Source organism: Arvicanthis niloticus, chromosome 20, assembly GCF_011762505.2.
Source record: "Arvicanthis niloticus isolate mArvNil1 chromosome 20, mArvNil1.pat.X, whole genome shotgun sequence".
Taxonomy (NCBI): Eukaryota; Metazoa; Chordata; class Mammalia; order Rodentia; family Muridae; genus Arvicanthis; species Arvicanthis niloticus.
The window spans coordinates 26,820,347-26,954,642 of NC_047677.1; the positions used below are offsets into that span (position 1 = coordinate 26,820,347).

Here is a 134,296-nt window from a genome sequence, read left to right on the forward strand (position 1 = left end):
AGCACTGACTGCTCTCCCAGACGACCTGAGTTCAATTCCCAGCAACCACATGGTGGCTTACAACCATCTGTAATGGGATCCGATGCCCTCTTCTGGTGTGTCTGAAGACAGCTACATTGTATTCATATAAATGAAATAAAAAATAAATCTTAAAAAAAAAAAAACCTCACAAGAGCCCACAATATTATAACTAGAAACTTCTGCCTAGCCTTTGACATTCTGTCCTTCGCTCTGCGCTGGGGTACTGGGTCTGCTTGAGGAATTCCAAACACTTATGTTCTGTGTCTGGCTTCTGTCACTGCCCAGCTGTATTGGATCAAAATGGCAATTCCCTTCGTGGCTGAATAACGCTGTGAACATTAGCAGCATTAAAGGGTCGAAGCACCCTGCTTTTAGATTCCTGCCTCAGAGCGGGATTGCGGCTCATGTGGGAGTTCTGCTTGAGCTTTTGACAAACCGCTAGATAGCATCCCCCGGCCACAATCCAGACTTGCCACAGGTACATGGCGACACCAGCTACTTCCTCAACCTTTCCCTTATACTCTCCCCACAATATTGAGGATAGGTCTCTACAGAGAATTCTTTCTGGAAGGCTACCTCCTCTGCCACTGAGCCCAGTTCTGGTGAGGACCCCGTGGGAGGAAGGAAGGCAGCTCCCTCTAGTTCACATAGACTGGTCAGAGGCCCCTCCTCAACAGTCTGCCCCTCTCTTCCATCCAAGAACTCCTTAGACTCACGGTGACTGCTAAGAGGGTCCTCTCCACCCTTGACAGCAGAAGACAGCCCCTGAGTGGCCCTGGGACAGGTGCCCAGCCTGGCTTCCCCTCCCTCACCACAAGCATAGCAGAGGGAGCAGAGCAGAAAGGCCTGGGTTACAATGTAACTGGCAGCGTAAACACCCATCTGTTTATAATCTTAAAAACACAACAACAACAACAAAAAAACAAGATCTATGGAACCAGTTGAGAGAGCCAACTGGTTGGTAGAAAATTATACAACTTTCTGTTTTTAAAATGGGCTTCACATGTGGAGGTCATAGAAGAATTTGCATGGACTGTTTCTCTCTACCCTTGGTCCCAGGGATCAAACTCAGGTCATTGGGATTTGTGGCAAGAGCCTTTTACCTGCTGAGCCATCAGCCCTATATGACTTTCTTTTTTTTTTTTTTTTTTAATATTTATTTATTTATTTTATGTATGTGAGTATATTGTCACTGTCTTCAGACACACCAAAAGAGGGCATGAGAATCCATTACAGATGGTTGTGAGCCACCATGTGGTTGCTGGGAATTGAACTCAGGACCTCTGGAAGAGCAGTCAGTGCTCTTAACCGCTGAACCATCTCTCCAATCCCTGGCAAGAACATTTTAAGAGAGGTATGGACAGTGGTAGCCAAGGCAGGGAACAGCACTCGCTGTTGTTTGGGTTGTTCAGAGGCCATTGCTGCAGGGGGAATGACTTGAAGGTGACTGTGGAAACCTCTGAAAGTAGGCATCCACTGATCTGATAAGTGAGCCAGAGATTGACCCTGCCATCTTCAAACTCCAAGTCTGACAACCTGGTTGTCAACCCAAACTGCTAAAAGATTCTGCAGTGTCCCTGCCCCGCCACAGGATACCAATTCGTGGCCCCTTGGGAGTCCACAGGCGTGGTGGTTCCTCACCTGAGATTGGGGGGAGGGGCAATAGCTGACTGCAGTGGTGATATATGAAGCCGGACACCCAACAAGCAGTCACTTTGACTAAGCAGAGCCTGAGAAGGGCCACCCTCGCAGCAAGAGCACAACAGACATTCAGAAGTGCTGAATCAGCAGATGTCACTTGGGCCCTCAGAGCTGCACCATGGAGTGAGTGTTCAAGCAGGCAACAAGGTCAGGGAAGGGCTCCAGGCTGAGATGTTAATCTGGCACCTTCATGGAGGAAAGGGGGAGCTGCATGCTGCAGTGTGCCCAAACCATTGTTCAGCCTGTGTGATGGGTGGCCCAGCCAGGAAGCAGAGGAACTGCGATAGCCCGGCTATGTATCCTAAGTACCCAGAGGCTGCTGGGAGCAGCTCATGGTGGACAGTGCTGGGGAGGAATGGACATGTGCGTGAACCAGGCATAGGGCTGAAGGGAGGATGTTCACACAGGTCATCGCTCTGTACAACAGGTTGTCCTCAGACTTGAGCAGCACCCTGGCGGGACAGAGATAGCATCAAGCTCCCTGGACAGTCGTATAGACCATACTCCCACTGCCCCAAGGCCCTGCTGCTCAGCTCCCAGAGTCTCCTCCCTCCTGGCCATACTTTGGATAATCTTCTTTGTACTGAAGCCTTTCCTCAGAGACTTAATTCAGCAGTTTCTAATTACTGTCCCCACAAAAAGAGGCTTTGAAGACAGTCTGGGAAGTGCTGTTTATAAGGCTGTTTCAAGGATGAGGTTTTTGTTTGTTTGTTTTTCTGGTACTTCTGGGGAATTAAAGCTGGGTTCTCTTGGGGTTAGGCAAGAGCATACCATGTTTTAACTTTAAAAATTAACTTCATTTAAGATATCTCTCTCCCTGGGCTTGTGCCCCATAGGAATATGCATCTGCAAGACACCGAACAGTTGGGTGGCATACACCTGTCATCCTAACACTTGAGAGGGCAAGGGAAGAGAATCTGTTGAAAGCTAGCCTGGGCTGAAAAGCAAAACAAATTTTAAAAACTTCAGCAAATGAACTGATGACACCCCACCCCAATATCCCAGAATAAAGGATTTTGAGAAGTTACTAAGTAGCTACACAACAACAACAACAAAAAATTAGTCACAAAGGTACTGAGGAATGGTTTTTGCTGACTTGTAAATGAAGAGACAGTAACACTTCCTGGGTTCTATGAGATGGCTCAGTGGGTGAAGGTGCTTGCTGACAAGCCTGAGGACCTGGGTTCAAGCCTGGGACTTGCATTATGGAAGAAGAGAACTAATTTCTAAGTTACCCTCTGACTACCACATATGTGCTGTAACACATGGACACCAACATACATACCCACACCCTCCTCTCTCTCTCTCTCTCTCTCTCTCTCTCTCTCTCTCTCTCTCTCTCTCTCTCTCTCTCTCTCTCACATGTGCACACGCAAGTACAGGTAAAAAAGAAAATCCAGCACAGAAGGGAAAGGGCACAGACAAGAGGATCATGGGGGCTGGCTTGCTGCCTCGCCTAATTCAAGTCGAGCTCCAGATTCAGCAAGAGACCCTGCTTCATAAGAACAGTACACATGCACCTCACACGGCCACACACACACCTGATACACATCTGTCTTAGTCAGGGCTTCTATCGCTCTGATAAAACGTCGTGATCAAAAGCTATTTGGGGAGGAAAGAGTTTACAAATAAGCTTGGTAAGACTGCTTCCAGTTCATCATCTGGAGAAGTCAGGACAGGAAACTGAGGCAGAAACCTGGAGGCAGGAGCTGATGCACAGGCCATGGAAGGTTCTGCTCGCTGACTTGCTCCCATGTTTCCTCAGTGTGTGCTCTTACAGAACCCAGGACCACCAGCCCAGCATGAGATCACCCACAGTAAGCTGGGCCCTCCCACATTAAATCATCAATCGAGAAGATGTACCACAGGCTTGCCCTCAGGCCAGTCTAGTGGGGAAATGTCCTTACTTAAGGTTCCCTCTTCCAAAATGACTCTAGCTTATGGCATAAAACTAACCAGCACAAGAGACACGCATCCAGAAAGGATGTTAGGGCTAGCCTTATGATAAAGCGGGGTTGGAGGTTTTATTACAGATTTCAAGAAAGAAAGGGGCTCAAGGAGGGAAGAAGGCTTAGTGAGGGCAAAGATGTGGCTTCTCTAAGAGAGACTCGAGGTGAGAGAGATATGCTCAACTGTGCAGGCTCTTCACCGGAGGGTCTCACCTCGCTGTCCCAACACAGCCGCCTGAACATTTCAATGGCTCGGGTTTCACCTCCAAAGGTTGCTAAGTCTCCACCCCCTTTCTCTGACGTTTGTTTCAAGGTGTGTGTGGGGGGGGGGTGTGTGCTGATAAGTAGCTGGAAAATTAATCAATATCACAGGCCACCAGGGAGCCTTGAAGTCAAATCACCTGGTTGTAAGTGTCCACCACGGGCAGGGTCGCTGACTGTTGGCGTTCCTTCATAGATGGTTCGGAGGCTAACTGGACTTTCCCTTGAGCTTCCAGCTGCTCCTCACAGCCATTTGAAGGCAGTTCTGCCGTAAATGCATGTGTTCTTGGGGCTTGGGGTGGGGGTGGTGCTGTAGCATACAGGCCCAGGAAGATGAACCCGAGTGGGGGCTCCATCTAAGCGGCTGTAGGGAAGCCAGAATTCATGATGGGGTGAGACTTTCCTGTGAAGCTGCTCTGTGGGGTGGGAGGACTGGCGGATCACCCTTTATCCTGTAGGCAACCCCTCACCTCCTGTGCACTGTAAAGTAACTACATATTGTTTCCATCTCCCTGAGGGAGGAATTTTCACAACACAGGGAAATGTCACCCAGCAGCTGTCAGGATGGCGACCGGCACAGAGATGAAAAATACCCAGGTTTGGAGTATGGTCTCATGGTATAGGGGCTGCCTCAGAAAGCCCAAATCAGAACCCTCAAACTGCCCAGTGATTCTATGTACACAGTCATTACTGTTCTTGTTGGGACAAAATACCTGACATGAAACAACTTAAAGAGGGTTGTTTAAGAAAGGATGTGAGGCTGGAGAGATGGCTCAGTGGTTAAGAGCACTGGCTGCTCTTCCAGAAGTCCTGAGTTCAATCCCCAGCAACCACACGGTGGCTCACAACCATCTGTAATGGGATCCAATGCCCTCTTCTGGTGTGTCTGAAAACAGCAATAATACACTTATATTTTAAAAAAAGAAAGAAAGAAAGGAAAGAAAGAAAGAAAGGAAGGAAGGAAGGAAGGAAGGAAGGAAGGAAGGAAGGAAGGGAAGGAGGGAAGGATGTGGTCTGTAATGGTGACCAGAGCAGTGGAAATGGACAGGAAGTGAGGCTGGACTATGAGACCTCAAGGGCTGCTCCCAGCAACACCCTTCTCCAGTGGTGGGTGCACATCTGCAAGCTTCAGACACACAGTGCCACCCAGACAAAGTGTTCAAGCACGCCCATGAGCCGGCCGATGGAGGATGTTTAACATCCAAACCAAAAACAAAAGGGATGAAAACAGGGCCTGGGGGCACTGGGCAGGGCTCTGCAGTGGAAGAGCGGCTAAGGCCTGTCTCCTCTAACTTCACTCTGAGTGTCTTCTCAAACGCTGTAATAAAAGCTCCAGCTCTGCTCCATCACAAAGCTAGACCTGGGATATTCATTCATACTCTCTCTCTCTCTCTCTCTCTCTCTCTCTCTCTCTCTCTCTCTCTCTCTTCCCCCACCCCCAGTGTGGTGTGTGTGTGTGTGTGTGTGTCTAGGTGTAGATGCTGTGCTGGTTAGTTTTATGTCAACTTGACAGACACTAGAGGCATTTGGGAAGAGGGAACCCTAAGTAAGGAAACACCCCCACTAGATTAGCCTGAGGGCTAGCCTCTGGTACATTCTCTTGATTGACAGTAGATGGTGTTTATTCAAACAAGGAGTCAGCGCGACCACCTTAGACGTCCATTATAAGACGGCAGGCTGTGACTGATGACAAGGAGGGAGGAAGTGACGTCTATAACACCCGCAGCCTCTGAACATCAGGGGTGCTGGTAATGAGGACATTCCATTCACCTGCATCCACCCTTACTCTGGGGGTCTCACTTATCCAAATGGCTTCCATGTCTGCCTCACACTAAAAACCAATCAGCAAAGCAGCGTGTTACATGTTTATACTGTTTTTAATGCTCAAAAGCTCTGTACAAAAACAAAAACAAAACAAAACAAAAAACCCAGAAAACCATAAAGAGTTCCTCACAGCACCCCTGTGAGGTAGGTAGGCAAGTATTATTCTCCAATTTTACAGACAGGGAAACTGAGGCAGAGAGGTACAGTCATCTGCCACTGGTCCCAGCATATCTCCAAGTCGGCGTCAACCATGAGAGTGTGAAGGGTTCTCTCTGGTCTCTGACTTCTTGGCCAGACCTTTTCTGAAAAGAACTGACTTGCACAAAACAGATACCAGCAAACCTGAGAAGCTGTGGACAGACATACAGCAGCTTGCAAAAGGATTCAGCTAAGAGGGTCACCACTTCCCCAGACTGGAAACAACTTTGGCCTCTTCAAATAGCACAGCTGACAGCTGACATCTTCCTGAAGGACAGGAACCCAGAGATTCATCCCTGTCCTTCAAGGAGTGAGACAGGTAGCCAGGCTCCTGGGAGTTCAACCACTGGTTGTGGCAAACTTCTGTCCCAGCCGAGACTTTCCAAACACAGCCCTTCTACCCACTGTGTGAACAAACTGCTGGTAATTCAGCGGTGTCCCAGCGTGTCCTGGCGAAAGCAGCCCAGAGATCCTGGCAGGGGTGGGCCTGGGCTCTAAGGCCTGACAAGCCACCACAGACTGAGTCTACAAGAGTCTCTCCCAAGAGTCACCTTGATCCTGCTAACAGGCTTCCAACACACGATCCCACCTCTTCAATGTGCTAATGGTCTCTGTGAGTTTCTTCCCCAACTCCTGGAAGACTGAGAGGGTCTCCCTGATGTTTCCAACTCCCTGGGCACATCTGCCAGCTTAGGGAAAAAAAGTGGGGAATGACAGGTAGGAGAGAAGAGGAGGCACCCCTCAGTCTTCCAGGCCAGTGACACTCACAAGCCAGAAGGGGCCAGGCAGAGCTGCCTTTAACTCGGACCCCCCTGGCTTGCCATCCTTCTCACATAACTCAAGAGCAAGCTTCTTGGGCTGAAAGACTGAGAGGCAAGAGCAAGCCAGCCAGAGGAAGGAAGTGAAAACACAAACATGACGAGCCTGCTGCCCACTCAGGCAGTCTGATGACCAACAGTGAAGAGGGGACAGCAGTGGTGACTGGCTGTTTGGGGAACGAGCTCCCTGAAGGCTGTTTGCCAGCTGGTCTGTGAGGTACATGCGCTGGGTCTTGCCAGAGGCCATTACACGCCCACTGCGAGGGTTGACAGAAAATGGCGGCACCATCCATACATCCTGCAAAAAACCCTCTTTCCAAAGGCTCTCAGACCCTCAGGTCTCACCAGGAAGCTGGCAAGTGTCCATCTGAAGCAATGAGACCCTCAGGTCCCCCAACCTGCCTAGCAAGGAGCTAGAAGAAGGCCTACAGGAAGTCCCCAACATCACAGGGCTCTGGGTCTCGGCTCTGCTCCTGCCAGCGGTAGCGGAGCCTTGACAGGGGCTGGTCCTCCACGCTCTCCAGCTCAGGGAACCCCAGCTGGTTGAGGATCTCGTAGATGCCAGCTTTGGCTGCCACCTGGAGAGGACAGAGATAGGGCAGAGCTTCAGGGGTGAAGGTATCACCTACTGGCCTCAAACCGCCCTCCCCTTGCTGAGTTCGGAGGCATGTGGATGAGTCTGGGGCCCAGAGCTGTCTCAGCCAACTCAGCAGCTACCACAAACCTGCATGTCTACCTACAACCACCTTGTTCCAGGCTCCCTGACAGGCTTCTCTCCTGGTACTACATGGAGCATGCTGTGCAAAAACATGGGGCACTGGGCATGCTTGGGAGACCTTGGCGGCTCTGGCCTGGCCAATCCAGCAAACCACATTTGGGCAGGGAGGCTGCAGAGGCAGTGTGGCTGCCAGAGCCGACAGTAGCTCTTCCCTTTGGCTGGGAGGTCAGCCCAAGTAGTTTGGCTTTCTCTGCTCTGGATCCTCAACATGAAGCCCAGTAGCCTGGGCCTTGGCCCTAAGCTCCCACCATCCCCTAACACCTTACTGGGAACAATTCCACCTGGACAAAAGAGATGTTGTCTTTGCTGTCCCTGGGCACGCTCATCCCTGCCTCTGTCCATCCTAGGGAAGGGACTGAAGTTCCCTGAGTTAGAGTCGCACTCCTGCCTAAGCCAACACCTCTCCCTTGATCTACATCTATCCTAGAAGTAGCTGGGGAACAGAACAAGCGGGCTCTCAGCCCTGGCTCTCCCTGAGTTCACAATCTAAGCAGATAGCAAGCAGAAAGTGTCCTTGTCCCCAGGTTGGATATGTAGCCATTAGCAGGATGCTTGCCTGGCAAGCATAATGGCTTTGGGTTTTAGCCTCAGTAACATAGGAAGCAACTGGGCATGGAGGTAAGTCCCAGGAATCCCTTTAAATCCCAGGAAGGGAGAAGCGGGAAGATCAGAAGTCATCCTCTGCTACATAGTGAGTTTGAGGCCAGCCTAACTCTCCCACCTACATTCCACCCCAGGGCTCAGAGAAGAAGCTAAGTCTGGGCCTGCTCATCAGGGTGGTCTCAATATAGCCCTCGCCAGATCTTCTGACTCAACATTCACCCTCAAGTACAAAGATTCACTTCACACAATTCCCCACACTGACGGCCGAGACCACCGCTAAGGTGCATCCTCAGCAGCCTGCTTTCCTGCCTCCCTGGCTCTGTCCCCTGCAGTTCTGAACGTGCCTCCATCCAGTCCTGAGCCCTTGAACCTGTCCTATACCCACTATGGCTGAGTTCCCGGGCTTCGTCTCCCCACCTACTCACATCCTGGTAGCTAACTGTGGACCTGAATCCATATTACAACAGCTGATGGACTATGAAGTCAGCAGAGCCAGCTTCCTGGCTGAGGGATAATTACAGGCTGCTTTTCTGAGAGGAAAGAGACCTCTCTCTTGACCTGCAGGTGCCAGGTTGGATTGGAATTCCAAGCAGAGAAGGAACACAGAGGTTTCAAGAAATGAGGGGCAATAACCAGTTTCCATGACAATTGTAAAGTCCTTGAACTTGTACACAGACTCCTCTTACCTAAAGCACACTTGGCTCTTGCCAGGTCTGGCAGAGGCACAACACGTATGTCACAGAGTTGCCACCAACACCTTTTGACACTATTCTACTGCTTACAAGGTTGGCCACCAACACTTTTTGACACTATTCTACTGCTTACAAGGTTGGCCACCTCATCCATATCCAAAGTCGTGGTTAGAAGGATATAGGATCAGGACAAACAACCTTGCCCTTGGTCTTCATAGGGGACAGATGGAAGTTGAATAGAATAATGAACCAAAGCACCCAGGTGTCCAGGCAGTACTGGCCATGAGACACATAGAGCAAGTTCCTAGCAGGTGTCCGTCTTACCCCCATGTCTCCCTCCCCCATCATTCATGTACTCAGCTGCCATACTTACCAGCTAGTGAGACACTAGGCAAGGAACACAATAGCTGAGTGGCAGCCAATCCCCTAGGAAAGTTAGGGGATTTCATATGGGATTCTGTCATCTGGGGATTTAGAAAGCATACTCAGAGACCAGGGGGAAAGATACAGCTGGCCTTATGAGCTCACCACCCCTAGGCCTGTCAGTCTCAGCATCCTTTCTCACCTCCTGCATCCAGGTGCTGAAAGGCCTCTGCCAGGAACTGGTCTTCTCCAGACGAAGGTAGGCGTTAAAGAGTATCAAGTAGATGTAGCGTTCCAAGTACTGCAGGCTCCGCAGCTGTAACCTCTGAGCCTCCTGTGTCTCTTTGGTGGCCTTTGCCTGGAGGACAAGGAGGATGGTGTCATCAGGGAGACCCACTGCTTAACCCAGACATGCTCACTCACAGCCTGAGCACCCAAGCAGACTGATTTCAGTGGCAGGGCCCAGGGTGTTTCCTGGCCTGGACATAGGAGATCCACAGGGCCCACCAGTTCCTGGGGATGTGGGAGTCTCAAACCCACTTCCTACTGAGAAGGCCTCTACTTCCTCTCTGAAGACCATGCTGCTCCAAAAATCAGGCTGTCTGCTAGAAAGCTAGGGTCATCTGAGGTATAGAGAGTGAGATACTCAGCTCATGTCCCCTAGGAAGAATCCTGTTGCCAATTCCTGACAACATAGTCCCCAGTCTCCCAGTACCCCTAGCACTCCTGTGGAGGCTGAGGCTATGATCATAGCCTGGCAGGAGAGCAATGCCACAAAGCTCTGACTTGAGGAGACAGCCTCTACAACCTCCTCCTCAGCCCAGTTCCTTTCTGACTGAAAAGGGGAGAAAGCCCATCTTGGCATCTGACCCTACCTGCCCATTCTCTGACTTCCTTGCCTGTTTCTCCACAGTCCTAGATCTGAGGTGGTAGTGATGGACACTCAATCTTTAGAGATCCAAGACAGATAAGTGAGAGGAAAAGGCCTGGGTGGAGCATGGGGCCTCTGACTTTCTAAAGGTCAGCCCACCTTGTGGGCCCATCAGCCCCAGGCCTGTCAATCTTAGCATCCTTTCTCACCAGAGCTCCCCACAGGCATCTTCTCTGGAAATGGTACCATACCAGGTCACATGCCAGAGAACAGGAGCTGGCAAAGCTGATGAACAGGAAGCAACCTAGAGAAGACAGGGGTCCGGGTGGGCAGCGAGGACCTCGTGGGCCTGACAGTGAGAATGTGCACCCACTCAGGGCAGCAACAAGAACCAACCGTGACAAATGTATAGTGAGAGCTGTGGCCTGCTAGCCTGAGAGGAAGGAGGATGCCACCAGTGTCACCTTAAAATGCAAGTGCCCAGGTTCACCCTAGATCAGCCAATGAGGGTCTCAGAGAGCTGGGGTGTGGGTGGGTGTGGGCACTGGGATTACTCAGAGCCAAAGCTGGGAACCATAGGATGCAGCATTGGAAGTCATTGAAGGTTTGGTAGTGCGGGCAGCCTGTTGGAGGAAGAGTGTGGCACGGGTGGGGGTTCGAGGAATCCTTCAAGTGATGGCACTCTCTGTGGAAGGACACAGTGAGCCCCAAGAGCCAGAAAGAGCTGTTCTTTCCCAACAGCTGGCCTGCATATGGAAGCCCTTCCGTGAACACACACAGTGCTAGGCTACATACCCTGGGAAAACTCCAGGGTCGCCCCACCCCAGACGTGACATGGCCCAGTGCCCTAAAACTCACAGCTGGAGAGACCCTGCACAGGGCCAATTTGGTTTTTGAGGGAACGTGAGGGGAGCAGACAACAGGCTGTACCAGAAAGAGCTTGGGGACAGGGGCAGCGCTCTGGCTCCCTGGGGGACAGCCAGACTCACATGCTGGCTGTGGTTCTGCCGTTAGCCTCTCTGCCTCCACATTTCAGGGAGCTGGTGAGAAGGCACCTATGAGCCACAATGCCCCAAGTATTGACTAGACAGGTCGGAAGCCATCATGATGAAAGCGACCCACCCTGCCCTCTGGGAGGCTCCAGTAACTACAGAGCAGTAAGAGAAAGTGACCTTCAGGGTGAGGACAAAGAGGCAGCTGGCACCCTGAGGCAGGCTGGAGTCAGGAGGAAGGTGTCCCCAGGGTGGAAGAGAGGGGCAGTTTGGATAGTCGGGTTAGAAACGGGAAGACAGGCTGCTTGATTGTTGTGGACTTGACACAATGTGAAAACCACCTGGAAAAGGAGCCTCAGTGAAGAATTGTCTAGATTAGGTTGGACCGGGAGCATGGCCCTGAGGAAATCTTAGTTGAGTTCATTGTGATGGGGAAGCCCACCCTGAATGTTAGCAGCACCATATCACAGGCTAGGTCCTGGAATGCACAAGGAGAGCCAGCCGAGCACTGCCATGTATTAATCCAATGCTCTCAGGTCTTCACTGTGGCTGTCTCACAGGATGGTGAGCTGGTCTGACTTGGATGTCTGACTAGATGGGGTCAGGTAGCCCCCAAGACTCAGCCTGCTTCTCCTCTCCTGTCTCCTTCCTGGACCTGCAGTGTTTGCGGAAGGGCAGGAGTCACCCAGTGCTCCTTGGAAAAGCCATGTCAAACTGCTTCCAGGCAGGCTCAGAAGAGGCCGGCTCTCACCTGGCTATAGACACCCAACACCAGCACTGTCAGCAACGATGATGAAGTCTGAGGCACATCCGGTGGGATACAGAGTGAGTCTTTCAAGGGTAGAATTATCTCTAAATTCAGACACTGTGTGAAGATTACGCCCGACGCCCCCAGAGGTTCCCACGGACACATCCGGCCCCTGGCCACAGGACTGTGATTTGAGACAATGGCCCATCTGCCTGTCACAATCCACTTTCCTTAAAAGCATCCCATGCTGGCACAGTTCCGGGAGGGGGCACCCAGCCACCTCCTCTACGTAAAAATAGCCAAGCTGGTTTTTAAGTGTCCCAGCAGGCCAGGCTGTCATTAGCTGCTGTGATGCTGGACAAAGACTTCCTGGACCCTTGGGACTGAAACCTGAAATAGAAGGAGCCCAGGAGAGATGCCAGAGCTGTGGGGACCGCAGGCTTCTCATACCTCTGGCCCTTCCAGCATGGGCGTAGGTCTTGTTCTGTCAGTGTATCTGGAGGCTCTTTGCTGACCCACCAGGAGTAAAGTTGAGGCCAAGCCTCTGTTCCCTTGCCCACTCTACTCCTGCCCGAATGGCCTTCCTCTCCATTGGCTACATTCCAATGGCTACAGTCAGGGTGTCTCTCCAGGCTCAGGACAAGCCCCACACCCCACAGCTTGCTCTGGGCATCTAGGCCCCACGATCCCCCCTTCCTTGGCCTCCTTTGCTCTCAAGTCTGGGCCTTTTCATTAAGGCAGAGTTTCTAAGTGCTTCACTGTGGTGGGCCAGGCCTTTCCCAAACAGCTATGAAGTCTGGGGTTGACATCAATTTTCTGCTTCTCTGTCCTTCACTCCCATCCCAAAAGGTCTGTCTGCATTAGAGCTTGGGCGCAGCGGGCCCTTGGCTGTCCCATCAGCAGGCAGTCTCCTCCTGAGGCAGTTTCCAGTTAGCTCTGAGAATCTAGACTCTAGAAAGATGCCAGTAGGCTCCCCTCCCACCCCCACCCCACCCCCACCTATGCTTTCATACAAGTGCCTGCGCAACACTCCAGTGGTTATCTCAGGTACCCCAAAATTCATCACCCACGCCCTAACAGTTTCCTGACAGCACTACCCCCAAACTGCTAGACCCGTAAATGTGCCATCTGAGTCACCTCCTTCTAGCAATGGGAGTGAAGCTCTGGCCCCACGTTCAATTGTCCCTTCTTCCATTCACATGTCAATCGGGAAATCCTACTGGCAGCCCTTCAACATGTTTCTAGAGTCCCCTCCCGTCATCAAGTGCTCCCAGCTACCCCACACCAGTGACAGTTCCTGCCTGGCCTACCTCCATGTCCCAGGACCCTTCCTTCATTAAAGAACAGCTTGTCCTGGAGGACCTGTCACAGCGGAGTAAGCCAGAGTGGACAGCAAACAGGCAGATTATACTATCTATGTAAATATTTATTCCACATGCTACCTACCTCCCGCTCACGACATAAGGCACTGCATGCAGAGTATGGCTGTGTCTGGCAGGGTCCTGGGAACTGGGCTGGAGAAATGGGCCTATGTAATGAACCAGGTACCCTCCCTCCACCCAGTGCTAGCTGCTCCCCAGACAGCCAGGTCTCAGTGAGATGATACCAGTGCTAGGGGATGCTGGAATTGACCCTGTCTAAGTATAGTGATGCACAGAGATCATGCCAGACACAACAGTTAAGTCTCTGTAGCACCAAAGGCTTCCAGGCCAGCCACTAAATGGAGCAAGGACTCAGCTGTTCCCCAGGCCCCTATGTGGCACCAATTTGCTGACTCCATTCTGAGCAGAGTATGAAGTGCCTAAGGAAACAGCCCTTCCTCCTGTCACAGATTATGTGACAGCTTACAACATCCGAGGCTACTCTAATTGCAGGGGCTGGGCCCTGGAGACCCTTTACCTGCTGGAATGAGGCCTCTAGGGACAGCATTGGCTTGAGTCTTTGAGAGGCTGAGAAGGACCCATCAGGGGCTCAGCGCCTGAGCCAGCTGACCTTCTGCTTTTCTTAGGAAATGACCTTAGTCCCTGGGGTGCTGAGCTAATCTTTCTGCCTCCAGGCAGCTCTTGTACGTCTATTCTGCATAACCAAGACAGTGCGCATGCAGAAGCAATGGTGGCTTCTCCAACATCCCGTCCAGTCCCGTGAAATTGTCCCCTGGGTCCTGGTGCCACCATGGAGGGAAAGGAATACAAGGCCAAGTGCAAGATAAACTTCTGACCTTGCTTCCAGCCTGGCACAGATCTCCCACAGGCCTCAGTTGGTTCTTCAGTTAAAGGAATCTAACAGAACCTGCCCTGACTTCCTTCCCTCCTCGCTGAGGTCTGGAACCGACTGGCTCTAAGTTCTCAGAAAGTCAAAGCACTCTGCAAAGCACTCGTCGGAAAGCAGAGGGCATCTGCAGCCAGCTTTGCCTCAGCTTCTTCTCAAACTCATTCTGCAAGGAAGAGAGAAGGTACCATAGCCTGCTTTAAATACAGTAAGCGTGACCATCGCCAGCCAAAGCCAAGAAAAGTACCTGCTGGCATTAATGTGTCTAGCAGCGCTTCCTTTGGACGGAACCTTGATTTCCGTCACAAATATTTTCCGCTTTCCGAGTCCAAAAGGAAACAACCGCTTCCCAGTTAGATCAACCTGGGGGCTGCTGGCCATGCTGGGATACCTCAGTAGTCCCGGGGACTTCTCAAACTGTTCTCAGCTGCCGCATGTCCACTCCAACCTCCCAAAGTGGCTCATCTCAAGAAACCATCTTTCCTTTTCTTTTTCTATTTGAGGCAGGTTTTTAAAAACTGTTTGTGTGATGGAATTGATCCTGTGACTCTTCTAAGTCTAGTGCACCCTCTGCAACCCAAGACCATTTATATCAGGCCACGCCTAACAAGCCAGCCACGCACAGCGTGCCCATGCGTGAGTACGTACAGAGGTCAGAGGACAACTCAGGGAGTCTGTCATCTCCTTCCACCATGGAGGTCCAGGGGATCAAACTCAAATATCAGTCTTGGTGACAAGCGACCTTACTCGTTACTCACTGAACCCTTGAAGCAGTTTTTTTTTTTTTTGGTTTTTAGAGACAGGGTTTCTCTGTATAGCCCGGGCTGTCCTGGAACTCACTCTGTAGACCAGGCTGGCCTCGAACTCAGAAATCCGCCTGCCTCTGCCTCCCAAGTGCTGGGATTAAAGGCTTGTGCCACCACAGCCCGGCGAAGCAGTTCTTAAAACTCTGTGAGCACAGCTCTAGGTGGGTTACACACCTTTAATCCCAGCACTGGGAGACACAGGCAGGTAGAGCTCTGTAAGTTCTACAGAGTGAACTCCAGAATAGCCAAAGCTAACAGAGAGGCCCTGTCATACATGCACGCACGCGCGCACACACACCCACACCCCACACCCCCCACACCCCCCCACACACAGCAATCAGGCCTAGAAGAAGCCTCATAGCTGCCCTGGAAAACAGAGGGGCATGGCAGGGCTGGGACTCTAAGGCCAGGCAACTGAGACAAATGGAGGCCGCCATGGATAAGACTGCCCCAGAGGGACTGGGGAACTCCCACACACCATACAACATCAGTCACAGTGGTACAAAAGGCCCTTAACCACCACCATGAACTGCCCATGAGCCGAGACAGGCCTTTGTGAGCCTCTCTTCACCTCGCTAGAACACAGCCTAGCATGGCCTTCTCCTTGATCGGCACATGCCAAGTGGGCCTAGGCTGGGACACAGCCTGTTGAGTAGTCAGAGCCTGCACTGTCCCACCTGTGAGCAAAGGGGATCGTGCGCGCGCGTACAGAGATCAGAATGAAAAGGCTGAAATTAAAGTCACTGCAGCTCAGCTCAGCAAGCTGAGCCCCGCTGCACCCCAGGGCCATTTATGTCACCTCTAACAAGTCAGCCACGCACAGACAGACTTCCGTGCTGTGCATGCTCACATCACGCACGGAGGGTCACACAGACCTCTCCTTCCTGCACCGTGAGAGAACAGGAACCTCCCATTTTCCTTCTCTGCGGCCCTGGGGTCACTTTATTGCTAAAAGCAGCCCCAATGCCAAATCCTAGCCATGTGTTCTTAACGGGCTTCTGATTAACGTGTAAGTGGACTGCCGAAGCAAGCAGGGGGCTGGGAAAAACCGGTTCTGGAGGGTGAGGGGCAGAAGCCAAGTTACCACATGCTGTTGGGATCTTCACAGTCTCAAGGCTGCGTTCTGCTGGGATGGACAGAAGGCAGGGGAAACTTGAAATGGATAGAATGTTGACTGGGACGTTCTCAGGCAATGAGTCTGATGGAGGAGGTCCATCCCAGATAGAGCCTGGGCCCATTTCCAGAGAGAGCAGCATCTTCCACCCCCACACGGCCCACTGGCTTTCTCGGTGCAGAGCTTGCCAGGCTCTGGCAGAGACCAGCTGTGGACCTCCAGTTTAAAAACAAAAGGCAGGGCCCAGACTAAACCTTAAAATACTGAAGGTAAGACCCAACTGCCAGTTTCTAGGAGTCAGTTCATGGGGTGAGTTGAAGAAGAAATGGACCCCAATCTAGAGCCGAAGCAAGCATCTCCCAGAGCCATCTAGAGATCATGAGCTCAAATTCAACATAGACCAGGGAGGGGCATGAGTCTGGAGTGAAGACCCTTGCCTCCCATGCCTGCTCTGCCACTAACTCCCAAGGGACTTCGTGTGGCCTGCCTTCCCATTACATAGTCCATGGCCTTGTCTGTAAACACCCAATGGACTCCAGGGTGTTTTGAAGCTCTGAGCAATGTTAGAGGACACCCAGCCCAAAAATGATGCCCCCAGGGCCCTCCCCTCTGCTGAGTGTTCAGGTTTGCTGCCTGTGCATAGCTGCAGCCATTTTGTTCCATGCCCTCTGTCTAGCTGATCCAACTGAAAGACAGGGAGCCATCCCATCAAGACTGAGTAACAACAGCTTTCAGCAAGTCCAGAGTTCAGCAGCTCCACAGGTGATCCCTGGATGGAGTCTGTCAGCCAGGTGAAACTCTGCTGAGACAAATACAGACTAGGGAAAGAAGATAAAATCGTCTAGTTATTGGGGAAGGTTCCCCCACCCTCACCTTTGACGTATGTAAATTGTTTGGGCCAAATGGAATAGGCACCCAAAGACTACAAACATGTGTGTTCCCTCACTCTCTGGGTCTTTTTAGCCACTGTTCAGATATATGTCTGCCCCTCAAATGGAGACCCTGATTGTGGGGGGCAGGGTATGTACTTTTATGCTACATGGGGCTATAAGGCATCAGCACCCTAGGTAACTGGCTATAGCAGGGTCCCCTAGCATGAAAGCCATGGCACTTATTAAGGAAGATCAAGATTTCAAATGTTTAAGCCAACAAAATGCCAACCAAGGCTGATACATGTTTGTTAAACTAGTCCCCCCAGCCTCAGAGAATGCTGAGTCAATGACCTAACTCACTGGATCAGTTCAAATGGGGGGGTGTTGAGCTCTGACCACCCCCCAGCCCCCAGCACAGCCATTTTTTCCTATGCCTGCCACCAGCTATTCCACATTGTTCCTGTAACATGCCTGCCAGTCACTGCCACAGAGAAGTGACTTGACTCAGAGCAGGGTCATGCTGACCACATACCCTCTTATGTTCTGTATGAGGGTTGTTAATCTTAAGAAATTCCACAAAGTTTTGAATAGGACCTGTCACGTTAAAGGTGAATATGAACTGTTATGTCTAAAAAGGCTTCAGTCAGAGCTGACCACTGGGCAACACTTCCTGCATCTGCGTATGAGCTTGTTGTGTTTTTTTGTGTTTTTTTTTTTTTTTCTCCTTTATAAGCCTGCCCTAAGAACATACTGATTCCAAAAATTAGGCTCCCGAGTCCTTTTTGTGGTCCTGATTAATCAGTCTTGAGGTGTGTGTTCGATAACTTTTCTTGCTTAACTGAGATCAGTGTTCATATGGTTTGTGTGGAGACCCCTGAACCCCAGCACTGAGCCCAGCCCTATAACGGCTTAAGACGCCCAAACACTGCACCCTGGGAGGAGCATGATTCAGCCTGGCAGGTGGAGGGAGACATGAACATTCAGAGGCAGAAAAATCCTCTCCTTCAACATCTACGTCCCCATCTTCCACCTGATGATGTGTTCTGGCTCCTCGAGTCTTTCATGTAACTTGCCCTCTGTGTGTCCACTGAACAGAGCCGATCGCGCTGTCCACTCTGATCATAGGGGTTTCCACAGGGCAGCAACAATGTGACTTTTCAGTTTGGAAAATGCTTTACAGAAACCCTGTACTCTCACGCATGCATAGACCTTGCCAGAGCCCCTATTGCGCATGTGTAGAGCTGGCCGGAGTCTCTATTGCGCATGTGTAGACCTGGCTGGATCCCCTATTGCGCATGTGTAGAGATGGCCAGCGCTCTGGGCTTGAGCTGAGCATCTGGAACAGCTCAGGAGACAGCTCAGCCCACCATGATCTCAGGCAGAACAGAACCCCAGGCCTTTCCACAACGAGACATGCAGAAGAGCTTGGAGGAAAGACTATCCTTCTTGCTAACAGAGGGAACATCCAAGTCCCCAAAAGCTGCTGTCCTCAAACCTCAGGGCCATGAGAAATCAGGAATGCAGATCTTGCCGACACTAACCTTCAAGTAGTGCTGACAGACTTTCGACTTCCTGGTCACTAACTATCCCTTCTGTCATGAAATGCCAGCAGTTCAGATGAGAGTTGATACTTAACATTTCTACTTCTTCCCTTCTTTAAAGATTTACTTTTACTTATGTATGCGCGCGCCTGTCGGCGTTGTGTCTATACCGTTTGTGAGTGCCACGGAGGACAGAAGGGGGATGAGATCCCCTGGCTCTCTTTACAGCTTCTGAGATCACATGGTTTCTGTGGACAGTTGTGGTGTGAGAAGAGTCAAAGACAGACTAGGTTTGATCCCTCCCTCCCTACCACCCCCGTGCCTCCCGACACAAAGGCATACTGTCAAGGTCAATGTGGCTTTGTAAGTAGACTATTTGCACAGCTTGTACAAAACCCCAGGTCCCATCCTAGCACTGCATAAGGCAGATGTAACTAGGCAGACCTATAACCCCAACACTCAGGAAGTAGAGGCAGGAGGATCAGAACTTCAAGGTCATCCTCAGATACATATGGAATCCAAGCCAGCCCAGGATACAGAAAACCCTGGGTCAAAAATGAAAGCAAGTGCCAGGTGCCATTGTCTTAGGACTCAGGAGGCAGAGGCAGTGGATCTCTGTGAGTTCAAGGCCAGGCTGGTCTGCAGAGTGCCAAGCCATCCAGAGATTCATGAGTCCCTGTCTAAAAAAAAAAAAAAAAAAGAGTATCTACAACAGGAAAATAAGCACAATATTCCATTATTAAGAGACACGTTAGACACACTGCTGTCTCCGTAAAAGACCAAAGACTCAGCAGGAAACACAGACCTGCATGTGGCCAGGGACCGATGACCAGGAATATGAGGTTTCCTTCTGTGGTCTTGACCATGTTCTAACTTCCCCCACTGATGGCAACCATAGACAAGTATATTCTCAACACATGCGTCGGGCAGTATGTGAACTGCATCTCCACAAGCTTGCAACAGAGCAAAGCCCTGGGCTGGCCCAGGCCCTGTGTCATTCTAATTCCAAACCATGAGTACTGGTGCCTCAGCACTGTGAGCCTCCAGAAACCCTGGGTCAGTCCCAGCAATCTGCATTTTGGCAATTCCACAGGGGAATCTGAAGTACTGAAGTGGGAGACTACAGGTCACTATAGGTAGCATTCAGCCTTGGCTGCACCCTGGACTCACCCAGACAAATTTTCAAAGTTGGATTCACACACTGGGTACAAAGCAAACTGAGGTAGACTCTAGGAGGGACTAAGCCCCAGATGCTAAAAGCTCCTGTTACCTCCTGCACAGACAGATGAAAATCCTCTGAGAGTCTCAGAACCCTCTACTCTAAGGTTCCTTTAAGAACTTGCCCTGGGGGTTGGACAGATGGCCCAGTGGTTAAGAGCACTGCCTGCTCTTTCAGAGGACGCGGGTTCAATTCCCAACATGGCAGCTCATGACAATTTGTAACTACTGTTCCAAGGGATCTGACACCCTCACACAGACATACATGCAGGAAAACATCATTGTACATAAAATAAATTATATATATATAATTTAAATATGCAAAATATATTTAAATACATAAATATATTATTTATATATAAATATATAATTTAAAATAACTTATTTATTTAAATATATATTTAAAAAGAACTTGTCCTAGGGGCTGGGGAGATGGCTCAGATGGGCAAGTACTTGCACATGAGTGTGAGGTCCCAAGTTTGAATACTGCAGTTTGAACCTGCAGTAAGCCAGATATAATAGCTCTTGCCTGTAATCCCAGCATTTCTACAGTAAGAGGCAGAGGTGGAGACAGGAGCATGTCCCGAAGCTCAGGGCCATCTAACCAACAAAAGATCCGACCCCCCCCCATCTCAAAACAAGGTGGGAGGAGCCAGAAAACTGGCTTGGCCAGTAACAGCTTTTGCTGTATAGGCAAGTGGTCCGAATTCAATCCCTAAATCCCACTTAAAGGTGGGAGGAGAGAACCCGACCCCCACATGCTCTCTGTGACACTCATCCCCCCATCAGACACACACACACACACACACCCACACACACACACACACACACACACACACACACATAGGCACACGCGCCGCGGCCCTAATTTACTGACCACCCGTGAGGCCCTAGGTTCACCAGGAAAGGGATGAAGAATTTTTCCTAACTTAGCTCACTAGGGCCACCTGGTGGCCATACTGGTGAGTAACGGCATTCAGCTTCTGATCTCCAGCGCGGACCCTGGTATGGGGCTTTGGGATTCCATCTCATGCAGTCAGCACCAACTTGGCCTCAAGTGAGGGGAGTCCTGCTGGGGAGGTGGGAAGGGACCTCTCTTGCTCAAGTTCTTCCATTAAACTCCACTGTGAAGGCATCCAGGAGCTACCGCCCCTAAAATACAGCTCAGTTCCTCCTCCCCCATCCCTACCACCTCACCCCACAATAGTAAAGCCAGCTGCCCATCCAATCTCACTTCTCTGGACAACACTGTGCTACCAGGTGGCCTTCAGTGCCTCGAAACCCACTATAAACCTTTAGGCCTCCTGGCCTTTGCCCGTGCGGCCCCCAAGGCCCGCAGCAACTCCTTCTTGGGCTGTTTGAGGTCAACTTTTAGCTTCTCCCTGCAGCCCAGGGACCCTGCTCGCTCTCTGTCCTCACAACTCAAATCTAGGAACAGGAATTGAGTGCCTGCGAGCTTTGGAGTTGGGATGGAGAGAAGGAGGCTCTAACAGGGCCTGACCCACGTCCTCTGGAGCAGGTCTAAGCACTGCCTGAGCCTCCAGCTGCCAGAACCTAGAGGCCTCAGCTCTCACGCCAGAACAGGGATTCCAAATTGTGACAGTGAGTGTGTGCTGGATAGTTTTACGCCAACTGGACTCAAGCCAGTGTCACTTAAGAAGAGACAACCTCAAATGAGAAGATGCCCTCACCAGACAGGCCTGTGGGCAAGCCTGTGGTATATTTTTTTGGATGGATGATTAATGTGGGAGGACCCAGTCTACTGTGGGTGGTGACATTCCTGAAAAGGTGGTCCTGAGTTGTTATAAGAAAGCAGACTGAGCAAGCCTTGAGAAGCAAGTCGGTAAGCAGCGCCCCTCCATGGCCTCTGAATCGGCTCCTGCCTTCCGGGTCCTGACTTGAGGTTGTGTCCCTGACTTCCCTGGATGGTAGACTACAGGCTGGAGGATGAAATAAACCCTTTCCTCCCCAGGTTGTTTTTGGTCATGGTGTTTTACCAGAGCAATAGAAACTCTAAGACAGTGCGAGATTCAAAGGAACCTAGAGATGGGTTCCTTATCTCCAACCCATCTTCCAACGTGTGCCAAGTCCATTTCTGGAAGTTCCTGGTCTGTCATCTCCTCCTCACACAGGGCAGCCTCTAGTCTGAACTTTCCCCCCAGTCTTATCCCACACGCCCGGCCTGTCGTCTCCAAACAGGACCTACCCTCTGACCCAGTCAGGATCTGACCCCAAGACCCCAAGCCAAGGCTGTTCTGAATCATTCTGCTCATGTGTCCCCAGCTGGAGACTGAACAAGTTGCCATGATACAGCTTTCTCTTACAAGCTACAGGGCAGAGGCTGCCCTGAAAGTCACCCAGCTGTGGCACACACTGAGTCCTCTTGATACCATGGAATACTGCCCTTAAACACCTGCAGCCAGGCTGAGAAACAGGGCTCTCTGCTCCCACAACCAATCCAATCCCCACACCCCCAAGTCCCAAAGCTGCAAACTCTCCCACCTGCCCAGCCCTCAGGTCTGAACACAGGCAGAAAAGGGAACACTGGGGACCCAGGCAGACTCAAGGGCACCTTCTTTCTAAATAGCTGCAAACTCCAGAGTCATATGTTAAATCTGAACCGTTCTGGAGACTTTACTTTTACAATTTAATGAGTTATTAAAAAATAACTCGAGCCAGATGGTGGTGGCACATGCCTTTAGTCCCACCACTCGGGAATCAGAGGCAAGTGGATTTCTGTGAGTTCAAGGCTGGCCTGGTCTACAAAGCAAGTTCCAGGACAGCCAGGGTCACACAAAACCCTGTCTCAAAAAAAAAAAAAAAAAAAATTAAAAAACTAGTTGGATAGATGGATGGATGGATGAATGGATGGATAAAATAACTTTGGAGAGCTGGCAATATGGCTTGATGGGTAATGGTGACTACCATCAAGGCTGACCGCCCAAATCCATACACCCAAGAATCCACAAAGTAGGAGAGAACCAACTCCTACAAGTTGTCCCTGTCCCCCACACTCATACTGTATGCACACAGATAAGTAAACATATGTAAAGTAAAATAATATTTCTCTGAGCAAACAAACAATTCAGTGGGGACCAGACCCCAGTGTAGACGAACCCGTCCTGGGGTACGGCAGTTGTACCACACAGCACTAACCTTAACACCTGGTGACTGTCAGTCACACCACTGCCCGCCTGATTCTGCTTGGCTTCTGGGACCCCAGGATCACACACTAGAGTTGTATCCCATTGCACATGGGTCTTGGGTATTCCTCTTTACTGGGCCCCTGCCACAGCAGTCTCTAATATGTATGTTATCCTGCCCAGGGTGGGAGGGGTAGAGCAGGTGGGAGTGGCTTGGAGCTGCTACCCTTTCTGTTCCAGGTCCATATGCCTTTCTAAGAGGTGGAATCAAAACAAAAAGCAAAGAAATGAACAAAAAACCCTAAAGCCTTAGGAAGGACCCACAGGACCTGCTGCCCCCTGAATTCCACACCACCAATCTCCCCTACCCTCACTCCCGTGACGTGAACCACAGCCCATCCTGCAGAGGAAGGGGCCCAAGGCCAGCGCTCACCTGTCGGTAGGTGGATATGATGATCTCCCGAAGGTGGTAGTGCATAGGTGTCATGGTCTCGCTGACAGTGTCCAACGCCGCATCCACCTCCTTCTTCACGTGGTGGCCGTCCGGCAGCAGCTGTACCACCTTCATCACCACCTGGGGCCAGAGGAGGGGTGAGTGGACAGAAAGTCGAGAGGGAGATCTCAGCCTGAGCCCTCTCACCCACTTCAGGGCAGTACAGGGCTATGGTATCACCCAGACAACATATGCACAGGCTCCTACACCAGAAGGCACACATGGTGCTGACAAAAAGAGCCTGGGAGCCGGGCAGTGGTGGCGCACGCCTTTAATCCCAGCACTTGGGAGGCAGAGGCAGGTGGATTTCTGAGTTTGAGGCCAGCCTGGTCTACAGAGTGAGTTCCAGGACAGCCAAGGCTATACAGAGAGGGAAAAAAAAAAAAGAGCCTGGGAAATAACAGGAGAGCTGGGGAAATGATGGGAGAGCCAGAGATGATGGGAGGGCCAGAGATGATGGGAGAGCCAGCGAGATGATGGGAGAGCCAGAGATGATGGGAGAGCCAGTGAGATGATGCTCCTTACGAAGATTCATCTTACTCCTTAGTTTGTTCCTGTTTGGACAAGCATTTTACCAACCCAGCTAGCTCACTGCCCCGTCCCCCAGCTTTTTGAGACAAGGATCCTTCTTGCTCCAGGCACTCCTCCAACTCCCTCCGTGGTAGAGTGACCTTGGTCTCCTCATTCTCCTGCCTCTCCCACCTGCATCACAGGTGTGAGCTACCACTCCTGCTTAGGGTCCTTGACACTGGGCTTGAGCCCAGGCCTCTGTGTGTGTTCAACAGCACCCTGAGCCACACCCACAGCCCCTCACTTCTTCTGCTCTGGCTTTTTCTTATCTATTGCAGTGGTGGATCCAGTCCAGGGCCTTGAACACACGCCGGGCAAACACTCCACCACTGAACTACACTCGTTTATTTATTTGAGACAAGGTATCACTGTGTAGCCCTATCTGTCCTGAAAGTTACAATATAGACCAGGCTAGCATAGAATTTGATTTCTGTTAGTATATTTTCGTCACTCTAAGTAAAGAAAAAAAAAAAGGGGGGGTGAACACCAACCCTAAAAGGAAAACGGGTGTTGAAAGAGGAGCATGTCCAGGGACCCAGAGGTACTGCATGATTGACAGCCTTGACCTCTCTCAGAGGTCAGGGCGGGAGGAGTGCCAAGAGGGCAGTCAGCACAGGTGAGCAGAAACTGACCGCGAAGCCAACCACTGCTCAGCTATAGGGCAAGTGTACAGAAAGGTGTTACACGTCTGAGATGTCACATGATGCGTGGCAGGTACAAAAAACAGAAGACTGGATCCGAATGCCAATGGCTGCCCAGCCAGAGCCCCTGAGCTAAAGCAGGGGGACCAACAGATCAGAGTAGCTTGCAGGCTTCCATGGAGCACCAGCCACGGCTGGGTCTCAAGCAACTATGAGGTAGTTATCGACGATACCGAGATTACCTAGCCAAGTAGGGGAGGGTCCAGACCCCATCTACTACGACAGAGGCTTAAGAGTCAAGCTGTTTTGGATCCAGTCCACCCACCTGGGAAGCAGACAGACAGACTCACCCTACCCAGCTACCAGTAGGACCCAAGAATTCTGACCTGCACAGCATTCCCAGGGAGCAGTAGGGTGTAGGGGGGATGGGGCATACCCACCTGAAACTCGCCCTTGGTGAACTTGGCATCGGGCACGCTCACTAGCTCCTCCTCGCCCACCTCGGGACAGCCCTGAGGGATGACAGAGCTGAGATGGAGCCTCTCCCTATTCTACATGCTCCCACACCTCCACACCCAGAAACCCTGCTGAGGGTCTGCCAGGACTGATGGAAGAGGGCCCCTTAGATGACATCAGACACGACCTCTGCCCTTCCACACTCACCATAGTCAGTACCCACCCCTGCCTGGGCTGACCTCTGACCTACACAAAAGGCCACACCTACCCCAATGTGCCAGCAGGCCAGCACAGCCACCACCATGGCGGTTGTGGTCTGTCCCTGGCCACTGAGGCAGCTGAAGACAAAGCCTGTGCCTGGGTCCTTAGTGAGAGCAGCTCGCAGGGTCTCAAGCAGCCGGTCAAAATCCTGGGGTGACAAGACCACAGTATGAGTCCAGGGGTGCCACTGGCTGTCCAGACTCACAGTGGGGACCGCCATCCAAATGGTAATCCCAGATTTCTGTCCCCTCGTGACTCATCATACACATAACCTAGTTCATGTGCACACACAGCTCATGAGGTTACATACAAGAACATGCATATATGAACAGCCGTGTTCATGTATACACCCATAACTGTCTCTATCCCAGGCACCCAGGACTGGGCATATAGCAGACGCAACACATTTCTGGGTCTCAGTATGCCAACCCTCATGCACATGTAAGTTTTCCAGTCTAGTGCTGTGTCCCTACCTGAGCAGCCACCAGGGGGCAGCACTCCACTGGCTATGCGCCCACAAAGCCAAGCAAAAGGCAATAGCCCTGACAACTATCCTAGTGACATCCACAGGCCACACATACAGGCGTACACAGCCCACAGATACACCAGCAAGTCCTTGAAAGGCAAACCACACAGACGGCTGCAAACAGACATCTGTCACAGACCTACAGCTGCTACATGAACACGACCTCAGTCACACAGTTTTCCCCATGATTGCCCCCCAATGACACCATGAACCCCAATGAGAACTACACCCCACACCACCATGGCACCGTGTAGCATATGTTTCTCCAACAGACGTATGAGCACACACCCTTCCCTGTGACATATGGTGCACATGCTTGCAACATACGACACACAGACTACCCCCACAATACAAAGGATATGAAGGTAGAATACACACGGAATGGGCCCATGTGTGTGCACATAAGCACACATACATAGAAAGGATAAGAACATGCTTCTGAGGCCTCATATGGATCCCATTAGACAATCCCCTGGTCCCATTACAGAGTTGAGCTGCTTTTCCCAGGCCAGAGAAGAGGAAGTGAAATCTGGTGCCCAGAGACCGGGCCCCTCACCTCCTCCCGAGGGGCGCAGAAGTCTGGCACAGGAATGCGGCAGTAGGTGAGGCCAAGGCAGGCCCCCTGGTGCTGGCTGAAGACCTCCTGTGTGGTCAGGCACTTCTGGAACCTGGGGGCGGTAGGGCTCTTGGTGTTGGGGACAGGAGCACTCAGGTGGGCCTTCAGCTGGGACTCCAGAGCCTGGACAAGAGCGGGACAAGGGGGCAGGGGCCACTGAGACAGGCCTGAGAGGCAGAAGCCATGGGTCAGAACTCGGGAGCCCCAGCCTCAGGTCAGAACCACACTGCAGAGGCAGAAAAGGCACAGGAGTGTGGGGATGTGTGGACATGGGGACACGGGAATAGAGTCCTGGAACAATCATCCCCCCCACTAAGCCTCAGCTCTTCATCATACAACAGGAACGAAGGGCCCTCTGGCTCTCTCCCTTGTCTCTCTTCACCCAAGTGCCTCCCATGCAAACCATGCAAAAGGCCAGAAACCTTACCTCCAGCTGCTCGGGGGCCAGGGTCGGCCCGGGGGGCCACAGACTGTGCATGTGACCATCACATTCTAGTACAACCTCCTCCCTCAGGTTGATCCAGACCACCTGCCGTAGCTTCCTCTTGGCATCAGACAGGTAGGCCAGGATGTTGCCTAGGGCCTGAGGGATGAGGGACCATCAGGGTCAGGGCTATCCTTTCCCTACCCCCACGTTTGAACCCCGAGGCCTGAGAGGGGGCACCTTGGCACTGGGCTGGGCGGTGCCATAGATAGGCATTCGAGGTACACGCCGGAAGTTGGCTACATCCATCTCTCTGATAGTGCCGAGCGCATCCGGGGAAACAAGATCATCTGCTTCCTGTGGGGAGGACACCAAACGTGAAGTGTGGGGTTGGGGTGGAGGAGAAATGGTGTCCTACTGGGTACAGGGCATACAAGGCTGGCTGGACCCTGCGGCCTTACTGATGCACTGACAAAGATGTGGTGGCGTACGGCCTCCAGAGAGGCTCCAGCTCAGATGTTCTATAGCCTAGTCTGACTCTGCATCAAAGCTCTGGGCTTTGAGACTGAAGAAAAGGTGGCAGGACATCAGCCAGAGCATGGCACATTCTGGTCCCACAGGAAACCCGCCGCCCCGCCCCCCCCCCGGGCAATACTTCCCCAGCCCTACAGGGATCTAGAACTCCGTGGGGCCAGGGGCCAGCCAACCCAGCCCACCTCACAACTACTCAGCTACTCACCAGGGAGCTCTTGGCGATGAGGTCCCCAGGTACCAAGGGCCCCACTGAATTCAGCACCAGCCGCAGTCGATACAGCTCAGGATGTGTACACAGCCATCGACTGAAACTGAGGGCAAAGGCCAGGGGATACTGCAGCCCGAGGCCAAGAGAGACGGGGCATTGAGGAGTGTGGGGCCATCCTGAGCCCTCCCTGCCTAGTCACAGAAAGGGAGCCCCGAAAGGTATCGTTGAGACCCAGGGGAGGACAAGCAGGAGAGGGAGGAACAGGATGTTTTCTGCCCTGACCGAGATACTGAGCCTAGGCCTGGGTTGGGAGGGGAGAGGGGAAATGGGGGGAGGGGGGGCAGAACAGAAACAACGCTCACCGGGACCCGTTCTTGGCCCTCCCAACCTTTCTCAGGGACCAACACACATTACAATCTCACTCTATTCCCTGCCCCATGAGGTCCCTGTGGCTGGGATTGGAGGGCTGGCAATCCCTCAGCCCCACCTGCTCATGCAGATAGTAGTTGAACAGGATCAGATAGAAGTACAGCTCCAGGCTCCACAGCGCCCTCTGCTGGACAGCATGCTGACTGCCACACTCCTGAGGACAGGGAGGGGGAAGGGAGAAATGGGGTGTTAATAGGGCTTCCCCCTAGAATAGTAGAGTCCCAGAAGGCACTCTCCCTAGCTCCAAGACAGCTCTGCCAGGCTGGAAGTCCTTCCCTGTGTCTGCCCATTTGCCGTGGTTCATGTGTAATGCGGAACCCTGTGGTGACCACACTGGGCATGGGTGGCTCTAATGCAGATGCTGGCTCTCCAGGCCAGTTCCCAGCCCTGGGACAGGGACAGGGATGAGGAGACAATAGGACGACTACTCCATTATGTTCCATTTCTTCTGTGTTGAATCTTTACTTGGTTTGTTTATTGAAACAGGGTTTCTCTATGTAGCCTTGGTTGTCCTGGAACTACCTCTGTAGATCAGGCTGGCCTTGAACTCAGAGATCTATCTGCCTCTGCCTCTGCCTCTGCCTCCCAAGTGCTGGGATTACAGGCGTGTGCCGCCACTGCCCATTTCCTTTTCCTTTCTTGAGGGGAGCCTTCCTTTAAGATCCAGGTACACACACATACACACTCAGATACATACACACATATATCATATGCACACGCACATACACACACATATACACAGATACACACACGCACACAGAGAGAGAAAGAGAGAGAGAGAGAGAGAGAGAGAGAGAGAGAGAGAGAGAGGATACTCCAGAAAACTATTACTACCCCTAATTCATAGAGAGAAACTACATAGTAAACAATAGGATTCCCTCTCCTAACCCCAGCCCAGCCTCCTCTGGACAATGGGGTATCAGAAAGATCCCATGTCCCACCCCCTGACCCTCAAGTGTCACAGTCCTCCAGCCAGGTCAGTAACCTAGATGACAAGTGAGATCTGAACTGAACTGCCTGAGAGAAGGGTCAGAGCCTATGGGAAAACTGGACCCCACCCCCACCTTTGGGACTCTGCACCTCCATGGGCTGTGCCACTTTTTCTGCAGAAAGCCAGAAAGTGAGGATGCTAGGTGTGGGGTGGGGGTGGGGGGCACAGTCTCAGTCATGCCCCTCTGAGTTGCCATGGCAACACAACAGCTCTGCCAGGACACATGAGCTACCCACAAGACTGATGCCAAAGAAACAAAGATCCAGCATGAGCCCCAGGCTCTGCTCTGATGGCCTCTGACCCCTGTCTAGACTAGGGGGTAACCCTGGGCCTTGATGACCCCGCTGCAGATGCAAGAGAGGATTCCAGATAAGGCTAGCTGAAGTGTCTCCAGACAAACGCAATTACAGTACGGGGGCCTGAAGCAGCTCATGTGTCAACAACTGGGTGCTGTCTAGTGACAGCAACAGGTGACACTCAGCCCTCTTCTAAGTGTCCCACGCGTCTTTCCTCACTTAACAACCCCAACAGCCCTACAGCCACTTATCTTCACGTGCCCCACTTCACAAGCAGGGCAATGAAGACAATCTACACAGCAGATGACCAAGATGACCTCATCCCTGTAAGAGACACAACCAGGACGGTGACCAGGCAGCTGGGTCGGGAGCCCCAAGTCTGACTCACCAGGCCCACGCAGGTTGACCTGGTCACGAGTTTAAGTGACAAAACCATCAAAAACTCTTCTCAATGACAAAATTCAGGGTGTGGGGTGTCTCAATGACAAAATTCACACTAAAACGAAAAGACGTGGCTACACGAAGAATCACACACCGCTGAAGAGAAGCCAGCATGCTCAGGCCGCTGCCGGCATGAGGTAGCATTGCTTTTCCTGTTTTCCCATCGTGGAGCACAGCTCTCGGGGGCTTGCTTTTAAGTGTTAAACAAAGTAAGGGTTGTAAGGGCTTTGAGTCGTCCCATGCACCATGCACAATCACAGTCAGTCAGTCTTCTCCCCAGAGCTCAAGACAAGAGCTGTGAGCTAGCCCAGCCCTCCCCCTCCTGAAGCTGTGGGATGGACCAAGTTTGCCCTTCCCATGGAAACTCCAGAAGATTCCTTTGCAGGAAGAGCCCCTGTATGAATCCTGAGAGTGCTCCCAGAGACCCCTGAATTAAAGGCTGGATCCTGGGGTGACACTGTTGGAAGGTGACAGGCTCCTTAAGAGGCAAGGCCAAGCAGGAACTCTTGGGTCACTGGAGATGTGCTCTAAACCTCAGGATGCCGGCTGCCTCTTCTGTCTTTTTGTCCTCTGTCCATTACGGGAGACGCGTGTCCCGAAACGCATGCCCACAATAATGTGCTGACCAGAGAACAGTGTCAAAGAACCATAGGCACTCCAAAGGAGGGTTGCGGGGTAGGGAACAGGACTCTCTTCTCCTTCCTCCCCTCTCTCCCTAACCCTTCTCTCCCTACTGACCTGAAACACACCAAGTAGCCCAGGCTGCCCCGGGAACCCACAGTCCCCATGCAGTGTGGGATTTATAAGCCTGTATCACCCCTGGCTAGCCTTTCCTTTTTTTTACAAACCGATTCTCACACTCTTAGGTTTCTCTTTATCCTAACGTGAAGCTGACTAATGGGAGGTTCTGGGAAATGTGTAAGTCCAGAGGTCTCAGCAGGCCCCTCTGTCCGTCCTGTTTATTCTGCAGCCAAGGGACCTGCTCAGAAAAAATAAACTTCCCTCTTCCTCGTCCTTCCCGCTGCTCCAGCTGCCCACTCCCCATCCCCCCACCCCACCCTCTCCAGAAACTACTGTACTGACAGAGAGGCAAGCAGGCTGAAAAACAACAGTCCCAAGCAGAGTCCAGCATGTTCCTCCTGGCCTCACCTGCTCCGGGCTCTCTGGCCTGAAGCCTTCCAGCTTCCTCTGGTGTTTTAGGACTTCTTCCTTCAAGTCATGCAGCTCTGCACAGGCACTGATCGCTTGATCCACCTAGGACCACAGGAGGGGGACAGGGAATGGGAGAGACAGAGAAGAGGACTTTCAGAGAGAAAAAACACACACACACACACCAGTGACAGAAAAATCACCCCACCCCCACCCCTGATGTCCTGACCCAGCCCCCTCCTCACCTCCTCCACTATCTTCTTCCCCTGGGCCACCTTGCAGATGAAGCCCTGGATCACCTGAAACTGCTCCATGGACAGGGGTTTGGTCAGCAGGGAGGCTGCCCTGACAAGGTGAGAATTGGGAGTGTAATCAGGGACCACCCTTGGCTACCCATCAGCCACTGGGGGAATGGAGACCCAGAACGGTCCAGCAACCTCTCTCTCTAGCACACAAAACCAATCTGTGGCAAATGATGCAAAGAATCATCTGGATGTGGTCCCATAATCCCAGAGGCAGCTTCACCCTCTCTCCCCTTCTCATCCTTCCACCCATCGACTGGCGGGATCCCCGGCCACTCACTCTAGCTGGGAGGTGGTTCTACTGTAGTGGAACATGACGAGGGTACCCAGGACCATGCCTAGATTGGTCCTGCCCACACCTGACTGGCAGCTGAACAGGAGGGCAGGGAGAGGCCCGTGGTTATCTCTGAGCTGCAGAAGGCTGGGAGTCTCCTGCAGAAGGGAACATGAAAGACCATCAGACAACAGTGTATGGGAAAACCCTACAGTTGAGGCCCCCAGTCAAGCTCGCAACATCTGCAGCAGGCTGGTGTCAGACAAACAGCAAGGCCTCTGATGTCCAGCTCACAGCCAGATCTAACCCATCCGCTCCCACCCAGGGCAGGAACTGCCCCTGCCCAACCTCAGAGGAACTCAGAGAACAGGCCAGGAACAGCATGGGGCCTGGAGTAGAAGCTACTCAAAGGGTCCCAGGCCCTACATTGACCTGACCTCTCCCCATTATAAATACAAATCGAGGCATTATCCCAAAATGGGTTGGGACAGAAAGCTGTCCTCCCCCCAAAACCCAGTAAATATTAGCAAACAGATCTCTGAGGCAAGCATCTCAAGTCTAACTCAAGAAGAGAGGAAGGAGAGGTCTAGAGAGGAGAAAGAGTCTCCAACACCACTCAGCGAGTGTGCAGCCAAGCCATGGCTAGAACAGGGTCCTCCAGGCATTAGTGCTCGACTCTGGCATGACAGAATTGCAGCTTGTGTATCCACGTGCACAGGTGCACACACAGACACACTGCAAATAGTACATATAAGCACATAAGGTCACAGACACAACCCTACACCCCAACATACTAGACCCCATATAAACCATAGATGGAACTTTCCACAGATGGCCAGAGGCCACACCCACTCTAAGTTGATCTCCATGGAGATCAACTACCAGCACCTCGTCCTACCCACCACTCTCAAAACCCACCTCAGTCCCACTTACCCGAAGAACGCTGACAAAGGCATCAAACTGGTCTTCCAGGGGGGCCCCTTGCTCTGGCAAGGGGAGACGGTGATATCTGACAGGACAAGAAGGCAGCCCATGAGCCGGGCAAGGACCCTGAGTAGCAGCTCAAGCCCTTCATTCCCGAGCACAGGTCTGATATGCAGATGGGGGAAACTGAGGTAGCAGCTGGAGAGCCAGCCCAGAGAGGACATCAGCTCCAGGTACCTGTAGGTGGGCTGCAGGAACAGCGGCCGCTTAAACACCTCCTCGGTCACGTGCACATCATCCTCACCTCGGATGGCCACGGTGTGCGGCTCCCCGCGCAGGTCCTCTGTGTTGTGGTACACGTGGTACATGTTCTCTCTCAGTTGAGCAAAGTCATGGATCTAGAAGGAGATGCAGGGATTATAGGCATATGACCTGAGCTTCCTAGGCCTCCCTGGTTGTCCCTTCTTTTCTTCTGGGAGGGAATCACAAGGCCAGAGGTTCTCAGCCTCAGACTCCAGAGCTGCCAGACCTGCATGAGCCAATCATGACCTCCATGGAGGTTATCGGGAGGGGTCTTCCCAGTGAGCAGCGGAAATGCACTAAGGCCCCTGAATGCCAGGGTGAGGCTCCGCCAGCTGAAGCAGAATGCAGCGAGAGGTAGAAAGAGCCTGGTCCCCAGCAAGGCCTGGACCTTCCCTCACGCATCTGTCTCTGAAGCACTGTGACCCTGAATTCCATTCACACATCTCTGTGGTGAGTTCCTGTCTCAGAGCCCCGGCCAAGCCTCGGTGCCGTGGGAGAGAAGAGGAAGCCCCAGATTCTCAGAAACAGGCCCAGCACACTTGACTCCTCAGGGCTCCACCTGACAAGTAAATAGCCAGACTTCAGCCGTGGGTCTCTGTAATGATTTCTACATGCCGGGCGCCCAGGTAGTGGCATTATTAGAAGGTGTGGCCCTGTTGGAGCAGGTGTGACCCTCTTCTTAGCAGCCTGGAGGCCAGTATTCTGCTAGCAGACTTCAGAGGAAGATATAGAACACCCAGCTCCTCCTGCACCATGCCTGCCTGGATGCTGCCATGCTCCTGCCTTGATGATAATGGACTGAACCTCTGAACCTGTAAGCCAGCCCCAATTAAATGTTGTCCTTTATAAGACTTGCATTGGTCATGGTGTCTATTCATAGCAGTAAAACCCTAAGACAGTCTCCATGGTGGTTTGACTGGGAATGGCCTCCACAGACTCATGCTTGGCCATAGGAAATGGCCACTATTAGGAGGTATGGCTTTGGAGAAAGTGTGTCACTGTGGGAGCGGGCTTTGAGGTCACATATGCTCAAGCTATGTCACCCAGTGTGACACACACTCCCCTGCTGCCTGCAGATTAACATGTAAAACTCTCAGCTCCTTCTCCAGCACCATGTCAGCCTGGATGCTGCCATGCTTCCCGCCATGACGATAATGGACTGAACCTCTGAACTGTAAGCCAGCCCCAATTAAATGTCCTTTTTAAGACTTGCAGTGGTCATGATGTCTCTTCACTGCAGTAAAACCCCAACTAAGAGAGTCTCCTAACCTAGCTCTCTTCTCGCCCCTCCCTAAACCAGGACTGGGGAACAAAGGAGAAGCAGCATGGGAGAGGGACGAAATAGGTTAGCTGGGACAGAGGAGTCAACTTTGCAACCTATCACTCACCCCAGCAGGGCACAAAAGCTAAGGAGTGTGAGCCAGAGAAGGCTGAGTCGCTCTCGCCCCCGGAATGGTTTCAGGGGCGTGTCTGGAGAATTGGGCTGCAGCCTGGAGTCTTGGCTCAGCTATCTGAGGCCAACTGAGGGAGGTGCTCTCATTTGGTCACCACTCAGGCCCTCACCTCTTTCCGGATGGCCAGCTCCAGATTCTCAGCCTTGACCCCAGGCCCAGGGTCCCTAAGGTTCTCATGAAGGCTCTCCTTGTCTCGAGGTGTGTAAGACACAAAGTCCTCCTTGGCACGCAAGAACAGCACAGGCTCCTCCCGCACACAGAAGATGATGCACTCCTGGCAAAAAGAAGCCGTTACCCCTGTCCTGCACAGACACCTGTCCCCAGTCCTGCATGAACACCCTTCCCCTGTCCAACCTATAGGCCTTTGCCCAGATAGTTCCTCCCTCATCCAGGGTGAGGTTGCACCTATCCATTCTCTTTCCAGGGTGACTATCTTCACAAGTATTACACTAGCATGCGTATTAACAAGTATTAGTAGGTCAGTAGGTCTGTCTTTTCTCTCTGGAGGACTACACACCACCCAGGCAGAATCATTCTGGTCCTTTCCATGGGCCCACAATACCTAGCACAGTGTCCTGTGCTGTATCAGTTGCCTGATACAAAGACCAGCTAAAGAAAGACTGAGCTAGCCCATCATGTGGCAGTCTCTGGAGTTGGGAAGTAGCTCCCTTGTCACCTTCTCAGTCCCTTTGAGGCTCTCAAGAGTGGGGTATACCAGAGGCTTCTGACCTTGGGCACTTCTGAACAAGACAATACAATACATACTCTCCAGTTTCTGTTCTGAAGTTCCAGGCCACACTTCCCTCCCCAGCCCAAGGTGAACCACCCCAGATTCTCAGATCACCTTTTGCCATGGAGGGCCAGCCTCCTTGGAAAGCTCACCTTGAGCCCATCCTTCTGGAGTTTCTGCAGGACCCTCCTGAACCCCAGGAGGCTGGGCTGTCCCATGCCAAACACAGGGAGGCCGCCCCGCACCTGCCGGAAGTTGGGAGCCCCACAGCTCTCCAAGGTGCCCAGTATGTCCATCTTCTCGGTGATATCACGCACCAGGAAATAGCGACCCTGACAGAGAGAACCACATCGGATCAATCAGGGACTCAAGGGTTTCTCCTCAGACAGAACTAAGTCCTGGGATCTAGGCTAGGGAACAGGGAGGCAGGAATGGGGGTGGGGCTGGAGACACCGTCCCACCCTCAAGTTGCTTGCAGGTTCCTGGAACAGACATCTGTGATGGCAACGGTGTTGGGTTCAGGAGAACCAGAGAAAGCTTCATATAAAAGGTGACCTTGGGGCCAGCCAGGCCTTGAAGAGACCAGATATTGGAACTGTGGCCAAAGCTAGGCTCTTAAAAAGAAGGTCAAGTCTAGATTGAGATAGAAGATAATTAGGCCAGCTCCTTCCTGGAGCCCCACCTGTGGGGGATTGGTCTGGTGATGCTTGTATTCAAATGTTAAATTCTATACCCTAAAACCTGGTTGCTCGAAGATGGAGCGGACCCCCACCCAGCTTTTGTTAGGTAAACAAAACTCCCCAAGTTAATTGGTCAATAAAAGCCTACGATTTGGGCAATAAATAGAGGCAGGTGGGTTTTCAGTTACTTGGCTGGGGAATCACAGATAGAGAAGGAGGAGAAGAAAGGACAGAGAAGAGAGAGGAGGAAGCCACCAAGAGGCGCAGTGGACCGTGAGCATGTGGTCAGGAGAAACGGCAAGTGACAGGAGACATGTGACTGAGATATAAATTAGAATAGCTCCAAACCGGCCCAATCTGGCTTCCACCTTATGAATAAAACACCTGGATTATATGTCTTTTATACGAGCTCTCTGGAATTTATGATTCCTCTTATACCCACCAGTTTCGAGAACTCCAGACTTGGGTGAAATGGCACACAGTGACCACGGGGAATGGGGTGTGGGAGGGGTGGGGGGACCAGAATACTGGTCGGTCAAGAGTTCATCCGTGGGCAAACCAGAACCCTGGGTAATCTGTGATCCTTGCATGACAGACAAGGAGTGAGACCTGCACTCCCAGATAAGCCAGACATCCCCACAATGTCTATCATACAAGCAGTCAATCGGTCGGTCCTCCCAAGTCTCGTCACTGCAACACGGCCCTCACCAGGGCAACAGTAGCAAACAACACAGATTTAAAACTAGCAGGTCTGTGAATTTTTACCCCCAGGAGACATGGGGGGGAGCAGAGAAACAAAAAAAAAAAAAAAAAAAAAAAAAAGCTAAGCCAAATAAGATCTGAAACTCTAAAATTTGGAGGGTCAGACTCTTCTAGAGTCTAAAAAAAATAGTTCTCAACCTGTGGGTCACGACCTCCTTGGCAAATCTCTATCTCCGAATAGATTTATATTACGGTTCATAAGCAAAATTACAGCAAAATTACAGTTATAAAGTAGCAACTAAAATGATTTTTATGACTGGGGAGGGGGTCACCAAGACACAAGGAACTGTAGTGAAGGATTGCAGCGTTGGGAAGGTTGAGAACCACGCTCTTACAGAAGATGGAGAATACTAGACAGGCCAGGGATGGAGAGCAGGAGCTGGAGTTCTGGGGCCAGGACCCTAAGAGGGAGAGGGGAGCATGAGAAATATGGGGTCTGGCTCCTGATGACATATCATGATGGCCCACCTTCTCTGCATCCCTGAAACCCATTTTTCTGTCTAACTCAACTTTCCCATCTATCTGCAAATCTTTCCTGCAAAGAACTGAAAGCAAACATTTCCTGCTTTGTGGGCAGGCCATGCAGGCTCTGTTACAGGCTGGAGGTTCTGCCATCAAAGCACTCGGTAGCAGCAGGTGATGTCCAAGTGGATGCACCTAACAGTGGACCAATAAAACTTTATTTATATCAGCAGGTGGTGGGCCAGATTTCACCTGCGGGATGCAGTAAGCTGGTGCCTCAACTGGATGATCTGTAAGGTCCTTTCCACCTCACACACTCTAGACCCCAAGAGTGGTTAAGAAGAACTGAGGGGTTGGGGCATGGCTCAGCAATACTTGCTTGCCTAGAACTATCAGTGAGGGACTGGGGACATGGCTCAGTGTAGAATGCTTGCCTAGCATATGGAAAATGCCCTGCGGTCCAGAGAAGGACTGAGAGACAAAGATAGAGTGGGAGAAGATGGAAATGGAGAAGAGGCAAAGAAGGGTGAGGATGGGGCTGCCCTCACCTGCACCAGGTAGTGCTCAGGGGTGGCATCTGAGAGCCGGCCCATCCTGTAATGGGCCTTGAGCAGCTCATCGTGGATCTGGAATTCCTCCTTGCAGTTGTACCTGCATAGTGAAAACCGGAGTCAGACAACCTCTGTTGGTCCCTTACACTGTCACCAGAACAAAGCCATCTCACCCCCACCCATACAGCTGCTCCTTCATCCTCATACCCAGAATACCATTGCTGAGACAACTGAGACCTGGGCTACCCCATTGCAAACTACAGTTCCCAGTTTCCCTTGTAGCTAACACTTCTCAGCCTCCCTTGCAGCTAGCACATTTCCCAGCCTCCCTTGCAGCTAGCAGCAGTCCTGTTATTAAGTTCTAGCCAATGATATGAGAGGGAAAGAGGGAGGGCAAATTGTGGGCCACTCCTAAAAGGAAAGTCTTCTAGTCTGTCTTTTGCCTTCCCCTGCCCCTGGAAGAAGTAGAATAGCCATCCCAAAAGACAGAAGCACATGCTGATGGAATTGAGACAAGACACTACAGGAGCCTAGATGGTCACAGGCTGCCATACCAGCCTGAACACCCAAACGAGAGGTGATTATCTGTCTCGATTCAAGCATTCTGTATGGGCAGTACTCTGTTATGGTGGTCTAACCCAAAGCCTGATTGAGACATTGCCAGTGGATGGCCCACCCCTCAGGCTGTGATTGGAACACTTCCAATTCCAGAGTCCAGTGCAGTTCATCATACAAGATGTGAAGGGTGTGTCCCTACCCTGGCTGTTTACAGGTGTTCCAATTCCTCGGACCTTACTATTACAATAGGCCTGATCACACACCAGCTGTTTAAACAAGCCCATGGTGGTTTCTATAGACAAGTAAGCCAGATAAGGCACAATCACTAAAGCAGGATGCTATGTACTCAGACACAAAGCCCCACTGCCACTGTACCGTGCATGAAACCCGCCTGCTCAGGCACCATGTAAAACAGCTGCCAGTAGGACAGAGCTAAACAAGTAGGGTGAAGGGAGGCTGCACAAGCAAGGGGAAAGGAGGCAGAGCCAGGCCCCAGACCTGCTTTTCCCAAAGCTGCCTTCAATGCCCAAACTGCTAACCCCCCTCTCTCTCCCTCTTCATCTCCCTGTCCCCCACCCCCTCTGGTTTTATTTTCTTTTGTTGTTTTTGGGTTTTTGTTTTGAGACAGGTTCTCACTATGTATCTCTGGCCAGCCTGGAATTAAAACTATGTTTAACCAGCTGGCTTCAAACTTACTACCTCGTAAGTGCTGAGATTAAAAGTGTGTGCCACTACACTGGTGACCCAGCAACGCAGACTGACTTCCAAGGTCTGTCAAGTCACTGCTGCAGGACACTGCTCGTCTGCCTTTATCCCAAGCACAGTGATTTATGGTAATTACTGCTATCCTGCCAAGCCCCGGGGCCAGCAACCTAACGGATCACTCCACCTACAGACTTCTTTACACAGAAGGCCCATCTCCCAGGCCTCTGCCAAACCCATCGTTCTGTTTGGAGCTTATTCTTTTTCCTGCATTCCCGAAAGGCCCAGAGATGAGAACGAGGCTCCAGCTCCCCAGGAGGCAGACCCAGGGTTCCTCCACTCTCTCATCTCTAGCTCTCAGAAGCACCCATTCCTTCACCCGCATACAGATGTCCATCCTTCCAGTCCTCCTGGATGCTTAGGTGTCCAGGTAGCTGAAAGCATGCTAACAAAAACAAACTTCTACCTCCTTATTCCCTAAAGGTTGATTCCTGGGGCTGGAGAGATGGCTCAGAGGTTAAGAGCACTGACTGCTCTTCCAGAGGTCCTGAGTTTAGTTCCCAGCAACCACATGGTAGCTCACAACCATCTGTAATGGGTTCTGATGCTCTCTTCTGGTGTGTCTGAAGACAGCTACAGTGTACTCACATATGTTAAATAAATAAATAAATAAGTAAATAAGTAAATAAAGGTTGATTCCTAAAAGTCCCAACTGGAGCATGGAAGAGGAGCTCCCAGCTCTCCAGTCTTTTTTTTTTTTTTTTTTAATCTACTATCGAGCACCATGACACACAACTTTAATGCCGCCAGCTCTCAGGAAGCAGAAGCAGGTGGATCTCTGTGACAGCCTGGTCTACACGGCAAGTCCTAGCCCAGCTAAGGCTACCACAGATGGGTAAGCAATATAGGCCCAGAGACTCAGAAGAGACCCCAGCCCTGCTACCTGCTTGCTGTGTGTAGTGGTCTAAATATGCTTGGGTCATGGGAAGTGGCACTATTAGGAGGCGTGGCCTTGTTGGAGGAAGTGCATCACTGTGGGGGTGGGCTTTGAGGTCCGATGCTCAAGCTCTACCCAGTGCAGAAAAGACCCCCTCCTCCTGGGTCCCTGCAGAAAAGACAGTCTGCTCCTAACTGCCTTCGGAACAAGATGAACTCCAGACTCCTCCTGCACCTTGTCTGCCTGAATGTTGTCCTGCTTCCCACCATGATAATAGACTGAACCTCTAAACCTGTAAGCCAGCTCCAATTAAATGTCGGCCTTTACAAGAGTTGCCTTGATCCTGGTGTCTCTTCACAGCAATGGAAACCTAACTAAGAACTAAGACACAGTGTGATTCCAGAAATACTGCTTAAACTCTCTGGGTGAGGCTGGGGGGAAGGGCAGGTTAATCTACAAAACTGGAGGCAGTCTGTAAACAGTAAATGCACGCAGATGCCCCCCTCCCCCAAAGTCCACGTCTTCCGGGGACCCGATCACGTGTCCTCCGATACTCACGTGATCACAACAGGAGCCACCTTGTTGGGAATGATGGACTTGGCCTTGCTGTTGTGTAAACTTGTGGCATGGAAAGACTGCACACTGAGAGAATGCTGGCCGTCCATGCTGCTGCTGCCCTGCAGGCCCTCCAAGGACGTGCCAGCCGAGACTGTCTGCTGTGCTGTGCTTGCCGTTGTACCCATAGTCTGCCAGGGGCCTCAGGACCCCAGACCTGCAGGTAAGAGGGTACACAGTTCAGAGGGACAGAGGAAAGGCAAAGAAGGAGGACCCTGGCCACTCGACCCCGGAAGAAGCAATTCCACAGAGACTCTCGGAGCACCTGCCTTTATGCCTTGTCCTGCTGACACCGTGGGAGAGTTCTCTACACAGAAACACAGGGACCGGCTCCAGTGACTTAGAGGGGCTTCTCCCAGGGCCTCCTGGAGCCGTCCCTGCCCCCTGTGTATTCTTAAGAAGAAGTGGAAGCAGACTGGAGCCAAGCACAGGAGGGAGAAAAGGGGCCTGGAAAGCCAAGCCAGGACCCCAGAGGGTGCAGGGGAGAGCACGCTGTGCTGGCCACTAAGGCCTGGAGAGATGGCTCAGAGGTTAAGAGCACTGGCTCCTCTTCCAGAGGAACACACCCTCTTATCCTTGGGAGATAGCCCACTATGTAGCTCATAAATATTTAACTGTTTAACCAGGAGACCCAAGTCTCTCTTCTGGTCTCTATAGGTACCATATAAGACACATGCATGCAGGCAAAATACCCACATACAGAAAAATAAATAAAAATTAAAAAAAAATAACAAACATAAACAGGTTCAGGTAATTTTGTTTTGTTTTTCAAGACAGGGTTTCTCTGTGTAGCCCTGGCTGTCCTGGAACTCACTCTGTAGACCGGGCTGGCCTCGAACTCAGAAATCCACCTGCCTCTGCCTCCCTGGGATTAAAGGCATGCACCACCACTGCCCAGCTAACAGGTTCAGGAAATTTAAAAAAAGAAAGAAAGAAAGAAAGAAAGAAAGAAAGAAAGAAAGAAAGAAAGAAAGAAAGAAAGAAAGAAAGAAAGAAAGAAAGAAGAGAAGGAGAAGGAGAAGAAAAAGAAAGAAAGGCTGAGAGACAGAGGTGCAGTTCAGCCAGAGAGCATTAATCATTGGGTAACACAGGGTACAGTCAGGAAGGGTCAGCCACCCACAAAAGTCATGGTGGTTCAGGACTTCCAGGCTCAGAGTAGGAGATGAAGCTGGGTAGAGAGGGCTTGGATGAGAATGGACTGTAGGGCCCACGCGTGTCCCTTGCACCGAGGCCCTGGTCATCTCCTCTGCATCATTCCACTAAAACAGACACACAGGAAAACACTCTACCCGTGAGTTTCCTACAATGAGGCCAGAGCCATCCAAACTAGATGAGCGTCCGTCAGATGAAACGTTCAAAGAAAACAGCTACCACAGAAACCAAGACCAACATCTGATCAGTATTGTGAGCCTTCGGGAGACCGGGAGGCACTTCCTCACCCAAAGAACGCTAGGCATCCTGGATTTGAAGGAAACAGGTCTCACCAGCCTGTGGTTAAAGTTAACACCTGTTTAGAGCAAGTACAGGAATATATCCGGGATACAGTGAAAGAGCTGGAGGGTGGTAGTCTTACTGGAGCCTAGGATCTGCTAAGAACAAGGCTGGGTGTCCCAACATGGAGAGTAGCAGAGGGGATCATGGGAGTTTCTAGGCACGCAGAGGCCATGGCCTCACAGATGGCACAGATATTACTACCAGGAGCAAATTCTGGTAGTGCTCCCACACCCTTTTACCCTTGGGAGATAGCCCACTATGTAGCCTTCTAAAACATGACAACTCTCCCAGCTGCAAGGCATGGATAAATGGGTCCTGTCTGCTCCTGATCACCCCTCACCCCCATCACCCTCTCATCACTGCAGTGGCACCCAGAGATATGTGCTGTGGGGTCACAAGGTCAACAAAAAGACAGGCCAAGTCAGTCTGCAGTTCCCAGACCTGACTCGGAGCTCACACCGCTCAAGTAGAGTCTCCCACGCCTCTCGATACTATATACAGAGGCTCCACCCCCAGAGCTGTCTGCTGGCCTGGACACTCAGAGAGAAACTGAGCACCTCCTCTGCCCGTCTAGAACCTTCTCCAACCATATAGAAACACAGAAAGGGCTCCCCTTTTCTTTAGTCTTGCCATCCTTGAAAACTCCAAGGAGCCTCAAGGCAACCCTGGTGAACTGCCCACGCCTGTGTAGAAAAACACAGTCTTCCTGACTCTTGATACACAGCTCAATCCTCGACCCCTCAGAGGTACAAAGAATGAACCTTTTACATTCCCAGGTAGGAAAGCAGGTAGCTCGCAAAATGGGCCTTCTCGGTGGACCACAGCTGAGGGCCCAAGAGAGGGCACTCTCTCCTTCAGCAGCCTCTCCAGCTGCCAGGCTCTGTACCAGTTTCCCAGGCCTCCTTCCAGAAGCCTGGGCCAAAGGAATGTGAATAAAAAAAAAAAACGGCTCCAAGAAAGGGACAACGGGCATGCGCCCACGGCCAGCCGCAGCTGCCACAGGTCAATCCCAGGCTCATTCCCACAGCTCAGCTCTGCCCCACCCATCCTTCGTCTCTCCTCTGCCTTCCCTTGGGCTCACAGACAATGACCAGCACCAACTGGTGGCCTGCAAGGGGGCCCAGCAGACAATACAGATGTGCACAGCTGGCAGAACAAGCAGCTAGGGTGGGCAGCATCCTTTGAAAACAGGGCCTTGAAAAGATGTGCAGGCAACGGAGCAAACCCAGGGCCCTCATCAGTAGCCCTCATCCAATGTCCCCTCTCCACACGGCCATAGGGCACCTTGCGGTTTGGGAGAGGTCGTCCCTCCCATGACAGCTGCAAGCCTCAGACAGCTTCTTCCTTGAGGTCCTATTACACAAAAGGGTCTGCAGGTTGCTAAGGTCGGTGGTACAGTGGCCAGCACAGCAGTGGGGCTGTGGGTGAGTTCCTGAGGCTCTAACGGGACAATATTGGAGGTAGACTGGAGCATGGGCATGAAACATGACTGTTTCGGCAGTCCATGAGCCTAGGTATGTAAACAACCTGCTGTGCCTTAGGATAACAAAATACAGCCTGGAGAGGGTGGTGCATGCCAGTCCCAGCTCTCAAGGCAGAGACAGGTGAATCTCCGTGAGTTCAAGGCCAGACTGGTCTACACAGAGTTCCAGGACAGCCCCGGCTGCACAGAGAAACCCTGTCTTAAAACAACAGAAAACAAGACAGGTTAACAAAATACTTGGGGGTAATCAACTGGCAAAGGGAAAGGTGCATTCTGGTCTACAGACTCATTCGTGGTTGGTTGCCGCCATTGTTTCTGAACCATAGGAACAGCAGGAAGTCCGGAACGGTGGAGGGGCACCAATACGTGGATCTCCAGACAGCTGAGAATCTGTCATGACGTTTACAAACATGAAAGAATTGCTTAAAGATGGGCCAAAGGAGGGGGGGGGGGACTCAGCGGATAAGACTGCTCTTCCAGAGGTCCCAAGGACTCGTATACGTCCAACAAGCACTCGAGATGACCGTGCTCATTCTCAGTCTTCAGTGACAGGCTTTTAAAGGTGGAATTCCCAGGCTCTCACACAGCTGGTCAAGTGAAGCCCTGTGGTTACTTCAAAAAGAGCAGTTCTGTATTTTTGTTTGTTTGTTTGATATTTATTTATTGTTCTGCAGTTCTGGCTGGCCAGGAACTCACTATGGAGTCCAGGCGAACCCATGGTAACCTCGGACCCTCCCCCACACACACACACACATCAAGTCCTGGGATGATAATCATAAGCCACCCCAAGCCCAGAAGTCCTCAAGTTTCTTACCAAGGTGACTACATGACTGTCACATGACTCAGCACTTCCACTTAAAAGTCTCTACCAGAGAACAAGTCTGGGGGATGGCTCCTGTATAACCTCGGGAGCCTCAGGGCTCAGTGCCAGTGTCTGAGACCAACTTTACTCATTCCCATCAAGTAACAGACAGAGGCACAAAAGAGATCTGTGTCGTGGGGATGCACTCAGCCACAACGGCACAGCGGAAACACATCACCACAACAGAGTCACAAACATCATATGAAGAGAAATAGGCCAGGTCCCAAAGGCCAACTCCTGTTACCTCACAGCAGAGCATGGCCATCTAGAAAAGGCAAGAACAGGATCTTAAAGTCGGCTGTAGGGGCGGAGGACAGCACGAAGCCTCAATGGCACCTTGGAGGACAGAGCTGCCCAGGCTTGTCCAGACCATCAGACCCCAGCAAAGGAAACTGAGGTTTCAAGATCAGTGAGAGCCGTACACCCAGCACCTGCAGCCAGGGGCCAACAAGCCAGTTCTGCCTTCCATAAGGTGGAAGGAAACTCTCCTACAGCACACACCCCTCCTTCTACCCAACAGATGCGCAACTCCTGCAGGAAGTCTCCCTGACCGCACCGCACCGCACCGCACCGCACCAGCCGCTTCTCACTGTTCCCAGCAAGAGCCACCACGCATCTTCCCCAAGTCTGGACCCACTGCTTGCCTAAAAGAAGAAGCAGAAGACCAGACTGACCCCAAAAGGAATCAGCTCATAGTCGGCAAAGCAGAGTCTCTCCATCGCTGCCCACCCTGCCAGGTGAGCCACTGTCTTGACCAAGGCTGGCGTTTAGCGCCGAACAGACACAGAACCCTGAAGTCACACTTCAGCACCAAGAGTGAAGCCGGGGCTCAGGTTTTCCTTTATACTTGTCCACTGCTGCTAAATCTCCTACACCTAACACGGTTCCTTCAGGAATGACTTTCTTTTTTTAAACAATTTTTTATTTCATGTATATGAGTCTACTGTCACTGTCTTCAGACACACCAGAGAAGAGCATGAGATAGATCCCATTACAGATGGTTGTGAGTCACCATGTGGTTGCTGGGAATTGAACTCAGGACCTCTGGAAGAGTAGTCAGTGCTCTTAACCATGGAACCATCTCTCCAGCCCCATTTTTTTTTTTTTTTAGTTTAATTTAGTTTAGTACAAGTTTCAAGGCTAGATAGAGGTCATGGGGCCTCCCCTACTACACCAGTTCTCGAAACTCTGAGTCCCTCCAGGACCATCCTCCTGCGGAAAGCCACTGCTAATGTCCAGTGGGCATTCCAGCCACCAGCAAGGAGGCCTAGGAGGTGCTTTCCGGAGCAACAGTGGAATAGGCAAAGAGGGACTCTCCAGGTGACTCAGCTTAGCAAAGAGAGGGTCCTGTCTGTCCTGCACCTGAGTTGGCCAATGTGTCCCTTGAATTCCCTTCCCCCACCTCTTCTTTAAAACCAGAACGGTATCCATCGGAAACTAAATGAAACCTCTGAAGGGTTGGGAAGGAGAGAGGCCGTTACTATTTCCTAACTTTTTTTGTCTCTTTGTTTTGTATTTTTATGGACCTTAAGGTTGAGCCTAGAGCCTATGAAAGCTCTGGGTTTCAATCTCAGCACTGCAGAAACCAGGCATGGTGGGACACACCTAAAATCCCAAAACATGGTTGGTGGAAGCAGAAGGATCAAATGCTCATGAGCTAGAGACAGCGTGCCCTGGAGTTAAGAGCACTTGCTGTTCTTGCAGAGGACCCAGGTTCACTTCCCAGCACCCACATGGTGGCTCACAACCATCTGCAACTCTAGTTTGAAAGGATTTAACAGCCTCTTCTGACCTCTGGGGGCCCCATGTATACATGCAAGCAAAATACATAAACCAAAACAAATAAATCTAAAAAAAATAAATAAACTAATAAACCCTTTTAAATTCATGGTCAGCTAGAGAGAGGCATTCCTTCTTGGCCTGGGACAAGAGAGCACGCAGCTTGCTAGTCCTCAGAAGCAAGACTGAGCTACCTGGGAACTATCCCTGGGAGACCCAGAACACAGTAAGAACATCCAGGTTCTTGGCCTAGAATCACCCTTAAGTTCAATCAATTTGTCCATAGTTGGGGCCAATGAGATGACTCAGTGGATAAAGGTATCTGCTGCCAAGCCTGAGGTCCAGCATCCGAGCCCCAGGATCCACACAGAAGAGAACCCTACTTGCAGTTGTCCTTCGAGTGCCACAGGTATGCTGTGTTCCCCGTCCCCTCCCCCTCTTCAATACATAAACAATATTTTTAAATTATTTTAAAACGCCAGAATGACTTACTCTCCCCAGGAAGGGCAGGGATGACTATGAAAGCACACCATGCTAGCCAGGACCAGGATCTTCATTGTACATACTTGGGCCTTGTGACTAAATTCTAGCCAACAGGATGTAAGCGGCATCAACCTGACTTCCAGTATCCTTCCATATGAGAGCCTCTCCTCCTTTCTCCCATTCTGTGACCTGGGATACAGATATGAGAGCAGCCATGTTGGGTGAAGCCTCAACTTAGGAACGGTGGCCATCCAAGTTCCTGAGAGAAGTCATGGAATAGTGCCACCACGGCAGGCCCGACCGACAAAGCCCCGAGCTTGGATAAGGGCAGAGAAATAAACTTCCATCTTGTGTAAACTCCTGTTATTTACCTTGTCTTATGACTTACAGACGAATCTAATCCTGGCTAATGCGCCCTGTTATTTTTAGGCTGGACCCTCCGTGACCGCAGACCAGATGGTCACAGGAATGAAAGTTTTTCCTCTCTCGCAAGGCAACATCAACCTTCCCTGCTGGTGGACAGGCTGTGCTGTAGACGGGGCCTGTTCTCAGGGTATGAGATGGAGGGAGTCACAGCAGTGGGTGGTCACAGAACACATGACCCATCCCACACCAGGGTCTTGGGAGCAAGGGAGAAGACAGACAAGAACCAACCATTGGATTGTCTCTGCCTCCAGCTGCAGGCTCTCGGAAGTTCTGAACCAGGTATCACTTTCCCTGCTACAAAACCTGACCTCAGCACTTGGGAGGCAGAGGCAGGCGGATTTCTGAGTTCGAGGCCAGCCTGGTCTACAGAGTAAGTTCCAGGACAGCCAGGGCTACACAGAGAAACCCTGTCTCAAAAAACAAAAAAACAAAACAAAACAAAAAAAACCTGACCTCTGATGCTCCCAAAGTCAGAGGAGCTCAGAGAATGAGTGCTTCTCTGTCCCTCCAGGAGCCCTTGTAAGACATGAGAGTCCCCATAAGGCGAGAAACGGTCATCAGGGAGACAGAGGACCCAAGGCAAGCTGGTCTGCTCCAGACAGAGCTGGCAGGCAGTACAGTTTCCCAGAAGAGTCAGAGACTCCCCAGAAGCAGCTGTCCCTTGGCTTCTGTCCTTTGCAGCCCCTGCAAGTCCTGAACGAACATGTTGGAGATCTCAGCAAGTGGGGCGAAGACAGTCTAGATTCTTTATGGTCAGTAGGAACCTACACTTTCTTGGGGGCCCACTTTTCTAAGAAGGCCAGCAGCAACTTACACAAGTGTTCAGGCTCCCACTTGATATTCCAGCAACCCCGCAGGGACCCGAACCCCGTGGCCTCTAACCTAAAACCTTTGTCTTGCACTGAAATCTCCCCTTCTGGGGCTAGGGGATGGTCAGTGAGCAGGTGTTCACCCAGCACACCACAGCCCTGGGGTCCATCTTCAGCACCACACAGAACAGTGTGGTGGTGCACATCTGGAACCCAATATTTAGGAGTTCAGGGTGATCCTTGCTACATACCAAGTTCAAAGCTAGCTTGGGCTACATAAGACCATGTCTTTAAAAAAAAAAAAAAAAAAAGATCAAATAATAAAATAACACACGCCGGGCGGTGGTGGCGTGCACACCTTTAATCCCAGCACTTGGGAGGCAGAGGCAGGTGGATTTCTGAGTTCAAGGCCAGCCTGGTCTACAGAGTGAGTTCCAGGACAGCCAGGGCTATACAGAGAAACCCTGTCTCGAAAAACCAAATAAATTAATTAATTAAATAAATAAACACACGCACACGCACCTCTCCCCCATGTCCAAGATTCTAGGCAAACCACACTCAACTGAGTTTCCCCCAAACTGGAGAAGCACCATAGTTTCTTTCTCAGTCTTGACTTGCTTTTATTTATTTTTTAAATATTGATTGATTGAATTCAGATTGATTGATATGTAGCCCTGGCTGTCCTGGAACTTGTTCTGCAAACCAGGCTATCCTAGAATTCCACCTGCCTCTTCCTCCCCAGTGCTGGGACTAAAGATGTGTGCCACCACCAAATGGCTCGCCTGCAAAATTCTATGTAGACAAGGCTGGTCTTGAACTCACAGAGTTCTGTGCCTGCTTCTACCTGGAATCAAAAGTGTGCCTCACCACATCCAACTAAATTTCTTTAAAATTTATCTTATTTTGGGGGGGAGGGGCATTTTCCTGCCACAGTGCTCATGTGGAGGTCAGAAGACAATTTGTGGGGGCTGGTTCTCTCCTTCCACCAATGAGTCCTGGCATCATTACCAGAAGCTACCACTAAGCCATCTTGTTGGTCCCGCAGCCCTGACCTCCTGTCAGGCCTTAGGGTCAGCCTCACCTTCTCTGTAGAACATCTTTGTTTCCGTGTGGATGGTGAAGAGATGGACCAGATGGGTGGCTATCAATCATCTGGTAGCTGAATCAGGCAGGTCAACACTTCCTGACAGTATAAAGCTCAGAGAAACACATGCAGAGCCATTGATTGAGCTGGCTTCTGGCTCAGGGCGGAACTGCAGAGCCTCAGACCTGCTCCAGAGACCCTCCCGGGGAGAGACTCTAGCAGACAGCCAACCTTTTTGGCTTCTCTGGGTCACAACGGGTGAAGAATTGTCAGGAGCTGCACAGGGGTGTCCAAGCTGAAGCTTGCAATTGTGAGACCATACAGGCATGTATTGTGTGTAGTACTGGGACATAAGGCTGCCATCTACAAAGGCCACTGTCCTGAACTGTAAAATTTAGTTACAAAAAAATAAATAAATAAATAAATAAAATAAAATCCAGATCTGGTGTTGGCCCATATTCACAGTTATCCTCCTAAACAGATGTCCTAGGACAGACTGTCCCTTGCTTCTGTGTTGTGATCTTCTTGGGTCCCATACCTAGAATCTCTTCCCCTACCCTCACTCCTTCTACCCCACTCACCTATAAGCACCAGAAAAGCCTTGCCACTCTCAGCCCACGCTCCAGTACCTATAACAAGGGCCCCAACCCAACCCCCACACAGTCAATTTGTTGTTTATAAGTACAGCAGTCTACAGATTGGAACCCCTGATACATGTAATTTCAAAACATCTCTTAATGGGTGAATTTCACATTTCTTGCCCCTTCAGAGCCCTGTGAGGAAGAGGGCTATGGTCCCATTCAGCGGGTAGAACAAACTGAGGTGCCGAGTTCCCCATCTGAGAAGCCACTTAGCTTCTCACAGGGCACAGAGAAGCCAGGAGTCAGAGAGCATGACCGACTGGAGGGAGTGTCTTTCCCAGGGACACAGCCTCTTACATACATGCTCCTGGAAGCAGATGCCCAGGCATTAACAATGGAGCTAAAAATAGGCTGATCCATCTTGAGGACAGTGGCTGAGTGAGTGGCCAGCTGCAGGAAACATCTGTCCCAGCTTCAGAACAAATAGAGGGAAGTAAGTCATCACACTCCAGGGTTCCCCTGCTGGGGGACCAAAGGGTTGGAGTAGAGTCAGAAAACTTTCAAGCTGGGGAGGGAGGAGTGTTGAGAAGATAATTCTCATTCTCTCTCTCTCTCTCTCTCACACACACACACACACACACACCTGCACACAACACATATGCATATACATATACTCATACATGTGTATGCATGCTCACACATGTGGGTACACAAACTCACACCTGTGTGTCCACATGTACACACACACACTTTCAGAAGGTCTATACCTACACGTCTATACCTAGAGCAGGGGCTCAGATTGAACCCTTCCTTCTCAGGCCCTGTCCCTCATCGCCTAACACAGGCACAAACTCATGTGTGTTGATCTCCCCTCAGTAGAGTTAGACCCCCCCCTCAGACACCAACATGTACCTTAGAATTGAAGCCAAAGGTGCTTTAGAGATTCCATTCTCTAGATTACAGATTACAGAAGAGGAAACTGAGGCCCAGTGGTGGCCAGAGACCTGCCCGCATTGACCAAAAGTGGGCACTGGGATGGGACCAAGAGTCTCCTACCCACCTGTCCCCTGCACCTCTCTGGTTGTCTGTTTGCTTGCCCAGAACCAGGGAAGGCCCTGATATTAGATACACATCTGTTTCTGTCAAGTGGTGAGAACAGATCCCCATCAAAAGGATTTGGGGAAGACTCAAGGAAGAACTTCCCTAAGCTGGCCCAGCTGCCTCCTCCAGACTGTGACTTCCAGAACCCACAATGCACTGCGCTCTTCTCCGTCCCAGGAACAGCAATATCAACGGGCCTTTGTAGATCATTAATAACAGAAGTACGGAGCAGAAGAACATCTCACTACAAGGCCGGAGTTGGAGCCTTGGAAATCCTAGTCACTGGTGGGCAGCCTCTCCGCTGGCAGGCCTAGTCAGTCTGGAAGGCATGGGGCCTCTCGCCAGCCTGCCTCACTCTTGGTCTTGCTTTCACTCATTCCGCAGCTTCCTGCTCAGTCCCACACCCTCTCCCCTCATCCAGATGGAGGGAAGCCCTCTCCCAGAAAGTCCCCCAAATCTCTGTAGGCAGAGACTGAGGCTAGATAACCTTCAGGTACATCCCAGGGCCTGGCCAGTGCTGGGCACAAAGGGTCACTTGAATGAACAAAGCTAGAAACATTTTTTACAGAACAGAAGGTTGGATTCATAGGAGTCTCTCATGAGAATTATAGAAACACAGTCCCTGTACTGAGGCCCACCTCATGTAACTATACATAACAAATGACTGACAAGCAGAGGTGTGGTCAGCCCTGGGTCCCACACAGCAAAGGATCATGAGGAATGATCACAGAGGCCAGAGACTGGACAGTAGAGGAGTGGGTGTTCTGTCTGAGACTACACCCCACCCACCAGTGGGTCTCAGCAGTTTGCCTGAGACCCTTGGGCTTCTTCTCCTGAGTCACGCCCTCTTGTCTCTCAGAGGGGCCAGAAAAAAATGGCCAAGTTCAAAACCTCCACATGCACACCCTCATCCATACCCACCAGAGAAGTAGAAGGCTCTGAGCAGGATTTGAAAGTTCGAGCAAATCTTTCAGTTGTTGTCTCGTGCTCTCTCTCTCTCTCTCTCTCTCTCTCTCTCTCTCTCTCTCTCTCTCTGTGTGTGTGTGTGTGTGTGTATGTGTGTGTGTGTGTGTGTATCTGGGAAGGAGGTGTTTTGTTTGCAAGAGTCTGTGTGTGTGGTGGGTGTGTCTATGTGCACGTGTGTGCATACAGGGACCCGAGGCAGACACTGACAGTCATCAGGTCTCCACTGTATTCATCGGCTCAGGATCTGTCTGTTGAACCCAGAGTTCTTGATAGGACCAGGCTACTTAGCCAACAACTTTTTTCCCCAGAGACTCCATGGCTCTGTTTTCCAAGAAGCCAGTCCAGCCACTCAGCATTGGTGCTGGGGACTCGAAATCCTCACCTCATATCTTCAATGGCAAGCCTACCTGCTGATCATCTCCTTGGCCCTGATTGTTTTTTGTTTTAAGATTTAGCATGTATGTATGTATGTATGTATGTATGTATGTATGTATGTATGTATGTAAATGAGTCTCTATCTGTATGTACACCTGCACACCAGAAGAGGGCGTCAGATCCCATAACAAAGGATTGTGAACCACCATCTATGTGGTTGCTGGGAATTGAACTCAGGACCTCTGGAAGAACAGACGGTGCTCTTAAACGCTGAGCCATCTCTCCAGCCCCTGGTTTTGTTTTGGGTTTTGTTTTGTTCTGTTTTGTTTTAAAGACAAGGTCTTCTGTAATCCATGCTGTCCTTGAACTCACTATGTACCCAAAGATAGCCTTAACCTCCCAATCTTCCTGCCTCCACCTCCTACATGGGATTACATTTTTGCATCACCCCAAATATCCAAAGAACAAAATTTTAACACCAGACAGTATAATGTGCTCTAGCTAGATTGTAGGACAGGTGAGCTGGAGGGACGGGCAGCGGGCTCAGCGGGGAAAGTGTTTGCTGAACACTCAAGAGGACCTGATTTCAATGCCTAGCATCTACATAAAAAAAGCCTGGGGCACATTTTATCCCAGCCCCAGAGATACTGAGACACAGATCCCTGAGGCTTGCCAGCGGGCCAGACTGCCTCAATCAGTGAGGGTAATTGAGAAAGATAACCACCCAGTGCTGACCTCTGACTTCCACATGGACACACCCCGCGGGCAAGAAACATCTGCATTGGCTTTAAGATTGATACTAGTAAACTAGTAAAAAAGGACCAGGTGATGTGGAGTCCTCCCAAGATAGCACAGACACTATCACAGGACTGCAGTTCTGTAGGCATGCTTCTCAGGGTCCCCAGCATCTTCATTCCAGGTTACCCGGACAAATACACACAAGACAGCAGTCTGCCTTCCTCAATGGAATGGTATTTTGTGGTACAAAAGCCACAGTGGGTAAAAATGTCACAGCCATGGCAGGTAGTAAGGCAGTGTTTCACAGGGGCTAGCCTGTGCTCCCCACTGACATGAGCTCACTGTGACAAAATATACCCGTGTCATCTAAGAGTGTCCTCAGTAGCCTGGCGGTGGTGGCGCACGCCTTTAATACCAGCACTAGGGAGGCAGAGGCAGGCGGATTTCTGAGTTCGAGGCCAGCCTGGTCTACAGAGTGAGTTTCAGGACAGCCAGGACTACACAGAGAAACCCTGTCTCGAAAAACCAGAGTGTCCTCAGTGAGGCACTGAAAGTTACCCAGAACCGCAGTTTTTCGGTATCTGTGTGCTGACCCAGTCCAGCTGACACTCCAGTGTGACAGGGGTCTGAAGGAAAGCTATACCAGAGCTGGTTATGAGCCAGAGTCAAATTGGCTTTTTGGGTCCAAAATCTCAAGGCATAAAGATTATTTGGGTGATAAATGCAATAGTAACAGTAGTCCATAGGATGAGGATCTGGCTCCGGCAGGAGAATGCTTGCCTAGCAAGGACAAGGTCCTGAGTCCAATCCCCAGTGCCACAAAACAAAACTGTTTATGGTGGTACAAGTTACAAGTCTGGAACTTGCAAGGTGGGGCCAGGAGGACCAGAAGTTCAAGGCCATCCTTGGCTACACAGGGAATTCAAGGCTATCCTGGGCTACAAGAGCTGCCAGGTGTGATGGCAAGATCCCAGCACATATGAGGCAGATACAGATGGATCTCTCTTGAGTTTGAAGCCACAGAGAAACCCTGTCTAGGGGTGGTTCTTTTTGCCTAGTAAGCCAGGATTTCCCCCAAAGGCCTGCACCTGAGGTCACAAAATCACAGAAAAGCCATTCAAAATGGAACAGAGAAAGATCCCTGATATTTCCAAACTGTCTGCTCACTTCTAAGAATCTGCTCCTGGGTCAACAAAATGCCTCATTGGATAAAGAAAGGCACCTGACACCCAGACTGACAACCTAAGTTTGGTTTCCAGGATCCAGAAGGTAGCAAGAACAAAGTTCCAAAAATCACCCTCTAACCTCTGTGGCTACGCCATGGCTAGTTTGTGACTCCCAGCACCCATGAAGTTCCAGGCAACCAGCGCTACATAGTGAGACCCGATCTAAAATAGATAGATAGATGATTGATAGATAGATAGATAGATAGATAGATAGATAGATAGATAGATAGATAGACAGACAGACAGAATGAATCCACTGCTGGTAATATCCTAGTATCAAAGAAAAGTGTCCCCAGGTGACTAAAACATCTTGTTCCACCCAGGAATTGATGGGCTGATGGTCCCTCTCTATGGACTTGAACCAAACAGCAGATCACAGCCCACTGAATGCAAAACCAGAAATGGACACCCAGCCAGCTTCCCCTGGGCCCGACATAAAATGGCCTTGGAAAACTGAAGCGATGTCACTCCAGCTGCGCGCACACACACAGCACAGGTTTGCAAGGAAAGAGTTTGAAAATGCTTGGGCTGAGCGTGGTATCTGGGGGCAGGGATACCCAGGTGGTTTTCTCATCGTTTCAAATACTTTGTATCATCTCTGATTTTTGGGGGGGTTATTTGATTGGTTGAATTGGTTTGGTTGTTTGGTTTGGTTTTGTGGTGCCTGAGAATGAAACTTTCACATCATGTATTCGAAGGTAGAAGTCTGCTCTGTTTTCTCCATTTATTTTCTTATTTTCTTCATTTCTACCTACCACAGACATACCTCAGATACAGTAAGGCCATTGGGACAAGCAGCCACAGTTTGCTATCAACTTTATAGCCAAGGACATGCTGGTACCTCCCCCAGAAGCCGGTCTGCCCTTGAGTCCCACAGGCAGACTCATAAACACCTTCCTGTAGGAAAAACCAGGACCTTGAAAGTCAGCAAGATTTGGGTTTTCTGCCAGTGCTGTCCTGATCCAGAGGCCTGCCCATGCCTTGGCTTCTCCGCACCCCATTTCCTGCAGGGTAATGAGGGTTAAATGGGGTCATTCTCTGCTGTCCTGTCCAGTTCAGCACTCTCGTTTACAGAGGCAGCCTCGGCGCCCCAGAAGAAACTACATACAAGGGCAGCCATGAAGCTTGGTCACCTCACACCACTGGCCTGTCACACAGGCACTGGCCTGTCACTGGCCTGGATCACAGTCACACAGTCTCTTGGACCCCACTGATGGAATTCCAAGCAGGAAAGGTGGATGGCTTATTCAGACAGGAAGTGAACTCGCCGGATGAAAGACAGGCCAGCATTCCATCGGGAGCCCCCACCTGCTAGTGACCCATGGGGTCATGGGAGTCAGGAGTGTGTGGACACATGGAAGCTGGGGAGGAAATAGGACTTACTGCAAAAGCCAGGCACAGGGCAGCCCCCTGGGCAGGGAAGTGATTTCATTTCACACTCTGTCCTCTTTGCTTCCGCCTCTGGTACAGAAGGGACTTAACCCTGAGAAGACCAGGTTTCTCCAAGTCCCAGCCAGCTTCATACAAGCTAGGGGAAGAAAATTCAGGCTTTCTCCTCTCCCTGACACCTAGTCATCCCAATTCACAGATAAGGAAACTGAGGCTCAGAAAGGTCAGAACACGTTTCCTGCTACCCTGAGCTGCAGGAGATGTTAACAACCCATGAGGGAAGGCTCCTGGAGAAGACAAGGGAACTGAGCCTGAAAAGAAAAATAATGGTGTTGTTTCCAGAAGAGACCACACACACACACACACACACACACACACACACACACACACACACACAGAGAGAGAGAGAGAGAGAGAGAGAGAGAGAGAGAGACACACACACACACACGCCACACGTATGTTCAGCATTGTCCAGAGCCTCCTAGGAATCACATGGTACCTAGGACTAGAACATAGGATGGGAGGGAGATGCCAAGTACCTTGGGCTCTATACCAAGATGTCAGGTGTCACTCCGTAGGTGTGCTGCCCAGGCTCAGTAACAGCTTGAAAGCATGGCCACAGCCTAAGTCAGCCTCAGATGGCCATTCAGCAAAGGAAGCATGCAGAAATGCATCCTCCCAAGGATTCAAAGTTTCTCTGGAACGGGGAGCCTGAGGCTTGGCCCCTTCATGATACCACCCCATCAGTTCTAAGAGAAGAGAAAGGAATTGCCGGGCAGTGGTTGCATATGCCTTTTAATCCCAGCACTTGGGAGGCAGAGGCAGGTGGATTCCTGAATTCGAGGCCAGCCTGGTCTACAGAGTGAGTTCCAGGACAGCCAGAACTACACAGAGAAACCCTGTCTCGAAAAAACAAAAAACAACAACAAAAAAAAAAAAGAAAGAAAGAAAGAAAGAAAGAAAGAAAAAGAAAGGAATTCCCATAGCAACAGCAGCCCAGGCTAGGTCTACCCCCTGACACCAGCCAGCTGTGGCCCCCAGACTCCAATCTCTGCCCCAGCACCTCACAGCCTGGATGAAGCACTCTGTCCTTCTGGGCCAGAGTCTACCTGGGGCTGAAGAGATGGCTCCGATATTGAGAGCATTGGCTGCTCTTCCAGAAGTCCCGAGTTCAATTCCTAGCACCCACATGTCAGCTCAAGTCTTTAACTCCAGTCCCAGGGGATCTCATGCTCTCTTCTGGCCTCCTGGGTGGGGGTGGGAGGGAGGGCCCCTGCCAAGCATCGGCTGAACAGACATACACTCAGGCAAAGCGATGGCTATCTGGGGTTGTTAACTTGACTACACCTAGAATCAGCTAAGACCCCAGCACACCTCTGAGGGTTTTTCATTACTGGTTCATTTGAGGCCAGAAGACCCACCCTATATCTGGGCCACCGCTTCGGTGACAGACTGCATACGAAGATGTGGAGAAGGAAATGTGGGCATTTTGCCTGCTTCCCCTCCCTCTTGCCAGCAAGCTCATCCTTTGACTGGTAACAGAGCCTGTTTCTTCAGGATTCCAAGGTATACTGATAACCAGCTGAGACATCCAACCTCAGAGACTGAATGACTATTGGAGTTTTGGACCTTCTGTTCAGAGAGTAGCCAGACCACAGCCCGTAAGCAACTCCTCTAAATTCCCTTTACACAGAGATAGAGACAGAGATTCAGTCTTTCAATTCTCATTTTCCAGAGAACCCTGACTAGTACATGCAATAGAATAAGTAATAAAAAAAATATGAATAATGAGGATGGCCAGCCAGGCTGAGATGACCCCAACCAGAGCCACCTACATGCCCGCAGACACCTGTCTGTCACTGTGTTCTTGTTCCCTATTGGCACCTAATGCCAAGTTCACCCCATTTATCAAGACAAACCAAGGCCCTAAGGCCCTGACAGGCTAAACTCAATCCCCCAGCCTCTCTCTGCCCTTCCTAACTCTGGGCCAAGAGAGCAGCAGGGAGGGGCGCCAGGCAGCATGGGAAGATGGCGGTTTGGTTTCTTCTCCTCTTCCTGTTTATCTGTCCTCACCATCCTGAAGCTCTTGGCACTGTTTGTTCAGGGAAAGTCCTGCCAAGAGGGACATCCTGCATTATAGCCATTCTGGGCTGGGCTTCCCTGCTAGCCTTGTGCTGGGAGCTCTGAGAGGGCCTGCAGGTCCCTGCCTGGTGCTGAGGCTACCGCATAGAAGAGATTTCAAAGGCAGCTGCATGGAGTAGGAGCGCCTGGGCCTGGAAAGACAGGCCCGGCTTCCCAGAGGCGCCATGTACAGATGGCAGAGGTGATGAAAAGGACTCCAGGCAGGGACCTAAAAACTTGCCCTGGGGTCAGTAACACAGAGCCTAGGCTACACGGTCCGTTAGCCATGGCATCCAACCCTAGTCAGCAATGGGACTTTGCCGGGCTCTCTCCTGTTAGGTGACATCAGCAGGAGAGTTCACACAGGGAAAGGGTGGCACCTGATAAGTAACAGCAGCTGTCACCCTCTTCCCTGGTACTAGCTCCTCACTCAATCCTCAAATGTGAACCGTGGACCGGAGAGATGGCTCAGCAGTTAAGATCCTCCTCCAGATCCAGAAGGCCGGGGTTTGATTCGGAACACACACACAATGGCTCACAACCATCTGTAACTCCAGTTCCGAGGACGCTGGTGCCCTTTTCCAAACATCGCGTGCACCAGGCACACCCATAGCATTTATTTATAAAAATAAATTTTTTGTTGTATGTATATGAGTACACAGGTGTGCCAGACACACCAGAAGAGGGCATCAGATCCCATTACAAATGGTTGTGAGCCACCGTGTGGTTGCTGGGAACTGAACTCAGGACCTCTGGAAGAGCAAGCAGTCAGTGCTTTCTTTAACCACTGAGCCATCTCTCCAGCTCCCCAAAATAAAATTTTTAAAAAATTAAAAGAATAGTTCCATGGTGGCAGGAGGCAGGAGGATCCTTAATTCAAGGCCAGCCTGAGCTAGGTAACAAGACTCTCTCACAAACAAAACAAGAAGAACAATTACGGCTCAGAAAGGAAGGAAATTCTGTCAGGCGCTGCCACATGGAGGAACCCTGAGGACACTGCTGTTTGAATAAGCCAGAAACATGAGGAGGGGCACCGTGTGGCTCTGTGTCTTGTCATCTCTATAGTAGTCCTTCACAGAGCCAGGAAGCAGGACAGTGGCTTCCAGGGACAGAAGAGATGGTGTCTCATTGGCACAAAGCGGCTGGTTGAGAAGACTGGTCCAGAAGGGATGAGGATACGGCACAGTTGGCAGAGTGTTTGTCTAGCCTGCACACAACCTCGGGTCCTTCCTTACCACCACATAACACCAGACGTGGTGGTACACATATTCCAGAACTGGGCAGCTAGAGACAGGAGGAGGAGGTACATGAGGGCTTGTTGAAAGGCAGGTAGGCAAGCAGACAGACAGAGACATGAGGACAAACTGAAGCCTGACCTCCTGCCCTGCTGGGACCAGAGATGAGGGGAGAGAGAAGAGGGGGAGGGGGAGGGGGAGGGGAGGGGGAGGAAGAAGGGCAAGAGGAAAAAGAGGAGGAGGAGGAAGATGGAGACTAGTTCTGAAAGGGCATGTCTATTACCACAAGGCCTAGAAGCACAGTTCCCCTACCCCACTCCAGCCTGACTTGGAAGTTGCAGCCGAGGTGGGGGTGGGGACGACTGGGGAGTCGGACAGACTATGTGACACTTCACTTCCTATTGTAGGTCCTCTGTCAGCGCCTCAGCTTCCTTCTTGGTAAAACAAGGATTTCCAGTCTATCAGCCAGCAACTCACTCCTGGGCATCTCTCCTAGAGAGGTAAGCACTCCAGGTCCTCAGAAGATACAAGACAAATATCCCAGCACCCACAGGTTAGACACAAGGCACGCGTCCACCCCAAGAACACAGAACGCAGTCTGTGGCTGCTCCTGCAGAGGACTCCGGTTTGGTTCCCAGCACCCACACAGCAGCATGTAACCTTCCGCAGTCACGGTTCCCAGATCCAGTGCCCTCTCTGACCTTGATGAGCTCCAGAAACTCACATGATGCACAGAAATACACACAGGTAAACCCTCATAAACATTAAAATATAAATAAATAAACAAACAAACAAACAAGCAAACAAACCAGAACACCTTAATTGTAAGAACAACTTTGTACTGATGGACAGTCAGGGCTGGGGTTTGCTCCCATGTTTCCAGCCCAATCCCTTCCCCAGGAAGGCCACAGCATCACACACAGCACAAAGCAAGACTGTGGCTCAAGTCAGAACACGGAGTGGGGAGGGAGAACTAAGCCACCTCACCCCCACAGGAGCATAGCCATGCCCGACAGAGAAGGTCAAGTTTCCAAACAGGCTGGACCACAGCGGAGCGGAGAACATCTGCGTGTCCTGGGCTAAGCCCATCACTGCCGTGCCAAGTCCTGACTCCCACGAGATGTGGGCTGAGGAGCCACTACGTACAACTTCAATAGTGCCTTTATTCTGCCCTTATCGGCAAGCCAACAAAACAGCCTGCCAGCAGTCAAGGGTGACCTACTGAGACAGACATGCAGAGTCACTCACGGGCAATTGGGCTTAACTGGGAGGTCTGGTTACTCCAATTCATACACCCAGCCCCAAGCCACTGATATACAAACTCTGCCCATGGTGTAGGTAGAAGGAGCAAGCAGTGTGGCAGGAGAGGCCAGGACCCCAGGGCTCTGCCATCCACCCAGCACCGGCAACCTCTGGGACTGATCCTACTTCCCCACAGCAGCAGGGCTCACTGCCCAGGGTTGGCTTTCTAGTGTCCTCTGGATATCTGCTTTCTCAGGAACCCAGGCTTTGTGCATGACAGGCAAGTGCTCTACCACGCAGCCCTACTCAAAGGACTTCATGTTTGCTTCCTGGTTAAATAAAACCTGAATTCTAAGGCACTTGGGTCTATTATGCAAACATAAGTTACACTCTAATATGAGTAACGGAAACAAGCCAGTGCTTTTCTCTCTCGGTGGAGGCGGAATCTCTTTGAAAGGGAATCTGGGGCTGGCCTGCGATGTAGCTCAGACAATAGAAAGTTTACTTTGCAAGGCTTGAAGCTCCAGGTTGGATCTCCAGGACAGCATAAACTGGACAAGATGGTCCATGCCTGTAAACCTAGCACTTGAAAAATGGAGGCTGGAGAATAAGGGGTTCAAGGTCACCCTCCGATACATACTAAGCCATAGTCAGCCTGATATAATCAGACTCTGTCTTGGTAGGAGGTTGGGGGAACATCAATCTACACACACACACACACACACACACACACAGAGTATGACTACTGTTATATGATGTATCCAGGATCAGAAAATCTATAAAGACAGAGAGCAGACTCAGGGACTGGGGTGTAGACACTATTAATAGTACAGGTTGTCTTTGGGAGTTTGTGAAATGCAATTAGACTCTGGTGACAAGTGAGCCATCTCAAGCCAGGTGTGGCAAGTGACAAGTGCACCATCTCAAGCCAGGTGTGGCAAGTGACAAGTGCACCATCTCAAGCCAGGTGTGGCAGCACATGCCTAAAATCTCAGCACTCAGAGGCAGAAGGGTCACTGTGAGTTTTGGGTCAGCCTGAGCTACAGAGTTCCAGGCCAGCCTGAGCTATATAGCAAGACCTTATGGAAAGAAAGAAAGAAAGAGAGAGAGAGAGAGAGAGAGAGAGAGAGAGAGAGAGAGAAGAGGGGAGAGGGAGGAGACAGAGGAAGGAGGGAGGGAAAGAAGGGTTCTATCTAAAAAAATGTAGGTTAAGCAGGGCCAGGCTGTGGGGTTCCTCAGTGACAGTTCCAGCCCATCCCCATTTGGTGTCCCTAAATTCCAAGTCAACCCCATCTGAATAAGTAAGCAGCTGATTAAGTAGGTAAGACAGTAAACAAAATTATTAAATTAGGAGAAACATTAAAAACTGCGCAGCCAGAGGGGCGAAGGCTGTGTCTTCTATCTAGGACACTGTCATGGAGGAAGAGACCACCGAGCTTCAGAGTGCCCAGAACTGACTGTCAGGATTTGCTAGGGCCGTCCATGCCCGCAGGGCCCCTTCCTACAGAGGTGCAGGCAGGCCCAGCCCTCCACCCACACACATGCCAGAGAGCATTCCTGCACGGTGGATGCCCCAACCAAGCTCTGAGAAGAGCTGGCTAAGCAGGCAGTTTCTGGGGCTTCTAGAAAAACCTCTGCACCTGCTCCTTCTCCTCACAGACCCCAAGGCTCTTCCATACACCCAACCAATTGCCCTCTGCAGGGCTATACTCCTTCTAGTGAAACTTCACAGATATAAGAAACAGGGCAAGAAGCCTGCTTGTAGCTGCTGACTGGACACATCGACACAGACCCTTGGTGGTGATGAATTACCACCAAGCAGTGTTTACAGGGCAAATGCTTCTATTCTAATGCCTGGTCAAGCTTGAAGCAAACACCTCTACCCAATGTGCCATCTCAATTATCACCAATAGTAGCAAATGTCTATAATCCCAGGACTTGGAAGACTGAGGCAGGAGGATTGCCCAGGCAGGAACGGTCAGTCTGGGCAGCTATTGAGTTCCAAGCTGCTAGCCTGGGCTAATAAGTGAGATTCTGCTTCAAAAACACAAACAAGTGGCTCAGTGGTTAAGAGCACTGACTGCTCTTCCAGAGGTCCTGAGTTTAATGCCCAGCAACCACAAGATGGCTCACAACCATCTGTAATGAGATTTGACGCCCTCTTCTGGTGTGTCTGAGGACAGCTACAGTGAAATAATAAATCTTTATTTAAAAAAAAAAAAAAAACACACAAACCAAAAAAGGCGGCTAGAGGGATGGCTCAGTCCCCAGACACAGTAATGCACATCTGTAATCCCAGTCTTCCTTCTGGGATCGGTGTGCCTGCCAGCCAACAGAGACCCTGTCTCAAACAAAGCAGAATCCAAAAACCAACACCTATGGTTTTTCTCTGATCTACACACACACACACAAACACACACACCAGAGACCCTGTCTCAAACAAAGCAGAATCCAAAAACCAGCACCTATGGTTTTTCTCTGATCTACACACACACACACACACACACACACACACACACACTTACACAAACACATGCATGCACACATACAACTGCGATGTAAGCACCCACACTCACAGGGTGGGGGATGCAGATATAAACACAAAAAACAAGACCAGAGAGAGAGAGCTCATCGGCAAAGCACTTTCCTTCCAAGCACGGGAACTGAGTTGGATCAGGTTAAAAAACTGAGCTTGGCAGTGTGTGGTGTTATCCCTGTTAGACAGTGTTAGACATCCGCGCACAGCTTAGAACAGACAACTCCAGACCAAACGGTTGGGGGGCGGGGCGGGGATTTATTCAGGAGATAGGGCAAAGGTGGGGGGAAGAAGATGGAAGAAGAGAGAGAGGTCAGGGAGTTCTGCCTGTTTTATATGGGTGGTGACGACGGAGCCTCTCCCAGGAAAAGGTGAGGTAGCCAGGTGGATCCTGGGAATATATGGCGGTTGCCTTGGCAATGATGTGGGGGTCGCCTAGATGTGATGTCACTGGGTTCGGAGCCTGACACCAACAATCCCTAGGCTCAAGAGCCAGATTCCTGGGGCTCACTGGCCAGTCAGCCTAGACGACTTGGAAAGCTCCAAGCCTATAATAAATCCTGTCTCCAAGACAAGGTGGGTAAAGCCTGGTGTGGTGGTGCACATCTTTAATCCCAGCACTGGAGAGACAGAGACAGGTGGATCTCTCTGAGTTCGAGGACAGTGTGGTCTACAAAGCAAGTCCAGGACAGCCAGGACTGCTTACACTGAGAAACACTGTCTCTCGGAAAAACAAACAACAAAAATACCAAGGTGGGTGGAGCCTGACAAAGAACACGCAAAGAATGACAAGGCCTGATCCATGTATATCACTGACATATACTGATAGCTGATGGCCCAAGATGGCTCTTTGCCATGGAACCTTGAGCTTACTGACAAGCTGTGGGGGAGTCAGGCTGAGCCGCACACACAGGAAGCTCCAAAGGTCCAGGAGACTCCGCTCCTGACCCCATGGGTACCATGGCTAGAGGACAGGCCCAGAACCTAGAAGCCAGAGCAAGGCTAACCCACACAGCAGACCATGGCTGGCTTCAAGGTCTTCCAGGTCCTACCACCAGAGCAAGGCACTGATGGGGGACCACCCCTGGGAAGGAGGCAGAAGGGTTCAAAAATGGAGGGCTCTGCTACTACCACTGTCCATCCAAGAGCTACTACTTAGTGACCAGCAAGAGAAGGGTTAACTCAGTTGTGGGGGAGGGGATCTAAGTCCAGGAAAAGGAAAAAAAAAAAGAGGAAATTCCCCCTCTGCTTTTTCCAAAGAGAATCTTCCAAAACACCCAGGGTGTCCCTGTCCTCTACTTGGGGAAGGGAAACCGGAGTCAGGTGGGGGTGGGGGTGAGTAGATGAAGCGTTGCAGGCCACTTCAGGACACTCAGCATTCTGCCTCTGGAGACCCATTTGTCCAAGAGTCACAGTCATCCATTTCCAAGTCCCCTCCTCTTTGAGAACTGCTGGGAGCCCAGACTCCCAGTTGCCTACCCAGTTCCCAAAGGCCAGAGCCTGTTGGAACACCACATGTCTATTGCACAGAGTTGCCCTAGCTGTGGACCAGACTGGATCCCTGTGCCACAGAAAAGTCCACAGGAAACATATAAACAACTGGGGCCACCCCACCTCTGCCCCATCAGTCCCTGTGCCGGGATAAGTCACTGAACCTTTGCCAAGCCTACCTAAGTGACCGACTGACCACCCAGGCAAACTGTGTCCCTCAACTCCAATGCCAGGCAGCACGTGGTGGAGTGTGGTGTAATACATGGGTGTGGCTTGCTTGCTTGTCTATCTGATCAGTCTAACCACTTCTAAATAGATACCTGCACTTCATCGGTGTGTGTGTGCATGTGAGTGTATATACGCATGTGTGGCCAGGCGTGGAGGCCGGAGGTTAACACTAGATGTTTTCCTGAATCACTTTCTACTTTGCGGGGTTTTTTTGTTTGTTTGTTTGTTTGTTCTTTGAGACTATAACTCACTAAACCTGGTTCTCAGCAGTTTGGCTAAGCAGGGTGGCCAGGAAGCCTCAAGAATTCTCTCCATTTCCCCAGCACTACACAAGGGTGCAGCCAGCTCTTTGGTGGGTTTTAGTGACGAAACTTATGCATGTGCTTGCATGACACCCAGCTTTACCAACTGAGCTGGGTCCTCCCTACTTTGGATGGACCCCAAATCAAAATGACATTTGGTCCTTGTCCCCATTCAACACAGTACAATCACTGGGTTCTCTGGTGTCAACAGCCACTCTGTTGGAAAATGTAACCCTGAAGACGGCTGTAGCACCCACTGTCTCCCTGGAACATCCTGTGAGCCAATCTCCAGCCATCTCCGTACACACCAGCCTTACGTTCTTGGACACTCTTACAGGGGAATCCCTCTCCCTACCCTGTTACATAAGGAAAATAAGCCACCGAGATGTTAAGATGTTAACTCCCACCTAGAGGGTCACAGAGCTAGGACAGGAATTCAGATCTGAGGATCTGCTACAGAACTGTATTCTTCAAGTCAGGGTAGCCAGACGGGGTGGCGCTGTCAGGACATGCTGTCGAGGAAGATCTCCAAGTGACAAGGATGTTCCTCACTTACTTTTTCTTTACCAAGTCCCAGACAAAGGCCTGGCTGGGCAAAGTTGCAGAGCCAGCTGCAGTCAAGAGCCTGCAGCTCCCGGGTCCCGGTCCCAGGCCCATCCCTATGCCATGCTGGCCACAGGAAACATGCAAAGCCCGTCTCCAAATGCCTCGCTATGGGAGAGGCAGGGAGAGGCAGCGCTGCCCACCGAGAGGCCACAGCCATGATTTGGGGCTATTCTTAGCGAACCACTGGCTCCCCTCCCAGAGGCCCTGCAGGCAGAAAGCCCAAGCTTCCACAGGCCCAGCCTGCCACTTCCTGACCCTTTCAGAGGACCCCAGGACAAGGAGGGGCTACAGGCAGAGAGAGAGGACAGAGGGGGCTTCCACTTCCAACAAAGAGGTGTCTGGTATCTACATACCACAATTTGCCCAGGCTCCCAGCCAAACACCTGGCTGCCTGGGCAGTCCTGGTTGCGGCCCTGTGGACTGATGGAAAGTCACTTGTCATAAACTGCCTTCCACTTAACCCTCCAGGGAGCTGGGTTTAAAGATGATGTAACTGCCACATTAAGTGACTGTGGAAGGTCACAAGAGCATTTGGTGTCAAGCTGTATCAGGGTCTGGGCTGGCTCCAAAGGTGCCAGGCTGGGCAGAGGAGACACGAGCACAGCCAGAACATGGGAGACCCTGCTCCGTCCACACCAGAGGGAGACAGCGCTCATCCCAGACTTCCACTTATCTCCCGCTGGTATACAAAGACAACTACCAAAGGCTCAAGGAAGCTCAGCAGGAAAACCCCAGAGCCAAGCAGTGGCACAAAGTGGCAGGAAGCTTCACAGAAGTCCCGGGGACACAAACGGATGCCATCAAAGGCTGAAGCAGCTTCTGCTGATACCCCAAGCAGACACTCAGCCCCGTAACTGAGGGGACGGGAGGTTGCACGCCTTCTGACTAAAACAGAACAATGAGCCCTTTTGGGGTTCTCTAACCATCCCCAACACGGGCTAGAAATAAATCTACAATGCGGCTGGGGCTCATTTGGTAGAGTGTTTGCCTTGCATCCATGAGATCCTGGATTCTATTCCCAGTACCCTATAAACTGGGTGTGGTGAAGCATGCTTGTAACCTTAGTAACCAGGAGGTAGAGACAGGAGCATCAGGAGTCTAAAGCTATCCTTGGCTACATAGTGAGTTCAAAGATAGCCTGGGATACATGTGGAAGGAAGGAAGCCATACCACACAGCATCTAAGTACCTGTCCCTCCACGCTGAACAAGAGGATGTCTGGCTCAGCTGCCATAACCACAGAAACAGTCACTTGGGACTATGTCTCAGCATCTAAAGCTATTCAGACCTAGCCTTTCTAGCATGTGCCTCTGGCCAGTATATGTGCCCCTGCCCACAAGAGGCAGGGCCAGACTGCCTCCATGTCTATCTAGGTCCTTGAGAACCTTGAAACCCCGTGTCAGTTTAAATGCATGTCTGTTCGTCAGTGGGTCCACCTGTCTGCCTGTTTACACACCTGCTGCCCAAGCAAACTGCAATGCCAGGAACACAAGACTGTCCTGTTCCACAAGTGTCTGTGGCTACCACTACCCCTCCTTCACACGCTCACAGACACCTGTCCCCTCAGGTGTCTATGCTCCTGGGGTGCCAGCCCACCCCGTTCTGAGCCTGCTCTCAGGTAGATATGTCCAGTTCTTTCTTGTGTCTGCCCACAGGGCTATACTCCTGAATATGAGCTCATGTTCCACCCACATGGCACTCTCTCCCGTGCCTGGGTAGCTCCCACTAGAACAGAGACCTTGGACACAGATGCACTGCCACCTCCTCCTAAGTATTGGGAACAACAGGGAAGGAGCAGAGTCCCAGATACGACAGTGCCTCAGAGTAGGGTCAGAGTTGCCCCAAGCCCCACCCTGTCCACTCCAACACCAGAGAGCAAAGTGGGCCACCTCAGGCCTGTCTGCCCTCACAGGAAACCGCGTCTGGCCAATGCCTCCCACCCTCTCCTCCAGCCCCCTCGATGGACTCTTCAAAAAGGAAGTCAGGGCTTCCTCCTGTAAGGCTGGCTCAAACCTCAGCTGCCCCAGACCTGTGCTCCATCTGACTGTGGAAAACAAATGGGTCTTTGGACACCCGCCCCCCAGCCCCCGAAGGTAAATAAAATATGGGGGGGGTGGACACACAGAAACAGGAAGTCTTTGCCTTCCCCTCCCCCGACCACCCCCCCAGGGAGGGGTGCAAAGAGGTCCGGATTAATAATGCTAATAAAGAGGGTGGGGTTGGCTGCACCAGAACACTGAAACACGTCTATCGGCAAAGTCTCAGGACACCCTGAGCCAGTACCCAAGCTGCACCGGTGTTTTGCAATTCCCATGAGGTGTCTCCTGGCATTTTCTTCAGCGGCTATCAGCCCAGTGCTGGTATCAAACTCTCTATCAGAGAACTGGCCAAGTGTTTCTCTCTCGTCTTCCCTTGCAGGGCAGAGACACATGAAGACGGAGCCCTTCCAAGTCCTCCCACCTCCCACACTATCTGTGCATGGCCCGGAGCCCACATCTCACAGGTGCTCTGTCACTGGTTTTGCGCAGCCAAGGACCGGCCCATACTCCCTGGCTGGAAGGACGGGAGGTGCTTCAAGCTTGCCCGGACCAGGCTTTTGTGGAGTCTGATTTCCAAAACAAGAGCAGCCTGGCCACTACAAGAAACTGGAACAGTCAGTCTCCCAAACACTACCTTTTCTAAGTCCATGTCTTTTCAGGGGACAGATAGACACACGCACCGCACACGCTCAGGCACATGAATGTACACACGCTGCGTGCATACCCTCGCTCACACCAAGGAGACCTCGCCTCAAAAGAGACCAAACCGAGCGGCGAATCAAAGCCTGTGCCTGCCAGGCCCCTGGGTTTGCTCCCTTGCCCCTGGGCCTCAAGGGCCCTGCAGATAAGTCTGGAGACCCCATACCGGGATCGCAGCCCGGCTATGTTTCCTAACTTCTTCAGAAGCCTAGCTGGCCAGGAGGGATCCCAGGCCTGGCAGTGAAGAGCGGGTGTCGCCAGTCCACGTTGTCCCCCCACCATCTCCGAAGGAAGCCAGAGTACAGGAGCTGAGTCTGGGATAGACCTGCGCACGACCCGGGAGCAGCTCCGGCTTTGAGAGAGTGTGGTGGCGCCGGTCTGGGGCAGGCCTGAGTGACTCGGACTTCTCCGCTCCAGACCAAAGGACCCCGATCCTCCCTCGGTGCGGCCCACGCCTGCTTACCTTGGCAGCCGCAGCTCCGGGAGAGCGTCGCGCTCTGCGGCCGGGGACTGCCGGCGCCGAGGCGGGCTGCGGGCACTACCCGCGCGGGCTCCAGATGGCTCCGCCCACCCTCCCAGCCCATCCGGGGGCGGAGGCAGCTCCCGCCGAATCCAGGCGGCGCAGACCCCGCCAGCCTGCGGCCACCGAGGCCGGGATCACCCCCAGAGCCCCGCCCCGAGTCCGGATCCCCCCCTCCCACGCCCGGGCGGGGCGGGCGCGGTCACTCCTTTCCCTGCCCCGCCCACCGCAGCTTCGGCCTCCGCCCACGGGGCGGGGGCGCGGACTTAGAGACACATTCACTCCACCACGGTCTGATTAGACACAAACCCCCGCCCCCCAAACTCAGCCACATCTCCTAGAAGGCCTGATTCCCGGCCAGCTTCCTCTGTCAGCTCGCCCTGCATCTGGAAAATTCGGGGGTAGGGGGAAAGTGCGGGAGAAGCAAGTTCCTCTTCCCTTGACGGCTCGGCTACTTCTGGAAGATACCCAAGGCCGGCTTCCAGCCTCCTTGGCTACAGAAAAGGCTGGTGGCCCCGCACCCCTTCCCCTACTCCAGGGCCCCTGTATATCTGTAGCCCCGGGCTTCCCCTTTTTCTGCTTCTCCTGAACTCCAGAATGAGCATTTTTTCTGTGCCACTTGAGCTAGGTAGGAAAAATCTGACGCCTCTGGATTTCAGCCTCTCCAGACAGATGTCCAAGGATGAGTCCCTTAAAGAGCAGGTGGTCAACTTGACGGTTGGCTAAGGAAAACTGCAGCTCCTAGTCTTTGGAAGAGGAGCGGCCCCATTACCCCTACCCAACGCCTCCAGTGGTGGTGGGCCCGGGGCTCTGGTGAGCTCTGGATCCAGCATCTGGGCAGGCTACCTGACCCTTGACCTTGGGTCACCCAGGTACACTTGCTCACCCCTGCTTAGGTCTCAGGAAACCCTCTTTGTTGTGTGCAATGTGTTACATTTTCTCTCTCCCTCACCGTAGATTGAGGAGAATTTCCTTACCTGCCTCTACCTGCCTTAGCCTCAGAGCTGGAGGGTCCTTGGCACACTCCACAGGGAGTTGTGACCAAGATGAAGACTTTGCAGGCTTAGCCTTTAACCAAAGCCAAGCCATAGGACTTGAATCATAGGGGGGGGGGGGGGAGGCTTACAACCCTAAAATTACTCAGTAAGGGTGGTCTAGTCAGATACCCGGCATGTCTGTGGTGTTCTCTCATCTGTGTAATCTTAGAAGGTACCTATCATTGTTCATATACGAACAATACACATACACACACAGAGTCTCATACATCCTAAATTGGTTTTGTTCAATATTTAGCTAAGAATAACCTAGAAATTCTGACCCTCGTCCTGAATGCTGGGATTATAGGCCATGGGCTACCATTTTGGCTTATGCAGTGCTGGGTATCTAACTCAAGTATTCCTGTGTGCCCTTCTCCCAGCCTTGAGCAGGCCTGAGAGACCTTGCTTACCACAACAGACCAAGTGATAGGATCTAGGTGGAGTTGCCCACCTTAGCTGCACAGAACACAGAAGCAGAACTGCCCCTGGGCTTGCCTTGAGACATCTCTGGCTGTGACCTAGAACCTGTGACCTGGCTGTGATTATCCCACCACATCTCCGGCTGAAACCAGGAGGGGTTGTGGGTTGGGCCTTCCCCTTTAAATTGAGAGCTGAACATTAAAGCTTTGAGCCTTGATCAAAGAACTTTGTCTTGGCTTCATCTCTTCTCGCCCTCCGTCCCCTTTCATTCCCAGCCCCCCTTTCAGGTGAACCCAGTTGACTCGTGGCCGAAGGCGGCTACATTCCTGTATGCTGAGCAAGCAAGCACTCTACCATATCCCCAGCCCTGTTTTAATGCATTGGGAAACTGAGGCCCAGGAATTACCTGCCCTCTCTGTCAGACTCCCTTCTGCCCATCCAAGGTGTGTGAGGAGGGAAGAGAAAGCCCAAAGAGTGGCTTAAGAAGCAAGCACAGCCATCGTGACTCCAGCCACACTTACTTCATTAAACTGGCCTGAAGTTCATTAGCTGGGTTGTGTGGCCAGGGAAAGTGACGCTTTCTGACCCCTACCTTCTTCAACTTTGAGAGAGATGTTTGAGGAGCTGCTGAGCTAGGGACCTGAGGCCCAAGTACAGTGTGTGACACGCTGTCAGGCTCCATCCTTGGGCACAGTGCTCTAGCACAGTGCTCTTCCTTGTTCCCCTGTCATAGTATCATGTCCCCATCCAATCAAGTCCCAAATGGGTCCCCTGCAGGCCTGAGGACAGGTTTCAGCATAGTCCACTCACAGTGCCATAGCCAGGCATGTGCAAACACATGGTATTGAATGCACACATACACAGACTAGAACATACATACACAAACATGAACAGAGCCCTGCACTGTCCAGAAAAAACTAGATCCCTGACTATATATATATGCCTCTAAGGACAGAGCCTGGAAAGTCAGAGCAGGTCCCCAGCATATGCTTGGCATATCTTCAGTGAGTGAAGATGCACTATTCACACATGTCTCTGCTCTTGTTGAATCCAGCAGAGAAGACCCTCTGTGGTAGCCTGCAAGAGCAAGAACAGCTGTAACCACAGCCCTTCAAACTAACCAACAGCCTCGCAGCTTGATGAAAGGCCTCAGGAACGGACACAGAGACTTGGCGACGTCTCAGGTACAGGACACAGGTGCCTTACCAGTTCCCACCTAAGCCCCTGCTCTGCAGCCCTGGCCGTGGGCTGGGACAGGGAAGTTCTAGGAGCCACAAGAACTAAAGTCAGACCTTGAGAGACAGAGTCACCCCACTAGTTTCTGAGCTTGGGAGAGAAGCCACAGAGCAGCCAAGGGCACCATGAGCAGACAACCTGTACTTTCTCCCAGGCCCAGTAGAAATCAAGGATCAAGAAGTGGCTCTTGTAGCTGAGCCGGTCTGGACCCTCTCAAATGCTGTAGATGCTTCTACAATGCCAGCTGGAAGCTCAGAGCAAAGCCAGATCTCCTGCAAAAGGACCCAGGGGTCACAGAACAGAACCTGAGAAAACAGAGTGTACAGGATCCACCCCCACACCTTCAGTACCCTACACAGGCCTAAGGAGTGGGGTGCCACGTACAGAGGTGTTTGTGTTGAACACAGCTGCACAGTCAAGGCTTGTGCTGCTCCTCTGCACACAAGGAGGAAGGGACTGTGTGTCTGTATAAGGTTTCAGTGCAAGTGTGGGTATGTATGTATGTGTGTGTGCATGTCTGTGCATGTGTGTGTACTTGTGTGTATATCTGTGTATGCATGTACATGTGTGTGCATGTATGTGTGCTTGTGTGTATATGTGTGCATGTATGTACATGTGCATACATGTGCATGTACTGTATGTACATGTGTGTGCATGTATACGTGTGTACATGTGTGTGTACATGTGTATGTGTATATACATGAACCTAAATAAAAATGCATATAGAACACAGAGAGCACACTCCATCCCAGTACAGAGTCAATTAGCTGCTGCTGCCGCTGCCGCTGCCGTTGCTGCAAATACATCTTGGCAGTGTCCCTTGTGGGGCCCCAGAACCGCTCAGCCCTAGCCAGGTCTCAGTGCTCTTGAGAGAAAGAGCTCTCAAATACAGTCCTGAGCAGAAGCTGTAAGAACCCGGTCTCCCTCATAGGAAACACTTTTTCTGACAGGCACAAATGACTGTCCGGAAGGCAGAGACACTGAATCCAAACCAAATATGACACTTGACAAGGGATAAGAAGCAGACCTCTCAGCTCCTCTCAACTCCCATCAGGCTCCTCAAGTCTGAGCTCGCAGGACACAGCAGATGAAGACAACCTGGCTTTGTTCTTGGTGACCACAGGACTGTCACAGTACCCCAGGAAACGGGGTAGCAGCTTTCCCCAAGTCTGGTGATCTCTGGAATAGTTAACTCTGAATCTAGATGGTTCTTCTGGCTCCTGGACCACCCTCCCAGATCCATTGCTTTGCCTTAGGATCCTACCCCGAGGTGAGTGAGTCCTACTGTGTGCCAGCCATGTGTAGAAGACTTTGAATCATGGAATACACATGCCTGGGAGAGGTGGCTCCCAGTCCCCACAAGTCCCCAGCAGTTCTTGCTTCCTGGGACCATGCGGAGAATGAAAGGGGTACCAGCACTTATTGGTGACAACTGTCATCAAAGCTCACACTGGGAACCCAGCCCTGAACCTGCCAGAGCAAAGGGCTTCTCCAGCTGAGTTTAGAAGCTCATTTCTTCTTGGATCACTCTCCGGTACATTCACTAGATCTGCCTGCTTTGGACTCTGCCTCATGCTTACACTGCAAGGCCATGGGATCTGAGCACATCCCCTAGACTGTTGGGGGCCGACTTTTAGCAGAAAGTGGCTATCAGCTTTGCAGCCATCTTGAGCCATATACCCTGACATGTGACTTGGATTACAATAGGCTACAACAGCTGAGCACACTCCGATAATCTTGGTTTAGATACCTTGAGATTAAAGGTGCGTGAGATTAAAGGTGTGTGAGATTAAAGGTGTGTGATTTAAGAGTGTAATTTAGAGATAAGATTTAGAGACAAGACCTAAGGGCATGATTAAAGGTGTGACCAAAAGGCATGGCTTAGAAGTGAAACATATAAAAGGCAGAGACAGAACAGATCAGAATCAGACATTAGGGAGACACAGAAGAACCAGACACATCAGAGAGAAGACAGGTAGCAGGCACTTGGAAGAGAACTTGGAAGAAGTAACTTGGAACTTGGAGGGACTAGGAGCTAGGGACTAGGCACTAGGAACTCAAGACTTAGGACTTAGACTGAAGAATAAACGGGATTGAATTACACTCTGTCTGGTCTGCATTCTTCGAGTCCATCCTCACTCTTGCTCTTGCTGAACTCCGACCCGTGGACCGGAGCGGCAGCTTGGGCCGGGATACAGTGGCCGCCCAAACGTGGGTCAGCCCGGGCCTCAACATTTTGCTCAGGCCGAGACATTTTTTTGGCCGCCCCAACGTGGGGCTAGTGTGGACCCCAACACTAGACAGTAGGTACTTTCAGGAACTTACAGCTCAGAATCTCCAGGATTCCCACTCACACCACAGTCCATCTCCTAGTTCAACTTGTTCAAAGTTTACATTTAAGACGGTTTTTCTTTTTCTGGTGTTGGAGATAGAATCTGGGGCCTTAAGTAAAGCAAGACTCTACTACCAAAGTACAACCCTGTGGTGGTTTGAATAGGTACGGCCCCCACAGACTTATGTGCTTCAACACTTAGCCCATAGGGCACTATTAGGCAGTATGGTCTTGTTGGAGTGGGTGTGGCCTTGTTGGAGGAAGTGTGTCACTGTGGGGGCAGGATTTGAGGTCTCCTATGCTCAAGTTATCCCCAGTGTGATACATAGTCTTCTGCTGCTGCCTGTGGATCAAGATGTAGAACTCCAGCTGGTCAGTGGTGGCTCACACCTTTAATCCCAGCACTTGGGAGGCAGAGGCAGGCGGATTTCTCAGTTTGAGGCCAGCCTAGTCTACAGAGTGAGTTCCAGGACAGCCAGAGCTACACAGAGAGACCCTGTCTCAAAAAAAAAAAAACAAAAAACAAAACAAAACAAACAAACAAAAAAAGATGTAGAACTCCCAGCTCCTTCTCCAGCGCCATGTCTGCCTGCAGGCTTCCTGCCATGATGATAACGGACTGAACCCCTGAACTGTAAGCCAGCCCCAATGAAATGTTTTCCTTTGTAAGACTTGCTGTGGTCTCTCTTCACACCAATAAAACCCTAAGACAAGCCTCAAACCGTCAGAATGCTTAAAAACCAAGACTCAAACTAAATACTTTCTTCTGGTTCTTTCTTTTCCATTTTCAGTTTGGCTTTTGTTTTTGAGATAGGGTCTTGTGGAGCCATGACTGGCTCCAAACTCCCTGTGTAGCTTAGGATGCCCTTGAAGTCCGGGTCCTCCAGCGTCTTCTTCCACATTGCTGGGATTACAGGTGAGAATCCGTCACCACGCCTGGAGTCTAGAGCGTAGCCACGGCAGATAGCTGAGGTGCAGCCCAGACAGCTCCATAGTTTTGTTCCTCAAGCATCTCCCCCTTGCCTCACCCTGAGCACCTGTGGAAGAGAACAAGCCGATTGGTCATCCCTAAGCAATTGGTTCCTGCAAGGGAGGGATGGGACCAGGGTACTGGAAAAGCAAGGAAGATGGCCCTGGGCCAAGCAAGGATTCCCCAGATTTCTAGGCAAGCTTGAGCTGAAGTAGACATTTGCAAGAGCCCTGCCAGCTCTGGCAGTCTGAGAGTTCAGTCATCTGCAGGAAAACAGGTCCAAGTTTTCAACCAGTTTCTTCCATTTATCTGTGTGACTTCAGGCAAGTGGCTTAACTTCTCTGAGTTACCATTTCCACATCTGTGAAGTAGCCGAGCCTACCCTGATATCATTCTGAGATTAAGAAATTATAAATCCCTTCACCAACAGCTGTCCCAACTCACCACCGAACAGAGAAAGAACTGTGGTTATTTTCAGCACTAGAAGATTCTTTCTCAGACATGATATTCATCCCCATCAGGGTTCCCGAGCCAGCATGTATCCTAAACCTCTTTGGAACATGCAAAAGTGCCCGGCCCCTGCCGATGTCAGGCAAGACTCCAAATGGCTTTCTGCTGGGACTCAGTGCAGAATCCCAGGCTCTGGACACTGGGAATAATGGGCACAGGGAGGGGGCACCACCCTACAGCAGAGAGACCATCCATCCCTGAATAAGCTGCTGACATTCCCTCCCACCTACCCATTCTCTCCCCTAAATAACCCAGCTCTGTTGCCTGGTTGTCTCCAAGCAGCCCCGGTGCAGGCTTCCAAGGATGTCTCAGAATGGCAGTGCCCTTTGTGAGGATACCCCAGGGGAAGCAGGCAACTGGGGGAGGTCACGGGAGCCAAGGAGGCCTGACATAGCTTCCTAGGGGTCCTATTGTGATAAAAATCCTTGTCTCTAGAAACAGAACTCCTGGGGCGAGTGGCATCCCCCTGCATCAAAGGCATGGTGAATGGCTGCCTACCAGAAAGATGCTGCAGAGGCAGAAGGCCACAGGGTAGGTCCTGGATATTGGGAACCTGAGACAGGCAGGAACCCAGGCAGGAGCTTAGGAAGGTCCCCTGGGCACAGCCTCTGACAATCTAGTCTCAGTACTAACCCTCCTGGGACAGGCCTCTGATCTGCCTCTGAGTCTCAAAGAACCCTGAGGTTAAAGAAGACACTGACAAGCCTTTTGCCAGTATGTGTACAAATGACACAGGAAGAGACCCTCTGACCTCACACTTCCACTCAGAAATAGGCCTGGAGATGTGCTTCTGTGGTTGCAAACTGCCATGGACAAGGCTGGTCATAGTTTTCAATGGAGCAAGTTTGGAAAACAAAAGAATCAATGGACAGAGAGCTGATGGGCTGGCTAACGAGCATGGAGCGTGTGTGGCTATTTTATGTTGATTATTTTTAAAGTTTATTTTGTGTGTATCAGTGGTGTTTTGTCCGAATGTGTACACATGCACCATGAACATGCCTGGTGCCTTCAGAGGCCAGAGGAGGACATAGAATCCTTTGGAACTTGAGTTATAGAGAGTTGTGAACCGCCATGTGGGTACTGGGAATTGAACTCCGTTCCTCTGGAAAAGGAGCCCGTGTTCGTAACCACTGAGCAATTCTCCACCCCAGCTATTTTATTTTAAGATTATTTATCTATTTATTTACTTGTTTATTTGTTTGTATGGTGTATATACAGTCCTCAGGTGTGTGTGTGTGTGTGTGTGTGTGTGTGTGTGTGAATGTGTGTGTGTGTGTGTGTGTGTGTGGTGGTGGTTAGTATTTTACTGCTGTGAACAGACACCAAGACTAAGACAAGTCTTATAAAAGATAACATTTAATTGATACTGGCTTACAGGTTCAGAGGTTCAGTCCATTATCATCAAGGTAGGAGCATGGCAACATCCAGGCAGGCATGGTTGCTGGAAGAGCTGAGAGTTCTATATGTTCGTCTGAAGCCAGCAGAATACTGGCTTCCAGGTAGCTAGGATGAGGGTCTCAAAGCCCACACCCACAGTGGCACACCTACTCCAACAGGGCCACACCCACTCCAACAGGGCCACACCTTCCAATAGTGCTACTCCCTGGGCTGAGCATATACAAGCCATCACAATGTGTGTGCGTGTGCGTGTGAGTGTGTGTGTGTGTGTGTGTGTGTGTGTATATGTGTATTCAGGTATCTAAGGAGGCCAGAAGAGGGCATCAGATCCCCTGGAGCTGGAATTACAGGATGATGTGGGTGCTGGGAACCGAACTCCTGCCCTCTAGAAGAGCAATAAGAACACTTAATCACTGAGCCTTCTCTCCAGCCCACAGGCGGCTATTTTAAAACAGGAGGCAGATGAATGTAGGCTGACAGGAATCTATCTCTCAAGTGGGGATAAGGCCTGGAGGTGAACGGGGGGGGGGGGGGGGTGCAGGGGGGGAGGTGGTGGGAGGTGCAGGTGGTAGGGGGGAAGGACATCCAGGGTGGCATGGATTGTGGTGGTACCATCCTGGAATCAGTCAAGGCTTTGTCTCTAGAGGGTGTGATTGTGACTACAGGTCATGCCCAGCTCACCCGGGCAGTTACACACATAAACCAGAAGCTGGACTAAGCTTGAAAATACTATATTCGGGGTAAAGGAACAGTGTGAAGCCAGCTAGAAACATTAACTAGGCAACACTTTTTTTTTTAAGAGACAAGGTTTTTCTGTGTAGCCCTGGTTCTCCTGGAACTTACCCTGTAGACCAGGCTGGCCTCAAACTCACAGAGATCCACCTGCCTCTGCTTCCTGAGTGCTGGGATTAAAGGTGCGCCACCACTGCCTGACATATGAAACACACTATTGCTAGAAATCAATATATCACCTATAAGACAGACAACACTTATATACAGGATGTTAAATTTTTTTTTTTTTCCGAGACAGGGTTTCTCTGTGTAGCCCTGGCTGTCCTGGAACTCACTCTGTAGACCAGGTTGGTCTTGAACTCAGAAATCCTCCTGCCTCCTCTCCCAAGTGCTGGGATTAAAGGCATACGCCACCGCCACCACCCCCCTGGCCAGGATGTTACTTTTGTTCTCTGCAGTGCTGGGATAGAACCCAGGGTCTCATGCAAGATAGACTAGTACTCTACCACTGAACCACACTCCCAGCCAGAACAACACACACACACACACACACACACACACACGCTGAACACTCACTCAGTATGTGCAATGCCCTGGGTTTTAGGCTCAATCCCCACCCTACAGTAGCTCACACACATAAATACGACCTATACAACTAGCATATATGTAATATCTATATTATACATAGATGTATATAATTTTTAAATTAAATCAGTATCACCTTGTTGCCCATCCTGGTCTTAAAGTCCTGCATTACAATTATTTTACAATTATCTCCCAGCCTTAGCCTTCCAAATGCTGGAACGACAGTTGTATACCACCATACCCAGCTCCATAATTTTTATTTTACTTTTGTAGTTTTTATTAGTTAATGAAATTAATTACTTAATTTGGTTTTTTTTAAGACAGGATTCCTCCCTGGCTGTCCTGGAACTCAATTTGTAAACCAGGCTGGCCTTGACTTCATAGAGATCCACCTGCCTCTGCCTTTCGAGTGCTGGGATTAAAGGCGTGCACCAAGGTCAGCTTTTGGAAGGCTCTGGAAGTGGGTGTCATGAGAGTTTAGCCTTAAAGGGGATGCTGCGGGCTGGAGAGATGGCTCAGTGGTTAAGAGCACTGACTGCTCTTCCAAAGGTCCTGAGTTCAATTCCCAGCAACCACATGATGGCTCACAGCCATCTGTAGTGGGATCTGGTGCCCTCTTCTGGTGTGTCTGAAGATAGCTGCAGTGTGCTTGTCATATACATTAGATAAATAAAATCTTAAAAACAAAATAAAAAAGAAGGGGTGCTGCATGTGGGGGCAGGGAACAGAGTTACCTTCTACTATCTTTTCATGTAGATGGATTATTTTTACCTCATGCATTTATGCTAAATCCTAATTATTGAATCATTTTAAATTTTGACCATTTCTGTATCTGCACATATGCAAAGCAACATAACTAATTCTACAGCCCATTCTCCAAGTATGATGGCTTTCAAGCTCTCCCCTTCTGGAGCTGGAGAGATGTTTCAGTGGTTAAAGCACTTAACTGCAGAGGATCCAGATTTGATTCCCAGCACCCACATGACGGCTCACAACTGCCTCTGACTCCATGCCTAAGGGACACCTTCTTTTGACCTCTTCCGTCTCCTGCATATTCAGAGTACACAGATATACACTCAGCCACATATACATCCCAGATATTATATATCATAAATTATACATATTATAATATATATTAATTTTATCTCTGAGCAAGGCATAATCACAATCATAAAGGCATAGACATGCCTTTAATCTCAACACTCAGGGTGGCAGAAGCAGGCAGATCTCAGAGTTTGAGGCTACCTTGAACTACAGAGCAAGTTCCAGGACAGCCAGGGCTACCCAGAGGAACCTTGTCTCGAAAAAACAAACAAACAATATATATATGTGTATTATCTCTCGTGATTTCTCTGCCATTTTTCTTTTTCTCTTCCTCTTGGTTTGGAGTGTTAATTTCATTGTTTGATTGGGGTTTTTTGGGGGGAAGTCTATCTGTCTCTGTCTGTCTGTCTGTCTGTCTGTCTGTCTGTCTGTCTGTCTGTCTGTTTTTGGAGTCAGGTCTCATGATGTAGCCTCCAACGTGCAGCGATCCACTTGCCTCCCCTCCCAGGAGTTAGGATTACAGATTTGGACTACCACACCCAGTTCCCAGTGGGGTTTTTGCTGAAGTGTTTGAAGGCAGCCACAGGCCTCACACTCGCTCACAGACCCCACACCAGACTATGAGGGACATGACACCCAGCATTCCAGAAGCAGAGTGTAAGAGGGCAGCCAGTGTGTCCCACCAGACCTGACCTTGACCCTGGACTAAGTTACCTGCTGCCCCCTTCTTCTCTTTTCTTCTTCTTCTTCTTCTTCCTCTTCCTCCTCTTCTTCTTCTTCCACTTCCTCCTCTTCCTCTTCTTCCTCCTCCTCCTCTTCCTCCTCCTCCTCCTCATCTTCCTCCTCCTCCTCCTCCTCCTCCTCCTCCTCTTCTTCTTCTTCTTCTTCTTCTTCTTCTTCTTCCTCCTCCTCCTCCTCCTCTTCTTCCTCCTCCTCCTCATCTTCCTCCTCCTCCTCTTCTTCTTCTTCTTCTTCCTCCTCCTCCTCCTCCTCCTCCTCCTCCTCCTCCTCCTCCTCTTCTTCTTCTTCTTCTTCTTCTTCTTCTTCTTCTTCTTCCTCCTCCTCTTCCTCCTCTTCCTCCTCTTTCTTCTTTTCCTCTTCTTCCTCCTCTTTCTCCTCCTCCTTCTTTTTAGAGGCAGTGGTTCGAGACAGGGATTTCTCTGTGTTCTCCTGGCTGTCCTGAAACTCACTCTGTAGACCAGACTGGCCTCAAACTCACTGAACTCTGCCTGCCTCTACCTCTGTAGGGCTAAGATTAAATGGGTGTACTTCCACTGCAGCCACCAGGCTAGGCTTGGTTCTGCTTGTCCCCTCTTGACTGTTCCCAGCATGACATTAACAGAAAACTCTCTCTCTCTCTCTGTCTCTCTCTCTCTTGCTCTCTCGCTCTCTCTGTGTCTCTGCCTCTCTCTGTCTCTCTCTCTTCCCCTCTTTCTCTCACTGTCTCTCTGTCTCTCTCTCATTCTCTCTCTCTCTCTCTCTCTCTCTCTCTCTCTCTCTCTCTCTTTCTCTCTCTCTCTCTCTCTCCTTTTGAAACAAGAGTCTCAGGTAGCCCAAGCTTACCCATGAACACCTGACCCCTCTGCCCCACCTCCCAAATGTTAGAATTATAGGTGTGCCCAAGAATACCTAATTTGCCCAAGCCAATGTCTTCAGTCCAGTGGCTGGAAGCTATGGCTTCCTACTGCCTTGCCACCTTTTACCTAGCAGAGTCAGGGACAACTTCCAGGCATGTGCATCCCCAAACAAACTCAGTTAGACTGCAGCCCCCTGACACTCGCTGGAATCAGGACTCTGTTAGAGAGCTGTCTTGAGACCCCTCAAAGCAGACAGACCTCCACAGTCACTCTCCATCCTGCAGGAAGGAGCAAGCTGAAGCAGCAACAGACGGTTCTTCCTCTGTCACAGTCACTAGCAGAAGCTGTGGACACCTTTCCAGGATGGGTTGGGTTGGGTTTGACTAAGAACCACTGGGCCAAAAAACCCTGAGCGCTCTCCTGACTATAGCCAGCTAATGTGACTTAGTTACACGCTCCCAAACCCCACTCCCACCCGTGATGTGTTAGTCTGAATCACTGGCAGAAATGGAGGTGATGCCAGCTTCTCTAAACCTAAGGCTGCCTAGGCCTAGCTCAGAGGGCTTACCAGGGCTGAGGCAATGACTTATCCTGACACCTCTCCTCACCTCTAGCAAGAGCTGGGAAATAAGCCCAGACACCCTGTCATAGGCTTGTGCAACTCCTGGAACCCCAGGCTCCTTCTCTGCTCAGGGAAGAGAGCGGAAGTCCTGCCTCATGTGTCTTCCATGAAGGAACCTGAGGAAAATGTGGCTTCTGCCTGCACCTCTGCTCCTCTGCCCCTCTGACAGAACCCTGTGAAGGGGCCCCTCCAGGGGCAAAGTTAGGGGAGAGAGCTCCCTGTCTGGGATCTAGCAGAAGGAGGCCCATCCCTGCCTTTCTTTCTTTTTTAAAAAATGATTTATTTATTTTTATTTTATGTGCATTGGTGTTTTGCCTGCAGGTCTGTTTGAAGATCCTCCAGAACTACTGGAGCTACACAGTTGTTAGTTGTTGTGTGGATGCTGAACCCAGGTCCTCTAAAAAAAAAAAAAAAAAAAAAAAAAGCAATCAGTTCTCTTAACCACTGAGCCCTCTCCAGCCCAGCCCCTGCCTTCCTTTCGATCAATCAGTCAGCCCTCCCTCCACTGAGGGGAAAATGGGGCCAAGCTTCAAAGAGCCAAGAGCCATGATCAATTTTCTGAAGACCCAAGTCCCAGCCCAATGCCTGCCTCCCTGGGACTAAGCTGGTGTTTTGGTTAGGGTTTCCATCGCTGTGAAGAGACACCATGATCATGGCAACTCTAATAAAGGAAAACAGTTCATTGGGGGCTGCCTTACAGTTCAGAAGTTTAGTCCATTATCCTCACAGCAGGACACATGGTGGCATGCAGGCAGACATGGTGCTAGAGAGATAGTTGAGAGTTCTACATCCTGATAGGCAGACAGCAGGAAGAGAATAACACTGGGCCTGGCTTGAGCATCTGAAATCTCAAAGCCCACCCCCAGTGACACACTTCCTCCAACAAGGCCACCCAACAGTGCCATTCCTTATGATTCCATGGAGGCTATTTTCATTCAGACTGCCACAGTTGAGCAGATCAAGAGACCTTCAGGCCTCAGTCTCCTTGTCTGTACAATAGGCACAATCACCTTTGCCTTATGCTCTTCTCAGCTAGCTCCACCTGTAAAGAGGGGAGGGGCAGATGTTCACTTGGTGGCAGGTGACAAACTTCAAGTGACTTAGAAGCACTGTTAGAATGGGTGGGGTCTGTGGATCCACTTCCATAGAAATTAGGACCAGGAGATGTTACTTCACCCCAGAATCCCCCTCTCCTCCTTAAGATGCCTCTCCTTCCTTCCCTGGTTGATAGACTTTAGAGTAGCCATTCAGTCCTAAGGCTGACTCTGCTACTCTTCGTTGTACAAATGCACAAATCATGGTAACAGGCAGTTGAGGAATTTGCCCGTCATTCCCCAGTCTGTTGGTTCCCTCATGTTCAGCCACAAACACTGCCTGATTTAATTCTCTTACTGACAGGGAACTCTATCCTGAAAGCAGCCCTTTTTGCTGCAGGACTGAAGGTGCCATGCTTCCTCTCAGTGAATGTGGCAGCCACTTCCAACTGGCTGGCTCTCTCTTTCTCTCTCTCTCTCTCTCTCTCTCTCTCTCTCTCTCTCTCTCTCTCTTTCAAACACACACAGAGAAACATACACACACATACCACATCACACATACACCATAACACACATATACTACATCACACATACATCACACACACACCACATCACACATACACCATACCACACACATATACACCACACACAAACACACATACCACATCACACATACATCACACACATACACACCACATCACACATACACCATACCACACACACACACACATGCTACTCACCCACATACACCAGAACACACACACACAGAAACTTACATACATACTATATTACACATATATACACATACCGCACCACACACATACCACACATCACACCAAACACACACATACATTATATCATACCACATACATCACAACATACAACACACACACACCACATCATACACACATAATATCACACATACACACACACACCACACACACACATACACCATACCACACACATACCATACCACACACATCATAACACACATACACACACACCCCTCTCTCTCACACTCACATACACACACACACCACCACCACCACCACCACCAGTGAGTCAGTGGCCTAGCTTTCAAATATTTGAGAAATGCCATCCCATAACCGGCTCCCAGACTCCTCAGCTAAACACTCCCGCTCTCAGAGCTTGTGGGAACCCTGGGACCAGGAGAGTTCTGAGCTCTTTTCCTGCTTCCCCTGGGGGATTTTTTTCCCAAGATGGTCAAGAAAGGAGTCTTTGTCTCCCCCTCCAACCCCCCTAGCACCTCCCACACTGGGAAGCTGACTCCCGGTTCTAACTTTGCACCTACCTGGCATTTCACATTAAGAAACTGTGGTGGGGATCCTGAGCCCCGTGACCTGCCTCCCAGCCTGTCACCTGTTACTGCCTCGACTTCTGCTTTGTTGCAGAGGCCTAGGGTGTTGCTGTCTGAGATTCTGGAGAGAAGTGGGGGTGCAGAAGAGGGTGGCAGTCAGAGCCAGGGGGGGAGAGTTGGAAACTCAGCAGGTCAGAGAGCTTCCGGCTCTGGGGCCTTGCAAGTAAGCAAGTGTCAAGCAAGTTCTCTCAGGCTACCTTCACCCCCCACAGAGACACCACCCCCACCCCCCCACCACCCCCACTCCCCCACACCCCCCCATGTTATCACCGAAGGCCCAAGAAGTTTCCATTTGAGAGGATGGGAGGCTTCTGGCTGCAGACAGTGAACACTGAAGAGCCATAGGAATGAAGTTGCCTGAATCAGTTTAAAACACTGGAAGGGGGCTGGAGAGATGGCTCAGCAGTTAAGAGCACTGACTGCTCTTCCTGAGTTCGATTCCCAGCAACCACATGGTGGCTCACAACCATCTTTAATGAGAGATATTCAACAGCATCTCCAACTCCAGGACCCAGGACCCGGGTTCAATTTCCAGCCCCAACATGTCAGCTCACAAATGTCTGTAACTTCACTCTTGGGATTCAGTGCCCTCTTGTAGCAGTCACATAACGCTCTGCACTCACAGAATTGCCGGGGTAAATGGACACATAAAACAAAAAATAAAAACATAATTTTAAAAAAGGACCCACTGGAAGTCAGAGGCAGAAGTGCACACCTACGATTCCAGCAGCAACTACATAGTAAGTTCAAGGCCAGCCTGGGTTAGCTGAGACCTTGTCTCAACAAGCTCAATGTAGCTCAGTTGGTAGAGCGTTGACCTTCAGCCTGGGTTCAATCCCCACACACAGAATAAAAACAAGCATAACAGGACACCTGTGATCCCAGCACTTAGGAGGTAGAGGTCGGAGGATCAGAAGTTCAAGGTCAGCCTCAGCTACATAGGAAGTTTGAAGCCAGCCTGGGCTAATGTGAAACCTTCTCTCAATATATATCTGGGCCTGGTGTTGCACACCTTTAATCCCAGCACTTGAGAGGCAGAGGCAGGCAGATCTCTGTGAGTTGGAAGCCAGCCTAATCTACAGGACAGCCAAGTCTACAGGGTAAGTCCTACCTAAAACTGAGGGTGTGGTGTGTGTGTGTGTGTGTGTGTGTGTGTGTGTGTGTGTTGTGAGTTTACTAGCACTCACCTACAATCCCAGCACTCAGAAAACTGAGGCAGGAGGATTCCGAAGTTCCAGGCTACATACTAAGACTGTCAAAACGTACAGAGCTAAGATTTTATTTTATTTTATTTTATTTTATTTTATTTTATTTTATTGCTTTAAAATTTTTCACTTACCCAGCACTTGGGAGGCAGAGGCAGGCGGATTTCTGAGTTCAAGGCCAACCTGGTCTACAGAGTGAGTTCCAGGACAGCCAAAGCTATACAGAGAAACCCTGACTCGAAAAACCAAAAAAAAAAAAAAAAAAAAAAACTTATTTGTTTATTTTTTAGTTTAGTTTAATTCTTCTTCCAACCCTTTCTCACCCTTACCCCACATACGAGGTTCTCACTACATAGCCTGAAACTCTCTGTGTAGACCAGGCTGGCCTCAAAGTCACAGACAGCCATGGACTCAGACAACTGAAAGGCCTGATCCTGTTCGTTTTAGTGCCTCTGTGTGTGTGTGTATGTGTGTCTGTGTGTCTGTGTGTGGTGTACTTCCTTATACTTTTCTCCTCATATGACAGACTTCCCCAATCTCTGACTCTCTAGTTTTCTGGGTTCTTTTTAAAAAATATTTATGGGTATTCTGCCCATATACATGTCTGCATAGCATGTATGTGTACACCTGGTGTCCACAGAGGCCAGAAAGGACTGGAATTACAGACAGTTGTGAGCTGCGAAGTGAGTGTTGAGAATTTAACTTCAGTCTGTCTGGAAGAGCAGCCAGTACTCTTAACTGCTGAGCCATCTCTCCGGCCCCAAGTTATGTATATTTCATATTTTATGTGTACATATACTTGGCCAGTCTGAGGGCAGCACTCAGGACTTGGTCCATACATAGCATGTACTCTAGGGACAGCAAGATGGCTCAGAAACAGCAGCTTTCCTCTTGTGGGTGACAACCCATTGCGGGGAGTCTAACAACCCTTCCGCAGTGGTCGCATATCAGATATCCCACATAAAAATATCTACATTCTGATTCATAAAAGTAGCAACATTACAGTTAGGAAGTAGCCACAAAAATAATTTTATGGCTTAGGGGTCACCACGACATGAGGCACTGTATTAAAGGGTCGCAGCCTTCAGAAGGTTGAGAACCACTGACTCAGAAGGCAAAAGTGCTTGCTGCCAAGCCTGATGACCTGAGTTCCATCCCTGCAACCCACGGTAGAGGAAGAAAACCAATTCCCACCAAGTGTCCTCTGATCCCCACGTGTGCACGTGAGCACACACACAAACACAGTTAACAATGAATACTAAGAAAGCCTTGTATTCTGCCAGTGAGCTACACCACCAGCCCTGTTCCATACATGTCTTTTTTTTTTTTTTTTAACCACAATTGGAAACAAACAAACAAGCAAGACAACCCACAAAGTGGGAGAAAATAATTGTCAAAAAAAAACAAAACAAAACAAAAGTAGGCCTCCCCAAGAAGAAGCCCCAGGGGTCCTGACTGCTGGCTCTGAGTCAGACCAACCAGAGGAGGTGGAGACCCCACACAGCGTGGGAAAGCAGAGTGATTCTGAAAATCCTCCCTCCCTCTACTGTGGTCTTCAAGCCACCCCCATAGCAACCCTGGGCCAGGGGCAGGTCCATGAAAGCCAGGAGCCTTTAATCTCAGAACCACCTCAGGAAGCCAGACCAGGATGCTACAGAGAGCAGTGTGGCCTGGGAACTGGTACCCAGGCCCCAGAGCTCCCCTTACCAGGAAATGAGGCCTGTGAGAGCCCAGCAGGGGTCCATCGTGCCCTAGACCTTCTCTCCTACTGCTCCCCAGCCCTGCAGGGGCCCCATCTTCCACCAACCCCCTCCCACCCCACCCAAACTCTTCATCTGACCTCTGAAGCCAGGCACATGGTGATGTTGTGAAGAACAGGAGTCCAACAGTAGCTGTAAATCCGTTCCTTTTCTCTCTCTCTCTTTCTTTCTTTCTTTCTTTCTTTCTTTCTTTCTTTCTGATTTATTTTATATATGAGTACACTATAGCTGTCTACAGACACACCAAAAGAGGGCATTGGATCCTATTACAGATGATTGTGAGCCACCATGTGGGTGCTGGGAATTGAACTCAGGACCTCTTGAAGGCTGAATCCGTTTCTTATATTCAGTCCTTCATCTGTAAAATGGGTACAATAATGCCCATTTTAAGTTACACTGAGGACCACAGCAAATAGGTCAAGTAGGTAGAGGCCAACACAGAGTGGGTACTTGTTCGATGGTCTTCCTCTACTGCAGGACCCAGGGAGCTGGCAGTGTTCCCTCTCCTCAGCCACTAACTTCCGAGGTAACTAGGAGGAACCCAGTGCCTTCTCAGGTGCCTCAATTTACCCCACTGTAAAATGCATGCATAAAAGTATCAGATGTTGGGCTGGGGAGATGGCTCAGAGGTTAAGAGCACTGACTACTCTTCCAGAGGTCCTGAGTTCAATTCCCAGCAACCACATGGTGGCTCACAACCATGTATAGTGAGATCTTGCACCCTCGTCTGGCATGCAGGTTTACGTGCAGATAGAACACTCATATCCATAAAATAAATGGATCTTAAAAGAAACAGCAACAACAACAATGGGGGGGGAGGGGGAGCCCGCAAGAATAAGATGATTTCAACTACCTAGAGTAAAGGCCAGACTAGGTTGCGTGAGACGCGTGAGACCCTGACCCAAACAAAAACCGAGGCTGGGCATGGAGGTGCACGCCTTTAATCCCAGCACTGAGAGTCAGAGACAGGCAGATCTCTGAGTTCGGGGCCATCCTGGTCTGAAGAGAGAGTTCCAGGACAGGCAGGGCTACAAAAAAAAAAAAAAAAAAAAAAAAAAAAAAAAAAAAAAAAAAAAAAAAAAAAAAACCAAATTTAAACAAAGTTACTGACCAGCTGCATTGGAGGCATAGTGAAAACGTAAACACCACAGAACCTCACCAGGGACCCTTCTTGGGGCACTGGAATGTTCTTCAGAGCGGTCTAGGCAGGGGCTACACAGGCCTTCGTCTATAGCCTGAAAACTCAGGGAGTTGCAACTATTAGCTTCCATTCATGCATTCGGCTCCACCTAGTGGTACAAGGCTGTCATCCCATCTGCTCCCCAGGCCGAGACAGAAGGAACGTTAGTTTAAGGCCAGCCTAGGCTACAGAGTGAATTGAAGGCCCAGCCCAGGCAACTTAGTGAGCCGTTCTTCTTGAAGTAAACAGTAAAAAGAAGGCTAGCCCTACAGCTCAAGGCTAGCCTAGCATGTGCGAGACCGGGGTTCAGTCAGTCCCTCGTGCCGGACCGGCTCTGTTTCCGGCCTCTTCCGTGCTCATGTTTGCTTTGTTGCCACATCACATAGAAGTGTCGTCACATCTTTTAGTTCCTTAAACCGGCTGAGTGTGCCCTTCCTCTCCAGGCCTCATCGTTCTGGTGGTGTGTTTGCTTAAATGTCACTGCCTTGAAGACACCTTCCCTTCCCGGTCCCGGAAGTCCCCCCTCAGTCTATTGCATTATTCTATGGCCCGGAGTTGTTACACAGTATTGTCCTCACGTGACAGGCTTTCCCTGTTCTCTGACTCCCTTTAGGAGGGTGTGAGCCTGAGACCCTGACCATCCCGGTGTTAACATTTCCACCCAGAGCCTCTCAGCTACCAATTAAACATTTGTGACTGAGAAAGCCATTACCAGACAGAGCTCATCAGAACTGCACTCTGAGGTGACAGGAGGAGAGTCAATATTTGTTTGTTTGTTTTTTTTTTTCTCTATCCCACCCCTTAAAAAAAAAAAAAAAGAGGTCTACTATGTCCCTGGGGCAGCTTCTCCCCCAGATGGGCTGGAGGATGAAGTAGGGGGAAGGACAATGTCATAGTTAGAGTCTTACTGCTGTGAACAGACACCATGACCATAGAAGCTCTTATAAAGCACAACCTTTAACTGGGGCCGGCTTACAGTTTGAGAGGTTCGGTCCATTATCATCATGGCGGGAAGCATGGCAGCATCCAGGCAGACATGGTGCTGGAGAAGGAGCTGAGAGTTTTACATCTTGATCCGAAGGCAGCCAGGAGAAGTAGTTTTGAGCATAGGACCTCAAAGCCCATCCCTACAATGACACACTTCCTCCAACAAGGCCACACTTCCTAATAGTAGCATTTTCCATAGGCCAAGCATATTCAAACCACCACAGAGGACAAGAGCCCTCCTTCTCTGAGCATTCACTATGTTCATAGCCCACTCTTTCAACTCTTTCCAGGTGTTTGTTTTGTCTTACTGAATTTGTATTGTTTGGTTTTATTTACAGAGTCTTCCTATGTAGACCAGGCTGCTTTTGAATTCACTGGGTAGCCTAGGCTGGCCCTGAACTCACGGCATCCCTCTTGCCTTACTGCTGGAATTACAGGTGACAAAGCCACCACACGTGGCTGCCGTGAATTTCTTCGTTCCAAGTCTCATGAACCCTCTGATGCACGTGCTGTTTCCCCTTCAGAAGAGAAGAGAATAAAAGCAACCGGTGAACTGATTTCCCGAAAGTCTCCTAATAATCGGTGAAGCAAAAATTAGAACCTGGACAATGGGGACTCTGAAGCTTTGAGCCCAGTACCAGGAACAGCATCTCCGCTGCTGGTGCCCCAGACCTCTCTCTGTGTACACTGCCCACGAAGATGGTCCCAGGGGATGACATTTCCTGGTCTCTGCTAAACACATGCAGAAATAACCCCACTGGAAAGTCCCAAGGAAGCAAGAGAGGTGCAGGGCAGTCTGGCAGAAAAGGGCAGCCTGGCTCAGCACCTGCCATTTGGCTCTCAGCTGAACCCAGCACTGGGGAAGGAGGATTCTCAGCTGAGGACTAAAGTGAGGATCAGGCCTGGAAGCCACTGGGGAGACCACCTCAGTGGCCAGCTCTGTGCCTTTTCTCCTTTACTTATGGATATCCCTGGGCCCACTATGAGCCTGGCACCATGCTAGGCCCAGAGGATTCCTAATTACACAGAGAGTAAACCAGAGTGCCCCTGCAGGATCTGTGTTCTGCAGGGAAGCAGGCAGCAATCAATAGCCCTTTGAAGCCGGGCAGTGGTGGCATACACACTTAATCCCAGCACTCGGGAGGGGAGGGAGGTGGATCTCTGAGTTCGAGGCCAGCCTGGTCTAGGGAGTGAGTTCCAGGACAGCCCAGGCTACACAGAGAAACCTTATCTTGAAAAATAAGCAAGCAGTCCCTTTGAGTCATGTGACTGTGCCTACATTGCATATGTGTTTTCAAGTAAAATACAGGGGTAATCTTAGGGAGATGGATGGGGATCTTTAGACAAGGAAAGGGGACCCTCCAAAGAGGGCTGTCAACTTAAGGGCTCTTCAACAGTGGGAAGGCAGAGGCAGGAGAATTGCCAGGAGCTCAAGGCAAAACAAGAGGACTGAGATATGGAGGGAAGCTTAAAAGCCGAGAGGAGGGGCTGGAAAGATGGTTCCATGGTTAAGAGCACTGGCTGCTCTTCAAGAGGTCCTGAGTTCAATTCCCAGCACCCACATGGTGGCTCACAACCATCTGTAATGGGATCTGATGCCCTTTACTGGCATGCAGGTGTACATGCAGATAGAGCACTCATACATAAATCTAAGAAGGAAAGGAAGGAAGGAAGGAAGGAAGGAAGGAAGGAAGGAAGGAAAGGAAGGAAGGAAGGAAGGAAGGAAGGAAGGAAGGAAGAAAGGCCAAGAGGGAAGGAAGCCTTTGAAACAGCTCCCACCATCCAGAGAAGCCTTGGGTGGCTGTGGACAGGAGAGTAGAGCAGAGTGAAGGGTGACACTCAGGACAACACCATCAGCCACTTGGCAATGAGGGGAAAATGTATCGGTTAGAAGAGGGTCAAGGGTCAGGCTATAAAGTGGGAGTGGGGACCGGGCAGTGGGGACGGGGCAGAGTGGCATATTCAACAACGATGGCTGTGTGGTCAGAGGAAGAAGTGGAAGACTTGGGTGGAGCTTCCTAGAACTTTTTTGGTCTCTCCCACATACTCTCCATTTTCTGTAGTCACCCTTGTAACTGTAATGTCTGCTGCAAGGTCACATGCACAGTGCTCCCTGCTAGCAGGCTGTTTGGAAAGCTTGGAAGCCACAGACCATGCCAAGATGTCAAGAGTCCCTACCCCTACCTGGCCTTCAATACCCAGCCCAGCAGAGGACCAAGGAAGGTAAAGCCTAGGAAACAGTTGGGATGTGGCATTTCGCTTTCTAATTGGTCAACATCAGTCAAAAAAGATTACATAGTATCCAACTTGTTAGTTTTAAATCACATACATTCTGTGTATGGTGATGAAATCTCCAGCTATCCTATGCCCAGAATATGAACTGTCTGGGATTAAAGGTGTGGGCCGCCATGCCCAGTCTAGGTATTTAATTTTTGAGACAGGGTCTCATTATGTATCCCTGGCTGGCCTGCTGTTTGTTGGGATTCTTGGTTCTTCTGTCTCTCAAGATGGGGATTGTAGGCATATAATAAACTCTGGGTATATAAATGTGTGTGTGTGTGTGTGTGTGCCTGTGTATGTGTGTGCATGTGTATATGTGCATATGTGTGCAGGTGTATATGTGTGTGTGGTGTTTCTGTGTGTGTGTTTTTGGGAGAGTATGTGTATGTGTGCATGTGTATATGTGTGTATGTAAGTGCAGGTATATATGTGTGTGCCTGTGTATGTGTGTGTATGTGTGTGCAGGTGTATATGTGTGTACATGTGTATATGTGTGTGTGACTGTGTATTTATGTGTGTGTGTGTTCGAGAGGGATTGTATGTTTGTGTGTTGACAGTCTCACTAGCTCAGGCTAGCTTCAAACTCATTATCAACCTGTCTCGGCCTCCTGAGTGCTAGGCTTAGGTATGTACACCACAGCTTACTCAAGTAACCCTCATGAAACAGATTACATCACCTTTTATCTATAATCCCCGTACTAGGCATGCTGAAGCAGGAGGATTGCCATCTAGGCTACACAGTAAAGTAAGTACCCATCCAGAAACAAAAACACAAAACCCAGCAAAATCCACCCCCTCCCAAAAAAATTAAAAAGCGAGTAACTTTATTTACTTAATACAATAGATGTTCTACCTTGTCGTTCGTCATTCTTATTAATCGCTCACTGTGCCTAAGTTATGCATCTTTGTTTTGTTTTTTTTAGCAGTGGTCTCACTGGCCTGGAACTTGCAATGCAGAGCAGGATAGCCTGGAACAAAGGTCTGCTTGCTCTGCCTCCTGAACGCTGGGTTTAAAGCTGGGCACCATCATGCCTGCCTTAACTTATAATTTTTAAATTTATTGTTATTATTGTTGTTGTATTATTTTGTGTGTTTTAGCATTTTGCCTGCATATATGTCTATGTCCTTCCTGCATGTAGTACCCTTGGAGGCCGGAAGAGGCCACTGGATTCCCCGTGACTATAGCATGCTACCATGTATCCCAGGGGCTCAAAGTGACTGTGTAGGTGGGGGTGACCTTAAACTTTGTATGCCTCTACCTCCTGAGTGCTGGGATCCCAGGAGTGCCACCACTACACCCAGTTTTTCTTTTAGTACCAATGTGACCTTGGGCAGGAACTGAACTGAGTCAGAGCCTCAGCGTTTTCACCTGTGAAATGGGAATAAGTATACCTCCAGAGAACAACTGGAGAGCCACCCCCTTAGAGTTGTGCCAAACATGGTTTCGTTTCCCCAATGCTGGGGTGACCTGGAGCTGACGAAGCTGGCTCTGTTGTGTTGTCGATTGAGAGAATTTCACTGTGACACAAGGGTCATACACATCTGGCATGAAATTCATACAGCGAGCGGCCTTTGTTGTTATATGAGAGTTTCACTCATACACGTGAAGTAACTTAGCCTGGAGCTCATGATGTAGACCAGGCTGGCCTTGTACTCACAGAGATCCTCCTGCCTCTGCCTCCTGTGTCACAACGGTTGGCTTCTTACAAGCTCATCTTTAGTCTTGCTTGGAAAGCCCCCAAGTTTGGCACAGCCCCATCTTTACCTTCATCCCCAGGTATCTAGAGGAAGATACTAGCCATAAGAATAAAGGACTCCTAGAGTGACTGGGGTGAGAACAGAGATTTTCACTTCCAAGGAATTAGCTGTTCTCTAAAGTACTTCCTGCCCCGTCGAGTCTCTGGCTAATCCGTCCTGAGCATTCTCAGTATGTGCGCCTTTCCCAAGATGCCTTTGAAGTCCAGGGCCTTTGATGTGAGTGGGGAATGCGGTTTGCCTGGAGATCCTGAGACCCCTGTGGTCAGTGGACCTTAGAGCATGGGTGCTTGCTGGGAGTCTGAGCAGCAGGTGTCACCTCCCTGCCTGAGGTGACTCAGGGTGGTGGTCAAAGAGCTGAACACTAGTGCCAATCCTGCCATTAACCATTGTGTCCTACGGTCAGTCACCACTCTGAGCCTCCCTTCCTTCGAATGAGGAGTATAGAAACACCTACTGTGGGGGAGGGGGCAGGGCAGTCTCTCATCTCACCTGCTCAAGAGCAAGACTCTGAAAAGACAAATCTTCCTGGGTTCCCTGAATCCCCAAAATGAGACTGCCTTCCAAAGACCTGAGAGAATTATAAGCTTTAGTCAAAAATATTCTCTTAACTATATTTTTCTCTCAGAGTTATAAACAAACATATAAAGAACATCATTATATATTTCCATTTTTGGCACTTGGTTTTAGGGACCCGTTTGTTCAGTCTTATCTGTTTATTGTTTTGTGTTTGTTTTTGGTTTTGCTTTTGGGAGTTATAGATGTCCTGGAACTTGCTATGTAAACCAGGCTGCCCTTGAACTTGTAGTGAATTCTGCCTCTTTCTCCCAAACACTAACATTAAAGGCTGCTGGGAACCAAATCTGAGTTCTCTAGAAGAGCAGCCAGTGCTCTTAACCACAGAGTCAACTCTCCAGCCCCCCAAAATGAAATCTTTCAAAAATTTTCAGTAAAGCACTGCAGAATAGCTTTGTAAGTCTTTACTGTTTATTCTTTTGGAATTACTAAAGATTCAAAGAGCACTTATAAAAGCATCCTACAACCTGACTGCGAGAACAGTTGTTTGTTAGTTTTGGCAAGGTCTCTGTATATAACTGGGCATGAAGGCACATGTCCTTAATCCCAGCAGTCTGGCAGGCAGAGCAGGTGAATGGATCTCTCTGAGGATAGCATGGTCTACACAGTAAGTTCCAGAACAGCCAGGCTACATAGTGAGATTCTGTCTCAATCAATCAGTCAGTTGATCAATAATCAGTCAGTCAATCAATCAATCAATCAAGAACAGAATCTCACAGAGTCTGACTGGCCTGAACTCCCTACAGGCTAGCCTTTCGAACTCATGATTGTCCTCCTGCCTCAGCCTTCTGGGTGCTGAGATTGTAGGTTCAAGCCACCAGAGAGTTCTATCTTTTCTGTTTCTGTTTGTTTTTTTTGGTTTGGGTTTTGAGACCTGTCTTGTGTGGCTCAGACTAGCCTCTCACCAGCACTTACTAAGTAGTGAAGGATGTTTTTCAACTCCTGATCCCCCAGCCTCCACTTTGAAGTGCTGGCACTGTAGCTAGATGCTTGCTTTTCCTCTTAGTAGGTAGCCGACCTGGTCATTATCATAAAGCAATTTGGGGAACAGTCAACACCTTTGCACCCAGAAAACAGTTCTGGTGTCATTACATCCCCCTACACAGACACACAGACATCAGAGGAGGGGGACTCTTTTTAGCCCAGAGCTCAGAGCAGAATCAGCACCTCACCTTTAGCCTTGTGACTTCCTCCCAAAGACAAGGGGGAGCCTGGGGGTGGCGGGGGGGGGGGGGGGGGGGGGGGATGGAGAGGCAGCAGAGACAGAGGCTGTGGGAATCTCAGAAACTCCACAGTGGGAGGAGAAACCATCTTCCTGGTGGCCTCTGTGTTTGTTTCACAAAACCTTCCCACTCCCCGGGGTTCCCAGACCAAGGGAACCTTTTACCTCCTGACCCTGTGAGAAGCACCCAGCTGTGCTACTGCTGGACAGGTCCCAGGATGAGGAGTCACAGGAATTTCAGATCTGCCTGGCCCCTGGGGCTAGACCAGCTCAATCCAGTCTGTCAGGCTAAGATGGTGCCAGCCTAGCTCAGGATGCAGCTCTCACCAGGCTCCTGAGAGGTTCACATAGAAGGCCATATATAGGCCATGAGTCCAAATATTGGTTCATTGAGACAGACATCCTCTGGTCCTCTGTCATGTTCCCAGAAGAGTTGGGGAGAAGACTCAGACCAGAGGAAAGTGGTAACCTGGGCTCATGTTCTTTTGGCAACCACTACACCGAGAAGCATCTGCCCAGTCTTGACTCCTTCCCACCTCTTGTTCCACCCCCACCCCAGTGCAGGCACTGGGTAATACGAACTCATGCAACAAACAGGTCCTTTGTCCTTCTGTGTGTCAGAGATAGGCCAGTGGCTCACTGATTAATTCAGGTTATAGCTCAAGGATGGGGGTGGGGGCTGAAGAGGGGACAGTTAAAAATAAGCAAATGGTCACAAACACAATGAGGTCATTTCTGCTGTAGAAACAAGTCTCCTGGAGATGCTCAAGCATCTGCCACAAAGCACTGCCACACAGCACTGCCACACAGCACTCCCACACAGCACTGCCACACAGTACTCCCACACAGCACTGCCACACAGCACTGCCACACAGCACTCCCACACAGCACTGCCACACAGCACCGCCACACAGCACAGCACTCCCATACAGCACTGCCACACAGCACTGCCACACAGCACTCCCACACAGGAGGCTCCTCAGCTACAATGAGGGAAGGCCACCCTAAGGCCCTAGGGCTGTGTGAGGAACCTCTCATCTGTGTTTACAACTCAAGAGGACTTAGGGCCTATCCCAGCATGTTAGATCCTCATCCTTTAGTGAACAGCTAAGCCTTCTGAGCCTCTATTGTGCGATCTCTCTCTCTCTCTCTCTCTCTCTCTCTCTCTCTCTCTCTCTCTTTCTCTCTCTCTCGGAAGTCAACATCCTATCAGTTCCTAGGACTAATAAGGGGGTCCAGAGTGGCCGAGGCAATCTAAACCCTCCTGAGTCTCCACTTCCTGATTCTGGGGTCTTTCTCAAATCCAATATTCATCTGAGTTTACAATTCATTTGACTTATTACTATTTTTTTTTTCCAGACAAAGTTTCTTTGTGTAGCCCTGGCTGTCCTGGAACTCACTCTGTAGATCAGGCTGGCCTTGAGCTCACAGAGATCCACCTGCCTCTGCCTCCTGAGTGCTGGGATTAAAGGCAGCCTGTACTATTACCACCCATGGGTTTTTCTAATGTTAATAATTTAATTAAAAATAAAAAAAACTTTGAAAAATGGCAGACAAAATGTTGCTCTCAGCCAACTGGCTTCAGGCAATTTGCCATCTCCACCCACAAGTACCAGGCCCTTTGCTCTGCACTCAAACCATGTAACCAGCCTGCTGGCAGAAAGCTTCTGCTGGTTTTAAGGATTTGTCTCCTAAACAAAAGATAGGCATGGATCGATCCTCGCTCTGCTCCAGAAGGACAGGGTGTAGCAGAAGAGCAGGAGGCAGTGACCCTGGAGCTGGATTCTGAAGATTGTTTGGTTCCAGACTCTGGGGACAAGGGACTGAGGATTTTATATAGCAAAACAGACCTGGCTTCCAGGTTCTCCCAACATCCCTCAGTCCTGCCTGGCATCCCTGCATACCCTCTTCTTTTCTCTTTCTGCATGAGCTCGCCCCCTTCCCACTCCCCCACTTATCCTGCTCCTTTCCCGGTGACAACTTCCCTGGCCTTGGTCCCTGGGGCCAGTGAACCTGCACTCCCAGGAACAGCTTCCCAATAAACCTGCCTTTAATTTAATCTAATCTGGTTTGAATCCGATCCTCCACCAATGGCGGAGAAATAACTTATCACAAATAAGAATGCACGTATACATTTACTTATCACTTGGGTTTCTTGTTTTGTCTTGTTCTGTTTTACAGTAGAATCTTGCTAGGTCTTTCGGGATAGCCTTGAACTCAACAATGTGAACACCTATTTCTTGAACTAACTAATTAATAAGGGCACGGTGTGCACAGCCCAGGCTTGTCTCAAACTCCCTCTGTAAACTGAGGATGGCTTTGAACTGCTCATCCTCAACCCCCTCCCCCACCACACCACACCCCACCCCCAGTGCTGGGATTACACCAAGCCTGGTTTAAGTGGCTTTGGGAAAGGAATCCAGGGCTTCACATAAGCAAGGCAAGCAAGCTCTCTGCCAGTTGAGTTGGATGCTCAGCCCTATTTACTAATTTCAAGATGAGCTGGACTACCCAGGCTGGTCTCAAACTTGTAGACTCAGACCACTTTCCCCTTTCGCCAGCCTTCTAAGTAGCCAAGACTCCTGCTCGGAATCCCTATACTCTGATAACAGTAATAGTTTGTAATAAGGAGACAAAAAGATTTCTGGCAAAAGAAAAAGAAACGGAGGGAGGAAGGAAGGAAGCAATCTGTGAACATTAGAAAAGGGCAGTCATTTCTGTGGGGCTGGAGCACACTTGGGCTGGAGGGGAGGACTGTGAGCCACAGGCTGGAGAGCAGGAGCTGTCAATATCTCAAGACCACAGAGAGCCACCTGAGCCCAGTAGGGGCCAAGACAGGGACTTCTCAGCTCTGAGTGTCAATCTCAAAGAGCAGTGGTATGGGAAACAGATGGGGTGGGACCCTGAAAGTGCAAGCAAGGAGCAAGTGCACACACACACACACACACACACACACACACACACGTGTTGGGACACCCCTCGCGGCCACCACTGCTGCTATTCATGGAGTTCCTCCTATTTAGGTCACAGAAAGTAATGATGGTAGGGCTGAGGGCTTCAGGAAGAAACCAGAAATTATCCTGCTTCTAAGAAACTCCATCTGGTGGCTGTCGAGGATACATGGACACTGCTAAACAGTGCATGCTTGCTTGCTCGATTGCTCTGTCTATCTGTCTGTCTGTCGTTTTTTGAGGTAGAGTCATTTTTGATGTACTAGGATAACTGCTGAGCGATACTTTATTCACTTACCTATTTATTTATTGTTGAGGTAGGGTCTTACGATGTAGACACAGCAGGCTTGGGACTCAGAAAGATCCATCTGTGTCAGCCTCCGGATTGCTGGGATTACAGGTTCTTGCCACTATGCTGGCTGGTAGGTGTTTTATTTAGAAGGTTTTTCTAGATGGCTGGAGACTGTACAGAGAAGAGGGTGCCCCCCAGTACTAGGGGGAACCTAGGTCCTTGCACACACTAAGCAAGCACCCTACTACACATTCACATTCCCCAATCCTTTGAGACAGGCTCTCTTACTAAGTTCCCGAGGCAGGCCTTGAACTAGTGATCCTCTACCCTCAGCTTCTCAGTCACTGACTGGTGATACAGGCCTTCAGCCCCAGCTCCTGGAGGGAACTTTTAATCTGTGTTGTTAGAGGAGTTGGGGCTTACTGAGAGGCAGTGGACACACCGGAGAGACTCGGGTCTTAGGCCTTACTTTTGAAATCGCAGTCTGTTGAATCATTTGGTGCATCCTCTAAATGGATGCTAGAAGCTGCCCCAGACACTGAAGGGATGGACACAGGAAGACAGATGCTCTCCACCTTCACGAAGAACTCGATATTGAGTTCTTCCTCTGTGTGTGGCTTCCGTGCGCTAACACATACAGCTGCCTAGGCGTAGCTACAGAGAGTTTGCCCAGGTACCAACATCAGCAGAGGCTCAAGTCTCTTTTATACAAAATAGCTCCATGTCTACAGATAAACTATAGAACTTCCCGGACGCTCTTTAGAAAGTCTCATGTAGCCCAGGCTATGTAGAACTATGTAGCTGAGGATGACTCTGAACTTCTGATCTTCCTGCTCCTATCTCCCAAGTGCTGTGATTACAAGTGTGTGCACCACCATGCCAAGTTTATGAAGTGCTGGGGAATTGAACCCAGGACCTTGCTCGTGCTAGGGAAGTATTCTATCAACTAAGTCACATGCCTAGCCCTTCTCATACACTTTAGATTATCTCCCAGCGAGTTATAAAACCTAATACAAAGGAAACACTGGGTTATTACACTCTATATATAATAAGTTGGTTTTCCTAGAATATTTTCTAACCAAAGTGGTTGAACCTATGGATTAAGAACCTGCAGGCACCGAGGGACAACAGTGTATGAAGGCAGCCGGTGTCAAACTGGGCACTAAAGCTGAGTGTGGTGGCACATGTCTCCAATCCCAGCACTCGGGAGAGACAGAGGCAGGCAGATCTCTGTGAGTTCTACAGAGCAAGTTCCAGGACAGCTAGGGCCACACAGAGAAACCCTGCCTCAAAAAACAAACAAACAAACAAACAAAAAAACAAAAAACAAAAAAACAAAAAAAACAAAAACCAAATAAAGAAAAGTTATCATACTTAATAAATATGTCTGATTCCCTAAGAATCATGTCTGAGGTACCAGGCTGTGGCCTCAGGGCATTATGCCTGATTTATTCGATGAACTGTCAGGTGCTATACATGGCATGTTTCCTTGCGTGTACTATCTACGGCACTTGTGTTATTTAGACATTATTATTTATCTTTGATTTATAGTCACTGGAGTAGCAGCATCAAAAGGGATCAGGCAAAGATGTTCAGCAGATAAAGGAACTCACTGCTAAACCACACACGTTTCAGTCATGGTGCGCCTCTGGTCTGTATGCACACTCTCAACATAGTTGAGAGAAGCATCCAGACTTGCTTTCTAAAGCCTGACTTCAGGGCCCTAGAGCACAGAGCCCTCGCCACACTAATGCTCAGGTTAGGAGAGAGATAGAACAGCCCGCGGGAAGCCTTTGGGATCTCAAGAGACTTTGCCCCCTACTCCTCCAACAGCTGTGCGGGCCTCAGAGGTTATCTCTCAGGTCAATCGTCTGGGGAAGTGAGAAAGTGTCACCCTCTGCCTGAGAAAAAAAAGCACTTCTTGCCTTTCAGGAAACAGCCCTGGGACTAACTAGCGAATGTCCTTCATTAACAGAGAAGGCTGATTGTAGGCCTGTGTCCCGAAGAGGGTGCAGAGTCTTGGATCCCCTTCCCGAGGAGCAGGAGAATGCAGGAGATGGAACAAGCTTTGTCAGACGGTCCAGGGAGAAAGCCCAGATCCCCCTGCAGCTGGAGGCCAATACACACAAAGAATGAACCCTGTCTGCAGCCCGGGTCACAGAAGGGCAAGATTTGAGAAGCCTGAGAAGACTCTTCCTACAAGATACATTTGTATAATTTTTTTCTGACATTTTATTTAGTTTGGTTACTATGTAGCTGAGGCTAGCCTGGAACCTCTGATTTATCTGCCTCCATCTCCTGGGATTCTAAGTATTGCCTATCTTTTCTTTCTTAAAAAAAAAAAAAAAAAAAAAAAAAAAAGCTAGCCAGGCAGTGGTGGTGCACTTGGGAGGCAGAGGCAGGTGGATTTCTGAGTTCGAGGCCAGCCTGGTCTACAAAGTGAGTTCCAGGAGAGCCAGGGCTATACAGAGAAACCCTGTCCCGGAAAACAAAAACAAAACAAAACAAAAAAAAATGCTGTACATGGTGACATATGCACTTAAGAGGCAGAGGCAAGTAGATCTCTTTGAGTTCAAGACCAGCCTGGTCTACATAGTGACTTCTGAGATAGCCATGACTACACAGGGAAAACCTGTCTTAAAAAGCCAGAGAGAGAGAGAGAGAGAGAGAGAGAGAGAGAGAGAGAGAGAGAGAGAGAGAGAGAGAGACAGAGAGAGAAACAGAGAGAGAGACAGAGAGACAGAGAGAGACAGAGAGAGAGACAGAGACACAGAGACAGAGACACAGAGGCAGAGACACAGAGACAGAGAGAGAAGGAAAGAGAAAGAGGCAGAAATCGATTTATTAAAAAATTTAACACTTTTTAAAAAAGATGTATTTATTTTATGTATGTGAGTACACTGTCACTATCTTCAGACACACCAGAAGAGGGCATGAGAATCCATTACAGATGGTTGTGAGCCACCATGTGGTTGCTGGGACTTGAACTCAGGACCTGTGGAAGAGTAATCAGTGCTCTAAACTGCTGAGCCAACTCTCCAGCCCCAATTTATTAAAGTTTTAAAACATGTATTTACATATTTGCATGTGTGTGTCATGGCAGAGGACAAGCTGTGGAATCACTCTCCCTTCACTACATGGGTCTCAGGGATCGAACTCAGGTCACCAGCTTTGGCCGCAAGTGCTTTTATCCACTGAGCCGTCTCACAAACTCTTCTCCATCTCTTCTCAGCTCTCTTTTATGGGGAAGCACCAAGAGTTGAAACATGGTCCTGGGTAGACCTGCCTCTCCTTCCTGATGGCTGTGTCTAGTGTCTCCTGGGCCCCCAGCACAGCACTTCTCCTCCTTAGTTCACTCTGCTACAGATGTCTTGGACACGGGGTAGGTGATGAAGTGGATGGAAACTTCCAGCAGAATGGCGGATCCCCACGTCTCTCCATAATTAGCCATTGTCATTACCATTAACTTCAACTCAGTTCTTACGCTTTTCCATATGCCACACTGTGCAAGAGACACAGGATGCCAAAAGCTTAACCATCAATTTCAAGAAGCTTCTGGCCCAGTACTGACGGTAGATACATCACCTTCGGCATTCCTTCCCAGATCTTGGTAAGTCTGCCCACCTGGACATCTCAGGAGGTCAGAGACTGGCAACCCCCGGTTTTAGAATCCCCCTCTCTTCCGGATCCCTCTGCACAGCCACACTTGCTGTTCCTGTGTCTATTAGTCCGGATTTCACCAAGTAGTCCTGCTGGCCTGGCACCCCACCTGCAACTCCTAGAACTTGCTATGTGGGATCAGGCTGGCCTTGAACTCACAGGGATCCTCCTGCCTCAGAGATCCTTCTGCCTCTGTTTTTCAGAGTACTGGGTTTAAAAGCGTTTCCCACTATTGTTTAGCAAGCTGTTATACATGCTAGGAAACCAGGTGCCATTGGCCTCTGGGGCGAAGTCGGCTGCAGAAGGCAGGCTCTCCTCCCCCCCTCCCCCGCCCCACACTGGCAAGCATCCAGATGTCTGTTTAATCCTTTCAACAATGTTCAGAGCCTCCCAAGCACTTTAGCTTTAAGTGCATAGGTGGCGTTCTCCCTAGCTGTTTTACCTCGGACACACATCGTACTCAGTAACCTGGCCCACCCAGGTTTCCAAAGCCTTCAGATAAGAACCCTGGGGTGCTTGATGAATATGTAGATCACCACGCCCTCTCTCCAAATTCCACTTCTGAAGTCTAGAGAGAGCTGTGGAGTTTAACAAACCACTCAGGAGACAGCATCCTTGGGCAAGTCCATACAAGTGCTCTGCACTGTGGGTGTGAAGCTGGAACTGGGGCTCAGTTACTATTGTTTTTACTTCACATGCAGGAGACTACGGGTTCAATCCTCCACACCACATAAACCAGGACACAGCAAGAGGAATGATCAAATTTTGAGGTGGCCCTCAGTTTCAAGAGTTCAAGGCTAGCCTGTGCTACACAAGACCCTGTGCATGTGGGTGTTGATAGGACTAGAGTATGGTTTTGGTTGGGAGGGCAGGATAAGCCAACTGGTAGGTCATCAGGATCTGCAGGGGACCTACAACTTCAGGCTCCCGGCAGCAGTTTAGAACAGCTCCAATCTCACAGGTCTGCGGGCCCCAGGGTGTCTCTCTCCACTTCTAACACCTACTCATCTCCGAACCTGTGAAAGAGCCCAAGTGTGTAAAGTACCCAGCACATAGTAGGTGTTCAGTAAACGTTAGGCAGTTGCTAATGTGCTCCTTGGAGGCTTGAAAAGGACAGGGTGGGGGTGGGGAGTAGCCAAGGAGAAAGCCAGGAATAGAAGAAAACATGGGGGGCGGGCAGACTCCAGGACAAGAATTAACATCTCTTTAAAGGTAATTTCAATCCCCGCCTTTCCTTTTGAAAACACAAAGCCTAGGATCTTTCCATTCTGCAAATTCTCTGCTTAATGGCTCCCTTCCGAAGAACTCAATCATGTATACGGTGTGAAAAGAGTGTCCACCCCTTACCTGCCTTATGCAGATGGCATGTTTGTTATGTTGAGTTTTCGCACAAACAAGAAATATGACTGAAGACAGTTACTGTGAGAAAAATCATAGACATTTAATTCCATCTTGGGCAGACAAGGTCAGCAGGCCTCAGGGAGAGCAGTGGTCTGGAGAGTGACTAAGATCCCCGGGGCTCTGCCCCACTGGCAGGAGATGCAGCCAGCAAATGCCCAGCTTTCCCCTCACCCCTTCAAAAACGCCTGTCACCCTAAAACCACCTATATTACCTATAGCTGGGTCTTCAGCTTCCAGGAAGTATTCCCTTTGCTCCCCAGGAGGGCACCTTGGTATTTGAAGCTGACGTTTGTCACCAAGGGCCCTTCCCTAGAGCTTACCCTTGTACTCCCAAATTCTCAATACCCCGTAGTTACCTAGGGGCCTTGCCAATGAAGGTTGTAGTCCCGGCTGGTCCCGTGACTGCCCCCTATCCCAGCACTCCTACCTGCTTTTGGATGAACTGGAAAGAGAGGACCGCCAGGGGTCCAGAAGAGGCAGAATAAGAAAGCCATTATTGTGGTTCTAGGGTTGAAGCCAGCCAAGGCTTCCAACACACCTCCAACTCAATTCGGAGCAGGTACTAGCCCGCCTCTGTCTCAGCAGGAAGACCTTCCGAAGTAGAGCGGGACAAGGTGCGGGGCAGCCTAGACTCAGTCTCTGTATCCAAGCCCCCCCCCCACGCCCCCCCCCCCCGTTCTAATTTATCTGTAGTCTTTCTCAGAACATCACACCTCCCCCCAGCAGGGACTCCACTGCCCTGCCCCTCCAGGGGGGTTATAGGTTCTTAAGGCCTCTCGGGAGGGAGGAAGGGAGGGGGCGGGGCGGCGGCGGCTCAGATATAAGGAACCCAGGCGTTGTTTGCGGGTCCAACCACCCCACCATGAGTGCCCACAGCCTCCCCATCCTTCTTCTCCAAGCCTGCTGGGCCCTACTCCACCCGCGCGCCGCGACCGCTGCCGCTTTGCCTCTGTGGACACGGGGGCAGCCCTCGTCACCGTCCCCTCTGGCGTACATGTTGAGCCTCTACCGAGACCCGCTGCCTCGGGCGGACATCATCCGCAGCCTCCAGGCGCAAGGTAGGCTGTGAGCCTGGCCTCGCCAGCACCCAAGGGCGCACGGCCGGGAGGCGCGCGGCGGTTGCAGCGGGGACTGGGCATCAAGAGTCGTCCAGAGTCTGGGATTAACTATGTTTTCCCGTGGGCAAGCTCAGGGCACAGCGTTGGTGGCCCGGTCGGAATGGAACCAGGGGCCACCGCCTTTTGGGCCGGTTTTACCTCAAATGGTAGAGGGTAAAAAAGTAGGGCGAGGGTCCAATCGCGCCACTGAGCACCTGCGAACCTCAGTTTGCCCATCTCTCGTTTAGACATCGTAAGACCTTCTTGATAGAATTATGGAGGGGACTAGGTGACAACGCCCCATCTCCCCCAGAAACACTCTGCACGGAACCGGGCGTACAGTAAAATAAAACGCTACTGGGTTTTATCCCAGCTGCAGTAAATGACACCAGAAACTGAGGCTCAAGGATCCGAAATTAGAGATCAGGTGTCGGAAGTCCAGAACTTAGGCAGCTCTCATGGTTGGGCGGTGTCAGGTGTCCTGGGTGACCCCAGGCTCGGAATCTGCTTGGATCGAGATGTTCGTGTGTGTAGTTGGCCTAGTAACCTGCGTGATGCTCAACAGAGTAGGCCGACAGGTGGGTGCCCAGGAGAGGGAGTCCGGACTCGGGACTCCCTTCCCGGGAACAATCAACATCCCGCCCCTTGGGCATCTTGGCCAGCCCACTCCTCTGTCCTCTGGGGCCAGACGGCCCTCCGCGGGACCGGACGCAATCCACATCTTCTAATCCGGTCTGACCCGCCGCCCTCCGGCCCTCGAGACCTGGAGGCGGAGCCCCTAGTCCCTGCCTGCAGCGTCTAGGGTGTGACTGCCGATGACCCTCTCCTGAAGGGTCATCTGGGGACCACGGGACAGGACACCCTGGAGGGCAAAGCAATGGGAAATTAGTGGAATGATAGGCCCCTCCACCTAGGGTAGGACAGAGGCAAAGCTGGAAAAACAGACCTTTCCAGTTCACTTCCCTTCTAGAAAGTTCTGGAAGGTTTGTATGGTAATGGGACAATCTGGGATGCAGAAAAACTGTTAAGGTCCATCAAATTTGTTTTGCAGTCGCCTGAGCCCACGGCAACATCATCTTGATTTTTTGTTTGCTTTTGTAAATCAGGGGACTACGGTCTCCTGACTTGTTTGTTTAAATACACCTGACCAACTTTAGCGTTTTTAACTACTAGCCATTGGTGTCAACGGCCTCCATTTCAACGAAATGGCTCTACCTGGAAGGAGTCTAGAGGAGAGGCATCCCAGGCTACTCCCTCAAGTACTTCATCTACTCCAACATATCGGAAGTGGGGTCTGTCAGCTGTCTGTGCCCACTTGTGCAGCTTACTCTTGTGCAAATGGCAGTACCAGGGTGTGGGAGGCAAGCGAACAGTTCATATAAAGCCTTGGCATACGGCAAGCGGAAAATGGCAAAGACCGTATGGTAGCCTCCTTGACTCCTGGGCTGAGGAGATGGGCAGGCCAATGGCCTGAGTTGCAGCTCTTTTCTTTAGAACCGGAAGTGGCTAAACGTGCTGATGATTCTTGTCTAAATGCACACTCGGCACACGAGTGGGTTTCAGGGTGTTCCTGAACCCCTTCCGCATGCCCCGTTCACATTTATAATATGGGTTGTTTAATGAGCTATAGCTAAATCAGGAGGCCCTGGGAGTAGTAGCCTGTGAGGAAATAGTTTCTTCCTGCCCTGCCTGCACACTGGCTGTCACAGTCACTGGTGAGTGTGCTCACCAGGATCACTGCTCTCAACCCAGGGTCTTGTTGTGCCTGCCTACCTGGCTACTACGTTTCATCTCTTAATTCTGGGCACAGGCAAGGAGAAGCTTGAAACAGTCAACCTTTGAATACTTTGGTTGTGCTGGGCAAAGCCTCTCTTTGAGTATCTCAGGTAATGGAAGCACAAGGTATTTGATGCCCAGAGAAGGAAAACCACCAGGCCAATGTCAAACTGGAATTCCTCAGGTCATGGGGGACTCTGGCTGCTGCTTTTAGCTGCAAAGCAGGAACACCTGCCTCTGAGAGATTGTTTGCAGATCACTCACTGGCTGCTGGTACTTGGGGGGGGGGGGGAGCATCCCACTTAGTACCCAGAGTCAGTGGTGTTTGGAGAGAATCTCAGAAAAGGCTGGTTATTGTCTCCCTCATTGCTAATGAGGAAGAAAGTGGAAATTAATTTAAAAAGCAGTTAGAGACAGGCGAGGGGACAGGAATGGGGGGGGGGAGCGGGGAGCTGCCAAAGGCTGAACTCATGTTAGCCCAAAGATACTCTGGCAGATGGTTAAAAGCTGGAGCATCTTAGCTCTCTGCCACCTCCAGGACTACTCAATACACCCATCCGAATCCTTGCTTTGTTGTTGGTTGGTCTGATTTATTTATTTATCTCTAAATAGCTCATACAGCTCTCTCTGGCCTCTCATTTGCTAGATCCCCAAAGCTGACCTTGAATTCCTGGTCCTCCTGTTTCTACTTATCCCAAGGGTTGGGATTAAAGGCCTGCACCAATACACGTGGCTATAATGCAAAGGAGAGGAAAGTAGGCTTGCAAAAAGTGAAAGATGATGTTTGTTTGTTTGTTTGTTTGTTTTTCAAGACAGGGTTTCTCTGTGTAGCCCTGACTGTCCTGGAATGCACTCTGTAGACCAGGCTGGCCTTGAATTCAGAGATCTACCTGCCTCTGCCTTTGCCTCCCAAATGCTGGGACTAAAGGAGTGTGCCACCACTCCTGGCTCACTTTTGAATTTCTTTTTAAATGTAAATTGGCATTTTGCCTGCATGTATGTGTTTTCGAGGATGTCAGATTCTGGAGTTACAGACAGTTGTGAGCTGCCATGTAGGTGCTGGGGTTTGAACCTGGGCCCTTTGGAAGAACTGTCAGTGCTCTTAACCACTGAAACATCTCTCCAGCCCCACTTTTTTTTTTTAAGGCACCATAGCATCTCCTACTGCAGCCCCAACTGGCTGCAAACCCACACCTGGTGGCTGGGATTGCAAGCATGAATGACCACGCCCACTCAGTTAATCACTTTTAAAAAGACATCAATGAACACTAGTTCCAGACATCAGACAAACTTCATCTTGGACTAAAGTAAATGGGGTGTACTACCCCAATATTTTTCACTAAGTGAGGGCTGCTCTGTTCACACCTTGGGGGCAGGGTGAGCACCCTGCAGGTAGACAGGAAAGACAGAAATCTAAGGGCCTTCTGGCTGTGGAAACAAGCTTCTGAATCTGTAGGAGCAGGTGGGGGTGAGGTTGGCCAGCCTGTTCTTTCTTCCCTGAGAAGTCTGGAGTATCTGTGACATTTACATCTACCCATAGTTTATGCTGTGCTGGGGATAAATTCCAGGTCTTTGGGCTTTCTAAGCAAGTGCTCTGCCCACTGAGCTACAGTCTCACCCCTTTGGTTACTTTTCAAGATTGAGTCTTTTTTAAAATTTATTAATTTATTTTATGTATGTGAGTACATTGTTGGTGTCTTCAGACACACCAGAAGAGGGCACTGGCCATTACAGATGGCTGTGAGCCATTGTTGGGAATTGAACTCAGGACTTCTGGAAGAGCAGTCAGTGCTCTTAACCACTGAGCCATCTCTCCAGCCCCTCAAGATAGACTTAAGACACAAGCTCTTGTACCTCCAAGGCCTCCGTTTTCTTTCATCTCTAACATGGCCTATTTTTGAGTGTGTGTGTGTCTGTATATAGTCTATCTATCTATGTATGTATGTATACACACACACACACACACACACACACACACACACACACAATCTAACCCAGAACTTGAGAGGCTGAGACAGGAGGATGAGGTCCAGGATGAATATCCAGTTGAGGATAAATAATAGCAGGTTCCAATTCTGCCTTAGTATGAAACTGTTTCAAAAAGCCAAAATAAATCCGATGGATTCAATAATATTACAAGCCAGTGGAGTGGGGGTGGTGGTGGGGGTGAGAGGTGGGTGCCAGACAGCCCACCCAGCTGTGGTTAACAGAACTCTCTCACACACACTATTTCCACCCTGGCTTTTTCCCCAGACATGGACATGACTGGGCAGAACTGGACCTTCACGTTTGACTTCTCCTTTTTGAGCCAAGAAGAGGATCTGGTGTGGGCGGAGCTCCGGCTGCAGCTGCCCAGCGCTATGGACATCCCCGCTGAGGGCCCACTCACCATTGACATTTTCCACCAGGGCAAGCTAGATCCAGAGCAGGACCCAGCTGACTGCCTGAAGAGAGTTTGGATGGAGACGTTCACCGTCACCCCTTCTCAGGTCACATTTGCCTCAGGCAGCACAGTCCTGGAGGTGACCAAGCCACTCTCCAAGTGGCTAAAGGACCCCAGGGCACTGGAGAAGCAGGTGTCCAGTCAAGCAGGAAAGTGTTGGCATCGTCCCCACACCCCGCCTGTCCCTGTCACCAGCACCAATGTGCTCATGCTCTACTCCAACCGGCCTCAGGAACAGAGGCAGTTGGGGGGCGCCACTTTGCTCTGGGAAGCTGAGAGCTCCTGGCGGGCCCAGGAGGGACAGCTGTCTGTAGAGAGGGGCGGATGGGGCAGAAGACAACGCCGACATCATTTGCCAGACAGAAGCCAACTGTGTAGGAGGGTCAAGTTCCAGGTGGACTTCAACCTGATTGGCTGGGGCTCCTGGATCATCTATCCCAAGCAGTACAATGCCTATCGCTGTGAGGGGGAGTGTCCTAATCCTGTGGGGGAGGAGTTTCACCCTACTAACCACGCCTACATCCAGGTATGATGCTTGGCCTAAAACAGGCTTCTAGACAGGGGATGGGGCTCAAGGTTTGCCGTGAGATAACTGGGTCTGGTCATTCAAGCACCTCCGTGTTAGCTCCTGTGAGGACGTGGTGATGCATTATTACAGCGCGGAGTCCTGTTCCATGGGGTTACCTTGGGAGAGAGGACACTTTCCGTCTCTCCTCCGCCCGGCCTCCCCCTGCCCTCTCTCATATTACACACGGCCCAGGATGACATTGAACTCCCGCTCCTCTTCCCTTCACCTGCCTAGTGCTGGGATCTCAGGCATGAGGTACCACACCCTGTTGTTACAACACTGGGAATCAAATCCAGGACCTCGTGCATGTAAGGCAAAGGACTGAGCTGCATCCCAGTTTTCCCCTGTTCCCATAATTAGGTGATGGGGAGGGAATGGAACAGAAGACCTCTGCTCCTCCAGTTCTGACACTCAGGATTTGGACTAGGCAAGCTTTCCACTCCGGCTCATTACTGTACGACATTATGTTATGCACCCAAACCTGTCTTTTTTGAGGCCAGTAGCATATTTCACAGGCATGGTGTGGGGGTTCGTGAGCTGGTTGCATGTGCAGTATTCTATTTACTTATGAAAATAATTTGCTATTTTTGTACCAGAACCTAATTCTTCACTTTAACCAGAAATAGTAACTCTGCCTTTGCCCCAGCAATGCAAACTGACCCTCCTCCTCCCTCCCTTTCAGAGCCTGCTCAAACGCTACCAGCCCCACCGGGTTCCTTCCACGTGCTGTGCCCCCGTGAAGACCAAGCCACTGAGCATGCTTTATGTGGACAATGGCAGGGTCCTCCTGGAACACCACAAGGACATGATTGTGGAGGAGTGTGGGTGCCTCTGACAGAGCCAGGGGGAGTTGGCGAATCGGCTTGCACTCCACAATGCTGATGAACTCTTTAAGGAGACTCCATTGTGTCTATCCAGGGAGCAGAAAGGAGCAGAAATGGAAGAGCTCTGCCTGCTGGAGCTAAGGAGGAAGGCTCCGCCCCCTGTGTATACAGGGCTCTTAGACCTGCCAAGCCAGAGGCTACTATGGGGAGGCGGGCTGGGGAAGCCTTGCAGGGGCTGTCTGGGCTCCCTGGAAATAGCGTTTATGAACTGCTTGAAATTGTGTGCAAAGGCTGGGGTATACCTGTATTTATTTTTGAGGCCATCTGTAGCTTTCCTGTATTCTCAAAAGTGGTCTGTGACCTGCTGTCCCTCCCTCAAGATTAGTATATATTTTATTAGATTAAAACTAGCCATTTGGCTCTCCCTGCCTCAAGCTAGGCTAGGGAAGCCCCACTTTTCCAGCTGCCTGGTGGTGACATACTGGCCTTGGTCAGGGGCTCTCTGAACCCTATAATGAGTTGCCTCAACAATAAAGCCACTGTCCAGTTCTCCAGGGCCAACTGGTGCCTTTGACCAGAGAGGTGGGCACTTGTCCAAAAGGGGACTGGCCATGATGGACTTTAGAAGCCAGAGCCTTCAGACGTCTGCTTGGCAGACACAACCCAAGTCTATTAAAAGTCAGTGACAATTCACCTCCGTCTCACAATGTGTTTCTAAGGTCCCGAGGTTCCGATCCAGCAAGACAGCTTTTGCAGAGGCTGTGTGAGGTTTGGGGGTTTGGGGAACTCACTGCCTGGCCTCTAGAAAAACAAAAAGTGGGAGATCCTGGCATAGGGGAAGTACCCCTAAGAGCTTGTGAATGGTGGCTCAGTGGCAGACACTTGCTTATCTTATGATGCAGGACCCTGGGTTAAACCAAGCATGAAAAAGCCAGGTATAGCAGTACATACCTTTAATTCTAGCAGTTGAGGAAGAGGCATGCAGGCCTCTGAGCTCTAGGACAATCAAAGGGAGGGCCATGGGTCTTCAACTGGATTGCCCTCTAGGCCTTCTCCCATCTCTGAATCTTTCAAGCCTTAAAGTTTGTCTGTTCTGCCCCACCCTTGTTCTAACTGCAGGTTCTGCATGGCATCGTAGCAGGAGGCTCAGCTTGCTTTAGAAAGTTCTACCACTGAGACATCTGAGTATCTCTTTTTTTTTTTTTTTTGGTTTTTCGAGACAGGGTTTCTCTGTATAGCCTTGGCTGTCCTGGAACTCACTCTGTAGACCAGGCTGGCCTCGAACTCAGAAATCCACCTGCCTCTGCCTCCCAAGTGCTGGGATTAAAGGCATGCGCCACCACAGCCAGGCGTACCTCTCTGTTCTTTTGGCAAGGTGAGGGGGCTGCTTTGGGGGGAAGTCAGTAGGACATCCCCACCCCTTTCCAAGAGGCTCATCTCTCCTCCAGCCTTGGCTGAATCAAGGCAGTAAAGCTGGTCCATGCAGACCCGGCTGGCTACAGCCTAGCCTGGGATTGAGAAAGCTAAGCCCAAGAGCACTGAGCAGAGCAATAGACTCAGTCACCACAGGGTTCTGAGGCAGGATCCCTCTCAAACAGCCTTATGAGGTCCACTTGTCTGTTGCTAACCCTGGGAAGGCCTTGTGAATGTCACAGCGGAGGTGAGAGATCCAGGGCACCTGGATGGCATTCAGAGGACCAGGCTAACCTAGCTTAGACCAAAGCGTTGACTTCCAGACTCAGGTCCACTGGAGAGTTTAAGTTCTTGGAGGGAAGCAGGTGTCAACAGTTCCTACACAGCCAGACGCAGGGCCAAAGGCCATAGGCCATGGCTATTTGTGGCTTCAGCTTGTGGGAGTGTTTAGATAGCTGTTCTGTGAACTTGGGACAAAGCTCCCCAGTGACAAGGCACTGCCCTATGTCAAATGGGGGATGTGGACACAAAGTGACCAACTACATGCGCTGTGTTCACTATGCTGCTTGCAAGACCAGGGCTATCAGTTCCTAACAGTGGTTCTGGATCTGGTCCACGGTTTGGCTGAAGGCCTTGGACACTCCAGAGTGCTGCCTCTGAGAACTGTCCTATCTGAATGTGGGCCTTCGATAGTTATTTGTTCTTAAGGCAAAGGTCTGGTGTTGGACATCTGCAAGCAGGGCCAAGAGGAAACATCCGCCTTGCCTTCCTGGCAGCAGTACCAGAGAAAGACAGTGACTAGAAGAGGGAAAGCATGGCTGTGACCCTCTGCACCATAACCTGAGCTTATCTCTACCTTAGGAACCCCTGTACAGTGGGCTGGAGAGATGGCTCGGCAGTTAAGCACTGGCTGCTCTTCCAGAGGTCCTGAGTTCAATCCCCAGCAACCACATGGTGGCTCACAACCATTTGTAATGGGCTCTGATGCCCTCTTCTGGTGTGTCTGAAGACAGCGACAGTGTGCTCTTATTTCTTATTTATAAGAAGAACAAAACAAAACTAAAAAACCTTACTACAGTAGGAAGATCTCATCCCTGAGAACCCACACCTGCATGGGGGCTCTCTCCACAAGCTGGTGATCCTCTCAAACCCAGCTGAGCTTAAAGCAGTTTTGATTAGAGTCTCACAGTGTAGCCCATGCTGGTCAGGAACCCACAGTCCTGCATATTGCCTCAGCCAAGGGAAGGGGGTGTGTACCACTTGAGTTCTTTTACAAGAACCAGTTGTGCCAGCACTAGATGCTCCTGATCTGAAAACCTATAAAATGATTTCTTCATCCTGATAAGAGACCAGAGGTTGAGAGATCTAAGAATCACGCTCCTGAACAGCAGGGCTGGAACTGAGGCTGACCCAGCAACCAAGCCTCTACACTATCTTTTAAAAAAATGATTTACTTATTTTATGTATATGAGCACACTGTTGCTGTCTTCAGACACAACAGAAGAGGGCATCAGATACCATTATAGCTGTTTGTGAACCACCATGGCGGTTGCTGAGAATTGAACTCAGGACCTCTGGAAGGGGAGCCAGTGCTCTTAACTGCTGAGCCATCTCAACACTGTCTTGACAAGGTAGGCCTCATTTCTGTGGCCTGTCCACAGAAAGAGAAGCCAGAGGCCAGGGTCCTACAGAACAGCTTAGACGCTAGGCCCTACAGTAAGGGCAGGGAGAGGCTTCAGGACTGACACTGACTGAAGAGTTTCCTCGGATACCACCAAGCTCCTGCACCTAGACTCACAGGAAAAGAAGGACAGTGCTCCATTGGGGTAGACACATAAGGCACACACCTATTCTGCCTGGCCACCACAGGCCAAGACTCCCCAAATGTGAATAACCCGCCACAGTGCACTGCACACTTCTGTGGTTTTGTTTGTGTGTCTGATACAGGCTGGCTTAACTCCCAGCAGTTTTCTGCCTTGGTCTCCAGCCAATTAGAATTACACACATGGTGTCTGAATTTAAAAAAAGAAAGAAAATCAATATACCAAGAGGCTGGGCGTGGCGGCATGCTCCTTTAATCCTAGCACTTTGGAGACAGTGGCAGTTGCATCTCTTAGTGATCAAGACCAGGTTGGTTTCCATAAGTTCTAGGCCAGCCAAGAGCTACAGTGAGACCCTGTCTCAAAAACAAAAACATTAATACACCAACCTCAGGCTGTCTTCATGGTAGTTTGCCCTTAGCATATGAGAAATGCAGGCTTCAATGGCCAGCACCACAAACCACCACTAAGTCAGTATTCAAGGTCTTTATTAAACTGTAACAGCAACCGTTGGTGAGGATTTTTTCCTAGTTCCAAATGCCTGCTTGTTTGGCAGGACAGTGAAAACAAACTGGTCATAGAATCACACACGGTCTTAGGATGGCATTGCTGACAGTGACTGACAGGAGGTGGGGGGACAGCACATCAGAGGAACAAAGGGGAGGCCAAGGAAAGCGCTGGCAGCCTCTGAAACCCCATCCCACACGGCTGGGGCTGCAGCAGTGAGCCGAGGAAGGGTAATCAGAAAACACAAAGATGCTTAAGATGGACAACAGGGAATTGGTGTCCTGGGAGGCTCTTCAAGTCACCTTAAGAATTACTGGAGATGGCCTGCAGCCATTAAGTGGGGCAAAGGCATTGATGTGAGCCTGTGTGATCCCCATGCCTCCTGCTGGTGTCCCCACTGTCCCACTCTCCAATCATAACACCAAGGTCAGGGCTGGGCAGTTTTCGAAAGACTAAAATGGAGGAAGGGTGGGACATAGAAGCAACAGTGGGCATTCTGTGCTGGATTCATGGAGTCTGGGTCTGAAGCCCTGGCAGGGGCTCCCTGCGGAAACAGCAGCACAACCATGTGTCTACCAGGCACTCAGCCTCTCGCTGCCACCCTCCCACCTCACAACGTGAACAGAAGTCTGCATCCATTAGTATTTCCCAGCGCTGTCGACTTTTTCTACTGGGCACGCAGTATAGCCACCAGGGCTACAAGAAGAGCTGAGCAAGCAGGGGGAAACTGCGGACCACCTGAAGACTGCCAACAGGTACCAAGTTCCTAAACCTGCCTAAAGGAAAGCTAGTTTCAGAGGGTGGGGAAGGTATCTTGATTTATCAACTGAAAAATGAGGACCTGTCATTGTCATCCTTATAGTCTTCAGTCACGTTTCTGTGAGCTAGACCCAAAAAGCCACACGTCGAAACCCATTACCAGAGCAGGAAACACTGCTAAGCACTGAAGGACCGAATCAACTGCAGGAACCCCAATTCCCATTACTAAAAGCTGAGAGGCTAGGAGCTGGGGGTAACCATGCCCTACTCCAAGTTCAGACAGAACCTTCTTCCCCAAGAAATGGTGTTTCCCCCACTACAGGAAAGGTCCCACCTTCCTGTGACAAGGAAGTGATTGAGTTTCGCAGATTAATAAATAGCTGCCGTGGGCACAGAGTCCAGAAAACACACCAAAGAACTTGAACTACATGAAGACAGCGGTGCCTTCCTTCTAGGGGGAGGGGAAGGGTTATGGCCCAACTCCCTCAAGCAGCCAGCGCTCAAGATGGAGATGGGAAGGTTCTTTCCCTGATACATGGCTGCCAACACCAGAGCCTTGTACACGAGCTGGCTGGCTGGACTTTCAGTGGAACCCAACTGAACCATGAAAGTCTGAGAAGCCCAAGGAGACAGTACCCAAACCATCTCCTGCCCCTCGTCAGATCAGAAAGAAACCCACGATCCACTAGTACCCCAAACGCACGCTAAAGCAAGTATGGCTACAGGAAAGAAACCGCTACTGAAGGACTGTGCACCAATCCAAGAGCTTCCACCTAAGGATGGCGAGACCGGCTAGGGGGCAGCAGATGTCCTGTGAGGTGCTAGGCACTGGTGAGCTACCTCAAGCTTCTCTTACAGGTTCTCTTAAGAGCACACTTCCAACAAGGCACCCAGGAGGCAATACGCTACTCTGCATGCTGCATGCCAGGCCAGTCATGTGCACTCTCAGATGTTCCTGGCTTATGGAGAGAGAGAGAAGCTGCTTCTGGGCGGGAGACCTTGGCCAATGCACCAACTCACGTGGCACCTGGCTTTGATACCATCACCAGAAGGGAAAGGGAACTGCTGCTTGTTCTGCAGCTCAGGAGCCTAATATCTAACATCTTGTTACCTGCCTGACAAGGCTGCTCCCCTAAGAAGGCTTGTGTAGCGCCACAGAAATGCCCACAACTCCTTTAGTCAATTCTCTGCTAAAGGGAAAAGGAAGTGATAAGCAATGCTTAAAGAGAATGCCTCAGAGACTTGCAAAGCAAGCATTCTTGAGAAGATGGCAGTTGAGGATGCAGATCTGGGAATCTTCACTTCCTGTCACCTCTCCCTAAAACAAGCAGGTAGAAGTCTGTCTTCTATCCTGCTTGGTCCCAGCTAGAGGGCTGCTCTGATAGCAATGAGCACTAGCTTCTGGCTGTGACTGCCTCCACCTCCCTCATCTCCTGTTTTCCTCCTTTTAGGGCGTGGCGATTAAAGGCACTGCAACTTTCCTCTTCTACCTCCTTCTCTGGGATCAACCATTCAGGAGGAAGCAGGGTGTTCCCACACAGTATCTACCCCAGAGACCCATGGGGGGCGGGGGGATGACCAATAAAGGGATTCCGATGGCCACAAAAAAGTGGAATTCTCTAGCTCCAGACAAGAGTAGCCCCTGCTCACAACCTACCTGTGTCTTCCCTAGAGCCTATGCTAAAGTCTCCATGCTCAGCAGCTCCTGACCCCACCCGAGAAAAACCCTTACCATTGCAGGTAACTTTCTACACAGCAACAGATAAGCCATAAAAGCAGGACAGAACCCTGCCAGCTTTTCTACTCCTTTGCCCCAGAGAAGGCAGTACCTACTTCAGCAGAACAGGAGGGTCAGGAGCTCACAAGGGAGAGCACTGCTGGACGCTGGAGGGAGGCTCTTCCTCATGGAGGCTGCTGTCCCCACAACAGAGAAAGGGCACAGACTGTCACTAAGATGTCAACACCAGTCTCACTCACAGGGGGTGGGGGTGGGAGGCGTAAGGCTCCAGCTGTGAGGCTCTGTATGCTCCCAGAGGTGAACCCCCAATGGACTCTGCTTACTAGAGAACGGCTAGTGTATAAAGACACCATCATTGGAAGCTTAGTTCTTGTCTTGTGCAATTATCTTACACTGCTGACTTATGGAGGTCAAAGAACGGGTAGTGGCGGCTTTTGGACAAGGCTCGGACCTGGAAGTGAGGGTCCTGATAGAGAGAGACCCAAGGCTGGAAGGCTCCTGCACCATGCAGTGACACTCCAAAAAAAATGTCCACTGATTGAGGCAAGAGGAGGTGCACATGCAGACTCCCCAAGATGGCAAGAAAAGGGAAACAGTTCCTTGCTGTGCGCCCACGTCTCAGATCCATTCCCAGCTGTGGTCCAGGCGGAGGCCGCTCTGCTGCAGATAGCCGTTCAGTGAGAAGCAGACACTCTTCTCTCACAAGCTCCTCACATCAGCAGAATTCAGAGTCCACAGGAGGCACCGCCAGTGTGTGAAGACTCATGAGCCTTGCTCCCGAAGAATCAAGCTCCCAGGTACGAGTGAGGTCCTGAACAAGCTTCTTAGCCCAATGATAGATAGCACAGCTTAAGTTTCTCCAAGACTCCATAGGAAATGAAATTTGGAATTTAATTAAAAACACAACAGATACATTTTACAGAGAAATAAAACTCTTGTGATTATCACCTTAGAGACTCCAAGAATCCCCAAGCATTGGAGACCCCCAGCTTATTCCTGAGACAGCGACCGTCACAGAGGGTTGCACTCTGAGCTATTCACATTGTGTAGCAGAAACCAGAACCAAGGTCTGAAGATGTCCTTTCTTTCTTTGTCCTAACTAAAGTCTTCACAAAAGAGGGTCTTTCCACGGTTCAAAACAAAACCAGCTTTCTTTCCCAGCCAATGGGGACCTGAAATCTTACTAAGAGGGCTTAGTATAGGCGTCCAATACAACCAGAAGCTCCCAGGGCACCCCTGCTTTACTGTCTTCCTTTAGGAGGAGAAGGAATGGATGAGCCTATCTGTTGGAAGCCTCTCTCCTGGGATCTCCATGAGGACACACAGTACCAGGAGAGTGGGATTGGGGGTGGGGGGTGGGGGTCAGGGGAGAGGATCGAGAAAGAAGGAAGAGAGGGGAGGGAAGAGGAGTTTTCTTCAACAGCTCATGGCAAGGCAGACCGGTCCAGTTCCACAAAACACCCATTCTATACTCCAGATAGCCCCCAAAACTGGAGGGCACAGGAAGGCGCTCAGAAGGAGCTATGGGAGACAAAGGACGGTGACAGTAGCAGATTTGCCTACAAACATTGGGGGTTTTTTTTGTTTTTTTTGTTTTTTTTTTAAATAACCTTCCCAATACTGGAAGATGTTTTGTTAAAAAAGTCGCAGTTCAAAATTGTACTGAAAACTTATCTAAAAATAGGTCTGTAGTCATCTTAAAAATAAAAGGTCTCTCTTCTGATAAGGAGAGACAGATATTATCAGATACCAACATGGGAGGCATCTCTGATGTAGATTTGGAAAATGGCCCGGTAGGAGAACCAGAAGGAAAGAGATCGAGGAGAGAAGGACAGACGGACTATGGGAAGGGCGGACCTAGAGGAATGCACTGTCTCAGCCCATGAGTCTCTCTCGGCAGCCAAGCACAAAGCAGACCCACAGCAGGGGAGAGATGTATGGGGAAGTCAACTCCAAACTCAAGGTATAGTAACCTGCAGGACACCAAACCTACTAAGGTCAGGTTTTAAAACCATGACCACCGAGGCTGGCTGCACCATGGCTCAGTTCTCTTCAGAGGCCACTGATAGATTCTCAGTCGGACACTGTGACCAGGCTGTACCCACCAGTAGAGGCCAAAGCGTTGGCACTTCTGCTCTGGGAGCAGACAAAAGTCACGGGGTGTGTCAGGGCAGAGAGGACTCTGCCTACAGGATGCACGTAAGAAAGAATGTCAGACAGGCAAAGACCAGCTGGTCACCAAGGGGTCCCTTCAGGAGGGCTTAAAAAAATACCCGTGCCAATGAATTAGGTAAAGGAATGGGGGCGGAGGGTAAGCTATTACAGCCAAGACAAGACAGAAGCCTTCCTCCCAGAGAAAAGGGAGGCTGGTGTCACATGTCCCAGGTATGCAGCTAGAGGTGCAGGTGGTACAGGAGTTGTGCTCCAGTGCTGAGGACAAGCATTCCCCCACAGCCAGCACTGCAGCAGCAGTAGGCTGCAGGGAAGGACAGAGAGAGCCCAGGAACAGCAATGGACACTAAAGATCCTTCACCCCCAACCCCGAAAGCAGAGGTGCTGTTTGGAGACCGTCCTAGACTTGGAGCAAGTCTCAATAGGGCAGGAAGATTCTTGGGAAATGACCAGGAGCTCCAGGGACTGCTTTCCTCTGCGGACCAGTCAGCTCCACAGAATAATTAATCCATGGGCTTATTCATCAAGCTAACCTTAACTGGGCAGAGGACAGGAGACGGGAAGATGTGGTCAGACGGAGCACATCTCCCAGTATTTGGCACCCAGAGGGGGCAGGGGACTGGAGCTTCTCTGTACACCGTGTTCCTACTGGTCCAGTCAGGTGCACACGGCCTCCTTCCACACTGCAGCAGGGTCAGATATCCATCTCAAACTGAGCCTCATCCCCTGGTTAGAAGGAAAGAAATGTATGTTTGGTACAAAACAAAACAGCAAAGCAAACCATGTCTTTCTCAACCTGCAAAGGGCCAAACTAATAATCTGTCCCATGCTTCCTGGCCTCAGACACCTACTCCTGAGTGCAATACTTAATTAACAATACTTCACTAAATTTGAGGCTGGCCTCAAACTCAGAGATCCCTCTGGGATTAAAGGTGTGAGCCACCAGCACCTGGTCATGTTTATTTTCTAAGGCTGTTGGGGTGTATGTGTGCATGTGCATAGTGGTTCATTCAAGGAGGTTGAGGGGGCGGGCGGCATGTGTATAGTCATGTCTACGTAAGAGCGATCCCTAGAAAATAAAGTTGCCTGCAGGCATGGTTCTAATGCACTTCTGGGGTACCACCCTGATTTGTTTTCTAAAAGACATGCTGCATCTGTGTAGCCCTGGCTGCCTCACAAAGATCTGCTTGTCTCTGCTTCCTGCATTCTTGCACTGAGCATAAATCTGGCTTCCATCCCCTGATTTGATTGTATTTCCCCAAGCAACTAGGTAGACACTGAAAGCATTTTAGCACATGTTTACAGGAGAACATCAGCCATCCGACTGAGCTCTGCTGTGCTCTAATGAAACAACACCTCCACTCTACAGAACACTGACAGTCCACCCCAGTGTCCTCCCTCCCCCCTCACCAACTGCGTGCTTCCTGTCATGATTGTTCAGGTTGTTCAAGTTGTTCACTTCTACTTTGGAGTCTTCGATTAAGGCGCCAGGACTGGTGACTCCAGGGATATTAGGCAGATGGCAAGGTGGGGTCTGCGCCATGGGAGAATTGCGACGGTCCAACAGAAACTTTCGGTCATAAATGATTCGTGTTCCTGAAAAACAGAGAATTTCAAATAAACGAAGGCACCAACACAATGAACACCGAGGCTGGCTGTACCGTGGCTCAGTCCTTTTCAGAGGCCCCGATATATTCTCAGGCGGACCAATGCAATTAGGTTATACCCACCAGATGCAGCCCAGTGTTGGCACTTCTGCTCTGGGAGCCGACAGAAGTTAAGGGATGTCCCAGAGTGAAGGGGACTCTGCCAGCAGGATGCAGGAAGAGAAATGGCAGACAAGCAAAGATCAGCTGGCCACCAAGAAATTCCTTTAAATACCACTTAATTCTTAAAAGGCGTCAACTCTGCCAAGAGGAGAGTCTACCCTCTTCCCCACGAGCAGGGTAGGGAGCTTTGCTCCTGGGAAACACGACTACTGGTTCTTCAGCACCAATTCCTCCAGGAAGCTACGACCCTCCCCCCCAACACACTCTTTCTGTTCACTCAACATATTACCTCACCTCCCATAGGACTCCTGCTGTGTGCCAGCCAGTCTACAGACTTCAAACTCCACAAGCCAGCCCTCTTGCATTTACGACCAATATCCTAACATTTCAATCTTCAAAACAAACTTGTTTCTTTCTTTTTCTCTTCCTACTCCTTCTTTTAAAGAAATTTAACCTGGGTTGGGGTTTTGGATCTAAATCTTATTTCAGCTACCTACCTACCAGACCAATAACTTAACCCTCAAAGAGTTTTTGTTTTTGTTTAAAAAAAAAAAAAAAAAACAAAAAAAACACAATTCACTTATTTGTTATTTTATGTACATTGGTGTTTTGCCTAAATGTATGTCTGTATGAGGGTGTTGGAGCCCCTGGAACTGGAGTTACGGACGGTTGTGATATGCCATGTAGGTGCTGGGAATTGAACCTGGGTCCTCTGGAAGAGCAGGCTCTTAACTGCTGAGCCATTTCCCCAGTCCCCATCAAGGCAAACTTGAAGGAATAAGCAAGAATAAACAAGTATGTGAAAAAGTAGACGATCACCTTCTGTTGAAGACTACCCAGAGAAGCCTGGGGGCTGAGCTCCTCCCTAGGGAGACAGAACCATCCTCCTTTAATATGGACCTGAAGGCTGGCTTAGCAGGTGGAGGCACCTGCTGCCAAGCCTGGGCATCTGAGTTCAATATCAGGTCTCATATGCTGGAAAGAGCCTGGTGAGTCCAACACTCTGTCTTTTTAAAAACAAAATTTATTGTTAATTTACGTATGAGTGTTTTACCTGCATGTATGTGTGCATATGCTGAATGTACCAAGAAGTCAAGAAGCACTGGATGTCCTGGCACTGTAGTTACTGATGTTATGAACCATCTGGAAACAGAACCCAGGTCCTCTTGAAGAGCTTCCAGTGCTCTCAAAGCACTGAGCCATCTCTCCAGCCCCAAAAGTTGTCCTTTGATATCTGTACACACTACTGCAAATATGAGCCCATGACATACACATAAAAAAATAACATGGCACTGGGCAGTGGTGGTGAACGCCTTTAATCCCAGCCTTGGGAGGCAGAGGCAGGCGGATTTCCGAGTTCGAGGCCAGCCTGGTCTACAGAGTGAGTTCCAGGACAGCCAGGGCTACACAGAGAAACCGTGTCTTGAAAAACAAAAACAAAAAAAACAAAAACCAAACAAACAAAAAAAATGAAATCCAGGGGCTGGAGAGATAGCTCAGTGGTTAAGAGCACTGACTCGTCCTCCAGAGATCCTGAGTTCAATTCCCAGAAACCACCATCTGTAATGGGATCCGATGCTTTTTTTTTTAAACAAAAATTTTATGTAAATGAGTATTTTGCATGTATGTATGTATGTATGTATGTATATGCATAATGTGTGTGCCTATGGATTGTTGTGAGTTGTCACATGGGTGATGGGCACCGAGTCCAGATCCTCTCCAAGAACAGCAAGTGCTCTTAACTGGTGAGCCATCTATCTACCCAGCCCCCACATCGTTTTACTCTGTGAGACACAACCTCCCTATACAGCCCTGCTGGCCTCAGCCTTCTAAATGCTGAGATTATAGGTAAGCAATCAACATCTAACCCAACTGTCTTTTTAAAAAAACTGATAGTATATATGTATATACATAAAAAGGCTTGTATATATCAGGGGTCTTTTCTTATTTCTTTCTTCCCTTTAAAAAAAGACTTATTTATTTATTTATTTATTTATTATGTATACAGCGGTCTGCTTGCACGTATACCTGCAGGCCAGAAGAAGGCACCAGATCTCATTACAGATGGTTGTGAGCCTCCATGTGGTTGTTGGGGATTGAACCCAGGACCTCTGGAAGAGCAAAGGTCTTAACCACTGAGCCATCTCTCCAACCCCATAAAGAGAATTTAAAAAATGTTTCTAAATTCCTTGCTGCCCCAGAACTTATAGTAATGGCCATTGTCCCCCCCACCCTCCTCCACCACCCCCCATACACTTGAGTCCTAAATGCTAGACTCCGGCCGGCCCTGGCATTTGTATGAGATCCAATTTATATTTATTGTTCTGCTTGTGCTTTTGATATCAAATCTAAGAAATGACTTAATCGGAGGTGATGAGCTCTGCTGCCTGATCTTCTAGGAACTCTACCTGTGAGCTGTGGGTCCACATCCACACAGCTGTACTGTAGGCACCACTGCTGAAGAGGCCCCAGCTAAACTGCTGTGGCAGCTTTACTGGGGAGAGGGGAGAAGTGGGAGAGGGAAGGGGGAGAGAGCGCAGGTGTGCTGGTGTGTGTTGGGCAGTCCTGGCCTCTCATTCTTTCCCACTGATAAATGCAAATGCAAACCACAGGTTTTGAAATCAGGAGCTGAGAGTCCAAATCTGCAGTTTTATTTTCTACAATCAAGTGGCTATTTCAGGTCCCTTAGAGTTCCATATGAATCTCAAGATTGCTCCCAAGGATGCAAGCCTGGACTGACCCCTACTGTGTGCATCATCTCCTCAGCTATCCACAGTGCCTCTCCACTGACTTAGGGTGTCTTGAATTTCTTCTAACATTAATTTTTAAATCGCCTTTTATTTATTTAGCACGCGTGCGTGTACATACACACGTGTGTGTCTGAGGGCACAAATGCTATCTATGCAGTGCGTACGAACACCTGCAGAGGACAACTTGGAGAAGTCTGCTCTCTCCTTCTATCTCGTGCATCCTGAGGAAGAAGCTCAAGTCTGCCAGCAAGCCCCTTCCCCGCTGTGCCACCTCAACAGCCACCCAACAGTCTGGAGCCATTCAACACCCTGTAGCACAAGTCTTGACCAATTTTAGTTAGTTGTACTGCTGAGCCGATTTATTACCCTGCCAGAACAAACTATTGAATTTTAAGGTGAAAAAAAATTTACTTATTTGGTAGTTACCTTCCCCATGGGGGGAAAATAGCAGCATGTTAGTGACTGACAAGCATGTGGCCATTCCAAAGAACCAACTACTCTAAGAAAAATGTTAATTACCAGGAAAAAATTCTTTTAGTTCTTAATAGGTATATATCTGTGCTTACTGTAAAGAATCAAAGACAATCTATTAAAAATTGAAATAGCCCATGTCTGGGACACACACTAACTTGAAGACGTACTTTGTGTGTGTGTGTGAAAACAGGGTCTCACCCTGTCACTTGGGCTGGCCTTGAACTCACAGAACTCTGTCTAGCACACTTAGAAGTTGTAGGGGTGCAGTGTGTGGACTGCAGACTAACTGGGTGGAGAGCCTGGCACAGCATGAGCAAGGCTGACACAGAGAAACTGTGTTCGTGTTCCTGACAGAACAGGACCAACACTGCCAGGGCAGCAGAGACCACGAGAAGGGTCCTTCAAGCTCAACTGAATGATGTAGGTTGAGCCCAGTGAGAACGGCCGCTGTTGGGCATGCTCTCGACCCCAACTCCAGCATGGGGAAGCAGGCAGGCAAAGGCACTTAAAAGAAACAAGAGCCAACAAGGTGGCTCAGTGGGTAAAAGCACTTGGCGTACAAACCTTAATTGTGGAGCTCAATCCCTGGCCCCCACAGTAGGACAGAATGACTTCTAAAGGTCACCCTCCGACTTCCACACATGCACCTCAGCACACACACCAATAATGTGTGTAATTCAAAAACAGAAGAAAGAGAAACAATTAAAATTAAGGAAGGAAACAGGCTGAGTGTGACACATTCTTCTAATCCCAGCACCTGATTTCCATAGTGAAGTTCAGGCCAGCCAGGGCTACAGGCAGACTGTATGAAACAACAACAACCAAGCACTTGGCTAGCAGCCTTGGTAGTCTATGGGGATCCTTTTTTAAGATGTATTTTTCATCTTTAATTATGCATATTTATGTATAAAGGTATGTCCATAAGAGTGCAGGTGTCCAAGGAAGGCAGAAGGTGCTGTCTCTGGAAGCTGGAGTTACAGGCCACTGTTAGGGACCTGATGTGAATACTGGGAATCAAACTCCAGTTCTCTGCAAAAGCAATACAGGCTCTCAACCACTGGGCCCTCCCTCCAGCCCTGAGGTATCCTTAGCTGTAAAGCTGGCCAAGAAGCCAGAAACAGACAACCAGCAGCCAGTGACTTTAATGCACCCAGAAGGCTGGGCCTCCCCACCCCTTTGTAACAGAAGATGCAGAACCATGTGAGGGACTACATGTAGCTTATCCCCAGCTTGGGAAGCTTTGTCTGCCTGCACCAGAGAGCCCAGAGGAAAAAGTTTTAACAAACATTTGTTGTTCATAGAGGCCCTCAATAAATAGACTGCTAAAAAGTTCTGTGGTTCACAAACCAAAGAAAACTAACAGCTGCCTAAGCCAGAAGCTCCCGGGAGACTAGTGGTGGCCAAACAACATTTTACTTTGCATAGCCACCAAATCCCTTAAGTACTAATAAAACCTGGTTTATATAACTGTTTTTATAAAGGCACAGTGGAGCTTGAGGCTTTTTGTCATAATGTGACTAAGCGCTGTGGCAAATGGGGACCTCCAATGTTCTGTGGATGGTCTACCATGTCCCAGTAACGGGGAGCAAGGCCTCCAAACACAAGTACTCAAGGATGGTCCCCATCTGATCACTGTGCGGCAAGGTAGGAATGGCTGGGTCCTACTAGGAAGGTCCATTGTTGGGGAGACACTGGAGAGCAGTCCTCTTTACAGACTGAAGTCATAGTGACACAGGAGACACAGGACAGCATAACTAACACAGGCACTCAGGCAAATCTGGTTTCCTCCAGTCTGGGTTGCAAAATAAGTTGAATCAGGTGGTTTTTAATGCTAATAGCAGGGGCCAGGGGATAGCGCTCAGCCGGTATTCACTTGCCTAGCGTGCACAAAGCCTGGTGCAATCGCAGCATAGACATGAACAGGCTTGGTAGCACATGCCTGTAATCCCAGCACTCAGGAAGCAGAGGCAGGATATTAAATTCAAGGTCACCAAAGGCTACGTACTTCTGGCGCAAGCAGGCTACAAGAGACCTAGTCTCAAATCAAAAAGGAAAAACAAAACCCAGCTCATACTAAGTCCAAAACGGTTCTTGACCTGTAAATGGAGCCAGCCTAGGGCATCTCTGGAAATAAGTCAGCACTCGATTCTCCTGTCCAGCAGTACTTCTGCTAAAGCACCCACTACTGGTTAGACATGAACACTCACGGAAACAAATGTTCTCCACAAAAATACATGGGACAAAGTGCAAGTGAGTCTCCCAGGCTGAAGTCTTGGAAATGCTAATAATTAACTAAGTACTAACTACCCATCATTGCAAGCCATGAGGAGAAAACACAAATCCAACCCAAGAGGATTATCACCAAAACCTAAAATCACCCAGAACCCAGGCTGATTTAGCCAGAGCACCAGCTGACTTGACACTGGCAAGTCAATTACTGGAATATACCTTAAAGAATAAAAAACAAGTCACATGATAACCTCAATAAAAGATCTGGGGCCAAGAGGGTCACTCAAAGGCCAGAGTGCTTAGTATTCAAGAGGCCTTGAGCTGTGGTCCTCAAAGACCCCTAACGTTCTTTCATGATGATTACATCCAACAAACCAGGAACAGAAGTCAGTTTCCTCAACTTCTAGTAGAAAAGGCACCTATAAGAACCACAGCTAAGATACTTAGGAGACTGGGAAACTGCTTTCTCTCTAAGATCAATGTGCCACACCCAGCACATGGAGGGGCCTACCCAGGAGAACTGGGCAAGAAAAGAAAAGCAAATACACATCTATATAAGGATGGAGACCTTCAAGTGCAGATAACAGGAAGCCACAGGACCAGAATTGTATTTTTATTTACCAGTTTATTTTTGCTTGTTGAGGTTTTTGCTTTCTTAAATTTCTCACCGAAATGAACAGAATTCCATTTGTCAGGACATCTGCCACAGAAATCTATAGTCAATATTAAAATGGAAACATGAAAACATTTCTGAGCTTCTAGTTTCAAGCTATGGCCTAAGAACCAGGCGAGGCAGTCTGTAAAACCTAGGCTCTCCGTCTTGTGGCTGTGGCACTAGGGAGGGGCAGGAGGATCTCTGTGAGTTTAGGGCCAGCCTGTTCTACAGAGAGTTCCAGGACAGCCAGGGTTACACAGAGAAACCCTGCTTGAGGGTTGGAGGGAAGGTTCTTTCGCAGAGCTGGTGGCTACTTTGAGTCCAAGGAGAAAGTTCAAAGTCAGTCTGGGCAACGGAGTGCGTTGCAAGCCTGACCTGTGCAACTTAGCAAAAATCCTGTCACAAAAATGTGAATCAACCAATCAGTGAGTCAATCAAGCAGGGAGGTCCAGGTCTTAAACCCTAAGCTAAGCACAGCAAAGGAACACACTCAGTTATTCATGTCTGCATGGCTCTCTCTCTCACACAGACAACCAAACACTCAGGATGGACATCTGTTGATTTGACATCTGATAAGGAACAAACCAGGCCTTTGCTATACTGTTTTGTGATCTACTGACCTCAGACCCCAAGTGCTGACAACAATTACAAGAAAGTGCCACTGGATGCTGGTAATGACTACACAGGGTTTTTAGGGTACGTCAAAAAACCAAAGTAAGGTTGGGTGTGGCAGTTCATGCCTTTCACTCCAACACTCAGGAGGCAGGGGCAGGCTGATCTGAGTTTGAGGCCAACCAGGCATACACACACATATTGAGATTGTCCCCAAAACAAAAACAAACAAACAAACAAACAAAAAAAACAAGCACAAAGCAAGTGGAGAGATGGCTCAGAGGTTAAGAGCACTGACTGCACTTCCGGAGGTCCTGAGTTCAATTCCCAGCACCCATATGGTAGCTCACAACCATCTGTAATGGGATCTGATGCCCTCTTCTGGTGTGTCTGAAGACAGTGACAGTGTACTCATATATATATATATATATATATATATATATATATATATATATATATTAAAGTAAAAAAAAAAAAAAAAAAAAGCAACGGTGTTACCTACAAGTCTCAACAGAGCCCAGGTCCTAGAAACAGAGAGGCAAAACTCTCTACAAGCATTTGCTCACTCTATAGCCTTGTGGCTAGGATGCTCTGCCACTCACCAGCAAACTCACCCAGGACCCAGGCCCCTTCCCCTCCCACTCAGCAGATGGAGCGGCTCTCTACAGTAACTTTCCTGTGAGCTGCAAGGCTTTACACATACAAACTACTAAGCTACAGAGTTCACAACTATACAAAATCCCTCTGTGAAGCTGCCTTTAAGACTCCAGTTCTAGAAAAGGCTTGGCTGATTGGCCAATGTCAGTTTCTCTGTTCTCTGAAGGCTGGCTGGCAGAGGAGGGGCTACCTTCCCTGTCACCCCTCGCCTCTCTCCTAGTGCTGCCTTGATATGACCTGGGCCTTCCCCAGGCTTGCAAGGCAGTCCCTCCACATCCATCAGGAGAGCTGAAGGACAGACACCCTGGCAGGTGAGCACACAGCTGAGGCTGTGGAATGCCATTCCGTGGCAGTCTATCTTACTGAAGCAAGCAGCTGCCATTTACCCCAGATAACAAGGCAAAGCAATGTGATGTGTGCATCTCTCACTTATAATAATGGAGGGCTGTAGCTAAAGACCCAAGTTAAAGAACTGAGATATCTCAGGGAATAAAAGCTAAGTGTGAGGTTCTGAGTTCAGATCCCCAGGACCCACGTAAAAGCTGGGTGTGGCTCTGGGTAGCCTGTATCCCAGAGCTTGTTTGTTTGTTTTCTGGGGTGGGAGGTGTCAGTTGCTAGAAGGTGCTGACTAGTTAGCCTAGCCAAAGCCACCAAAGCCCAAGGATCATTGACAGACCACATCTAATGGGGAAACGTAGAGAGGAAGCAATGTTTTTCTCTGACCTCTGCATGGGCCTACAGGAGCACACACAAGAAATAGAAGAGAACTGAAGTTAAAGACATTTTGTTGGCTCAGAATAAACAGGCCAAACTGAGAGATGAAGCTAAGAGCACTGCTTATCCCTCCAACAAAGGATCAGCAGAAAAAGCAGGGCCCAATATGCTTCTGAGGCAGCTCACTCGAGTCTAAAGGGGGATGTCTTCCCTTCTTCAGGCCTCATTTCTTTCCAGAGTCTTCCAATGGTCCTCTGGCAACTCTCCCTAGGACACCAATAGCAGCAGAGAGGCAGGAGCCACGGATTTCAGGCCACAGTGATTGGTGGCTCTCTGTTCCTACATGCAGCGTTCTTTCCATAGCTGGAATGAGACTGGGAGCGAAGCAAAGAGGAAGGCTAAAATGGGTCACTATAGCTCTGCCTACTCCCCAGAGGAAGACACTAGGCAGTCTTCCCCCAGGACTACTGAACCTGAGGCTACCCACTGACATTACTAACAGGTTAGTTTCTTTGGTCTCAGGGTTGTTTAATTACAGAGTGCTCTCATCAGGGCTCTCCAGCTACCCTGACTGGTATATAGGAAAACTCTACTACTGGAACAAACTCACCTTCCGTGAAGGTGGCAGCAGCAGCTTCTACTGGATAAACCAACCACCAACCATGGCTCCACAGGTAGACAGGAGAAAATGAAGCAAGTTTCCCTATCCCTCAGTAACGAGCAGAATCCCCTCACACCAGCACAAGCAGCTCAAAATGCCACCGCAAAGGTGCTTTTAGCTCAGCTCTCCTTTTCAGACCACAGAGGGGAATTTTAAGAAACGTTCCAAGTGGGCTTGGTTACTATGGCTCTCCACCGAATGAAGGGGTCTTGTCTCACCAAGGCCAATCTTACAAGGCATTCAGCAAATCAAATGCGATCCAGAAATGGTCCCTGAGGGTTTGGCACTTGAGATTTCAGACACTCAAGCAGGAAATGCACTCCTTTCCCTTCTCATTAGAGAGACTCCCGATCCAAGCCTGATGTTTTCAGGTCTGAAATTTAAGCCAGTCACTTGCTATGCTGTTCCAATTCCATCCAACCAGCAGCCTCCATCCCTTCCAAATCAAGATCCAGGGCCCATGCAGAGCAAGGACTACACTTAATACCTTACTTTCTGAAGACAGAGTGTCACGTAGCCCAGGTTAGCCCAACTATCTAGTACAAGTTAGCTTTGAATTCTTCATCCTTTCTCTTTGTCTACAGGCCTGTGCCACCTGCCTAGGTCTGCTGTCTTGTTTCCGGTGAAGTGCTGACCACAAAACTCACTGAAGACCTTATCAACCACTGAGATAAAATGACTTGGTGAGAGGAGGGGAGATAAAGCATCAGAGGGCAGAAAGTTTCCCAAGTAGGAAGCATCAGGATAGCTCAGAGGTAAAAGTGCTCACCACACAAGTGTGATGACCTGAGTTTGATCCCAGAAACCCCAGTGGAAGGAAATCAAAGGTTGCCCTCTGACCTCCATTGGCAAGCCAGCACACAAGTACATGTGTGTATGTATGCTCACACACACACCTCAATACCAGTAGAATGTATTTATTTATGTATATGAGTACACTGTAGCTGTCTTCAGACACACCAGAAGAGGACATCAGATCCCACTACAGATGGTTGTGAGCCACCATGTGGTTGCTGGGAATTGAACCTAGGACCTCTGGGGAGAGCAGTCAGTACTCAACCACTGAGCCACCTCTCCAGCCCCAGTTTTGTTTTTTTTTAAAATGAGCATACACCTGTGTGGCAGATGCCACGTGTGCAGATGCTGGTGAAAGGGAGATGAGAAGTTCAGATCTCCTGGAGCTGGAATTAGAGGCTGCCCAGCATGGATGCTGGGAACTGAAACTCAGGTCTTCCCCAGTATTGGAAGGCATAACTGCTGAGCCCTCTCTCTGGCCCCAATAAAGGCCACCTTAAAATCATTCCAAAGGGGGAAAAAGTCAGTAAGCACTGTATATCTCTAAACATCACCGAACTAAGTGCTATAAAAGACTGCTTAGCATGCCATGGTGGCGCATATAAACCCAACACTAGAGAGGCAGAGGCAGGTGGACAGCTGAGTTTGAGGCTGGTCAGGGCTACACAATAAGACCCTGTCTCAAAAAACAAAACAAAACAAAACAAAACAAAAACCCACCACAGCTCAGCTCTAACCCCTACAGTGCTATCTCCTCACAACCAGGAAGCAAGCTCTATTTCATCAAAATCCAAAGACTGCCGGGCATGGTAGTCCTTAATGCCACTGCTCAGGAGGCAGAGGCATCCCAGTGAGTTCCAGGGACAGGGAGACCCTACCCACAAAACAGCCATGTGTAGACGCTCTGGAGAGGCAGGCCGAGCTATGCTCAGGCATGCAGTGACTGCAGCAGAAGGGTAAGAACGACTATTCCCAGCAGACCTTCCCAAGCATCACAACTCGTTCAAGTGGCAAGACGGCTTCTATCTTTAAGGCAAGGCTTACAGACTACGTGCCTTTCCTACTTGTGAAAGCACAGCAGCTTGGTGTTTGAAATACGACCAGAGTTCTCCCTCTCTAGAGCTTCTCTCAGGAGAACAAGATTAATGTACAGTTAAAAAGTTCGGTTCCTCCCCAAGTAAATTAGAGTTAAATGCACCTGTTACTGTCACATGTGCTCTGAGCTGCTAAAAGCATGGGCTTTTTACTGACCAATACCACAAAGAACTCTGAAGTAAATTACAGACCTTTCTCTGACACCTTAGAAATAACTTTTTTTTTTGAGATATGCTCTTACTATGTAGCCTTGGCTGTCCTGGAACTCATTGTGTACAATGGGCTAGCCTTGAACTCCCAGAGATAACCTGTCTCTGACTGGCCAGTGCTGGCCACTAATCTCTGTATCTTTATCTGTTCAAGTGGAGACAAGTCCATCCGGGGCTGACCAAGATCTTTCCTGATTTTTGTTACACCAGATAACACACACCAATAAATCCCAGCATTTAGAGAGCTAATAATGCAGGATCGTGGGTTTGGGGATCCCATAAAGAGGTGCGAGGTAGTGTGGACCATACGGAGAAACACTGTTTCAAAAAAAGAAAGAGGAAAGAAAGACTAAAACCTGCTGGAAAAGACCAGATAAGGAAGCTGTCTTCAGCAACTTAAAACCACTGCCCCCTCACCACCAGATCTCTGCTGTCTTTCCCATTCTTAAACACGGCATGACCTAAGGAGTGCAGCTTCCGCTTGCCCGGCCATTTGGAAGGTCTTTAAGGGCATTTATGCTTTTCTGCCATCCTTTCTCTAGACCGGCCTGGCTGCATCCTCTGCCAACTTTTCTCCTAGATGTTTGCTTTGATTTATTTATTTATTTTTTATTTATTTATTTATTTTTTTTTTGCCCTCTTCCTTGTTTGGTTGGGTTTTTGTTTGTTTTGTGAGACAGGGTGTGACACTGTAGCACAGGCTGTCCTGGAACTCATTAGGTAGCCAGGGCTGGCTTTAAACTACCATTCTCCTGGCCTTTCTGGAGTACTAAGATCACTGCCCTAACCACCACACACAGCCTTCTGGATTGCTGTCTCTTAATGCTGGCAAGGTCCCCTTACTCTGTGCCTTCCAATTGCACAAGATTCCAGGATGGCCAGGCCCAATTGCAAGTGACTGGTCAGGAGTCCTGCTTCATGATCGATACGAGATCTATGGACTGCAGGCGCTGCTAAACCAAATCTTCACCCTCTAGCCAAAGGTCAGCCCCCGGGGTCACCAAAAGAAGGCAATGTTCTGAGATTAGAGACGGAAAACCAGCTCCCTTCATTAGGGCACCAAAGAACCCTTTCCAGGCTCCTCCCTCTTAAGAGAACAGCCCAGAAAGAAGACAAACAACCTTTGCGCTTCCTCCTCTCGTGACCAATTCAACGTGCTCTTCTCCAGTGACAGTAAACAGTTCCGGGCCATCTTTTAAAAAGCAACTTCAGGACCCCCTCCCCACCCTTTGCACCGCCTCTCTCTCTACAAGTCCTTTCCCTAGGATCAAGCAACCTAACCCGACTAGTGTGTGCTGGTTGACAAAGCACCTTCAAAGCCGCTCCTCGAAAGCCCTGGTCTGAAATCTGACAGCGCCTCTACCAAAGCCATCAACTTCTTGGAAACCAAAGGAGCTATTCTACACGCCCCACTTGTGGGAGCCGGGGCTCCCCCCAACCTGTGATGACTCCTCCAACAAAGTAAACAATGCTGTCAAAGGAGGTTAACACTGGGCGAGGCATGCAGAGTGCATGCCAACCTCGACTCGGGACTCTAAGCGCCGCCAGACAAATCATCTTACGCTTCCGCGCCAGATCCATTTCCCCGACTTCCCTCCCCCAAGCCCGTAGGACAGCTCCATAGGCTAGCCCCGCCGTGCAGAGTGCACGGTCTGCAGCACAGCACACAGTCCGCGGCGGAGAGGAAGCTGTTGGTCCAGCATGCAGTGCCACGCGCTAGGCGCGATGGCGGGCAGGCCGGGCGCGGCTCACCTCCCGGTGTTGTGGAGAACAGCGTCCCCCCGGGCGTGGTGCAGTAGTCCTGAGGTAGCTGCGCTGCGTCGCTGATAGCCACGGTGCGTGTGGGGATGGCGCGGCTCTGGCTAGGCTGGTGGCCACCGCCGGCAGACGCAGACATGGCTCCGGCGCGGGCTCGCGGCTTTGTGCAGCGGCGGCAGCGGCGGCGGCGGGGCCCGGGCGGCTCTGGCTCCTGGCGCTCGGCTCTCAGCTCGCCCGCTCTATCTCGGTCGTCCCGCTGCCCTCCTGCTCCCGCCGCCGCCGCTGCCGCCGCCGCCGCCGCCGCCCGGTCCTCCGGCCTCCGCCTGCAGCCTCAGCAGCAGCAGGAGCAGCGGCAGCAGCGGCAACGATGACTACCGGAAGCGGGCGAAGGCGGGAGCAAGGGGTAGTAGAGGGAGGGAAATATGGAGGCCGGACATGACGTTAGAGGGCGTGTCCGGGGAGAGTGGGCGGGTAACTGAGGGCGGGCTGAAGCCGACTAAGGCTAGAGGCAGAAGGTGAACCCGGAAATCCGAGAAAAAGGAAGTGGTGAAGGGTGGAGTCTTAGGGTGTGGAGGGCGGGACTTGGAGGGGCGGGACTAAACTCAGAAGAACAGAATAGGGGCGAAGCGAAGCTGAGTGTGGGTGATTGAGGCAGGCGGGGAAAACTTGTTAGTGGTGTGTGTGTGTCAACTAACAGTACTTTCCTGGTGCCTACTTCAGTTTCCCATCTATATCTAACCATTAAAAGTATAACTCTAGGGAGCCCGCAGGATGGCTCAGCGCGTAAAGAAAGGCATTTGCCACCAAGCCTGCAGACCTGAGTTCCACCCCCAGAAGCCACGAGGTGAAAGGGGAGACTCTGGCAAGCTATCCTCTGACTTCTCCATATAGGATTCAGCCCATGAGCACCCATCTGCCCGCCCATAAATAAATAAATAAATAAATGTAATCAAAATCATTTCAAGGAATAAAATTTTACTTTTAATTGTTCGTTATTAAATAAAAGCAATGCATGCACGATGAACTAAGGGTTAAAAGTGAAGGACTCTGAGGAATAGCACTTGTTGCTCTTGCAAAGCACCGAGAGGACCAGAGTTCGGTTCCTAGCATACTTGGGGTAGCTCAGAACCATCCATAACTACAATTCCGGGAATCTGACCTACCTTATCTTCTGATGTCTGCAACACCAGGCACACACCCACACGATGCATATACTTACAAGCAGACAAAGCACTACAAGAAAATAGCAGGATAATTAGGAGTTTAAGGGCCACCTATGCTGCACAGCTAGTTTGAGGTCACCCAGGGATACAAGAGACTGTCTAGAAAACTACTGAAAGTACAAGATAAGGAGATGGGTCCACCTGTAAGATGGCTTACTGTGCAAGCAAGCATCAGGACTTGAGTTCAATCCCATCATACACATTTTTTAAAAAATGTTTTAAGTCCAGACATTCCAGTACTTGGGAAGCAGAGGCAGGTAGATCTCTGAGTTTGAGGCCAGCCTGGTCTACAGGGTGAGTGTCAGAATAGCCCTTGAAAAGCCAACAAACAAACAGCCAGAAACAAAAAAACAAAAACCCAAGGCCATATATGAAGTATCTCCACACTGTGGAGACCAGAGGCTGGGGTTATAACTGGGGCTTGATGGCTTCCAACCCAGCTCAAAGTTCAGTGAAGGCCCTGTCTCAACGAGTCCTGGCTAGATTTTTCTTGTCTCAACGAGTCCTGGCTAGATTTTTCTTTTCTTTTCTTTTTAACTTGACACAAGCTTGAGTCATCTGAGAAAGAGGACCTCAATTGAGACAGTGTCCTCATCAGATTGAGACGTAGGCATTTTTCTTTTTTAAAATTTTATTTACTTATTTTTTTTTTTAAGGTAGGAATGTTCTGTCTGCATGTCCATCTACCTGCCAGAAAAGGGCATCAGATCTCTTTATAGATAGATGGTCATGAGCCAAGATGTAGTTGCTGGGAATTGAACTCAGGACCTCAGGACCTTTGGAAGAGCAGCCAGTGTTCTTGACCGCTGAGCCATCTCACCAGTCCATGGGCATTTTCTTGGTTAATGATTTATATGGGGGCCTGCCATCCCTGTGCATGTTGTCCTAGATGGTATAAGAGAGCGAGCTAAGTGAGCCAGGGAGAACAAGCTAGTAAGTAAGCAGCACTGTTCCATGCATCTCCTTCCCCCTGCCCTGACTTTCATTCATGACAGACTATAAGCTTCCCTCTTCAAGTTACCTTCAGTCATGGCTGTTATCACAGCAATAAAAAGCAAACTAGTACATAAGGCCGAAGGAGGAGAATAGTATGTGTGTGTCTGTGTGTGATATGTGTGTGTGTGTTGTATCTGTGAGTTGTGTCTGTGTTTGAGCACATCGGCATCCTCTTTTGGGCTCTGAGCTCAAACACAGACATAACTCACAGACACAACACACACACACATATCACACACAGACACACACATACACATTCAGACCCACTTACATCAACTCACACACACACACACACACACACACACACACACAAACACTAAAACCAAATTGTGATGGTTTGTATATACTTGGCTCAGGGAGTGCCACTATTTGGAAGTGTGACCTTGTTGGAGTAGGTGTGGGCTTTAAGACCCTCATCCTTGCTGCCTAGAAGTCAGTCTTCTCCTAGAGGCCTTCAGATGAAGATGTAGAACTCTCAGCTCCTCCCACACCATGCCTGCCTGGATGCTGCCATGCTCCCACCTTGATGATAATGGACTGAACCTCTGAACCTG

The 134,296-nt window shown here is 50.0% G+C and overlaps 3 protein-coding genes across 3 annotated transcripts; 1 reads left to right on the forward strand and 2 right to left on the reverse strand.

Annotated features, from left to right (window-relative positions):
- Positions 1–5,790: 5,790 nt before the first annotated feature.
- Positions 5,791–68,001, reverse strand: Pald1 (phosphatase domain containing paladin 1). Its single transcript, XM_034524374.2, has 20 exons — positions 67,828–68,001; positions 40,014–40,227; positions 37,256–37,358; positions 34,956–35,135; positions 34,183–34,347; positions 32,554–32,714; positions 32,326–32,401; positions 31,399–31,550; positions 31,062–31,161; positions 30,817–30,921; positions 27,998–28,093; positions 27,508–27,636; positions 27,009–27,125; positions 26,772–26,927; positions 26,285–26,467; positions 25,210–25,350; positions 24,926–24,997; positions 23,215–23,355; positions 9,411–9,566; positions 5,791–7,350 (listed from the first exon to the last, which is right to left on the reverse strand). Exons 2-20 carry the CDS (start codon positions 40,196–40,198, stop codon positions 7,198–7,200), a joined length of 2,571 nt encoding a protein of 856 aa, XP_034380265.1. The 5' UTR covers positions 40,199–40,227; positions 67,828–68,001; the 3' UTR covers positions 5,791–7,197.
- A 34,889-nt stretch (positions 68,002–102,890) lies between these two features.
- Positions 102,891–108,839, forward strand: Nodal (nodal growth differentiation factor). The gene is made up of 3 exons (XM_034524804.2): positions 102,891–103,086; positions 107,155–107,870; positions 108,595–108,839. Exons 1-3 carry the CDS (start codon positions 102,891–102,893, stop codon positions 108,745–108,747), a joined length of 1,065 nt encoding a protein of 354 aa, XP_034380695.1. The 3' UTR covers positions 108,748–108,839.
- Positions 108,840–112,440: 3,601 nt separating this feature from the next.
- Eif4ebp2 (eukaryotic translation initiation factor 4E binding protein 2) lies at positions 112,441–131,917 on the reverse strand. Its single transcript, XM_034523951.2, has 3 exons — positions 131,518–131,917; positions 118,556–118,741; positions 112,441–117,871 (listed from the first exon to the last, which is right to left on the reverse strand). The coding sequence occupies exons 1-3, from the start codon at positions 131,660–131,662 to the stop codon at positions 117,840–117,842; spliced, it is 363 nt and encodes a 120-aa protein (XP_034379842.1). The 5' UTR covers positions 131,663–131,917; the 3' UTR covers positions 112,441–117,839.
- Positions 131,918–134,296: the final 2,379 nt, after the last annotated feature.

Bases quoted from the DNA above. Each gene is read 5' to 3' on its own strand.
- Nodal (XM_034524804.2), top strand. From the start codon at position 102,891: ATGAGTGCCCACAGCCTCCCCATCCTTCTTCTCCAAGCCTGCTGGGCC. The intron at 103,087-107,154 runs GTAGGCTGTGAG...CTTTTTCCCCAG, and splicing joins CCGCAGCCTCCAGGCGCAAG to ACATGGACATGACTGGGCAG. The intron at 107,871-108,594 runs GTATGATGCTTG...CCTCCCTTTCAG, and splicing joins CTAACCACGCCTACATCCAG to AGCCTGCTCAAACGCTACCA.
- Pald1 (XM_034524374.2), bottom strand. From the start codon at position 40,198: ATGGGTACAACGGCAAGCACAGCACAGCAGACAGTCTCGGCTGGCACG. The intron at 37,359-40,013 runs GTGAGTATCGGA...TTCACTATGCAG, and splicing joins GTGGCTCCTGTTGTGATCAC to GTACAACTGCAAGGAGGAAT. The intron at 27,637-27,997 runs GTGGGGCTGAGG...CTCGGGCTGCAG, and splicing joins ACTACTATCTGCATGAGCAG to TATCCCCTGGCCTTTGCCCT.
- Eif4ebp2 (XM_034523951.2), bottom strand. From the start codon at position 131,662: ATGTCTGCGTCTGCCGGCGGTGGCCACCAGCCTAGCCAGAGCCGCGCC. The intron at 118,742-131,517 runs GTGAGCCGCGCC...TCTGTTTTTCAG, and splicing joins GTTCTCCACAACACCGGGAG to GAACACGAATCATTTATGAC. The intron at 117,872-118,555 runs GTGAGGGGGGAG...CCTTCTAACCAG, and splicing joins TGACAGGAAGCACGCAGTTG to GGGATGAGGCTCAGTTTGAG.